Source organism: Nerophis lumbriciformis, linkage group LG04 (assembly GCF_033978685.3).
Source record: "Nerophis lumbriciformis linkage group LG04, RoL_Nlum_v2.1, whole genome shotgun sequence".
NCBI classification, from domain to species: Eukaryota; Metazoa; Chordata; class Actinopteri; order Syngnathiformes; family Syngnathidae; genus Nerophis; species Nerophis lumbriciformis.
The window spans coordinates 58624729-58760798 of record NC_084551.2 but is presented as its reverse complement, the minus strand read 5'-3'; the positions used below and the strand labels follow the sequence as shown (position 1 = coordinate 58760798).

Genomic DNA, 136070 nt, shown 5'->3' with positions numbered 1-136070 from the left:
CTATTTTTAAAAACAACCATGGTATTCGGGAGCATGTTTAATCTGAGAGCAGGGGGTTTTGGGTCGTCCAATAAATCTGAAGACTCTTTTAGAAAAATGGAAAAACCGAATGTCGGGAGTGCAGAGTTCAACATTTAAAAGCAATAATGACAAAGGGCAGCTTGTCACAGATTCATGTGTGACTCCATGGGAATTGACTTCAGGGCTCGCTTTGGGGGACATTTGGCTCACAAAGAGGAAAAAAGTGGGATTTAAATGTACAGTATGTATAAGCCACTAGAGAACCACTAAGTAGAACACCACATACTGTGTGTTTAAATACTTCTTTCCCATCCAGCGTATATTTTTAGAGTTATATCAATGTATTTTATTAGCATATACAGTAGAACCTCTAAGGTCCAGCACAATCCATTACAGCAAGGGTCATCTGTGGTATGCAACTGGTATTTTTATTGGCTTGCAGCAAACAATATTTTGAGAAATAAGGCTTCTACATTAGATTGGTTTTAAAAATACATCACTTCATGCAACACAGTACTTTTTGAGTGGAGTTTGCATTTTTCCCTGGACACAGAGTTGTTCTCTGGGGACTATGGCTTTCTCCCACATTCCAAAAGTATGGATGTTTCGTTCAAGAGGACCTATAATGATTTTAATCTACGTTTAACACCTTCCTATGGTCTAGATCAGTGTTTTTTAACCACTGTGCCACGGCACACTAGTGTGCCGTGAGATCAAATCAAATCAAACCAAATCAAATCAACTTTATTTAAAATTTACCACAGGGGTAGCCAAAGTGCTGTACAATGGGCAGGTTAAAAGATAATACGAGTACCGAGCAAACACAACACAATACAAACAGAACACGATAAAAAATAAATAAAATAGAATAAAACATAAAAACAGGTTCACAGCAGCTGTATTATGGGGCGCCAGATAGTCTGGTGTGCCGTGGGAGATTATCTAATTTCACCTATTTGGGTTAAAAATATTTTTTGCAAACCAGTAATTATAGTCTGCAAATTATGTGTTGTTGAGTGTCGGTGCTGTCTAGAGCTCGGCAGAGTAACCGTGTAATACTCTTCCATATCAGTAGGTGGCAGCCGGTAGCTAATTGCTTTGTAGATGTCGGAAACAGCGGGAGGCAGTGTGCAGGTAAAAAGGTATCTAATGCTTAAACCAAAAATAAACAAAAGGTGAGTGCCCCTAAGAAAAGGCATTGAAGCTTAGGGAAGGCTATGCAGAACGAAACTAAAACTGAACTGGCTACAAGGTAAACAAAAAGAGAATGCTGGACGACAGCAAAGACTTACTGTGGAACAAAGACGGCGTCCATAAAGTGCATCCGAACATGACATGACAATCAACTATGTCCTTCACAAAGGATAAAAACAACTGAAACATTCTTGATTGATAAAACAAAGTAGATGCGGGAAATATCGCTCGAGGGAAGACATGAAACTGCTCCAGGAAAATACCAAAAAAAGAGAAAAAGCCACCAAAATGGACGAGCAAGACAAGAAGTAAAACACTACACACAGGAAAACAGCAACAAACTCAAAAAAGGTCAGGGTGGGATGTGACAGGTGGTGACAGTACACCTACTTTGAGACAAGAGCTATAGTGATGCATGCTTAGTTATGCTTTAAAGTCATATCCAACAATCGCGACGACTTGTTACTGTCAACTGAGTTTCGTTTTTAATCATTTCTGCCGGTTGTGTGCTTCCGGATTTTTTCACCACAAAAAATGTTTGAAAAAAGGTTGAAAAACACTGGTCTAGATCAGAGGTCAAAGTCGTTTTGACTGAGGGCCACATCACAGTTATGTTTGGCCCTAGAGGGCCGCTTCTAACAGTGAATACTATTACACAATTTTTTAATGCATTTTTTTGGTAGATTTTTAAACTAAAATGTAAAAAAAAATACAGTAAATTGCAATAATTTCACCTTAAAATGTTGTGTATATTACTGTAAATGGAAGAACAGTACTGCGTTTTTTATGGTAAAAAAGGCAGCTCAGTTGCCAGAATTTTATTGTAAAATTCACATTTGTTTTTTTACTGTAAATAAAAAAAAATGTATTTTTACAGTAACATTTTAGCACTTGAGCTGCCAGTTTGTTTGTTTTTTACCACAAATCAACAAGTGTAGATTTTTCGGTGTATTACTGTAAATGGCAAAACGGCACCATTGTTTATTACAGTAAAAAAAAGTGCTGTTTTTTTCATTTAGAGAAAAATGCTGTAAAAAACACTATCTCTCACAATTTTACCATTGAATCTATTGCTACTTTTACATTGGACAATTTGATGGATAACTTGCTTTGAAATCATTATTAGCATCTATTTCTATTTAAAACAACGGTTTGAATGTTTGATCATATATTTTTGCATAAATAGTAGGGGTGTAACGGTATGTGTATTTGTATTGAACCGTTTCGGTACGGGGGTTCCGGTTCGGTTCGGAGTTGTACCAAACGAGTTTCCACATGGACATGTTAAGTAGTGTAACGCACGTTGTGTAAACAATGCACACCGAGGCACAACACACGGCATGCTAGCAGCTAACGGGCTACAATAGACTGACCATACGTCCTCTTTTCACCGGACATGTCCTCTTTTGCGGAGCTGTCAGGGCGGAGTTTCTTAAATGCCTCAAATGTCCGGCATTTTGAGTTAGGGTTGCGTGTATTTTCAATGTACGTTCAAGGTTAAGAAGGGGTTAAAAACAAAACAAATTGTGCGTGCAGCAGCATTGGTGAGGGAGGGGCAGAGACAGAGAAAGAGATGGTTATGATAAACGCGCATGCGTCGCCAGGCTCTGCTTTTTATCCATAGATTTATCACATTTAATTTTTTATTATCTATAGCAGGGGTGTCAAAAGTGTGCCCCGGAGGCCATTTGCGGCCCACAGCTAATGTTTTAAAGGCCCAGGGCACATTCTAAAAATACTATTAAAATAAACAAAAACATAACAAAAGTTAAATAAAAAAGCTTAAAGGTTAAATGTCATTTAAAAAAAGTTGCAATGTTGACTAATAAAACAAGGCTGTATTTTTTCTTTCAAACTGTCATTGCTCAAAACATAACATGGAATCAAAATCAATGTTATTATGAATTATTGACCTATCCAAGGTTCTGATTACTTCACATCAAATATTCCACTAAGAAAATTATTTTTGGTGGAAGATTTTGCAAATTTGGTAATAAATAACCCAAAAATGTATATTTTGTTGATTTCTTACTGTACCGAAAATGAACCGAACCGTGACCTCTAAACCGAGGTACGTACCGAACCGAAATTTTTGTGTACCGTTACACCCCTAATAATTAGACAATATTTAAGTTAGCAAAATGTGCGATTGCATGAAGTACATACATTTTTTTTCTCCCAAAATAGAAAGAAAGAATACATTTAGTAAGACAAGTTACATTACTTTGATACATATTATTTTCAGGCTTTCAAGGGCAAAATAAAATGAAGTGGCGGGCCACATCTGGCCCCCCGGGGGCACATTTCTAACCTACTTTCTGCATAGGTCTGCAAACGATTAGTTTGTGGAAGTTCTAAAGTTGCTCACAGCTCTAAAGTTGCTCACACTGACAATTCTCAAAGCAAAAACAGAACATGTGACAAGAACACCACTAGCCAGCTTACAATTAGTGGTTTAACAGAACACATCGATATACATTTTTCACGTTTACTACGTTTTTGTAAGAAAACATTTTGCCGGCCCGGAAAAAATGATTGGTGTTTACGGCGGTTACTCACACTGTCTCATTTACACGTACGCGCATGGAACGGGTGCACACACACAAAAGCAGACCAAGACAAGCAAAGAATAATTCGCAGTTTGTGTTGTTAACTCGTAACTGAGATCTAATATCAGGTAAACATCGTCTACTGACTTGTACCGCTCGAAGTGTTGTATGCAGGGGACCAAAGATTTGGAACCGGCTTGATGAGAGCCTCAAGATGCTGTATTCATTCTCCAACTTCAAAAAGAAACTGAAATCTTACCTGTTAACCACCTATTTCTAATGCCTCATGTGGGGTAGACTACTGTTGGGTTGTGCGTGGTTGAATGAATGTATGTATGTATGGTAGGGATGTCCCGATCCAGGTTTTTGCACTTCCGATCCGATACCGATATTGTTTTTGCATTTCCGATCCGATACGATACCGATACTGACCGATACTGGCCTATCCGAGCATGTATTAAAGTTTAAAGTTATTTAGCCTACTTAGTTGTCAGAATCATGTTGAAAAGGGTTTTAGTACTCTTGATAACAACTAGCCAGCTGAATTAGGGGAGTTTGAATAATACACAATGGTTGGTAACAAGAAACTGACCTGTTTATTCAAGGATAAACACAAAATAGACACAATTATACATGACAAACAGAAATGGCATCATTGAACTAGGGCTGGGCGATATGGCCTTTTTTTAATATTGCGATATTTTAAGGCCATATTGCGATACACAATATATATCTCGATATTTTGCCTTAGCCTTGAATGAACACTTGATGCATATAATCACAGCAGTATGATGATTCTATGTGTTTTGATTGATTGATTGAGACTTTTATTAGTAGGTTGCACAGTGAAGTACATATTCCGTACAATTGACCACTAAATGGTAACACCCCAATAAGTTTTTCAACTTGTTTAAGTCGGGGTCCACTTAAATTGATTCATGATACAGATATATACTATCAGATATATACTATCATCATAATACAGTCATCACACAAGATAATCACATTGAATTATTGACATTATTTATAATCCAGGGTGTGGAGGGGGGCGCCGGATGTAAGTGTCAAAAAGACAGCCAAGAGTTTGATATGAGAATAAATCTAAAGTTAAAATATAGGGTAGAAATGCACCCATTTGCAGGAAATGTAGTCTTTATTTTCAAAATTTTCTTTCAAGGCTTGCATGTCTACATTAAAACATTCTTCGTCATACTGCATTCATATATGCTACTTTTAAACTTTCATGTAGAGAAGGAAATCACAACAAAAAAAATCACTAATTTTTTCATACGGTGTTGATGTGGAAATTTTTGCCTCGGCATTTTGATGGTGTGGACGTGTGGCACCGAATGGAGATAAGCGTCTCGACAGACGTCACAATATTTGAACAATGATGACGAAAACTGTTTTCTCTGTCGTGTCCGTGTGTCGAAAATTGTTATGCGCTTATTTTTTTATTTGATTGTGCGTGGCATAGATTTGCTATGCGCAGAGGAGCTTAAACAGTGCGCAATTGCACAGGTGCACACCTTAGAGGGAGCGTTGCTCGCACGACTGCGCTAGCATCACAGCTAACGTTAGCCATGCTGCTACCTCTGCTCGGGGAGGACGTATATGTATGTGGCGTATGACGTGACAGTATATGACGTATGACGTGACAGTATGTGACGTATGACGTGACAGTATGTGACGTGTGTAAGAAGGTGCACTTGCTGTCTGTGAGAGGGACACACAGGAAAGAGTGAGAAGAGCCTGTCGTGTAATGCCAGCAGCTAAAAGCAACTGCGTGAGAATTCACAGACCTGTGGATGTGTTGAAGGTGTGCTGGAAAATGCGGAACGGAAATTACGGAGCAGCAAAAAAGTGGAATGTATTATTTAAATCGGTGCGTTGGAAAACACGGACCGGAGTTTTTTTTAAAACTGGATCTGGATCGGCACTTTCCCATGCCTTGCCGATACGCAATTTTTGGCAAATATCGGCAGCCGATCCGATCCAAATATCGGATCGGGACATCCCTAATGTATGGTTGCTTTAGTACTCCTATTTTGTGTTTATCTTATAGCGTTGTTTGTGCTTGCCACCATGTTTCAGCATTCCATGCATCTACTGTCCTCTGGACCCCCTGCCAAAAGCTTCTTCTAGCTTATTTGGGGGACCCTTTCACTTACCACCATCCTTAAATGATATTCACTACTGTTGTAATTGTAATATGGTATTGTGAATAAACTTGAACTTGTTATGATTGAATATACAGTACAGGCCAAAAGTTTGGACACCCCTTCACATTCAATGTGTTTTCTTTATTTTCATGACTATTTACACCAGCAGCACACCTGTCCCAAACCTGACTAAATAACAAGTTCAATCTCCATCCATCCATCCATTTTCTACCGCTTGTCCCTTTTGGGGTCGCTGGAGCCTATCTCAGCTGCATTCGGGCGGAAGGCGGGGTACACCCTGGACAAGTCCCCACCTCATCGCAGGGCCAACACAGATAGACAGACAACATTCTATTATTATAATCAAATGACAGCAGTCATTTCCATGAGGTTATTTTCTAATATAAGTGTTTAGGCCCACTTACAATGACAATAACAAAAAATATTGTTTTTCATGAACTGTGTACTTGTATTGTTTGTCTGGGTGGAGGTCCTGCTTTGGAAATAGTTTGTACCCCTATCAGACATTGCCTTTAGTTCCCATTAAAACATTCACATGTTGCACAATGAGATGTAAGCAGGGGATCATGTGTACATTCCTGCAACTTCCTGTTTGTAAAAAATATATTTTTATTAGTATTTATTTAATATACTAACAGCATTTCATGATTAATATTTATAAATTAAGATTCCTAATAAATGACACTAGAATAAGCAAACATTTGATTGGTAAATCATAGTGTAACGACCTGGAATTACACATTATGTGTGGTGTTGGAGTTGTCCGACTTTTTGTGTGTCTGTAAACGCATCACTGGCTAAGTGCCATATGTGCATGTGTTGGCGCAAGTGAGAAAGAGCGAGCGGCTGCTGTTCATATAACAAAGTTGCTTTTGGTCTGGTTTGTACCGCAGAAAATGACAACTTTTGCTAGATATCATTTTTTTTACTAATGTTTTGGTGATGTGTTTATGGCCGACAATAAATAGTTTTGGTCAGTAAAGTGATGGATGGAATTCATGTCCTCAAAGCGTCTCGACAGACGTTACAACATTTGAACAATGATGACGAAAACTGTTTTCTCTCGAAAATTGTTGTGCGCTTATTTTTTTATTTGATTTTGTGCGTGGCATAGATTTGCCGTGCGCAGAGGACGCTTGAGCAGTGCGCAATTGCACAGGCTTAGAGGGAACGTTGCTCACAAGTATAAAACTAGAGATATCCGATAATATCGGTATCGTTTTTTTTTAAATTATTAAATCAACATAAAAAACACAAGATACACTTACAATTAGTACACCAACCCAAAAAACCTCCCTCCCCCATTTACACTCATTCGCACAAAAGGGTTGTTTCTTTCTGTTATTAATATTCTGGTTCCTACATTATATATCAATATATATCAATACAGTCTGCAAGGGATACAGTCCGTAAGCACACATGATTGTGCGTGCTGCTGGTCCACTAATAGTACTAACCTTTAACAGTTAATTTTACCAATTTTCATTAATTACTAGTTTCTATGTAACTGTTTTTATATTGTTTTACTTTCTTTTTTATTTAAGAAAATGTTTTTAAATTATTTATCTTATTTTATTTTATTAATATTTTAAAAAAGGACCTTATCTTCACCATACCTGGTTGTCCAAATTAGGCATAATAATGTGTTAATTCCATGACTGTAAATATCTGTATCGGTTGATATCGGTATCGGAAATTAAAGAGTTGGACAATATCGGAATACCGGATATCGACAAAAAGCCATTATCGGACATTCCTAATTAGGGTGTTACCATTTAGTGGATTACGGAATATGTACTGAAATGTGCAATCTACTAATAAAAGTTTAAATCAATCAATTGACCAACATGAGCAGCTAACTGATGCTAACTCCTGATGCTAACTCGGTTAGCCGTTCAGGTGGCTAATGGCTTCGAGCTACAAGCGACCGTCACCAAAGTAGTTCATCACAGTCTCGTCTAACCAACTCACACATAGGAATAACGGCCTTAAATTGAACATTCGTAATAAAAAAAGATGCTTCTTTACCTGTTTCCATTTCCACTCGTGTGCTGGACGTCACCGGCAGTCATCTTCCCGCCATTGTTGACCGCCCCCATAATGGTTAGACTTCACCGAGGCAAACATACAAGTTATGTCAATAAAATATACATATTTTAAAACTGTATCAGAAAGAAACAGAGTACAAAAAATTAAAATGTTTGTGGGAAAAATGGCGTTTAGGGGCTTTCAAAAAAAAAAAAAATCGATCCAAGTCATGCTGATGAAAACTCAAACCTGATTGGTCCGGCAACGCCAACAAGAGCTGGCCTCCTATTGGTTTAAGTCATTCACAGACCACGTGATACAAAACGAGCAAATATAGATCAGTGGTTGTCAAGCTTTTTCACCTCAGAAAACATTTTGCTCTCCAATGTCCAACATTAAAACCTCTAAAGGCTTTTTTTTTTTTATTGAGACTTTTAGTAGTACAATGAATTAATTAACGTGGACCCCGACTTAAACAAGTTGAAAAACTTATTCGGGTGTTACTAGAGATGTCTGATAATATCGGCCTGTCGATATTATGGGCCGATAAATGCTTAATGTCGGAAATTATCGGTATCGATTTTTTATTATCGGTTTCGGGTTTTTTTGTGTTTTTTTTTTATTTGTTTTTTAAAATGAAATCAACATAAAAAACACAAGATACACTTACAATTAGTGCACCAACCAAAAAACCTCCCTCCCCCAAAGAGTTGTTTCTTTCTGTTATTAATATTCTGGTTCCTACATTATATATCAATATATATCAATACAGTCTGCAAGGGATACAGTCCGTAAGCCATACTTGCCAACCCTCCCGAATTTTCTGGGAGACTCCCGAAATTCAGCGCCTCTCCCGAAAACCTCCCGGGACAAATATTCTCCCGAAAATCTCCCGATTTTCAGTCGGAGCTGGAAGCCACGCCCCCTCCAGCTCCATGCAGACCTGAGTGAGGACAGCCTTTTTTCATGATGGGAGGACAACAGGGTGACAAGAACTAAATCATCCAGTCTAGAGATACAGTAAATTGTATTATTATGTTTATTTTACCTAAAAACAAATATATTTATTAATTTTTAAAAAAAAACTAAATACATTTTTTATTTTTTTATTTTGCTAAAAACATCAAAATTATTTTTATTTCTATTTTTTCGTGACTCCTTATTACATCCAGCCATAGAATTATACATTAAAATAAACATATTTGAAATAATTGATTTTAAATTATCATAATAATTCATTTATAATGACCATATTTAATTATTAAAATAATTGCTTGTTTATCAACAACTTTAGCATTTTATTCATTACATTTTGAAACTCTCAGAAGCCAAGTTGTTATATTCCTTAATATCTATTTATGCAAGTTTGAAGTATCAATTATCTAAACACAGTTTTGTTTGCATATTTTCAGGATGTAGACATATATATATATATATATATATATATATATATATATATATATATATATATATATATATATATATATATATATATATATATATATATGTGTATATATATATATATATATATATATATATATATATATATATATATATATATACATATATATATATATATATATATATATATATATATATATATATATATGTATATATATATATATATATATATATATATATATATATATATATATATATATATATTTGACTTGGTGAATTCTAGCTGTCAATATACTCCTCCCCTCTTAACCACGCCCCAACCACGCCCGCCCCACCCCCGACCACGCCCGAAATTGGAGGTCTCAAGGTTGGCAAGTATGCCGTAAGCACACATGATTGTGCGTGCTGCTGGTCCACTAATAGTACTAACCTTTAACACTTAATTTTACTCATGTTCATTAATTACTAGTTTCTATGTAACTGTTTTTATATTGTTTTACTTTCTTTTTTATTCAAGAAAATGTTTTTCATTTATTTATCTTATTTTATTTTAATAACATTTTAAAAAAGGACCTTATGTTCACCATACCTGGTTGTCCAATTTAGGGATAATAATGTGTTAATTCCACGACTTTATACATCAGTATCGGTTGATATCGGTATCTGTTGATATCGGTATCGTAATTAAAGAGTTGGACAATATCGGAATATTGGATATCGGCAAAAACCCATTGTTGGACATCCCTACTCTAAAGGCTTTTTTTTTTTTGATTGAAACTTTTATTAGTACCATGAATTGATTAACGTGGACCCCGACTTAAACAAGTTGAAAAACTTATTGGGGTGTTACCATTTAGTGGTCAATTGTGCGGAATATGTACTGTACTGTGCAATCTACTAGTGTACAGCTCCACTAATGGACATTGGAGTGCTACTTTCCAAGGCAAAATTCAAGTATTGCTAGAAACATAATTTTACATGGGACTTTATTGTGTTATATGTATAGTACATGTTCCAAAAAAGAAAAAAGCATAAAACACAGTATATTTAAATATACTAAATGTAAAAAAGGGAATAAATATTCAAAATAATCTAATTTGGTTACACCATCATGAGCGCAACACAAGGTTGTAAAAGTTTCAACTACAATTCTAAATAAGATGTCAAAAGCAAACTGAAATCCAATACACACAGCTTAAAGATTGATCAATACCTATTTATGATGATTTATCAAAATATAAAATAAATATACCTGAACAGAACGCTCATGATGGTTACACCAAAAAGTAACGCTATGAATCGCGTTTTTCCAAGTTTTTGGGGAATTTTTATGATATTTCCAAGCATCTCCTTTTTATTATCGTTGATTTTGAATGGTCAAACTAATGCATATTATATATGCATGCCCTAGTAAACAAAAAAAAAAGTCAAATTTATTTTGATTGTTACATTTTGAAGTACATTTGTGCAGGTGGGTGCGAATGTACCCATTACCAGAGCTGTACACACTGATAAAAGTTTCAATCAATCAATCAATCAAAGTAGATTGCACAGTACAGTACATATTCCGTATAATTGACCACTTAAACTTATTCGGGTAAGACCCGAATACGTTTTTCAACTTGTTTAAGCCGGGGTCCACGTTAATCAATTCATGGCTTAGTGGCCACATGCGTGGACAGCACCTTCTAGCTCTTATTTCCAAAATTGTGTACACTACTGAATTGGGGTCTTATGGCCACTTATGTGGACACTTATACTGCCATCTCGTGTTGTCAGAAGAGTATAACTTACAATGGAATTTGGAGGGAAAAAAAGTGCAAAAATAAGAATTAGCCTGTCACAAAAACATGAAGTACACGTTTGTGTACTTATGGACTAATAAGTACATCATTTCAAAAGATGATTCTTAGTTTTTATTCTAATTAGGGTCCAATAAGCCCAAAAAGCAAAGAGAAATTAAAAAAAGTATGTAAACAAACAGCTTGGGCCTTAAGAGGTTAAAATACGGTAGCTTAGTAGGCCTAAGAATTCGTTAAACCGACTCAGTGGCCAAGTGGTTAGAGTGTCCGCCCTGAGATCGGTAGGTTGTGAGTTCGAACCCCGGCCGAGTCATACCAAAGACTATATAAATGGGACCCATTACCTCCCTGCTTGGCACTCAGCACCAAAAATGATTCCCGGGCGCGGCCACCGCTGCTGCTCACTGCTCCCCTCACCTCCCAGGGGGTGATCAAGGGTGATGGGTCAAATGCAGAGAATAATTTTGCCACACCTAGTGTGTGTGTGACAATCATTGGTACTTTAACTAAACTTAACTTGAACTAAATCACCAAAAATGATTCCCGGGCGCAGCCACCGCTGCTGCTCACTGCTCCCCTCACCTCCCACGGGGTGATCAAGGGTGATGGGTCAAATGCAGAGAATCATTTCGCCACACCTAGTGTGTGTGTGACAATCACTGGTACTTTAACTAAACTTAACTTTAACTAAATCACCAAAAATGATTCCCGGGCGCGGCCACCGCTGCTGCTCACTGCTCCCCTCACCTCCCAGGTGGTGATCAAGGGTGATGGGTCAAATGCAGAGAATAATTTCGCCACACCTAGTGTGTGTGTGTGTGACAATTATTGGTACTTTAACTTAACTTTAGCTAAATCACCAAAAATGATTCCCGGGCGCAGCCACAGCTGCTACTCACTGCTTCCCTCACCTCCCGGGGGTGATCAAGGGTGATGGGTCAAATGCAGAGAATAATCTCGCCACACATAGTGTGTGTGTGACATTTATTGGTACTTTAACTAAACTTAACTTTAACTAAATCACCAAAAATGATTCCCGGGCACAGCCACCGCTGCTGCTCACTGCTCCCCTCACCTCCCAGGGGGTGATCAAGGGTGATGGGTCAAATGCAGAGAATAATCTCACCACACCTAGTGTGTGTGTGACAATCATTGGTACTTTAACTAAACTTAACTTTAACTAAATCACCAAAAATGATTCCCGGGCGCAGCCACCGCTGCTGCTCACTGCTCCCCTCACCTCCCACGGGGTGATCAAGGGTGATGGGTCAAATGCAGAGAATAATTTCGCCACACCTAGTGTGTGTGTGTGACAATCATTGGTACTTTAACTTAACTTTAACTAAATCACCAAAAATGATTCCCGGGCTCAGCCACAGCTGCTACTCACTGCTCCCCTCACCTCCCAGGGGGTGATCAAGGGTGATGGGTCAAATGCAGAGAATCATTTCGCCACACCTAGTGTGTGTGTGACAATCATTGGTACTTTAAATTAACTTTAACTAAATCACCAAAAATGATTCCCGGGCGCAGCCACAGCTGCTACTCACTGCTCCCCTCACCTCCCAGGTGGTGATCAAGGGTGATGGGTCAAATGCAGAGAATAATTTCGCCACACCTAGTGTGTGTGTGTGACAATCATTGGTGCTTTAACTTAACTTTAACTAAATCACCAAAAATGATTCCCGGGCGCAGCCACCGCTGCTGCTCACTGCTCCCCTCACCTCCCAGGGGGTGATCAAGGGTGATGGGTCAAATGCAGAGAATCATTTAGCCACACCTCGTGTGTGTGTGACAATCATTGGTACTTTAACTAATCTTAACTTTAACTAAATCACCAAAAATGATTCCCGGGCGCGGCCACCGCTGCTGCTCACTGGTCCCCTCACCTCCCAGGGGGTGATCAAGGGTGATGGGTCAAATGCAGAGAATAATTTCGCCACACCTAGTGTGTGTGTGACAATCATTGGTACTTTAACTTAACTTTAACTAAATCACCAAAAATGATTCCCGGGCGCAGCCACAGCTGCTACTCACTGCTCCCCTCACCTCCCAGGGGGTGATCGAGGGTGATGGGTCAAATGCAGAGAAAAATTTCGCCACACCTAGTGTGTGTGTGTGACAATCATTGGTACTTTATTTATTTAAAACAAGTGTATTTAATATTTTTGGCCAGTTTGAACAGTAACACTGTGTTTGAATATAGGAAAGTAAAACACTGTACTTTTAATCAAGTGATTCGTTGGCGTACCACTCGACGAAGCCCGCAGAATCCCTGTGATAAGAGGAATGACACATTTTTGCATGGTTTATAAAGGAATCTTTTTTTTATGTCATAAAAAATGCAAACAACAACAAAACTCTTCCAAAGAGCGCATGAATCACAATTATAGTTTTCGGCTCCTGTTGTGTCCTGTATTTTTGTCACATAAAACAAGTTCTCTATGTTTAAGAAATGACCTCAGTCTTATTGCATCTGAGACAGCTCCATAAAGAAAAACATGTTCTCACACCAGCTTTGTTGATGTTCCCACATATTTCCTGTAAGAATGGAGCAAGAGGACACAAACACTGTACATAATTAAAGATGACATTCCTGTCAATGACATTTGATAACATGTCTTCTGTTTTTTTAATAAACCCCTAGCTCAAAGGCAACACAATGTTTTGTCCTGTGAGGAATCAACACCAGATTTTTCAGATTAATTGTTGAATACTTTAATTTCCGTTCTTGATGGGTATAATGTAGAAAATATGTCTTGCGACAACAACCTGTCATTACTTTGTGTTTTATTTGTAACACTATCTGATCTAGGATGAAGTGACGTGTTGTGTTCAAACTGTCATTTCCTCTCCTGGAGGCCCTCTTGGGAGAAATTTCCAGGCATAGCAAAGGAGAAATTGTAGATAAAAACCTTCATTGCAACATTGTACATTCTAGACCAGGGGTGGCCACACCTTTTTCTGCAGGCGAGCTACTTTTCAAATGACCAAGTAGAGGTGATCTACCTCATTCATGTACCGTATTTTTCGGACTATAAGTCGCAGTTTTTTTCATAGTTTGGCCGGGGGTGCGACTTATACTCAGGAGCGACTTATGTGTGAAATTATTAACACATTAGCGTAAAATATCAAATAATATTATTTATCTCATTCACGTAAGAGACTAGACGTATAAGATTTCATGGGATTTAGCGATTAGGAGTGACAGATTGTTTGGTAAACGTATAGCATGTTCTATATGTTATAGTTATTTGAATGACTCTCACCATAATATGTTACGTTAACATACCAGTTGGTTATTTATGCCTCATATAATGTACACTTATTCAGTACACTTATTCGAAAAATACGGTAACGTAAAAAAAAACAAAAAAACAGAAGGACCCAAAAAACCTTTTTACCCTCATTTTGCCAACATTTTTATTAAAACCTCTAAAGGCTTAGTGGTCACATGCGTGGACAGCACCTTTTAGCGCTTATTTCTAAAATTGTGTACACTACTGAATTGGGGTCTTATGGCCACTTATGTGGACACTTATACTGCCATCTGGTGGTGTCAGAAGAGTATAACATACAATGGAATTTGGAAAAAAAAAAAAAAGGGTAAAAATAATAATTAGCATGTCACTAAACATGAAGTACACGTTTGTGTACTTATGGACTAAGTACATCATATCAAAAGATGATTCTTAGTTTTTATTCTACAAACCCCGTTTCCATATGAGTTGGGAAATTGTGTTAGATGTAAATATAAACGGAATACAATGATTTGCAAATCCTTTTCAACCCATATTCAATTGAATGCACTACAAAGACAAGATATTTGATGTTCAAACTCATAAACTTTATTTTTGCAAATAATGAATAACTTAGAATTTCATGGCTGCAACACGTGCCAAAGTAGTTGGGAAAGGGCATGTTCACCACTGTGTTACATGGCCTTTCCTTTTAACAACACTCAGTAAAGGTTTGGGAACTGAGGAGACACATTTTTGAAGCTTCTCAGGTGGAATTCTTTCCCATTCTTGCTTGATGTACAGCTTAAGTTGTTCAACAGTCCGGGGGTCTCCGTTGTGGTATTTTAGGCTTCATAATGCGCCACACATTTTCAATGGGAGACAGGTCTGGACTACAAGCAGGCCAGTCTAGTACCCGCACTCGTTTACTATGAATCCATGTTGATGTACACGTGGTTTGGCATTGTCTTGCTGAAATAAGCAGGGGCGTCCATGGTAACGTTGCTTGGATGGCAACATATGTTGCTCCAAAACCTGTATGTACCTTTCAGCATTAATGGCGCCTTCACAGATGTGTAAGTTACCCATGTCTTGGGCACTAATACACCCCCATACCATCACAGATGCTGGCTTTTCAACTTTGCGCCTAGAACAATCCGGATGGTTCTTTTCCTCTTTGGTCCGGAGGACACGACGTCCACGGTTTCCAAAAACAATTTGAAATGTGGACTCGTCAGACCACAGAACACTTTTCCACTTTGCATCAGTCCATCTTAGATGAGCTCAGGCCCAGCGAAGCCGACGGCGTTTCTGGGTGTTGTTGATAAACGGTTTTCGCCTTGCATAGGAGAGTTTTAATATGCACTTACAGATGTAGCGACCAACTGTAGATACTGACAGTGGGTTTCTGAAGTGTTCCTGAGCCCATGTGGTGATATCCTTTACACATTGATGTCGCTTGTTGATGCAGTACAGCCTGAGGGATCGAAGGTCACGGGTTTAGCTGCTTACGTGCAGTGATTTCTCCAGATTCTCTGAACCCTTTGATGAAATTACGGACCGTAGATGGTGAAATCCCTAAATTCCTTGCAATAGCTGGTTGAGAAAGGTTTTTCTTAAACTGTTCAACAATTTGCTCACGCATTTGTTGCCAAAGTGGTGACCCTCGTCCCATCCTTGTTTGTGAATGACTGAGCATTTCATGGATTCTACTTTTATACCCAATCATGGCACCCACCTGTTCCCAATTAGCCTGCACACCTGTGGGATGTTCCAAATAAGTGTTTGATGAGCATTCCTCAACTTTATCAGTATTTATTGCCACCTTTCCCAACTTCTTTGTGACGTGCTGCTGGCATCAAATTCTAAAGTTAATGATTATTTGCAAAAAAAAAAAATGTTTATCAGTTTGAACATCAAATATGTTGTCTTTGTAGCATATTCAACTGAATATGGCTTGAAAATGATTTGCAAATCATTGTATTCCGTTTATATTTACATCTAACACAATTTCCCAACTCATATGGAAACGGGGTTTGTATGTTACGTTAACATACCAGGCACGTTCTCAGTTGGTTATTTATGCCTCATATAACGTACACTTATTCAGCCTGTTGTTCACTATTCTTTATTTATTTTAAATTGCCTTTCAAATGTCTATTCTTGGTGTTGGCTTTTATCAAATACATTTCCCCAAAAAATGCGAGTTATACTCCAGTGCGACTTATATATGTTTTTTTTCTTCTTTATTATGCATTTTCGGCCGGTGCGACTTATACTCCGAAAAATAAGGTATATCATTTATATCTATTTATGAAAGAGACATATTTTGTGAACATGTTTGTGGAGGGGGGTGTGGCCTGCGGGCCTGCAGCGAAGCGGGGTGTGCCAGGACCGGCTTCGAAATCAGCGACAGGTGCGTAGATGGCCCACCAGGGCCTGGTTATCTAATCACCTGTCGCTCTGTTAAAAGGCAGCAGCCGGGAGGAGAGAGGGGTCGGAGTGGGAGTTGGAGCTGAAGGAGAGTCAGAGTGAGAGCGAGAGAAGAAACATTTGCTGAAAAGCCACAAAAGACTGTATCTGGAAAAAATAAAACGTCATTGTGAATCTGGACCTGGACTCTCATGTCAGTGCTTAGTGGTCCGAAGAACCCACTGGAGGGCAACCTCCACAATGTTAAAGGTTTTTAATAAAAATATAAGCATGTTTAACACACGGATGATGTTGTAATGGTCGAAATAAACTCAAACCGTAACATAAAGATTCCTTTCTTTCATGAAGACAATAATATAAGTTGGTGTATTACAGGATTCTGATGACTTGCATTGATTGGAATCAGACATACCGCAAAAACTGAAATCTAAGTAAGATGAAATATCTCAAATAAGGGTGATATTTGCTTATTTTCTGTCTGATAAGATAATTCTTCTCACTAAGCAGATTTTATGTTAGAGTGTTTTACTTGTTTTAAGTGTTTTGGTCCTAAATGATCTCAGTAAGATATTACAGCTTGTTGCTGAGATGTGATGACCTATATTGAGTAAAACATGCTTGAAACTAGAATATCAAGTGTTGCAAAGCTGTGTCATCAACACTCACAAGTATAAAACTACTTTTTTACAGTAATCATTTCTTATGTCTCCTTCACCTTCACCTGTGCCCCCGTGGAGGGGGGGGTGCACAGGTCCGGTGGCCACAGATGAAGCACTGGCTGTCCAGAGTCGGGACCCGGGGTGGACCGCTCGCCTGTGCATCGGTTGGGGACATCTCTGCGCTGCTGACCTGTCTCCGCTCGGGATGGTCTCCTGCTGGCCCCACTATGGACTGGACTCTCACTATTAGGTTAGATCCACTATGGACTGGACTCTCACTATTATGTTAGATCTACTATGGACTGGACTCTTACTATTATGTTAGATCCACTATGGACTGGACTCTCACTATTATGTTAGATCCACTATGGACTGGACTCTCACTATTATGTTGGATCCACTATGGACTGGACTCTCACTATTATGTTATATCCACTATGGACTGGACTCTCACTATTATGTTAGATCCACTATGGACTGGACTCTCACTATTATGTTAGATCCACTATGGACTGGACTCTCACTATTATGTTAGATCCACTATGGACTGGACTCTCACTATTATGTTAAATCCACTATGGACTGGACTCTCACTATTATGTTATATCCACAATGGACTGGACTTTCACAATATTATGCTAGATCCACTATGGACTGGACTCTCCCTATTATGTTAGATCCACTATGGACTGGACTCTCACTATTATGTTGGATCCACTATGGACTGAACTCTCACTATTATGTTATATCCACTATGGACTGGACTCTCACTATTATGTTAGATCCACTATGGACTGGACTCTCACTATTATGTTAGATCCACTATGGACTGCACTCTCACTATTATGTTGGATCCACTATGGACTGGACTCTCACTATTATGTTAGATCCACTATGGACTGGACTCTCACTATTATGTTATATCCACTATGGACTGGACTTTCACAATATTATGCTAGATCCACTCGACGTCCATTGCACCGGTCGCCCAGGGGGGGTCCCCACATCTGCGGTCCCCTCCAAGGTTTGTGATTGTCATCCCATTGGGTTGAGTTTTTCCTTGCCCTGATGCGGGATCTGAACCGAGGATGTCGTTGTGGCTTGTGCAGCCCTTTGAGACACTTGTGATTTAGGGCTATATAAGTAAACATTGATTGATTGATTGATTGATTGATTGATGCCGTAGCTTGCTAGCTTGAGTGCGCTAGCTTTCTGAGACTCTTATTTTGTTAGCGCAGGCACGACGAAGCAGCGCTTTTATTGTGAAGACAGGAACTGTGCAGTCGGTCTTCAGAGTTTTGACGGCAGGTATACGGCGCGAGAGGTCTGTTGAAATAAAAAGTGTTTCTCGCCTTCCTGTCGGTCGTTTTTTCTTAATAATAATCTGGCAGCAGCCAGCGTCATCTCACAAGACCCTCAGGTGCCGTGAATGACACACACCCTCCGCCATCGACTGCTAGCTCGCCATCCACGTAATGGCCACCCCTGGTCTATACATTCTCCATATGAATGCTTCCATGTTGTACTCACCACAAGCATAACACAATAAGCGCCATACCCAAAACTTCAAGTGTCATCAGCTCCAGTCACTCTCCAGTCTTTTAAGACAGGGCTTGGTTGTTATGGTCAGCATAGAAGCGTAGCAAGTGCAAGGTCACAGGCCTTCAAGTGTCATGTGACTTAGTAGTAATGCACCCTTCCGATGGTCCCCGTTCCCGACCCCAGGATGTCCGGCTGTCCGTTCCTCCAGATCTCCCGTATGATCCTCTCCCGCTCCTCCAGCCGCTGCGCCCTCTCCAGCTCGTCGGCCGAAGTGAAGACGTTCAGCGTGCCGTCCGAGTGGTTGCTGCTGTGGTTGCAGACGGGGATCTCGGTGGCGAGCAGCGGGGTGGGCGCTTCCACGTCCTGAGACCTCTCCTCGTCCTCGTCCTCCTCGCTCTCCTCCTCGTCCTCGCCGCTGACGTCCTTCGGCGGTTTCTTCTCGGGCGCGGCGGCGGACGAGGCCTGCTTGGCGCGTGGCTTGCAGGAGATGCGGATGACCAGCAGGCAGAGGGTCAGCACCAGGCCGAAACACACGCCCAGCACGAAGTAAAGGCCGAAAGTCTCCGGGTTTGCTGAAATAAACAACATCAAATCATTTTATAAACAAACATGACACCTTCTTTTTTTTTAAGACAGCTCTAATGCACGGGTATTAAACCGAAGGCCCATGACATCATTTTATCTGGCCTGCAAACACCTGGAAATGATATGTGTCAATAAAGTACTTCCTATTTTCTCACAACGCATTTTTCGGATTATAAATCACAGTTTTTTTTCATAGTTTGGCAGGGGGTGCGACTTATACTCAGGAGCGACTTATGTCCATCCATCCATCCATCTTCTTCCGCTTATCCGAGGTCGGGTCGCGGGGGCAGCAGCCTAAGCAGGGAAGCCCAGACTTCCCTCTCCCCAGCCACTTCGTCCAGCTCTTCCTGTGGGACCCTGAGGCGTTCCCAGGCCAGCCGGGAGACATAGTCTTCCCAACGTGTCCTGGGTCTTCCCCGCGGCCTCCTACCGGTCGGACGTGCCCTAAACACCTCCCTAGGGAGGCGTTCGGGTGGCATCCTGACCAGATGCCCGAACCACCTCATCTGGCTCCTCTCGATGTGGAGGAGCAGCGGCTTTACTTTGAGCTCCCCCCGGATGGCAGAGCTTCTCACCCTATCTCTAAGAGAGAGACCTGCCACTCGGCGGAGGAAACTCATTTCGGCCGCTTGTACCCGTGATCTTGTCCTTTCGGTCATAACCCAAAGCTCATGACCATAGGTGAGGATGGGAACGTAGATCGACCGGTAAATTGAGAGCTTTGCCTTCCGGCTCAGCTCCTTCTTCACCACAACGGACCGATACAGCGTCCGCATTACTGAAGACGCCGCACCGATCTGCCTGTTGATCTCACGATTCACTCTTCCCTCACTCGTGAACAAGACTCCGAGGTACTTGAACTCCTCCACTTGGGGCAAGATCTCCTCCCCAACCCGGAGATGGCACTCCACCCTTTTCCGGGCGAGAACCATGGACTCGGATTTGGAGGTGCTGATTCTCATCCCAGTCGCTTCACACTCAGCTGCGAACCGATCCAGCGAGAGCTGAAGGTCCTGGCCAGATGAAGCCATCAGGACCACATCATCTGCAAAAAGCAGAGACCTAATCCTGCAGCCACCAAACCAGATCCCCTCAACGCCTTGACTGCGCCTAGAAATTCTGTCCATAAAAGTTTTGAACAGAATCGGTGACAAAGGGCAGCCTTGGCGGAGTCCAACCCTCACTGGAAACGTGTCCGATTTACTACCGGCAATGCGGAACAAGCTCTGACACTGATCATACAAGGAGCGGACTGCCACAATCAGACAGTCCGATACCCCATACTCTCTGAGCACTCCCCACAGGACTTCCCGAGGGACACGGTCGAATGCCTTCTCCAAGTCCACAAAACACATGTAGACTGGTTGGGCAAACTCCCATGCACCCTCAAGGACCCTGCCGAGAGTATAGAGCTGGTCCACAGTTCCACGACCAGGACGAAAACCACACTGTTCCTCCTGAATCCGAGGTTCGACTATCCGGCGTAGCCTCCTCTCCAGTACACCTGAATAGACCTTACCGGGAAGGCTGAGGAGTGTGATCCCACGATAGTTAGAACACACCCTCCGGTTCCCCTTCTTAAAGAGAGGAACCACCACCCCGGTCTGCCAATCCAGTGGTACCGCCCCCGATGTCCACGCGACTTATGTGTGAAATTATTAACACATTACCGTAAAATATCAAATAATATTATTTAGCTCATTCACGTACATGTCATGACTTGGTCCTGGGTGTTTGCTTTTCCGGAATGCAACGGAAAGTTGGCTCGGGCGAGACGGGAATGTAAATACATGATTTATTTAATATATCAAAATAAAGTACAAACAAAAAGCGCGCACAGTGGCGGAGAACAAACTATGAAACCAAAAGACTATAGCATTAATAAACAAAACTTACTTGGCATGGACTAAAAGGAGCAGCATAAACGATGGACAGTTTCAGAGCATAATTGTGGGATGTCACCAGAAAGACAAACTGAAAACAATGAACTTAAATACTACAGACATGATTAACGAAAACAGGTGCGTGACTCAAAACGTGAAACAGGTGCGTGACGTGACAGGTGAAAACTAATGGTTGCTATGGTGACAAACAAGAGTGCACAATGAGTCCAAACGTGGAACAGGTGAAACTAATGGGTAATCATGGAAACAAGACAAGGGAGTGAAAAGCCAGAAACTAAAGAGTCCTATAACTAAACAAAACAAAACATGATTACACAGACATGACAGTACACTGCAAAAAGTGAAATCTAAGTAAGATGAAATATCTCAAATAAGGGTGACATTTGCTTATTTTCTGTCTGATAAGATAATTCTTCTCACTATGGATGTCCGATAATGGCTTTTTGCCGATATCCGATATTCCGATATTGTCCAACTCTTTAATTACCGATACCGATATCAACCGTGGAATTAACACATTACAAGTCGTGGAATTAACACCGTGCGTGACTGCTCGCTGACTGCTCGCTGTTTCGAAAAAGCTAAGTATCGTTCTATTTGTGTGCTTTTAAATTGTTCTGCAGCTTTCTTTATTACTTTCTCAACATATTTAGTAGTACTATTTAACTTGCAAATCACCCGATCTCTGTCTCTCCGCCCCTCCCGCAGCTAGCTAGCAGCTAGCTGCTAAGCTAACGAAGCTAGCGCGGAGAAAGGCGTCGCCGGGCGCCGGTCAGAAGGAGTCTACTCCTGCACACCGTGACCAGGACTTCTCGGAAGACAGCAGGAACTTCACTCGGTGACAGAAAACACCGTGAGTATGGCTTCCTGCGCGTCTTGCACCTTACTCACGGAGAGGCTGGCTCTGCTAGAGGGCCGTGTCCGCCAGTTAGAGCAGAGTAATCTCGTAACTTTAGATGTTGCGGACACATCTGCTAGCGTTAGCTGTAGCGAGCTAACTAGCCCAGCATGTAGTAGTCCTAAGCGGCCTACAAGCTACGGTGTACCGGTTGAGACGCATAATAGATTTAGCTCTTTAGCTAGTCCTACACCCCAGTCTACCGGGCACCACACCTTAGTCATAGGGGACTCCATCACCCGAAACATAAAGCTTAGCAAACCAGCCACAATTAAGTGCATCCCGGGGGCCCGAGCACCTGACATAGAGGCTAATCTTAGGGAGCTAACTCGCAACAGGCCTAGTAAACACGTACGACAGGCTAATCGCACCACTAGTTATGCGAATATAGTTGTACACGTTGGCTCCAATGACACTAGAATGAGACAGTCAGAGATTACAAAGAGAAACATAGCCAGGACTTGTGATCTCGCTAGAAAGATGTCCAGGCATCGAGTAATTGTCTCTGGCCCCCTGCCTGCGAGAGGCAATGATGAGAGATATAGCAGATTAGTCTCGCTTAACAAGTGGCTGGCTAGCTTCTGTAGACAACAGGGACTAACGTTTATTGATAATTGGCCCTCTTTCTGGGGCAAACCAGGCTTGCTGATGAGGGACGGCCTTCACCCTAACCAGGAAGGCGCCATCATCCTGTCTAAGAATATAGACTACTGTTTAAGTCACATTTGACTAACTACACTAGAGCAAGCCCGGTCACAGGCAATTACAGAGCCTGCTAGTCCGGGTGAGGAGTCAGTTAAGCTAGAACTAGCCAGCGCCAGGCTGGATAATTCCTGTACGCATAGCAATTTTCTTAGAATAACACACAACTCACATAATGTGTTTTCTGTTGTGAATGTGTCCGGGGTAGATATGCATTCTACTGAGGTGGCAAATCATGATGCGTTCAGTCGATCGCAGCATCAAGCAAACAATCTGAAAATTCCCGTCGTATCAATTCCTAGATATGGTCGAAACTATTTAAAGTGCACTACGTATAATAAACGCAACATTATTAATATTTCTACTACGGATAATTTAAACAAAAACTCGTCAAAACAGCCCAATACTTATAATATGGGCTTTTTAAACATAAGATCATTGTCTCCCAAAACGTTATTAGTTAATGAGGTCATTAGAGACAACAATCTTAACGTCATTGGTCTTAGCGAAACCTGGCTCAAACCAGACGAATTTTTTGCGCTAAATGAGGCATCTCCTCCTAACTATACGAATGCGCATATTGCCCGTCCCCTTAAAAGGGGTGGGGGGGTCGCATTAATATACAATGAAAACTTTAACCTTACCCCTAACCTAAATAATAAATACAAATCGTTTGAGGTGCTTACTATGAGGTCTGTCGCACCGCTGCCTCTCGATATGGCTGTTATCTACCGCCCCCCAGGGCCCTACTCGGACTTTATTAATGAATTCTCAGAGTTCGTTGCTGATTTAGTGACGCACGCAGACAATATAATCATAATGGGGGACTTTAATATCCATATGAATACCCCATCGGACCCTCAGTGCGTGGCGCTCCAGGCTATAATTGATAGCTGTGGTCTTACACAAATAATAAATGAACCTACGCATCGCAACGGCAATACGATAGATCTAGTGCTGGTCAGGGGTGTCACCACCTCCAAAGTTATGGTACTCCCGTATACTAAAGTAATGTCCGATCATTACCTTATAAAATTCGAAGTTCTGACTCATTGTCAACAAACTAATAATAATAATAACTGCTATAGCAGCCGCAACATTAATGCCGCCACAACGATGACTCTTGCTGACCTACTGCCTTCGGTAATGGCACCATTCCCAAATTATGTCGGCTCTATTGATAACCTCACTAACAACTTTGACAATGCCCTGCGCAAAACCATTGATAGCATAGCACCGCTAAAACAAAAAAGGGCCCCTAAAAGGCGCACCCCATGGTTTACAGAGGAAACCAGAGCTCATAAATTATCATGTAGAAAGTTGGAACGCAAATGGCGCGCGACCAAGCTTGAGGTTTTCCATCAAGCATGGAGTGATAGTTTAATATCGTATAAACGCATGCTTACCTTAGCTAAAGCTAAATATTACTCAAATCTCATCCGCCTCAACAAAAACGACCCTAAATTTTTGTTTAGTACAGTAGCATCGCTAACCCAACAAGGGACTCCTCCCAATAGCTCCACCCACTCGGCAGATGACTTTATGAATTTCTTTAATAAGAAAATTGAACTCATTAGAAAGGAGATTAAAGACAACGCATCCCAGCTACAACTGGGTTCTATGAACACAGATACAACTGTATCTACGACGGATACTGCAATACAAAATAGTCTCTCTCTTTTTGATGAAATAACATTAGAGGAACTATTACAGCGTGTAAGTGGGATAAAACAAACAACATGTTTACTTGACCCACTTCCTGGGAAACTTATCAAGGAGCTTTTTGTATTATTAGGTCCATCAGTGCTAAATATTATAAACTTATCACTTTCCTCTGGCACTGTTCCCCTAGCATTCAAGAAAGCGGTTATTCATCCTCTGCTCAAAAGACCTAACCTTGATCCTGACCTCATGGTAAACTACCGACCGGTGTCCCACCTTCCCTTTATTTCGAAAATCCTCGAAAAAATTGTCGCACAGCAACTAAATGAACACTTAGTGTCTAACAATCTCTGTGAACCTTTTCAATCCGGTTTCAGGGCAAATCACTCTACGGAGACAGCCCTCGCAAAAATGACTAATGATCTACTGCTGACGATGGATTCTGATGCGTCATCTATGTTGCTGCTTCTTGATCTTAGCGCTGCTTTCGATACCGTCGATCATAATATTTTATTAGAGCGTATCAAAACACGTATTGGTATGTCAGACTTAGCCTTGTCGTGGTTTAACTCTTATCTTACTGACAGGATGCAATGCGTCTCCCATAATAATGTGACCTCTGACTATGTTAAGGTAACGTGCGGAGTTCCTCAGGGTTCGGTTCTTGGCCCTGCACTCTTTAGTATTTACATGCTGCCGCTAGGCGATATCATACGCAAATACGGTGTTAGCTTTCACTGTTATGCTGATGACACCCAACTCTACATGCCCCTAAAGCTGACCAACACGCCGGATTGTAGTCAGCTGGAGGCGTGTCTTAATGAAATTAAACATTGGATGTCCGCTAACTTCTTGCAACTCAACGCCAAGAAAACGGAAATGCTGATTATCGGTCCTGCTAAACACCGACATTTATTTAATAATACCACCTTAACATTTGACAACCAAACAATTACACAAGGCGAATCAGTAAAGAATCTGGGTATTATCTTCGACCCAACTCTCTCCTTTGAATCACACATTAAGAGTGTCACTAAAACGGCCTTCTTTCATCTCCGTAATATCGCTAAAATTCGTTCTATTTTATCCACTAGCGACGCTGAGATCATTATTCATGCGTTCGTTACGTCTCGTCTCGACTACTGTAACGTATTATTTTCGGGTCTCCCTATGTCTAGCATTAAAAAATTACAGTTGGTACAAAATGCGGCTGCTAGACTTTTGACAAGAACAAGAAAGTTTGATCATATTACGCCTATACTGGCTCACCTGCACTGGCTTCCTGTGCACTTAAGATGTGACTTTAAGGTTTTACTACTTACGTATAAAATACTACACGGTCTAGCTCCGTCCTATCTTGTCGATTGTATTGTACCATATGTCCCGGCAAGAAATCTGCGTTCAAAGAACTCCGGCTTATTAGTGATTCCCAGAGCCCAAAAAAAGTCTGCGGGCTATAGAGCGTTTTCTATTCGGGCTCCAGTACTATGGAATGCCCTCCCGGTAACAATTAGAGATGCTACCTCAGTAGAAGCATTTAAGTCCCTTCTTAAAACTCATTTGTATACTCTAGCCTTTAAATAGCCCCCCTGTTGGACCAGTTGATCTGCCGTTTCTTTTCTTTTCTCCTCTGCTCCCCTTTTCCTTGAGGGGGGGGGGGGGGGGGCACAGGTCCGGTGGCCATGGATGAAGTGCTGGCTGTCCAGAGTCGGGACCCGGGGTGGACCGCTCGCCTGTGCATCGGCTGGGAACATCTCTACGCTGCTGACCCGTCTCCGCTCGGGATGGTCTCCTGCTGGCCCCACTATGGACTGGACTCTTACTATTATGTTGGATCCACTATGGACTGGACTCTCACAATATTATGTCAGACCCACTCGACATCCATTGCTTTCGGTCTCCCCTAGAGGGGGGGGGTTACCCACATATGCGGTCCTCTCCAAGGTTTCTCATAGTCATTCACATCGACGTCCCACTGGGGTGAGTTTTTCCTTGCCCGTATGTGGGCTTTGTACCGAGGATGTCGTTGTGGCTTGTGCAGCCCTTTGAGACACTTGTGATTTAGGGCTATATAAATAAAGATTGATTGATTATTATGCCTAATTTGGACAACCAGGTATGGTGAAGATAAGGTACTTTAAAAAAAATAAATAAATAAATAAATAAGATAAATTAATTAAAAACATTTTCTTGAATAAAAAAGAAAGTAAAACAATATAAAAACAGGTACATAGAAACTAGTAATGAATGAAAATGAGTCAAATTAAGTGTTAAAGGTTAGTACTATTAGTGGACCAGCAGCACGCACAATCATGTGTGCTTATGGACTGTATCCCTTGCAGACTGTATTGATATATATTGATATATAATGTAGGAACCAGAATATTAATAACAGAAAGAAACAACCCTTTGGTGTGAATGAGTGTGAATTAGTGTAAATGGGGGAGGCGAGTTGGTGCACTAATTGTAAGGGTATCTTGTGTTTTTTATGTTGATGTGGTTGATGTGTGAGGGAGCAGGGTTGGGGTGGGGGTGGGGTTTGGTGGTAGCAGGGGTGTATAATGTAGCCCGGAAGAGTCAGGGCTGCATGGGATTCTGGGTGTTTGTTCTGTTGTGTTTATGTTGTGTTAAGGTGCAGATGTTCTCCCGAAATGTGTTTGTCATTCTTGTTTGGTTTTGGTTCAAAGTGTGGCGCATTATTAGTAAGAGTGTTAAAGTTGTTTTATATGGCCACCGTCAGTGTAACCTGTGTGGCTGTTGACCAAGTATGCCTTGCTGTCACTTTCGTGTGCAAGCAGAAGATGCATATAACCAGAGGCTGGGCTGGCACGCTGTTTATACAGATTGTAAAGGGTGCTAAATGCTGTATCATCATGGCACGCCCTTATTATTACTGTAAGGGTGAAAAACGGAAAATATTAATTCCGGGAGTTTTCTGCAAGAGTCACTGAAATCCGGAAGTCTCCCAGGAAAATCGGAGGGGTCGGTAAGTATGCAGCTGAGCCGCATCAGAGTGATCAAAGAGCCGCATGCGGCTCCGGAGCCGCGGGTTTAGTGATGGGATCGGCAGTTCTTTTGACTGTACTGAATCACTAGAATCAGTTCCTTAAATTGAGTCGTTCAAAACATTTGTTCACCGAGGTAGGTTCGCGAGTCCTGATTCTGTCGTTCACTGAGTGATTCATGTCATTAATCCGCGGTGAACGAATCGTTCGCTCAGTCCCTTCCCTCCGCCCCCATGATGAGTAGCTGGCTGCGTCGTTCGCCGACGTCGAGGGTTCAGTGAGTCACAGAATGCGCCAGTTTCACTCATACCGGCATGGTCGCGGCGGAGCTCAACTGAACATGGGTGTATAATGTAGCCCGGAAGAGTCAGGGCTGCATGGGATTCTGGGTATTTGTTCTGTTGTGTTTATGTTGTGTTAAGGTGCAGATGTTCTCCCGAAATGTGTTTGTCATTCTTGTTTGGTTTTGGTTCAAAGTGTGGCGCATTATTAGTAAGAGTGTTAAAGTTGTTTTATATGGCCACCGTCAGTGTAACCTGTGTGGCTGTTGACCAAGTATGCCTTGCTGTCACTTTCGTGTGCAAGCAGAAGATGCATATAACCAGAGGCTGGGCCGGCACGCTGTTTATACAGATTGTAGAGGCCGCTAAATGCTGTACCATCATGGCACGCCCTTATTAATATTGTAAGGGTGAAAATCGGAGAATATTAATTCCGGGAGTTTTCTGCGAGAGTCACTGAAATCCGGAAGTCTCCCGGGAAAATCGGAGGGGTCGGTAAGTATGCAGCTGAGCCGCATCAGAGTGATCAAAGAGCCGCATGCGGCTCCGTAGCCGCGGGTTTAGTGATGGGATCGGCAGTTCTTTTGACTGTACTGAATCACTAGTATCAGTTCCTTAAATTGAGTCGTTCAAAAACTTTGTTCACCGAGGTAGGTTCGCGAGTCCTGATCCTGTCGTTCACTGAGTGATTCATGTCGTTAATCCGCGGTGAATGAATCGTTCGCTCAGTCCCTCCCCCCCGCCCCCATGATGAGTAGCTGGCTGCGTCGTTCGCCGACGTCGAGGGTTCAGTGAGTCACAGAATGCGCCAGTTCCACTCATACCGGCATGGTCGCGTCGGAGCTCAACTGAACTGAGAAAGGAACGAATCAGTTCATGAAGTGATTCGGTTCAGTACGTTCACTCAAAAGATTTGTTCGTTCGAACGAATCGTTCGCGAACGACACAACATTACGCGGGTTGCCGACCCCTGGTATAGTTAATTCCTGTATGACATATTTCTGCTCAAACTCTTAATGGATCTGTCCTGATACAGCATGTACATATACATACATTTAGTACACAAAATGTACATATGTTAAAAAAAAGTATTCCAGCAAAAAGTAAAATAGAGATAAAGGCATCATGTAATAAGAGCAAGTTGACACGTTGATATTATTAATGAACAAAAACACAAATATTTCTACTGTTTATACGGCCACCTTCAGTGTGACCTGTATGGCTGTTGACCAAGAATGCTTTGCATTCACTTGTGTGTGTGAAAAGCCGTAGATATTATGTGATTAGGCCGGCACACAAAGGTATTGCCTTTAAGGTTTATTGGCGCTCTGTACTTCTCCCTACGTCCGTGTACACAGCGGCGTTTTAAAAAGTCATACATTTTACTTTTCGAAACCGATACCGATAACGTCCGATATTACATTTTAAAGCATTTATCAGCCGATAATATCAGCAGTCCGATATCATCGGACATCTCTAGTTACAATGTTACTATACGGGCAACAATGATTTTACTGGGATGACAGTTTGACAAATAAACACTAATAAATCAGTGTCGTCGTGATCTTTCTCCATCTTACCTTTAATGTGTGCATAAGCAGCTATGCTGTTGCTCAGGAGGTCCATTTCTTTCTTCCTCACATCCATGGTGGCGTTTGCTTTCTTCAAAGCTGCAACAGACAAATCACACGCATCCCGGTGTCAAGTCGGACTCGGGCAAGACATGGCAAGACGACACAGTGGTATGCATCCATGCTCTTCCCGTGTACAGAGCATGCCGTGCCGCACTTGGATGTCAAAGCCACGGACCACAGCCGCTCCTCATATGCTGGCGGGTGGGCGGGATGACGCCTTCTGAGTATCAGACAAAAGCTTGTCTGTGTGCTCTTTTAGCACCCGCTTCATCTGGGGGTCGTCATAATGCATCTGGCATATGACACCCTGCCTCTGCCGTTCCTCCTCCACCATCGCACGTCCCTAAAACAGAGTTCAGGGGTCGATTTGGCATGTAGTCGCCCAGGACTTTTTCCTGCCTGACCGGATCCGCAGAAATACTTGTGAGGCGGCCTTGTCTTTGACATTTAACATTCTCAGTTGTCATCTAAACTTTTCCTTGCACGGCCATGACTTCCCCAAGGAAGTGTGAAGCCTACAAAGCTTTCCTGAAGCGGTAACTAGTAGTCTAACGCGTTATTTGTTATATTCAGTAACTCGGTTACCGTTACTACATGATGCGTTATTTTACGTTATTTTTTATATAGTATCGGCTAGAAACTGAGGATCTGAGTGTGTTTTATTGGAGAGTTGCGGTGTCGTCCTTCTGATTATTCCTGTGTCACAAAGGAGAGAAGAGGCACGCCGCGCGCTGTGTGTGGGTGTGTGGGGCGTGTTTGTGTTTACTCACAAGACATCATGGCGGAGCCCAAGCCGAGTTTCTTAACATGGAGATATTCTCACTACTTTTCTTTTGCCGAGCACAAAGAAAAGAACATTTTAGTTAAATATAAGTTGTGTCTTGGATCAAAGATCCTATCTACTGTCCAAAACAGCAATTCAAATCTGCTGAAACGGCTACAAAAGCAACATGCTTCGAGGAAGCTAGCAAAGAGAGACACACTTCACCTCCACTTCCACCTAAGGATTTTAACGGAGGCACTGCTAGCCAGGAAAACATTGATAGAGCCATTGCAGCGTATGTGCGAGAAGACATGCAGACTATTTCTACAGTGGAGTCACCCGCTTTCAGGCAGCTAATTAGCATGATAGCGGGCGTCAAACGGCAAATGGCACGAAAACATTTTCCAAGTACCTGGACAGTGAGTACATAAACATGGAAAGCAAGCTAAAGAAGACACTCCAAACTCTGCCTGTCAGGCTTGTCCCTGACAGTTTGGTCAAGTTTTAGTTTTTCCTCTGTCATTTCCTGTCAACGCTCTTATTTTGGTTATTTCCTCATTGTCTCCCTGAGTGCTGCTTCCCCTCAGCTGTGGCTGATTGGCACCTGGCCACACCTGGTGTCAATCAGCCAGCTGCTATTTAAACCTGCCTTCCCCTCCAGTCAGTGCTGGATTATTGTCATTGTCATTGTCGCTAATACTTGTTGTCACTACTACCTGTCATAATACTTGTCGTAGCTCTGTCTACTTTTGTTCACTCTGCTCATGTCATAGTTCCTTCGTGTCACAGTAAGTGTTTTTGTTTCTTGTCCACAGGTAGCATTTTTTGCTATTTTAGTTCATAGCCAAGTTTGTTCTCCGCCTTGTGCGCGCCTTTTGTTGTTACCCTTTTGTTTGTTGTTTTGCCATAGTGTTTAATTAAATCATGTTTTCTCACTCAATGCCTGCCATCATCTCTGCATCTTGGGGTTCGTCACCAACAAACTCTGACACTGCCTCTGCTCATCATTCAACACTGAAGGTACACACACTCTGTCAATTCTCTTATATACTCTTTCATTCTAGACTTCTAGAGTGTTTGGATTATCACATCACTCTAAATGTATAGACTATAAAGTTCACAAACATAAAGAGGGATGCTAGTGGGCCAGGCCAATCTTTCATTTTCTCTAAAGTAAAACTTGGGAAATGCGTAGAGTGTTCTGGGCTTCACTGAAGACATGAATTTATTTCACAATTCCTTGAGGGAAAAAAAGGCCTGGTTAGGCGTGTGTATAGCATGTGTGCTGTATATAGTGACATGACATATAATCATGTCATGTGAGCCTTCCTTGGGTGAAGCCAGGTTTACAGCTATGTTGTTATGATGCGGTTTGTTACTTATGTATGTTATGTTGCAGCTATTTAAAATAGTTGTGTCAATTTGTTCTGGCCCAAAATAAATTGGCCCTTTGAAACATATCTTTGTCTTTGTGTGTTGTATGTAGACCACATTGCTTAGTAGAGCTCAGTGATGCAAATGCATGTCAAGTTGATCAACAGATTGTATTATTCTCCAGTGCAATAACAGTACTGAAATGAAGGCTAAAAGGGCATTAATGGGAGCCTTAAAAAAGAAGAAGTAACTAGTTACTTTTCACATTAACGCATTACTTTTTGGTGTAAGTAACTGAGTTACTTACATTCTAATCTGCAGAGCCGTAGCAGAAGAGTCACCTGTGCCTTTTTTTGTTGGGGTATATCAGGGGTGCCCATTACGTGGATGGCGAGCTGGCAGTCGCCAGCCAGGCATTAAAAGATAGTCCTAAAAATTAGCGATCGTCAATCTTTACTATGACGACACTTTCTTCACTTGATTGACATTCACGGCACCCGAGGGTCTTGTGAGATGATATTAAGATGTCTCCCGGCTGGCCTGGGAACGCCTCGGGATCCCCCGGGAGGAACTGGACGAAGTGGCTGGGGAGAGGGAAGTCTGGGCTTTCCTGCTTAGGCTGATGCGCCCGCGACCCGACCTCGCATAAGCGGAAGAAGATGGATGCTGCCACGGTTTGATTTGAAAAAGTTCAGGGTTTATGCCGATACCAAATACACAAAAACAGGTACCATTAAGAAAGAAAAGTTGGTTTTGCATAATAGGGACCCTTTAAATTGGGGAGTAACGACATCTCTGACAAAGGCTGAAGTCAAAGCCGAAACTGTCCCAAAACACTATGTTTGTCTGCACACAAGAATGTTTTAACTATAAGTTCTTAATGTGCTGATACTACTCCTGAACCACTACACACTAAAAGGGGAACATTTGTCAGAACGTGCACCCCTACTGTGTTGCCTGCGCTATTATTACAAAATGCAGCCATCAGATTTTATAATGCATATGTTCCTTTTGACTGTACATGTGCTGTAAATGTATAATGTATTTATATTATTCACATGTGAATAATGCTGTATAATTAACTGTATTGATGGTATTCACATGTGAATAATGTTGTATAATAGACTATTTATATTATTCACATGTGGATAATGCTGTATAATAGACTGTATTTATATTATTCACATGTGAATAATGCTGTAAAATTGACTATTTATATTATTCACATGTGAATAATTCTGTATAATAGACTGTATTTATATTATTCACATGTGAATAATGCTGTATAATAGACTGTATTGATGTTATTCACATGTGAATAATGTTGTATAATAGACTATTTATGTTATTCACATGTGGATAATGCCGTATAATAGACTGTATTTATATTATTCACATGTGAATAATGCTGTATAATAGACTGTATTTATGTTATTCACGTGTGAATACTGCTGTATAATAGACTGTATTTATGTTATTCACATGTGAATAATGTTGTATAATAGACTATTTATAATATTCACATGTGAATAATGCTGTATAATAGACTGTATTTATATTATTCACATGTGAATAATGTTGTATAATAGACTGTATTTATATTATTCACATGGGAATAATGCTGTATAATAGACTATATTGATGTTATTCACATGTGAATAATGTTGTATAATAGACTATTTATACTATTCACATGTGAATAATGCTGTATAATAGACTGTATTTATGTTATTCACATGTGAATAATGCTGTATAATAGACTGTATTGATGTTATTCACATGTGAATAATGTTGTATAATAGACTATTTATATGATTCACATGTGAATAATGCTGTATAATAGACTGTATTTATATTATTCACATGTGAATAATGTTGTATAATAGACTATTTATATTATTCAAATGTGAATAATGCTGTATAATATACTGTATTTATGTTATTCACATGTGGATAATGCTGTATAATAGACTGTATTTATGTTATTCACATGTGAATAATGCTGTATAATAGACTGTATTGATGTTATTCACATGTGAATAATGCTGTATAATAGACTGTATTTATGTTATTCACATGTGAATAATGTTGTATAATAGACTATTTATATTATTCACATGTGAATAATGCTGTATAATAGACTGTATTTATATTATTCACATGGGAATAATGCTGTATAATACACTGTATTGATGTTATTCACATGTGAATAATGTTGTATAATTGAGTATTTATAGTATTCACATGTGAATAATGCTGTATAATAGACTGTATTTATATTATTCACATGTGAATAATGCTGTATAATAGACTGTATTGATGTTATTCACATGTGAATAATGTTGTATAATAGACTATTTATATTATTCACATGTGAATAATGCTGTATAATAGACTGTATTTATATTATTCACATGTGAATAATGCTGTATAATAGACTGTATTTATGTTATTCACATGTGGATAATGCTGTATAATAGACTGTATTTATATTATTCACATGTGAATAATGCTGTATAATAGACTGTATTTATGTTATTCACATGTGAATAATGCTGTATAATAGACTGTATTTATATTATTCACATGTGAATAATGCTGTATAATAGACTGTATTTATATTATTCACATGTGAATAATACTGTATAATAGACTGTATTTATATTATTCACATGTAAAAAATACCCAAGTGTTTATTGTCTATTGTGAGCGAACTGTGGTGCTGAATTTCCCCCTGGGATCAATAAAGTACTTTCTATTCTATTCTATTTTCTGACAAATACACCACAAAGTGGGATTGACTCGAAATTCCTCGTACAGCTTAATGGGCTCCGTAAACACCCACTTTACGATGTTTTCGCTGAAACACAATTAAATTCAGTGCACAGCTTTTGGGGATTGACAAGCACATGTGGTTAACATTTGACCAAGATTAGTTGAAAAACAAGGCAGACACCAAGCAAAGCGGGACTTACTAATTATCAGTTGTTGACCATTTTTTAATGGTTATAAAACTTAAATTATTACATGGTGTTGCTCTAACACAAGCCACAGGGGGCGCCGCAGACGTTATTTACTTATGTGACAAAATTAGGACACCCCATTGTCTTCTCATCTGTTTTGCAGTTTCCACGTGGTCATGCTGGCAGTCCAATGGACACGTGAAACAAATAGAAAATAAAAGGAGGGGCTTGTATTTCTAACACTCCCAGCTGATGTGAGAAGCAATATGGACCTTGTCTTATGGCTGACGATGAAAAAAACAACACGAGGAATAATGACTATATAGCAAATATAACAATGATCGTCAGTTATTGACCATTTTTTAAGGGCTAAGCTGTTTGTTTACATGCTTTTTTTATTTCTCTTTGCTATTTTGGCATATTAGACCCTAATTAGAATAAAAACTAAGAATAATCTTTTGATATGATGTACTTAGTCCATAAGTACACAAACGTGTACTTCATGTGTAGTGACATGCTAATTCTTATTTTTACCCTTTTTTTGGTCCAAATTCCATGGTATGTTATACTCTTCTGACACCACCAGATGGCAGTATAAGTGTCCACATAAGTGGCCATAAGACCCCAATTCAGTAGTGTACACAATTTTGGAAATAAGAGCTAAAAGGTGCTGTCCACGCATGTGGCCACTAAGCCTTTAGATGTTTTGATTAGGGATGTCTGTAAATGCTTTAAAATGTAATATCGGAAATTATCGGTATCGGTTTCAAAAAGTAAAATGTATGACTTTTTAAAATGCCACTGTACGGAGTGGTACACGGACGTAGGGAGAAGTACAGAGCGCCAATAAACCTTAAAGGCACTGCCTTTGCGTGCCGGCCCAATCACATAATATCTACGGCTTTTCACACACACAAGTGAATGCAAGGCATGGTCAACAGCCATACAGGTCACACTGAGGTTGGCCGTATAAACAACTTTAACACTGTTACAAATATGCGCCACACTGTGAACCCACACCAAACAAGAATGACAAACACATTTCGGGAGAACATCCGCACCGTAACACAACATAAACACAACAGAACAAATACCCAGAACCCCTTGCAGCACTAACTCTTCCGGGTCGCTACAATATACATCCCCGCTAACCCCCCCTCCACTTCAACCCCGCTCACCTCAACCTCCTCATGCTCTCTCAGGGAGAGCATGTCCCAAATTCCAAGCTGCTGTTTTGAGGCATGTTAAAAAAAAAAAATGCACTTTGTGACTTCAATAATAAATATGGCAGTGCCATGTTGGCATTTTTTTCCATAACTTGAGTTGATTTATTTTTGTTTAATGCATCCAGCGGGGCATTACAACAAAATTAGGCATAATAATGTGTTCATTCCACGACTGTATATATCGGTATCGGTCGATATCGGAATCGGTAATTTAGAGTTGGACAATATCGGAATATCGGATATCGGCAAAAAAGCCATTATCGGACACTGCTCCCCTCACCTCCCAGGGGGTGATCAACGGGATGGGTCAAATGCAGAGGACAAATTTCACCACACCTATCAATCAATCAATCAATGTTTATTTATATAGCCCTAAATCACAAGTGTCTCAAAGGGCTGCACAAGCCACACTGAGTGTGTGTGTGATAATCATTTGTACTTTAACTTTAACTTAACTTGATATACTCTTCTGACACCACCAGATGGCAGTGTAAGTGCCCACATAAGTGGCCATAAGACCCAAATTCAGTAGTGTACACAATTTTGGAAATAAGAGCTAAAAGGTGCTGTCCACGCTTGTGCCCACTAAGGCCTTTAGAGGTTTAAATGATTATAAAATGTTCCTTTTATTTTCTACTTGTTTCACGTGTCCATTGGACTGCCAGCGTGACCATGTGGAAACTGCTAAACAGATGAGAAAACAATTGGGTGTCCTAAATTTGTCACATAAGTAAGATGCATATGCAAAAGTACAGTAATCTATTTATTTATATCTGCAACTTATCGTTCTTTTTTCCTGCACTACAACGAGCTAATGCAACAACATTTCGTTGTTATCTGTACTGTAAAGTTCACATTGGAATGAGAATAAAGGGAAGTCTAAATCTAAGTCTCTCTAAAAGAATCCCGCTCTACTCCACTTCCACTACTCTCAGTGGAAGCACGTGTCATTGTGCCTACACATAGGTAGTACTTTACTCTAAATTGCACTAACGGCGTGTTTATGTCTGTTCAAATCTCACCCGCAGGTGACCCCAGTGAAGGGTCTCTACCATAATGTCAATGCCTCAGATTTATACTTCATTTGAGCGTTTTGGGAACATTCAGCCATAAAAAAAAAGCACACATGTAGCCCATATGTCTGTCATGTGGCTTAGGAATCCCGAGTGAAGCACAAACAGGCGCTTGTAAACGCGGACGTAAACAAGAAAGGAGAACTTACCACTTTCAACTGAGAAGCCGGTCTTCAGTCCCAGCTCATGGTGTGGAGAATGGATGTGAAACAATCGGGCTCTGTCTTTGTCCCTCTCTCGATTAGAGCGATCTTTGGTCCTCAGGATAAACAGTTCATGTGGCCACCCTGAGACAAGAGCAAACACACACGTCAAGCTGCATTAGATCCAAGGTCACTGAAGCGTCTGCAATGCAAACAGTAAGGACTACGACCCTAAGGAGGACCAGAGGGAGCACTTTCATTTTACAGTGTTTCCATTGCAAAAAAAAAAAGTAGCTTTTTTCCTTCAAGCCTAGTATTTAAAGGCGATTTTCTTATTTAAACGGGGATAGCAGGTCCATTCTATGTGTCATACTTGATCATTTCGCAATATTGCCATATTTTTGCTGAAAGGATTTAGTAGAGAACATCGACGATAAAGTTCGCAACTTTTGGTCGCCGATAGAAAAGCCTTGCCTGTACCGGAAGTAGCAGACGAGTAGCGTGACGTCACAGGTTGTGGAGCTCCTCACATCCGCACATTGTTTACAATCATGGCCACCAGCAGCGAGAGCGATTCGGACCGAGAAAGCGACGATTTCCCCATTAATTTGAGCGAGGATGAAAGATTCGTGGATGAGGAAAGTGAGAGTGAAGGACTAGAGGGCAGTGGGAGCGATTCAGATAAGGAAGATGCTGTGAGAGGCGGGTGGGACCTGATATTCAGCTGGGAATGACTAAAACAGTAAATAAACACAAGACATATACAGGTAAAAGCCAGTAAATTAGAATATTTTGAAAAACTTGATTTATTTCAGTAATTGCATTCAAAAGGTGTAACTTGTACATTATATTTATTCATTGCACACAGACTGATGCATTCAAATGTTTATTTCATTTAATTTTGATGATTTGAAGTGGCAACAAATGAAAATCCAAAATTCCGTGTGTCACAAAATTAGAATATTACTTAAGGCTAATACAAAAAAGGGATTTTTAGAAATGTTGGCCAACTGAAAAGTATGAAAATGAAAAATATGAGCATGTACAATACTCAATACTTGGTTGGAGCTCCTTTTGCCTCAATTACTGCGTTAATGCGGCGTGGCATGGAGTCGATGAGTTTCTGGCACTGCTCAGGTGTTATGAGAGCCCAGGTTGCTCTGATAGTGGCCTTCAACTCTTCTGCGTTTTTGGGTCTGGCATTCTGCATCTTCCTTTTCACAATACCCCACAGATTTTCTATGGGGCTAAGGTCAGGGGAGTTGGCGGGCCAATTTAGAACAGAAATACCATGGTCCGTAAACCAGGCACGGGTAGATTTTGCGCTGTGTGCAGGCGCCAAGTCCTGTTGGAACTTGAAATCTCCATCTCCATAGAGCAGGTCAGCAGCAGGAAGCATGAAGTGCTCTAAAATTTGCTGGTAGACGGCTGTGTTGACCCTGGATCTCAGGAAACAGAGTGGACCGACACCAGCAGATGACATGACACCCCAAACCATCACTGATGGTGGAAACTTTACACTAGACTTCAGGCAATGTGGATCCTGTGCCTCTCCTGTCTTCCTCCAGACTCTGGGACCTCGATTTCCAAAAGAAATGCAAAATTTGCATGGTTGGGTGATGGTTTGGGGTGCCATGTCATCTGCTGGTGTCAGTCCACTCTGTTTCCTGAGATCCAGGGTCAACGCAGCCGTCTACCAGCAAGTTTTAGAGCACTTCATGCTTCCTGCTGCTGACCTGCTCTATGGAGATGGAGATTTCAAGTTCCAACAGGACTTGGCGCCTGCACACAGCGCAAAATCTACCCGTGCCTGGTTTACGGACCATGGTATTTCTGTTCTAGGCCTGCTATGTGTGTGCGTGTGGTACACAGAACATCAATTTCCACACTTCTATTAGGCCCGGGTCCAGTGGACCCGGACATCCTATATGTAATAGAAATGTGAAGGGGGGGGTGTATGGTGTGTGGTCATTAAATATGCAGGGTTTCCCGCAGCGCTTTGTTGTTAAGGCCGCCTTAACAACAATTTTTTAATTTTTTAATTTCTTATTTTTTAAAGACTTTAGTTTAGGCGGTGGCTCTTTGTTGTTAAGGCGGCCGCCTTAACAACAAAGAGCCACCGCCTAAACTAAAGTCTTTAAAAAAAATAAAAAAATAAAAAATGGTTTATTTTATTTTATTTTTTAATAATAATGACATACTTAGTATCTCAGGTAACTAGGACTGTTTTGTGTTTTGTTTTTTCTTTGCGGAAAAAATATTGAGCTATATATCGTATATTGCCATTCAGCATACGGAGCGGAAAGCACAACCAAAAATTGTAGGCTTCTTCACGCGACGAAGCAGGCCTACTTCACTACAGTCTGTAGTCTATTACCCCCCCAGGCAGTGATGAGATGGAGACATGATGGTGGCGACAGGCCAAATTACACTGTTCCTTACACCCACTCAGCCCTTTCCCCGTCCGTCCGCCTGTCCCGGGCGATTCCCCCTTCCACCCTGGAGAGACACCACCTTAACTAACACTGGGGGAAACACTGATATGTATCCTGATATATGTTCTTCACAGAAAATGAGCCAAAGTCAGTGAGTCTCAGTTTGAAAAATGTACTAATTGTATAATTTTTCTTTTAATAAAAAATGAAAACGGGTCCCACAGACCCGAACACCACACAAGGCACATTTCTAAGTTTAAAGTGCAAACTTCCAAAGCCCAGAGACGCAGGAAGTCCGCTGTCACCACAGGATTAACTGAACAGTATGTTCAAACAACCATGTCGTTGTTTTCACATGTAAGCAACTTTAAAACATCCTTTCCTTTTTTTTGACAGAAAGGGGAATTCCATCAGCATCAAAGCAGAGAAACCATCCCTTAACTAGACCAGTCGACTTCTATTCCTTGCCAATACATTTAACAATCTGTCGTATTTGGCCCAAAGGAACTCCAAGTAGTCCAATGACAGACTGTTAGAGTTGGCCTCAGATCACTGCAGAAACCCTCAAGCTTTCTCTTACAAGGGACTTGATGACAAAGAACAGAAGCCAGCTAACTACCTGGAACACTACACCTCCTAAACTTTGCTCGTATACATTTAAGGGATACTGCAGTAAGAATGACTGATCTTGACATCATACATTTAACATGGACTTCCAAAACCAGCAAACCCACAAAAGTGTTAGTTGCTTCTTGGCGGGTGGGCTGTGAAAAATGCAGCACATTGACCTTTTTACAACTTGTACCCCTGTGTCAAAAAATGGCCCAGCTGTCAGCTACATTGAAGGGGAAGAGTTCGGGTTTGAACCTGACTGAGACACATTTACTCGTGTTGTACTCAGGATACTTTGTGGAATCGTGACAAAGCCAAGACCAGGACCGAGGCAACGTGAGCCTGAGTGAAAAACAAGGCAACAGAATAATAAGTGATGTGTATGATGGTTTTGAACTCGAGCCCAAGTCTTACCCGGACAAGACTCAGTTCAAATACAATTGAGTCCCAGACAAGACTGCAAGACTCTAAAAGTGCTCGCCATACTGGTCTTTGATGTTTCCACCAAGCCCTAGCCTGGTTTTCTAGTAGTGCTATACCGTTTGCTAGTGTAAAACATTGTGGATTGTGACAGAGTTTGCCTGTGTTAATAATTTTAGAGCCAAATTATCTTCTTTATTAAATACATTTGTGAGTTTATTTACTCTAGACCCCATTTTAGACCAGTTGACTGGCCGCTTTTCTGCTACTAAGTGGCCAAGGAGAGGTACCAGTCTGGAGGAGATATCAGCTAACCCAAATTGAGACCCAAGATGGAACACTTGTTGGACCATGAATTGATTAGCATGGACCCTGTGGAGGATGCATATATGTTTAAGAGTTATTTATTTTTACATAGCCATGTTTAGAGTATCTAGTACTTTTCCTTTGTATATTCTACCAGTCTCTCTTTGTCTTCAAATTGTCTATTTAGTGTCTTAAACCATCAGGAATGTGAAATAAATACAACACCCTTATCAGTGTTGCGAGGGGGAAGGGGGGGCTTTCTTTGTGTGAAAGAAGTTGGCTTTTCCGTTTGAATGTCAGATCAACTAGAGTAGCCGATATGAATGTATTGGTTAAACTGATCTCCTAAAGTTTTAGTAAAACTTGAAAATATTCCAATTCTGTCTTGATGGTCCTTCTTACTCAGCATATATGTCATCCAAAGAATTTGGGATTGACCAGTAACTTAGATTCCCTGGGAGGAAGAACTGGTTCGACGCAACAACCCCGACTTAAACAAGTTGAAAAGCTTACTCGGGGGTTACCATTAGTGGTCAATTGTACGGAATATGTACTGTACTGTGCAATCTACTAATAAAAGTTTCAATCAATCAATCAATCAAACCACTCTTGCATGTACAGCTAGAGACATCTCTGCGTAGCTGACTGAGGCTGAGGCTGAAACAATGAGTATCTTCTGGTTTTCCGACAGATTGGACTCCCACTTTATCTATTCAATTAACAACTTACAAATTTAACAATTCAATAAATGTAACCAGTTCACATCCTTTGCAGCTTTGATTGATTGATTAAGACTTTTATTAGTAGATTGCACAGTACAGTACATATTCCGTACAATTGACCACTAAATGGCAACACCCCAACTTGTTTAAGTCGGGGTCCACGTTAATCAATTCATGGTAATTCAAGCGGAACACCCTGAATGGGGGGTCCCTACATCTGCGATACTTTCTCAAGTTTTCTTCTTTTTTACCCCCATCTGGGTTTTTTAATTATTTCCTTGCCTGGATGTGGGTTTCGGGCAGGGAATGTCGTTGTGAGTTTGGGAACCATTTGTGATTAAGGGCTATACAACATTTTTTTTATTGATTATGAATTTAACACTATCCCACAACAATAAACACAAGCTAGGTTAAAGTGTATCGATCCAACATTGTCTTTTGGTTTCATGTATTCATAGACAAAAAGTGAGACTGTTTTTCAATGACTTCACTAGTCTCCCACAAAGCCCAAAGCCGCCTACTAATCCACTGTCTGTTAGCCAAATTATTGCTTTTGTCTTCAGGGTAATTAAGTAAACAACTAAGTAGGGTTGCCTCGATACCAATATTTTGGTACCGGTACCAAAATGTATTTTGATACTTTTCTAAATAAAGGGGACCACAAAAAAAAAAGGCATTATTGGCTTTATTTTAACACAAAATCTTAGGGTACATTAATCATATGTTTATTATTGCAATTTAGTCCTTAAATAAAATAGTGAACTTGTCTTTTAGTAGTAAGTAAACAAACAAAGGCTCCTAATTAGTCTGCTGATGTATTTACTTATTATTTTGTCAACATTATAAAGGACAAGCTGTAAAATAGGATTATTAATCCACTTGTTCATTTACTGTTAATATCTGCTTATTTTCTGTTTTAACATGTTCTATCTACACTTCTGTTCAAATGTAATAATCACTTATTCTTCTCTTCTTTGATACTTTACATTAGTTTTGGAGGATACCACACATTTAGGTATCGATCCGATACCAAGTAGTTACAGGATCCATCCAGCTATCCATTTTCTACCGCTTGTCCCGTTCGGGGTGGCGGGTTGGCCTATCTCATACATTGGTCATAATTTAACTTCTCATGTGTTCAGGGACATATTTCAGAATCAGTATTTCCTGAGTTTATGAATATAATATGAATTTAATAAAAGGAAAAATGATTTTGTGACGATAAAAAATATCGATGTTATCATAGTGGTATCGACTAGATACACTCTTATACTTGGTATCATTACAGTGGATGTCAGGGGTGAATCCAGCCATGGCGTTTGTTTACATTGCTTATTTTCTGTCTGATAAGATAATTCTTCTCACTAAGCAGATTTTATGTTAGAGTGTTTTACTTGTTTTAAGTGTTTTGGTCCTAAATGATCTCAGTAAGATATTATAGCTTGTTGCTGAGATTTGATGACCTTAATTGAGTAAAATATGTTTGCAACTAGAATATCAACTGTTGCAAAGCTGTGTCATCAACACTCACAAGTGTTGAAATGCCCTCAAAGAACTACTCACCCCCAAATCCTCCACACGACTCCTCCGCTCCGGACAGGCTAACCTCCTCCAACCTCAGAGGACAAAGCTACAAACAATGGGAGACCGAGCTTTCTGCTCCGCCGCTCCCAGTCTGTGTAACGCTCTCCCTGACCACCTGAGGGCACCACAGACTGTGGATGCTTTTAAAAAAGGCTTAAAAACCCTTCTTTTCGACTAGATACGCTCTTGTACTTGGTATCATTACAGTGGATGTCAGGTGTAGATCCACCCATGGCATTTGTTTACATTGTATCCTCCTACGGTGTGTAGTGAAGCATGTTTAGCTATTCCTCGTCCTGCAGTGATAATGGTACATGTAAGAAACTCACTTTATTTGTCGCCATGGAGGTGAGGATTAGTGATTTAGAAGTAGCTAAAACACTGCCGACTCTTGATGGACATTAGCCGCTGACTAGCTAGCCATGTCTTAAAGCACCTCTTCCTGAGGGTGTTTCAGTGTTATAACTTCACCTTTATTGTCAGTTTTTAAGCCAAAATGCGTCCATTCTCACTTTTCTGTCTACACACTGTGTCTGCTTGTAAGTACTCCGTGATGGTGCACTGCCGAACATGCTCCTCTGCTTGTAAAACCAGCAATAACATGACGTGTCGTCATGCCTGTAAAGAAATATATGGTGAACTGGTACTTTTCAAACTGAGTATAGTACCATTTTTGATCCATTAGTAGCGCAATACTATACTAGTACCGGTATGCCGTACAACCCTAGTTAGTAGTAAGTAATACACAACTATAATCACTTGATACTTCTTTGTATTGACAATCTTAAGTCCTTCCTGCTATGGACTTAAGAACAATGTCAATGAAGTTATTCTTTGTTGTGAGTTCATCTGTAGTTTTTCCTTTTTTGTTTGTTTCCTCTAATATTAGTAAGGATACAATGTTTTGCAGAGGTGTACACTGCAAAAAGTCAGTGTTCAAAAACAAAAAAAAAACCATACAAAAATGAGGGGTATTTTATTTGAACTAAGCAACATTATCGGCCAATAGAACAAGAAAATTCAGCTTGTCAAAACTTTCCAAAACAAGTAAAATTAGCTAACCTCAATGAACCCAAAATCACCTTAAAATAAGTATATTCTCACTAATAACAAGTGCACTTTTCTTGGTAGAAAAAACAAATATGAGACCTTTTTGCTCAATATGTTGAAAAATATTCTTGAATTAAGTAAATTCTAGTGCCATTATCTTGACACAACCAGCAAACCGATACTAAAAACTCATTTATTGTTCGCTCAAGCAAATCATATTGTCTAAAAATGCATTTTTCCATGGATAACATGACATCATTGCGCCAAGTGCGTGCTCTTTCAGTCAATTAGTGCGCATATATACAGCCCGGCACCCAGACAAAATTGTAATTTTGAAGAAATTATCTGAATGTGCATGAACTATTTCTGTTCAAAATTGTTAGAAATGTTAAATGTTTAAATATTAACTGTCAGTTTACTGTACTGTGCCAACTGTACTACTATATGAGTACCTATTTTCTATTGTTTCATTGAAAATAAAACAGCAAAGTCCATTTGGCTGTCATCTGTTTTAATTATGAGACACAATAGTGTCAAAGTTTTTTTTTTCATGCTTGAAATAAGAAATGATTACTTTAAAAAAGTAGTTTTATACTTGTGAGTGTTGATGACACAGCTTTGCAACACTTGATATTCTAGTTTCAAGCATGTTTTACTCAATATAGGTCATCAAATCTCAGCAACAAGCTGTAATATCTTACTGAGATCATTTAGGACCAAAACACTTAAAACAAGTAAAACACTCTAAAATCTGCTTAGTGAGAAGAATTATCTTAGCAGACAGAAAATAAGCAAATATAAAGTTAAAGTTAAAAGTTAAAGTACCAATGATTGTCACACACACACTAGGTGTGGCGAGATTATTCTCTGCATTTGACCCATCACCCTTGATCACCCCCTGGGAGGTGAGGGGAGCAGTGGGCAGCAGCGGTGGCCGCGCCCGGGAATCATTTTGGTGATTTAACCCCCAATTCCAACCCTTGATGCTGAGTGCCAAGCAGGGAGGTAATGGGTCCCATTTTTATAGTCTTTGGTATGACTCGGCCGGGGTTTGAACTCACAACCTACCGATCTCAGGGCGGACACTCTAACCACTAGGCCACTGAGTAGGTGGTAGTAAATATCACCCTTATTTGAGCTATTTCATCTTACTTACATTTCAGTTTTTGCAGTGTAGTTTTGCCTCATTCCTGTGAAGTGAAGTGAATTATATTTATATAGCGCTTTTCTCTAGTGACTCAAAGTGCATTTACATAGTGAAACCCAATATCTAAGTTACATTTAAAGTGTCACGACTGGGACTGTGGCGTGGTTTGTTCTCCCGAGGTGCAAAAGATTTGGACCACACGTGGCGTGAAGGGGAGTACATGATTTATTTAAACACTATAACTACAAAAAAAAAGGATCAAACAAAAGGCGCGCACAAGGGCGGGAGTACAAAACTTGACTATAAACACAAAACTTGCACAAAGGCAGAAACTATGAACAATGAAACAAAACTTGCAAACTATGGCATGAATAAAGAAAACTTACTTGGACGAGAAAACGGCATGAAAAAAGAGCAGCAAGGGTCATAAGGGTGTGTGGAGAGTGTGCAGAAGCATAAATGCGGTATGTCGCCAGAAAGACAAACTGAAAACAATGAACTTAAATACTACAGACATGATTAGTGAAAACAGGTGCGTGACTCAAAACGTGAAACAGGTGCGTGACGTGACAGGTGAAAACTAATGGTTGCTATGGTGACAAACAAGAGTGCACAATGAGTCCAATCGTGAAACAGGTGAAACTAATGGGTAACCATGGAAACAAGACAAGGGAGTGAAAAGCCAGAAACTAAAGAGTCCAATAAGTAAATAAAACAAAACAAAACATGACTAATACAAAACATGGTCACACAGACATGACAGAAAGCAGTGTGGGTGGCACTGGGAGCAGGTGGGTAAAGTGTCTTGCCCAAGGACACAACGGCAGTGACTAGGATGGCGGAAGCGGGGATCGAACCTGGAACCCTCAAGTTTTTGATTCATTAGTACTGCAATACTATACTAGTACAGGTATACTGTAAGAGTTTGAGTAAGTCAAAGTTAACGCTCGCCCACCTTACGCTGAAATGTGAAAAAGCTGAGCTCCATGAAGATGGATCTGTTTAAAGCCCTTTTACAATAAATATTAATGACACCCCTTTTGTTGTTCTGCTGTGTTTTTGTTCCATGGAGAGGGGAATTATCAACAGACCTCCCTAAAACAACTTTCAAGTGTGCCAAGTTAGCTTTCCTCGAACAAACATTGGCCGCTTTTACTGCAATCCCCTCGTTTTAACAAAGGCGTCACGCAGCAGTAAAAGCCTTTAGCGCTCACTCTATAGCGCACATTGTTAGGGAGTGCTGAGTGCTGCAAAACTGCTGTGCAAAAAAATAATAAAAAATACAACTGTGCACCAGGCTGTGGTTGTGGGAAGATGCTAAGTTCCAACACTGCAAAAAGTCAGTGTTCAAAAACAAGAAAAAAAAATACAGAAATGAGGGTTATTTTATTTGAACTAAGCAAAATTATCTGCCAATAGAACAAGAAAATTTGCCTTGTCAAGACTTTCCAAAACAAGTCATATTAGCTAACCTCAATGAACCCAAAAATAGCTTAAAATAAGTATATTCTCACTAATAACAAGTGCACTTTTCTTGGTAGAAAGAAATTAGACCTTTTTGCTCAATATGTTGAAAAATATTCTTAAATGAAATAAATGCTAGTGCCATTATCTTGACATAATGATATGCGCTCGGCATAACATTTCTTGAAAGCAGCAAACTTATACTAAAAACTAATTTATTGTTCTTAATGGAAAGGCAACAAGGCAAGCGCTTGTTACTCTCGGGGTCTCCTAGCCGCTCAGGCAAATCATATGGTCTAAAAACGCATTTTTCCATCGATAACATGACATCATCGTGCCAAGAGCGTACTTTTTCAGTCAATTATTATATATATATATATATCCAGCCAAATTTTTTTCATTGTAATTTTGAAGAATTTATCTGAATGTGCATGAACTATTTCTGTTCAAAATTGTTAGAAATGTTAAATGTTTAAATATCATACCTGCCAACTTTTGAAATCAGAAAAACCTAGTAGCCAGGGTCCAGGGGCCGCAGGCCCCGGTAGGTCCAGGACAAAGTCCTGGTGGGGGGTTCAGGCTTCGCCCCCCGACGCAAAAATGATTATTAGCATTCAGACAGGTTAAAATGTTGCTAAAACCATCACTTTTCTATCAGTCACAGTGACTTTTCAAAACAAAAATATTACAGCAAAAATCATATGGGTTGATTGACATGTTTATTCTGTAAGCTAACTTCAATAGTTTGAAATTATTTTGACAGTTATCCTGTCAACCTTTCACAAGACTTCAATTTGTTAATTGAAAGTATAAACAGTATAAACACTTTTTACAGTAAACAAATGGTAAAACAGTACTAAACAATTCCATTAAAAAAAAAAATTGGTGTCATTATTAACTTTCTGTCCAAGCTTGTATAATCTACTGCCTTGTTCAATTGTAAAAAATATTCTGTGCCTAAAATTCACATTTCTATCACAATGATCATACTGTAAACATGGTAAGCTAACTTCATTAAAATTAATAGTCCTGTCAATAGCATGGAATTACAATTCAAATGTAGTTTTTTTGTAAGCCTTTCAAAAGAATTCAAAATATGAAAAATTAATGAAAATTAATTGAAGCCATCAGACACTTGAAAAGTGGCACATCACATCTCTAATGTAATCATTTTAACTTTTCAACAGAAATAGCACTGCAAAAATATTAAGGACATACTTCTGTAGTTTGGTAGTTATGCTGTCAACATTTAACAAGATTTCTTCAACTTGGACTTGAAAGCATAAATAGTATAAACACTTTTAACAGTATAACAGTACTAAACAATTCCATTACATTGGTGTCATTACCCTTTTGTGGCTAAAATCCACATTTATTCTAGCAGATTGATCATACTGCAAAAATGATATGGTAACTTTTGGGCGACGAAAAACGTTGAAAGTTTTCCACTTGTATCGCTAGCAACGGCATTAGACTTGTGTTTTTTTGTCCCAACGTGGTCTTTTACATCGCTATTTCCTCCGTGTCCGATCGAAAAATCTTGTCTGCACAACGTGCAATTCGCGTAGTTTTCACCCTTTTTGGAACGGATAATTATTCCCGGATAGGCTTTTGAATATTCTTCACGGAATGACTGCAGTTTTCTTTTCGGTTTAAGACTCGTTTGCGATTTTTCTCCGGCTGATTCCATGATCGTTCGCTCGTTTGGAAACAATGGCAACTGGTGCCTCGTGCTTGGCAGCGGTGCTATAAATAGCCTCGCGCATGGCATTCGGAATGGCTCGATAGGAAGTTACGGGAAGCAGTGTCGATTGTCATTGTTGTTACGCGATTTCGTGAATAAAACTTTAAAAAAAATATTTTTTTTAAATTAATGAAAAACCATATTTTTTATCACTGCAACCGTAACCCGGAATAGGTTGATGAAAACCGTACTAATTACAGGAAAACCGGAGTAGTTGGCAGGTATGAAATATTAACTGTCAGTTTACTGTACTGTGCCAACTGTACTACTATATGAGTACCTATTTTCTATTGTTTCATTGAAAATAAAACAGCAAAGTCCATTTGGCTGTCATCTGTTTTAATTATGAGACACAATTGTGTCAAAGTCATGATTTTTTGGTTCATGCTTGAAATAAGAAATGATTACTTTAAAAAAGTAGTTTTATACTTGTGAGTGTTGATGACACAGCTTTGCAACAGTTGATATTCTAGTTTCAAGCATGTTTTACTCAATATAGGTCATCAAATCTCAGCAACAAGCTGTAATATCTTACTGAGATCATTTAGGAGCAAAACACTTAAAACAAGTAAAACACTCTAACATAAAATCTGCTTAGTGAGAAGAATTATCGTATCAGACAGAAAATAATCAAATATCACCCTAATTTGAGATATTTAATCTTACTTAGATTTCAGTTTTTGCAGTGTAACAATATTTCTGCAGTGGCTGGTCATGTGCAGCTCTTGAAAGCAACTTTCATTGACATACTGGAGGAGTCACTACGAGTTCACCCGTGACATTAATATCCAGTTCTATTTCTGGTCCCTATTTTTGTCTTTCCTGGATTTATTTCATGAGGTGAAACAATCAGGCATCCCCTTCCTGTGTCTTACCGGTGCACTGCAAAAGCCAAAATCTAAGTAAGATGAAATATGTCAAATAAGGGTGATATTTGCTTATTTTCTGTCTGATAAGATCATTCTTCTCACTAAGCAGATTTTATGTTAGAGTGTTTTACTTGTTTTAAGGGTTTTGGTCCTAAATGATCTTAGTAAGACATTACAGCTTGTTGCTGAGATGTGATGACCTATATTGAGTAAAACATGCTTGAAACTAGAATATCAACTGTTGCAAAGCAACAAGTGTATAAATGCCCCCCTCTACCTCAAAGAACTACTCACCCCCAAATCCTCCACACGACACCTCCGCTCCGGACAGGCTAACCTCCTCCAACCTCCGAGGACAAAGCTACGAACAATGGGAGACTGGGCTTTCTGCTCCGCCGCTCCCAGTCTGTGGAATGCTCTCCCTGACCACCTGAGGGCACCACAGACTGTGGATGCTTTTAAAAAAGGCTTATAAACCCTTATTTTTTTTAAAAAGCATTTTTTAAGATATATGCATACTAGTTTTAGCTATTTGGCTGTTCTAGTTTTTATTTTTATTTATTTTTTATTATCTTTTTATTTGTATTTTTTTTAATACACTGTAGCACTTTGAGGTTGTTTACTCAATGTAAAGTGTTTTTTTTTTTTACAAATAAAATCTATTATTATTATTATAAGTATAAAACAGCTTTTTTAAAGTAACAATTTCTTATTTCAAGCATGAAAAAAAAACATGACTTTGACACAATTGTGTCTCATAATTAAAACAGATGACAGCCAAATGGACTTTGCTGTTTTATTTTCAATGAAACAATAGAAAATAGGTACTCATATAGTAGTACAGTTGGCACAGTACAGTAAACTGACAGTTAATATTTAAACATTTAACATTTCTAACAATTTTGAACAGAAATAGTTCATGCACATTCAGATAAATTCTTCAAAATTACAATTAAAAAAATGTTGGCCGGGGGCCGGGCTGTATATATGCACACTAATTGACTGAAAGAGCACGCACTTGGCGCGATGATGTCATGTTATCCATGGAAAAATGCATTTTTAGACAATATGATTTGCCTGAGCGGCTAGGAGACCCCGAGAGTAACAAGCGCTTGCCTTGTTGCCTTTCCATTAAGAACAATAAATTAGTTTTTAGTATAAGTTTGCTGCTTTCAAGAAATGTAATGCCGAGCGCATATCATTATGTCAAGATAATGACAGCATTTACTTCATTTAAGAATATTTTTCAACATATTGAGCAAAAAGGTCTCTTTTTTTTTTCTACCAAGAAAAGTGCACTTGTTATTAGTGAGAATATACTTATTTTAAGCTATTTTAGGGTTCATTGAGGTTAGCTAATTTTACTTGTTTTGGAAAGTCTTGACAAGCCAAATTTTCTTGTTCTATTGGCAGATCATTTTGCTTAGTTCAAATAAAATACCCCTCATTTTTGTATTTTTTTCCTCTTGTTTTTGAACACTGACTTTTTGCAGTGTGGTCATTTTTTTTTTCTTTTTTCCCCCAACTTTTTTTTATTGGCATTTTCAAATAGACAGAAAAAAGTGCAAGTCGAAACAGTACAATTTTAAAGTCAGTAAATTATTCACACCCTTTCCCTTAAAACCCAAACCACCCACCCACCCTCCCACCACAGAGGGACAAATGGCACAATTATATAACAAGTACCGGTAAGACAACAAAGACACACACACACACACACACACACACACACACACACACACACACACACACACACACACACACACACACACACACACACACACACACACACACACACACACACGAGGCCAGAGACAGACAGATGGGCTGAAAAGGAGAGAGAGGGAGAGAAAAAAAAATATATATATATAAAAAAATATATAATAATAATAATAAAATAAAAATAAAAATTTAATAATAATAATAATAATATATAATAAAATAAAAATAGAATAAAATAATACTAATAAATAAAAGGGAGATTATTCCTCATCTGCGTCTGGGCATAGGTCAAGAGAGTTGACATACAGCAAAAAAGGACTCTGCAGTGTGGTCATTTAACCTGGTCTTGACAGGATAAATAACACATTTTTATCTTAGTTCAGAAGCATGCAAAATCTAAAGTCCACTCAAAAAACTGCTGACATTAACACAAACTAATGTCAATGCCAAAAGACACACATTAAAATATGGTGTTTGGGTCCGAAGAGAATAGGGAAAATGCTATTTCTGTCCAAGCCTTGTTTGCTTTTGAAGTATTGTATGGATGACAATTCCAAAACTATCACGTCGTGCGATATTTTTCTTATCATCCTAAAATAACAATGGTCCTTCCTTGAGGAAATAGATTACGGTCTTGTCCAAGTCCAGCCGGCTGAGCTGAGGACGTCTGCTGTCTATTGTACACAGATGTCATCCCAGTGATTTAACCCCATCATTTATCCAAACAGCGTTGCAAAACATTACTTCTGCGGTAAAGCAATGAAGAGCTCCTTTGGAATTTATGTCGGGAGTGGAAACACTTGATATATGCACTGAAGGGAACATGTCACTGTTATTTCCTGGTTTTAATGACACAGAACGAATACTTTGAGCACCTGATATTTCAGTTCGAGCCGCAAACAGAGTATGTTTAGCGGCGGCTGACTAAAAATAGATTTTAATTAGTCACAATTGTTTTTGGTGTCAGATCAGAGAAGCTGCCGTTAGAATTTACAGCATCCTGTCTCTGCATTAAAAAAGTCTTGCTCTGACTGGCATCACACGCTCCACTTTTTGAAATAACTACTTCTGGAAGTGCAAATGTTCCAGGTCTTGAGACATCATTAAAGAACTGAGACGGAGGCCAACATCTCTGTGTGAGTGCCAGTGACGTGCGGTCACTAGAGGCAGGTGAGGCGGGGCCTCACCTGCCATCATGGAAAGAAAAAAAATGTAAATTAATTAAATTGTTATATGTATCCAGTGATTATACTATAAAGTTATTTTCCATTTAACTTCACCAGTTTTAGATTATTTTTATTCAAAATTGCTGAATTTTCACATTTGCCGTTCAACTACTGAGAAGAGACGGTGCGGTGAACAGCAGCCAGTTGAGGCACGTCACTCAGTGCCTCAACATGGATTGCGGACTCGGCTAACTGCTGGCCTGCTGTGCAGTGAGACCGTATTGCTATATGAATTATATTATACATTTCCATAGTTTAGTTAGCTGAGGTATATAATGTACAGTGTATTTTGTCAACAACTGTATGTGTGTAACGTATTTCTTGTGTTGAGCAATCATAAAACTGCTGCGAAGACGCACTGGCTGAGGCTCGCGTAACCCCGCCTCCTGGTGCCGGTTAAGGCACCTTCGCCGCAGACAGCACCCCCCGACGGGAGCGCCACACCAACCAAAGCCCACACCCAAACCCTCCACGTGCAAGACCGAATCCACCCAAAAAAAGTCACTTAACAAGAAGCCAAAAAGTGCAAAAACAACATTGCTCACGCCGAAGGAGCCGTGAACGACTGCAGGGACACAACATTAGGTACACCTGCAGACTGCAGCACGGATTTCATATTTCATTCATTCACAACTCCTCCAACACGAACACCACTGTTCCCGCACTTATAAGTAAAGGTAAGACCATAATAATGTTTTTTTATTAAATGTGCTTTTTTGTGTGCTACAGTTTGGATGTGTAAAGTTAAAGTTAAGTTTAAGTACCAATGATTGTCACACACACACTAGGTGTGGTGAAATTTGTCCTCTGCATTTGACCCATCCCTTGATCACCCCCTGGGAGGTGAGGGGAGCAGTGGGCCGCAGCGGCGCCGCGCCTGGGAATAATTGTTGGTGATTCAACCCCCAATTCCAACCCTTGATGCTGAGTGCCAAGCACGGAAGAATTCTGGTATGAGCTTTTAAACATAACCCGTTAACTGCTGCCAATCAAATGGTGAATAAGATACTCTTTAGGGTTCATATGTTTGTAAATCTGACTGTGATGAAGTCAGTGCCTCACCAGCCATCAACCTCACCGCACGTCACTGGTGAGTGCTCAGGATGGTCAAGGTAGGAGAAGGTAACTTCTAGGGCTGGGGGGTATACCTGCTATTACAGTTAATTAGAGGTGTAACGGTACACAGAAATTTCAATTTGGTATGTACCTCGGTTTAGAGGTCACGGTTCGGTTCGTTTTCGGTACAGTAAGAAAACAACAAAATATAAATTTTTTTGGTTATTTATTTACCAAATTTGCAAAATCTTCCACCAAAAATATTTTTGGAATATTTGATGTGAAGTAATGGGAACCTTGGATAGGTCAATAATTCATAATAACATTGATTTTGATTCAATATTATGTTTTGAGCAATGACAGTTTGAAAGAAAAAAAAAACAGCTTTGTTTTATTAGTCAACATTGCAACTTTTTCTAAATGACATTTAACCTTTAAGCTTTTTTATTTAACTTTTGTTATGTTTTTGTTTATTTTAATAATATTTTTAGAATGTGCCGTGGGCCTTTAAAACATTAGCTGTGGGCCGCAAATGGCCTCCGGGGCACACTTTTGACACCCCTGCTATAGATAATAAACAATTAAATGTGATAAATCTATGGATAAAAAGCAGAGCCTGGCGACGCATGCGCGGTTATCATAACTCTCTCTCTGTCTCTGCCTCTCCCTCAGCAATGCTGCTGCACGCACATTATTGTGATAAAAGTCAGAATTTTATATGACAAATGTCACTATTTTGCAATAAAAAGTCATCATTTTACATAAAAAGTCATAATTTCATGAGAAAATATTGCAATATTACAGAAAGAATATGAGAAATTGTTCCCAATTTATAAGAAAAAAGTCGACACGTTGTGAGAAAAAGACTACTTTTAGTTCATTTATTATTATTATTATTTATTTTGTAATTGTTTTTTAATATTCATTATTTTCTTCAAGTTATTACAGTATGTCTCTGCCCCTCCCTCACCAATGCTGCTGCACGCACAAATTGTTTTGTTTTTAACCCCTTCTTAACCCTGAACGTACATTGAAAATACACGCAACCCTGACTCGAAATGCCGGACATTTGAGGCATTTAAGAAACTCCGCCCTGACAGCTCCGCAAAAGAGGACATGTCCGGTGAAAAGAGGACGTATGGTCAGTCTATCCTAGCCCGTTAGCTGCTAGCATGCCGTGTGTTGTGCCTCGGTGTGCATTGTTTACACAACGTGCGTTACGCTACTTAATATGTTCGTGTGGAAACTCATTCGGTACACCTCCGAACCGAACCAGAACCCCCGTACGGAAACGGTTCAATACAAATACACGTACCGTTACACCCCTACCTGTCGCCTTTATTAGCAGCAGCCGGAACGAGACAAGAGAGTTGGAGTGGGAGCCAGAGAGAGAGAGAGAGAGAGAGAGAAACACGAACTCAGAAAAGACATTTTGCTGGAAAGCAAAAGCCTTGCACTATTTATGCAAATAAAACGGTGTTGTACCCTGAAACCCGGGCTCTCGTGGCAGTGTGTGGTGGTCTGAGGAACCCACTAGAGGGCAACCTCTACAACACCTTCTCAGTCAATGTGTTTTCTCTATTTTCATGACTATTTACATTGTAGACTGTTTTGGTCAATGTCGTCCAACCCTAGGAACTTCTAATGGAAGCCACAACAAACAGTATTTTCTTCGGTCCTTTGTGGAGAACGTTGTCCTCTCCTTGTCAAGGTCTTTCCAGGCTCTCCAATGTGTAGTTATGGTATTTGGACACAAGACAGGCGTGTGGTTGACCCCTCCTCCAAAACCAGACCTAGGTCACTGAGGACTTTCAAACAATCCTATGGTTTGATTTAGTGACAGAGCTGACCTCTATTCAAACATTGTGATACAACCACATGTAGGTTGTTAAGCACATTGCAGACAAAGGTTGGAAGGTTGCATAAGTTATTACATCTAATTCCATTATTATTATGTGGGATCATAAAAGTTAAACACCCCTGAGGTTGCACAACACGTTATACTAATGGAATTTTGTGGGAAATGAGTAAAAAAACACTGTTCAGATTCTTTTAGACGTCGTTTCGCCTCCTCATAAGTTTATCCTCACAGACTAGGTAGGACAGCTGGAGTCTGAGAGAATGGTGATGTATCTACAATATTTATCGTATCCATACTCTGGATCCTTCACTACCCTCCCAGACTAGAGGAGAGCTTTAGTAAATAAGAATAAAGAATATAGTGAAGATAAGTACTCTGATACAGCGCCATCCACTCAGACATGAGCTGTATGTATCCTCTTTATAGTGTGGATCTAACACCATCCTCTCGGTCTAGAGCTGTTCTTTAGTCTGAGAGGATAGTGCTTGGTCTACATTATTAAGAGGATACATACTCTTAAATACAGCACTATCTTCCAGTTTTATTGAAGTATTTAACGTTTAGCTTTTGTCATACTTGCCAACCTTGAGACCTCCGATTTCGGGAGGTGGGGGGTGGGGGATGGGGGTGGGGGGCGTGGTCGGGGTGGGGCGGGGACGTGGTTGGGGGCGGGGCTAAGAGGGGAGGAGTATATTTACAGCTAGAATTTACCAAGTCAAGTATTTCATATATATATATAAGAAATACTTGACTTTCAGTGAATTCTAGCTATATATATATATATTTTATTATATATATATACATATATATATATATATATATATATATATATATATATATATATATATATATATATATATATATATATATATATATATATGTATATAAGAAATACTTGAATTTCAGTGTTCATTTATTTACACATATACACACACATAACACTCATCTACTCATTGTTGAGTTAAGGTTTGAATTGTCCATCCTTGTTCTATTCTCTGTCACTATTTTTCCAACCATGCTGAACACCCTTTCGCAGGTACCCAGAAAGGTTTCGAGTACCACCAAAAAAACTGAATCTCTGAAGACAGTATAAAAATCTGTGTTAAAGGTGTACAAATACTGTTTGTATAATAAGCATGTTATTTTTTTTACAAATGAGGGTTAAGAGTTCAGTACTAAAAAAAAAGAGAAAAGAATGTGGCTTAAGTACAGTTTTTTTAATTGAGCTGCTGCATTTTTTGGTTGGGTTGTTTATTTATTTTGAGTAACTTCTATACATTTCTAAAAGGGGAGGAATGTAATAGTGATCTATGTTTGTCTGTTGCCATCTCCTGGTGAATGTTGGCTATAGCGTACTGGGGTTATTTTTTGGTTGGCCAATGATTTACGTGGTGTTGCGCACCTGACGTCACTCAGGTCCGCATGGAGCTGGAGGGGGCGTGGCTTCCAGCTCCGCCTGAATTTCGGGATATTTTCGGGAGAAAATTTGTCCCGGGAGGTGATCGGGAGAGGCGCTGAATTTCGGGAGTCTCCCGGAAAATAAGTATGGCTTTTGTTATACATCAGATGTCAACACATGAAAACGGGTCTGTGGGACCCGTTTTCATTTTTCATTAAAAGAAAAACGATACATTAATACATTTTTCCAACTGAGACTCACTGACTTTGGCTCATTTTCTGTGAAGAACATATATCAGAATACATATTTAATGACCACACACCATACACCCCCCCTACACATTTCTATTACATATAAGATGTCCGGGGTCTAATAGAAGTGTGGAAATTGATGTTCTGTGTACCACACACACACACACACACACACACACACACACACACACACACACACACACACACACACACACACACACACACACACACACACACACACACACACACACACAGCAGGCCGAGACAGGAGGAGGACAGAGTGTAGGTACACAGAACATCAGAGGGTGAAATGTGCGAGAAAATGAGAGCAGACAGTGTTGACAAACAATGTTGCAACCTTGTGTGGGAACCGCAGGTGCAGAAACACAAAAGAAGAATCCCTGTGGGATGCAGAAACTGGCAGAGACATTTTCCGTGCAACGTTCATATTGTTGTTACTCAGCCAGCGTTTGTGGGTCTGATGGACCCGTTGCATTTTGTGGCTTTTAATGCCTCACAATCAAACACTTTTATGTTCAAATACTGAACAGATGTTTCTTGGGATAAGGTAAACATCTGTTCAGTATTTGAACATAAAAGTGTTTGATTGTGAGGCATTAAAAGCCACAAAATGCAACGGGTCCATCAGACCCACAAACGCTGGCTGAGTAACAACAATATGAACGTTGCACAAGGGTTAAAGTAGATTAGATTTTGGACACTGGTTAACTTTGAATTCGCATTTAGAAACATCTTCGACCAACTATTTAAGGATATTTATGATCAACAAGCATGTGGTCAAGACGGCTCAGAAGATCATCGGCCGCCCTCTCCCCTCTCTGACGGACATCTACACCTCCCGCTGCCTCAACAGAGCCAGTGCCATCATCAAGGACAGCACCCACCCTGGCTCTGACCTGTTCCACCTGCTGCCCTCTGGGAAGCGCTACAGGTGCATTAAAACCAAAACAAACAGGCTAAAGAACAGCTTCTTCCCCAGGGCCATAACCATCCTGAACGGACTGCCCCATTGTCCCTCATAATTGCCTTCTCTTCGGTGCAATAACCCATTCCACCAACCACCCTGTTTTTGTTTTGTTTTTTCATGTATATATTCATTTCACACCATATTCATTGCACTTCTACATTTTTTAAATTTTTATATATTTGCACATTGTTTTTCTAGCATGCACACATCGCACTGTATGGAATGGCCTCAATCTCGTTACCTTGCGTAATGACAATAAAGCTGATTCTGATTCTGATGTCAGCTCTCACTGGATCGGTTCGCAGCTGAGTGTTCATCGGCTGGAATGAGGATCAGCATCTCCAAATCTGAGGCCATGGTTCTCAGCAGGAAACCGATGGTTTGTACAGTCCAGGTAGGGGACGAGACTCTGTCCCAGGTGGAGGAGTTTAAGTATCTCGGGGTCTTGTTCACGAGTGAGGGAAAGATGGAGAAAGAAATCAGCCGGAGAATGGGAGCAGCTGGGGCAGTATTGCAGTCTCTCTGCCGCACTGTTGGGACCAAACGAGAGAAGGCAAAGCTCTCAGTCTACCGAGCTATCTACATTCCTACTCTCACCTATGGTCATGAAGTGTGGGTCATGACCGAAAGGAGAAGATCACGGATACAAGCGGCCGAAATGAGTTTCCTCAGAAGGGTGGCTGGCATCTCCCTCAGAGATAGGGTGAGAAGTTCAGTCACCCGAGTCAGAGTAGAGCCGCTGCTCCTTCGCTTAGAAAGGAGCCAGCTTAGGTGGTTCGGGCATCTCGTGCGGATGCCTCACGAGCGTCTCCCTAGGGAGGTTCTCGTTGCACGTCCCACTGGGAGGAGACACCGTGGCAGTCCAGGGACCAGATGGGGGGATTACATCTCCTCTCTGGCCTGGGAACGCTTCGGGATTCCCCAGGAGGAAGTTGCCAATGTTGCTCTGGAGAGGGAAGTCTGGGGGTCTCTGCTGGAGCTGTTGTCCCCGCGACCCGATTCCGGATAAGCGGTTGAAGATGGATGGATGGAAACATGTTATTTTTTTGATATTACCTTACATGTGAAATTTTGAGCTCATGTTTTGATGCCAGATTTTTATTTTATAGAGAAGGCTACGCCGGATATTTGAACCTCGGATTCAGGAGGAACAGTGTGGTTTTCGTCCTGGTCGTGGAACTGTGGACCAGCTCTATACTCTCGGCAGGGTCCTTGAGGGTGCATGGGAGTTTGCCCAACCAGTCTACATGTGCTTTGTGGACTTGGAGAAGGCATTCGACCGTGTCCCTCGGGAAGTCCTGTGGGGAGTGCTCAGAGAGTATGGGGTATCGGACTGTCTGATTTTGGCGGTCCGCTCCCTGTATGATCAGTGTCAGAGCTTGGTCCGCATTGCCGGCAGTGAGTCGGACCCGTTTCCTGTGAGGGTTGGACTCCGCCAAGGCTGCCCTTTGTCACCGATTCTGTTCAAAACTATTATGGACAGAATTTCTAGGCGCAGTCAAGGCGTTGAGGGGATCCGGTTTGGTGGCTGCAGGATTAGGTCTCTGCTTTTTGCAGATTATGTGGTCCTGATGGCTTCATCTGGCCAGGATCTTCAGCTCCCGCTGGATCGGTTCGCAGCCGAGTGTGAAGCGACTGGGATGAGAATCAGCACCTCCAAGTCCGAGTCCATGGTTCTCGCCCGGAAAAGGGTGGAGTGCCATCTTCGGGTTGGGGAGGAGACCCTGCCCCAAGTGGAGGAGTTCAAGTACCTTGGAGTCTTGTTCACGAGGGAGGGAAGAGTGGATCATGAGATCGACAGGCGGATCGGTGCGGCATCTTCAGTAATGCGGACGCTGTATCGATCCGTTGTGGTGAAGAAGGAGCTGAGCCGGAAGGCAAAGCTCTCAATTTACCGGTCGATCTACGTTCCCATCCTCACCTATGGTCATGAGCTTTGGGTTATGACCGAAAGGACAAGATCACGGGTACAAGCGGCCGAAATGAGTTTCCTCCGCCGGGTGGCGGGGCTCTCCCTTAGAGATAGGGTGAGAAGCTCTGTCATCCGGGGGGAGCTCAAAGTAAAGCCGCTGCTCCTCCACATCGAGAGGAGCCAGATGAGGTGGTTCGGGCATCTGGTCAGGATGCCACCCGATCGCCTCCCTCGGGAGGTGTTTAGGGCACATCCGACCGGTAGGAGGCCACGGGGAAGACCCAGGACACGTTGGGAAGACTATGTCTCCTGGCTGGCCTGGGAACGCCTCGGGATCCCCCGGGAGGAGCTGGACGAAGTGGCTGGGGAGAGGGAAGTCTGGGCTTCCCTGCTTAGGCTGCTGCCCCCGCGACCCGACCTCGGATAAGCGGAAGAAGATGGATGGATGGATGGATTTTTATTTTGCAGAGTAAACACTAAATTGGCCTTCGTGTGTGATTGTTGTCTGTCTATCTGTGTTGGCCTGCGATGAAAGGGCCACTTGTCCAGGGTGTACCCCGCCCTCCACTTGAATTCAGCTGGGATAGGCTCCAGTCACCCCCGCGACCCCAAGAGGGACAAGCGGTAGAAAATGGATGGATGGACGGACCTTTCCACAGTTGTCGCATGTTGTTGTGATTGGATCAACAGCGCCTCGAGTGGTTAAAGCCAAGTAGTGCACTCCTATCATGTAAAGACACGATTGTTTACCAATCAAATAATTGATTATTATACCAATCCCTGTGAGTGACTAAAGAGCAGTTTTTTCTTCAAGAGCTCCATTGTGTTTGTTTTAATATTATCAATGGTTAACTTATTACTGTACTTTTATGGCAGGTAAGAGTTAAAACTATTGACTCTGCTGTTAATAAATGTTTTATGACGGGGAAAGAAACAGTTTCCTGTTGTCGTACTGGTGAATATTTTAAAAAATTGGATAGGATCACGTTTGACTTTAAGCTGTTTATTGTGTGAATGCTCCAAAGTTCCCTACACCAAAATTATTCTATTTATTCTTCTTCCTCTTCTCCCTTCTACCTTCCACATTTTTCATCCGATTCAAACTGGTCCAACTTCAAACTGGGCTTTCCCTTGACAAATTCCAAAAATTCCCATATTTCCCAGAATTCCAGGTTTCCCGGGACATTTTTCCCATTCAAAATGAATTGGCCATTTTTCAAACTTCCATTTCCACATGTTTCAACCGGTTCACTTTCAACATATTCCCCTCATCCTGGACATTCAAACTATCAGTTTTACTAGTTGAAAAAAATTCCAGGAATTCCCAGAATTCCTAAGTTTTCAAACCCTTTTATCTGTTGACTACTCCTTCCACAACCGATTCCAAACCCTAACCCTAACCCTCAAACCACTTCAACCGTTCCACTGTCAATTCCAGGAATTCCGTAATACAATTTCGCAATAAAAATGTTTACTACTTCAACATTTCTCTACAGATTTGAAAAATTCCAACACCAACGATTCAGAACATTCAAATTTTTGTTTGCATTTTCCCAAAAAATCCCTCTTTTCCCAAAATTACCCAATTTCCATGCAATTCCCATCACAATGAATGGGACATTTTTCATCAAAGTTCCACAACTCCCACATTTTCCATCTGATTCAAACTGTTCCAACTTCAAAATATTCAGCCTGTTCAGGAATTGTGTGTTCTCCTTCAACAATTTAAAAAAATTGCCGGATTTCCAAGAATTCCCAGTTTTCCGGGACATTTTTCCCATTCAAAATGAATTGGCCATTTTTCAAACTTCCATTTCCACATATTTCAATCGATTCAAACCATTCTACCTTCAACATATTCCACTCATCCTGGACATTCAAACTATCAGTTATACTAGTTGAAGAAAAATTCCAGGAATTCCCAGAATTCCCGTGTTTTCAAACCCTTTTATCTGTTGACTACTCCTTCCACATTTTTCAACCCACTTCAACCGTTCCACTGTCAATTCCAGGAATTCCGTAATACAATTTTCGCAATTAAAAATTTTACTACTTCAACATTTCTCTACAGATTTGAAAAATTCCAACACCAACGATTCAGAACATTCACATTTTTTTTTGCATTTTCCAAAAAATCCCTCTTTTCCCGAAATTCACAAATTTCCATGCAATTCCCATGGCCATGAATGGGACATTTTTCATCAAAGTTCCACAACTCCCACATTTTCCATCCGATTCAATCCGTTCCAACTTCAAAATATTCAGCCTGTTCAGGAATTGTGTGTTCGCCTTCAACAATTTAAAAAAATTGCCGGATTTCCAAGAATTCCCAGTTTTCCGGGACATTTTTCCCATTCAAAAGGAATTGGCCATTTTTCAAACTTCCATTTCCACATGTTTCAACCGATTCAAACCATTCCACCTTCAACATATTCCACTCATCCTGGACATTCAAACTATCAGTTTTACTAGTTTAAAAAAATTCCAGGAATTCCCCTATTTTCAAACCCTTTTATCTGTTGACTACTCCTTCCACATTTTTCAACCCACTTCAACCGTTCCACTGTCAATTCCAGGAATTCCGTAATACAATTTCTCAATAAAAAATGTTACTACTTCAACATTTCTCTTTTTTAAATGTTTTTATTATTATTTTATTTTTTTTTGTCCTGTCCTTCAACATTTCTCTACAGATTTGAAAAATTCCAACACCAAACATTTAAACTCATTCAGAAAATTCACTTTTTTTGGGGCATTTTCCAAAAAATTCCCTCTTTTACCGAAATTCCCCAATTTCCATGCAATTCCCATTGCAATGAATGGGACATTTTTTTCAAAGTTCCACATTTTTCATCTGATTCAAACCGTTCTACCTTCAAAATATTCAGCCTGTTCAGGAATTGTGAGCTCTCCTTAAACAATTTTAAAAAATTCCCGGATATCCAGGATTTCCCAGTTATCAGGGACATTTTCCCCATTCAAAACGAATTGGCCATTTTTCAAACTTCCACAATTCCCACATTTTTCAACCGATTCAAACCATTCCACCTTCAAAACATTCAACACATCCTGGAAATTCAAACAACAATTTTTCCACTTTCAACAAATTTCAAGGAATTCCTATTTTTTTCTAACCTTATTTCCAACCATTTTTAGTGCGATGACTCCTTTCACATTTTTCAACTCATTTCAACCGTTCCACTGTCAAAACATTCCTCATAGTCAGGACAAAAAACCAAGTTGGTTTAAGTACTTGAAAAATTCCCGCTTTCCCTGAAATTCGGTAATACAATTTCTCAATTAAAAAACTGTTACTACTTTAACATTTCTTGCCCAATTTACACAATTCCAACACCAACCAATTCAGCTCATTCGGGACATTTATGCTCTTAATCATTTCCAAAACAATCCCGCTTTTCCCGAAATTCCCAGGAAGTTCCCATTCAAAATTGATTATCTGTTTTTCCAAGTTGCATAATTCCCATATTTTTTCAATCTATTCAAGCCCATCAACACATTCCACTCATCCTGGACATTCAAACTAACACTTTCCCAAGTTCTAAACCAAATTCCAGTTTTCCTGGAAATTCAAACCATTCCAACATTCAAACTCTTCTTCCATTCCTGCTACATTCTGCAAGCATTTCAGTTCAACTTCAGCAATTCACAAAATGTTCAATGCATGTCAAAATGAAGTTGTGCTTAAAACGGTGGTCCAATGCTCAGTTCTATTAATATTTGCAGGACTTCCACTATTCACTTCTTACGCTCTCTGCTTTGTGCTCCCAGCTGTTCAAAGACCCAAAGCTGTAACTTGTGCTAAATTCCCTCTGTAGTCGGCCTCAAATGAAACCCTACCCTACACGACCTCCAATTCTTCTACGACACGATCCTTACGTTTGATTTTTAAACTAAAAGAACGCTGTGTGCACTGCAAAAAGTCAGTGTTCAAAAACAAGAAAATTTGAACAAATTTTATTTGAACTAAGCAAAATTATCTGCCAATAGAACAAGAAAATTTGGCTTGTCAAGACTTTCCAAAACAAGTAAAATTAGCTAACCTCAATGAACCCAAAAATACCTTAAAATAAGTATATCCTCACTAATAACAAGTGCACCTTTTTGCTCAATATGTTGAAAAATATTCTTAAATGAAGTAAATGCTAGTGCCATTATCTTGACATAATGATATGCGCTCGGCATTACATTTCTTGAATCCAGCAAACTTATACTAAAAACTAATTTATTGTTCTTAATGGAAAGGCAACAAGGCAAGCGCTTGTTACTCTCGGGGTCTCCTAGCTGCTCAGGCAAATCATATTGTCTAAAAATGCATTTTTCCATGGATAACATGACATCATCGCGCCAAGTGCGTGCTCTTTCAGTCAATTAGTGCGCATATACCGTATTTTCAGCACTATAAGGCGCACCTAAAAACCTCCAATTTTCTCAAAAGCTGACAGTGCGCCTTATAATCCGGTGCGCCTTATATATGGACCAATATTGAGCCACAACAAACCTAAACTTCATTTTCATAAAGTTTAGGTCTCGTAATTACGGTAAACAGCCGCCAACTTCATTTTCCCCCGTAGAAGAAGAAGCGCTTCTAACCCAAAAATGGCTCCTATTAAGAGACACGCTTACAACGCAGAGTTTAAATTTAAGACGATCAGTCACGCAGTAGAAGACGGGAATAGAGCAGCAGCGAGAGAATTTAACATAAACGAATCAATGGTGTTTAATTCGGACACTGAAGAAGAAGAATTCAAGGAATTTGTGGTTGAGGAATAACTTCATAAGGTGAGCTTTACATGTTTATTTTGTGTGTTGTGTTGTGTGACATTAACGTTTGAGCAATGTTGAGTTATTGATATATTGTTATTGCTCTGCACTATTTCCAGTGTTACTATATTGTGATTGCACTAACAGGTGATTTACCGTAACAGAATCAGACTGTTTTTTACGTGTTTATTGAATGGAGGAAAAGTTCCCCTCCACTATGTGATATAAATGTTGCACTACATGTTATACCTTGCTGTTGTTAAAAGATAAACAAAACACCACGTCACTGACTTTACCTCGGGGAATATAATAAAACAGCTCTTTATTCATTTTAGGAGTGAACAGAGTTGTCAGAACGCTGGTTTGTAATCTATTAATTGTCATGACTTGGTCCTGGGTGTTTGCTTTTCCGGGATGCAACGGAAAGTTGGCTCGGGCGAGACGGGAAAGTGAGTACATTTTTATTTAAACTACAAAAAAAAGAAGTAAACAACAGGCGCGCACAATGGCGGAGAACAAACTATGAAACCAAATACTTGCACAAAGGCAAAAACTATGAACAACAAAAAACACTAACAGTGGCAATAATAAACAAAACTTACTTGGCATGGACAAAAACGGCATGAAAAAGCGCAGCAAGGGTCATAAGTGTGTGGAGAGCATAAATGCGGGGATGTCGTCAGAACGACAAACTGAGAACAATGAACTTAAATACTATAGACATGATTAACGAAAACAGGTGCGTGACTCAAAACGTGAAACAGGTGCGTGACGTGACAGGTGAAAACTAATGGTTGCTATGGTGACAAAAACAAAACAAAAGTGCACAAAAAGTCCAAATACAAAACCGAACATGACTAAAATAAAACATGATCACACAGACATGACATTAATAAAGTTGGACTGACCTATCTGACTGTTTTGTTGACATTCCCTTTAGCGCAGCTCCATCTAATGGATGCATAGGTGCGCCTTATAATCCGGTGCGCCTTATATATATGAACAAAGTTTTGAAATATGCCATTCATTGAAGGTTCGCCTTATAATCCGGTGCGCCTTATAGTGCGGAAAATACGGTATACAGCTGTAATATCTTACTGAGATCAATTAGGACTAAAACCCTTAAAACAAGTAAAACATTCTAACATAAAATCTGCTTAGTGAGAAGAATTATCTTATGAGGGTGCATGGGAGTTTGCCCAACCAGTCTACATGTGTTTTGTGGACTTGGAGAAAGCATTCGACCGTGTCCCTCGGGAAGTCCTGTGGGGAGTGTTTAGAGAATACGGGGTATCGGACTGTCTGATTGTGGCAGTCCGCTCCCTGTATGATCAGTGCCAGAGCTTGGTCCGCATTGCCGGTAGTAAGTCGGACACGTTTCCAGTGAGGGTTGGACTCCGCCAAGGCTGCCCTTTGTCACCCATTCTGTTCATAACCTATATGGACAGAATTTCTAGGCGCAGTCAAGGCGTTGAGGGGATCTGGTTTGGTGGCTGCAGGATTAGGTCTCTGCTTTTTGCAGATGATGTGGTCCTGATGGCTTCATCTGGCCAGGATCTTCAGCTCTCACTGGATCGGTTCGCAGTCGAGTGTGAAGCGACTGGGATGAGAATCAGCACCTCCAAGTCCGAGTCCATGGTTCTCGCCCGGAAAAGGGTGGAGTGCCATCTCCGGGTTGGGGAGGAGATCTTGCCCCAAGTGGAGGAGTTCAAGTACCTCGGAGTCTTGTTCACGAGTGAGGGAAGAGTGAATCGTGAGATCGACAGGCGGATCGGTGCGGCGTCTTCAGTAATGCGGACGCTGTATCGGTCCGTTGTGGTGAAGAAGGAGCTGAGCCGGAAGGCAAAGCTCTCAATTTACCGGTCGATCTACGTTCCCATCCTCACCTATGGTCATGAGCTTTGGGTTATGACCGAAAGGACAAGATCACGGGTACAAGCGGCCGAAATGAGTTTCCTCCGCCGGGTGGCGGGGCTCTCCCTTAGAGATAGGGTGAGAAGCTCTGCCATCCGAGGGGAGCTCAAAGTAAAGCCGCTGCTCCTCCCCATCGAGAGGAGCCAGATGAGGTGGTTCGGGCATCTGGTCAGGATGCCACCCGAACGCCTCCCTAGGGAGGTGTTTAGGGCACGTCCGACCGGTAGGAGGCCGCGAGGAAGACCCAGGACACGTTGGGAAGACTATGTCTCCCGGCTGGCCTGGGAACGCCTCGGGGTCCCACAGGAAGAGCTGGACGAAGTGGCTGGGGAGAGGGAAGTCTGGGCTTCCCTGCTTAGGCTGCTTCCCCCGCGACCCGACCTCGGATAAGCGGAAAAAAAAAAAAAAAAAAGATGGTGAATGACCGAAAATAAGCAAATATCACCCTTATTTGACATATTTCATCTTACTTAGATTTCAGTTTTTGCAGTGTGTTTGGTCACGTGTTGATGTGTTAGACTTTGGCCTCGCACGTTATTTGAGGTGCACTCTATGAACCACAGGGCCGACGAGTAAACACAGAACCGGGCCAACGCCGGCGTTTACAAGGCTTTTCGATGAAACTTGAAAATTCAACGCCAGCTCTGGATGAATTCCAGCGTATCCTCGTGCTGGGGGAAAAAATTTTACCACAGTCTTAACGCTTGTCCCGTGGCGAGTGTGTTCTGTGAGGTAATAGGAGGGTAATGGAGATATGTGACGGCGCTGGGGGTTAGGGCAAGTGGTTAATAGCCGCCAGATGTGCTCCTGATGTGAAGCAGACACAATGCTTTAGTAAGTAAATCACATTTGTTTAGACTGTTGACACTACAAGCTGCTCATTGGAACAAACGCGTATTTATGATCGGATTCCTTATGGTGTACATTTCTCCCGTGTTCCCTAGAACACGAAAAACCATGAGCTCACATCGATCTCGGACGCCATCCAGCACCACAGGCTGCAACAATTACACGGCCGCCGCCTATTAGCGTGTGACACACAACACGTGTTTGCCTTTTTCCATGATTGGCTGCCTCGCAAATGTTGTATGCCATTTCTCAAAAAGTTCCTGATGTTATGACAAGGACTACACGAGAGAGCTTTGCCTGGAGGGGGATTACAAGATCAGTACCTGTCACAGCAGGGATGTACAGTCCTGCTCAAAAGTTTACATACACTTGTAAAGAACATCATGTCATGGCTGTCTTGAGTTTCCAATCATTTCTACAACTCTTATTTTTTTGTGATAGAGTGACTGGAGCACATACTTGTTGCTCACCAAAAACATTCATGAAGTTTGGTTCTTTTATGAAATTATTATGTGTCTACTGAAAATGTGCTGGGTCAAAAGTATACATACAGCAATGTTAATATTTGCTTACATGTCCCTTGGCAAGTTTACCTGCAATAAGGCGCTTTTGGTAGCCATCCACAAGCTTCTGCTTGAATTTTTGACCACTCCTCTTGACAAAATTGGTGCAGTCCAGCTAAATGTGTTGGTTTTTTGACATTGACTTGTTTCTTCAGCATTGTCCACACGCTTAAGTCAGGACTTTGGGAAGGCCATTCTAAAACCGTCATTCTAGCCTGATTTAGCCTTTCCTTTACCACTTTTCACGTGTGTTTGGGGTAGGGGTGTAACGCAGTGACGTGCAGTCACTAGAGGCAGGTGAGGCCCCCGCCTCACCTGCCTCATCATGGAAAGAAAAAAAATGTAAAAAGAAAAAAAATTAAATTAAATTGTTATATGTATCCAGTGATTATACTATAAAGTTATTTTCCATTTAACTTCACCAGTTTTAGATCATTTTTATTCAAAATCGCTGAATTTTCACATTTGCTGTTCAAATACTGAGAAGAGACGGTGCGGTGATCAGCAGCCAGTTGAGGCACGTCACTCAGTGCCTCAACATGGACGGACTTGGCTAACTGCTGGCCTGCTGTACAGTGAGAACGTATTGCTATATGAATTATATTATACATTTCCATAGTTTAGTTAGCTGAGGTATATAATGTACAGTGTATTTTGTCAACAACTGTATGTGTGTAACGTATTTCTTGTGCTGAGCGATCATAAAACGGCTGCAAAAGACGCACTGGCTGAGGCTCACCTCCTGCACCCCCGCCGTAGAATTGTTATATCAACTAAAGCCCACACTTAAACTTTCCACGTGCAAGATTGAATTTATTTTAAAAAATTATTTCATAAGAAGCCAAAAAGTGCAAAAACAATAATGTTCGTGTTGGAGGAGTTGTGAATGACTGCAGGGACACAACATTAGGTACACCTGCAGACTGCAGGTGTACCTAATTCACAACTCCTCCAACACGAACATTATTGTTTTTGCACTTTTTGGCTTCTTATTAAATAACTTTTGTAACCTATTTTCATGGGCTTTCCTCTTTGTGATGTTAAGTTCCTGTTATGCGCTGTTATACAGTATATGCCTTGAGCTCTTATTTTGAAGGCGCTAAGAGCGGAAGTGATGTCACGTTGCCGAGGTTTTTGAAAGAAGGTAAATAAAGTGGTCCTCGTGTATACTGGAGCCTCCGTGTTTGTTATTTTGTAGTTTCATACAGTATAGGCGACATTTATAAACCCTCGGTTACACTTTTTTAAATAGATTCAATCTTGCACGTGGAAAGTTTAAGTGAGGGCTTTAGTTGCGGCGCATGGACTTAATTTCTAAATAAAGGTAAGACCATAATAACGTTTTTTTTTATTAAATGTGCTTTTTTGTGTGCTACAGTTTGTATGTGTAAAGTTAAAGTTAAGTTAAAGTAGCAATGATTGTCACACACACACTAGGTGTAATGAAATTTGTCCTCTGCATTTGACCCATCCCCTTGATCACCCCCTGGGAGGTGAGGGGAGCAGTGGGCAGCAGTGGCGCCGTGCCTGGGAATCATTTTTGGTGATTTAACCCCCAATTCCAAGCCTTGATGCTGAGTGCCAAGCAGGGAAGAATGCTGGTATGAGCTTTTAAACATAACCCGTTAACTGCTGCCAATCAAATGGTGAATAAGATACTCTTTAGGGTTCATATGTTTGTAAATCTGACTGTGATGAAGTCAGTGCCTCACCAGCCATCAACCTCACCGCACGTCACTGGTGTAATGGTACTTCATCCATCCATCTCACTGTCTCTTTATTTAAAGTGTTCACCATGAGTGCAGGAGCTTTCAGCTGCTCTGCCCCACATCTTTGGAACTCTTTACCACCAGACCTTTGCAACTTAGATTCAATATCCCTCTTCAAATCAAGACTCAAAACATACCTATTCCTGACTGCGTATTCATTGTAATCATCTTTTCTTTTCTCTTTGTTGTTGTTTTTTTATTCAATTTGATTTTATTGTTGTGATTTTGTACGGTGTCCTTGAGTGCCCAGAAAGGCGCCTTGTAAATAAAATGTATTAATATCATTACGTGTATTTGTATTGAACCGTTTCGGTACGGGGGTTCCGGTTCGGTTCGGAGGTGTACCAAACGAGTTTCCACACGGACATATTAAGTATAGCGTAACGCACGTTGTGTAAACAATGCACACCGAGGCACAACACACAGCATGCTAGCGGCGACCGGGCTAGGATAGACTGACCATACGTCCTCTTTTCACCGGACATGTCCTCTTTTGCGGAGCTGTCAGGGCGGAGTTTCTTAAATGCCTCAAATGTCTGGTTTTGGAGGGGGGTCAACCACACGCCTGTCTTGTGTCCAAATACCATAACTACATGTTGGAGAGCCTGGAAAGACCTTGACAAGGAGAGGACAACTTCCTCCACAAAGGACCAAAGAAAATACTGTTTGTTGTGGCTTCCATTAGAAGTTCCTAGGGTTGGACGACATTGACCAAAACAGTCTACAATGTAAATAGTCATGAAAATAAAGAAAACACATTGACTGAGAAGGTGTTGTAGAGGTTGCCCTCTAGTGGGTTCCTCAGACCACCACACGCTGCCAAGAGAGCCTGGGTTTCAGGGTACAACACCGTTTTTTTTTGTATAAATAGTGCAAGGCTTTTGCTTTCCAGCAAAATGTCTTTTCTGAGTCCGTATCTCTCTCGCTCTCTCTCTCTCTCTGGCTCCCACTCCAACTCTCCTGTCTCGTTCCGGCTGCTGCTAATAAAGGTGACAGGTAGGGGTGTAACGGTACGTGTATTTGTATTGAACCGTTTCGGTACGGGGGTTCCGGTTCGGTTCGGAGGTGTACCGAATGAGTTTCCACACGGACATATTAAGTAGCGTAACGCACGTTGTGTAAACAATGCACACCGAGGCACGACACACGGCATGCTAGCAGCTAACGGGCTAGGATAGACTGACCATACGTCCTCTTTTCACCGGACATGTCCTCTTTTGCGGAGCTGTCAGGGCGAAGTTTCTTAAATGCCTCAAATGTCCGGCATTTTGAGTTAGGGTTGCGTGTATTTTCGATGTACGTTCAGGGTTAAGAAGGGGTTAAAAACAAAACAAATTGTGCGTGCAGCAGCATTGGTGAGGGAGGGGCAGAGACAGAGAGAGAGAGAGAGTTATGATAAAGGCGCATGCGTCGCCAGGCTCTGCTTTTTATCCATAGATTTTTCACATTTAATTTTTTATTATCTATAGCAGGGGTGTCAAAAGTGTGCCCCGAAGGCCATTTGCGGCCCACAGCTAATGTTTTAAAGGCCCACGGCACATTCTAAAAATACTATTAAAATAAACAAAAACATAACAAAAGTGAAATAAAAAAGCTTAAAGGTTAAATGTAATTTAGAAAAAGTTGCAATGTTGACTAATAAAACAAAGCTGTGTTTTTTTTTCTTTCAAACTGTCATTGCTCAAAACATTATATTGAATCTGGCTGTCCAGAGTCGGGACCTGGGGTGGACTGCTCGCCTTTGCATCGGTTGGGAACATCTCTGCGCTGCTGACCCGTCTCCGCTCGGGATGGTTTCCTGCTGGACCCACTATGGACGGGACTCTCACTATTATGTTAGATCCACTATGGACTGGACTCTCACACTATTATGCTAGATCCACTATGGACTGGACTCTTACTATTATGTTGGATCCACTATGGACTGGACTCTCACTATTATGTTAGATCCACTATGGACTGGACTCTCACTATTATGTTAGATCCACTATGGACTGGACTCTCACACTATTATGTTAGATCCGCTATGGACTGGACTCTCACACTATTATGTTAGATCCACTATGGACTGAACTCTCACTATTATGTTAGATCCACTATGGACTGGACTCTCACTATTATGTTAGATCCGCTATGGACTGGACTCTCACACTATTATGTTAGATCCACTATGGACTGGACTCTCACTATTATGTTAGATCCACTATGGACTGGACTCTCACTATTATGTTAGATCCGCTATGGACTGGACTCTCACACTATTATGTTAGATCCACTATGGACTGGACTCTCACAATATTATGTCAGACCCACTCGACATCCATTGCATTCGGTCTCCTCTAGATAGGGGGGTGGGGGGGTTACCCATATACGCGGTCCTCTCCAAGGTTTCTCATAGTCATTCACATCGACGTCCCACTGGGGTGAGTTTTTCCTTGCCCTTATGTGGGCTCTGTACCGAGGATGTCATTGTGGCTTGTGCAGCCCTTTGAGACACTTGTGATTTAGGGCTATATAAATAAAATTGATTGATTGATTGAAAATCAATGTTATTATGAATTATTGACCTATCCAAGGTTCCCATTACTTCACATCAAATGTTCCACTAAGAAAAATATTTTTGGTGGAAGATTTTGCAAATTTGGTAAATAAATAACCCAAAAATTTATATTTTGTTGTTTTCTTACTGTACCAAAAATGAACCGAACCGTGACCTCTAAACTGAGGTACGTACTGAACCGAAATTTTTGTGTACCGTTACACCCCTAGTTTGGGGTCATTGTCCTGTTGGAACACCCAACTGCGCCCAAGACCCAACCTACGCCCATTTACTCTCTGTAAAGCAGCAGTTCCATTGGCAGCAAAACAGGCCCAGAGCATAATACTACCACCACCATGCTTGGCGGTAGAAATGGTGTTCCTGGGATTAAAGGCCTCACCTATTCTCCTCCAAACATATTGCTGGGTATACAAGGGAAATTGTTCAACACAATTTCCCTTGTATACCCAGCAATATGTTCAATACAATTTCCCTTGTGGATCATTAAAGTTTGTCTAAGTCTACAATTTTTGTTTCATCTGACCACAGAACTTTCCTCCAGAAGGTCTTATCTTTGTCCGTGTGATGGACTCAAGACAGCCATGACATTATGTTCTTTACAAGTGTATGTCAACTTTTGACCACGACTGTACCAAGCAACATAAGGATGTGGGTGGTCCAACATTGCCATGCAAGGAGAGTTTTCAATACTATTGGCGGGGTTTGGAGGTAGCGGGGGTGTATATTGTAGCGTCCTGGAAGAGTTAGTGCTGCAAAGGGTTCTGGGTATTTGTTCTGTTGTGTTTATGTTGTGTTACGGTGCGGATGTTCTCCCAAAATGTGTTTGTCATTCTTGTTTGGTGTGGATTCACAGTGTGGCGTATATTTCTAACAATGTTAAAGTTGCTTATACGGCCACTCTCAGTTGAAGTGTGCGTACAGAAGCCGCTCATATCTTGTGACTGGGCGGGCACGTTGTTAGAATGGATGAAAAGCGGACGTGACGTCAGCTCGTAGAGGACGTTAAAAGCAGTGCCTGTAAGGCACGCCCCCCAAGACTGTGGAATACGAGATATAAAGACTGATGAACACCTTCGTTGGATAATGAAGGTTGCCTCAGCTCAAAGCCTGAGCCCCGACATTAATGAACTAGCATCCAAGAAAAGATGGCAGGTATCTGGCTAGGGCACATCAGATTAGATCAGTGTGTTGCAAACTGAGCAGTTTAAAGTCCTGGTTGGTTTATTCATTATTTTATTTTCAAATGTATTAGCCTGTGGAAAAAGTTAATGTTGATATTTACCTCAGAAGGCTGCAAATAGAAAAGAGGCATTCAATTTTTATTTAAATTATATTTGATATGCCATTGATATTTTTTAATTATTATTATTATTATTTGAAACTGGATTTTGCATGTCACTATAAAGTTATATAAGCCTTGCTTGTTCAATATTCAATGCAAAACTTGTTTGGGTCCCTATTAAAAGGTTCATTTGTTCAACCTTGGCCCACGGCTTTGTTCACTTTTACATTTTGGCCCACTCTGTATTTGATATTTGACACCCCTGGCCTAAGACAAAATCACAATTTTTGACTGGATAAAAAGGCATTCCAAAATGGGATGGTCATGTGACTAAATTTAATTGTCTTCTTATTGATTGATCTTTTGTATCTTTTTGAAATTATTGGCTGAATCCCTGTCGGAATGTTCTGAACTCCTGTTTCCATGTCCCTTGAGCAAGTTGACATTGTTCATTCCTTCAAACCAGTGGATCCTCCTCGGGCCGTTCATTTCAGTCTCAACTTTATGAAACTGCCCCAATCATTAGAGATGCCCGATATCGCCGATAAATGCTTTAAAATGTAATATCGGAAATTATCGGTATCGGTTTCAAAAAGTAAAATGTATGACTTTTTAAAACCCCGCTGTACGGAGTGGCACACGGACTTAGGGAGAAGTACAGAGCAGTTGCGTCTCCCAGTCATACTTGCCAACCCTCCCAATTTTCCTGGGAGACTCACAAATTTCAGTGGCCCTCCCAAAAATCTTCCGAGGCAACCATTCTCCCAAATTTCTACCGAATTCCACCCAGACAACAACATTGGGGGCGTGCCTTAAAGGCACTGCCTTTGCGTGCCGGCCCAATCACATAATATCTACGACTGGTCAACAGCCATACAGGTCACACTGAGGGTGGCCGTATAAACAACTTTAACACTGTTACAAATATGCGCCACACTGTGAACCCACACCAAACAAGAATGACAAACACATTTCGGGAGAACATCCGCACCGTAACACAACATAAACACAACAGAACAAATACCCAGAACCCCTTGCAGCACCAACTCTTCCTGGACACTACAATCTACACCCCCCGCTACCCCTAAAACCTCAACCCCGCCCACCTCAACCTCCTCATGCTCTCTCAGGGAGAGCATGTCCCAAATTCCAAGCTGCTGTTTTGAGGCATGTTAAAAAAAACAATGCACTTTGTGACTTCAATAATAAATATGGCAGTGCCATGTTGGCATTTTTTCCCATAACTTGAGTTGATTTATTTTGGAAAACCTTGTTACATTGTTTAATGCATCCAGCGGGGCATCACAACAAAATTAAGCATAATAATGTGTTCATTCCACGACTGTATATATCGGTATTGGTTGATATCGGAATCGGTAGTTAAGAGTTGGACAATATCGATGCACTTTGTGACTTCAATAATAAATATGGCAGTGCCATGTTGGCACTTTTTTCCATAACTTGAGTTGATTTATTTTGGAAAACCTTGTTACATTGTTTAATGCATCCAGCGGGGCATCACAACAAAATTAGGCATAATATTGTGTTCATTCCACGACTGTATATATCGGTATCGGTTGATATCGGAATCGGTAGTTAAGAGTTGGACAATATCGGAATATCGGCTATCGGCAAAAAAGCCATTATCGGACATTTTTACCAATCATTTTTGGTGATTTAACCCCCAATTCCAACCCTTGATGCTGAGTGCCAAGCAGGGAGGTAATGGCTCCCATTTTTATAGTCTTTGGTATGACTCAGCCGGGGTTTGAACTCACAACCTACCAATCTCAGGGCGGACACGGGTATCCCTGCTGCCCACTGCTCCCCTCACCTCCCAGGGGGTGATCTAGGGTGCTGGGTCAAATGCAGAGAATAATTTCACCACACCTAGTGTGCGTGTGACAATCATTGCTACTTTAACTTTAACTTTAACTCTCCGGCAACCACGATTGGCACCACGGGAGTTTAAACAAGCAGCTCCTCAATCAGAACCTGATCCGTGACCTCTGAGGCCAAAAAGATCAGCGTTAACCACCAAAGCCATATCTCAGGGTGACTGGGACATACCAGTGATGAAAACATTTGGATAAAATGTTCTCTCTTACAAAAGCAGCAACGTTGCCACACCATGACTCGTTTGGTCCGGGCTGGAAAAATGACGAGCGCCTCCAGCTTGTCCTTGTTTGTTTACAATGTTACTAAGTCAAGTCCTGGTACGTCGTGTGTTTGTGTAGTTAGTAGTCTACATCAGACCTGGGCAAATTAAGGCCCGGGGGCCACATGTTAAGCTTTTCAATCTGGCCCACCAGACATTCCTAAATGATTTTTTTAGATCTTTAAGATGGAAAGTGTAGCTGCCATTATGATGTGCACTCATGTTTTCTAATGACCGGAAGTCTTCAACTATACTAAGTATTTCAATGGTTGGAATCTGCTCTTTTGCATGATATACTAGTTACTATGGTCATCTAATTAGTAACTATGGTAATGTAAGTCACAGCAGCTCAGACGAGGCACCAAGCAGTGTGGGTGGGGAGCGTTTCCACAGAGTGTTTCCAGAGCCTGAAAAGTGGGTGTCAGGGACAGACGCGAAAGGACATTTTTACAACAAAGTTCTAAAGCTTAGTGATGTATCAGATTGTAGGTGGGTTTTTTTACCCTTTACGTTCATATTTCGCTATGTTTGTTGCATTTTTGTTGCGTTTCTGTCAAGACGGGGGTGGGGTGGGTCGCAGCTTACTTTGGGGTTTGGTTCCCCCGGGATGCAGACGGAACACTCTGGACAGGACGTGCAGGTAGGAACATGGTTTATTTGTCGAAAGTCAAACAAGTACCAAAAACTGAAAACAAGCCAGAGGAAAAATGTGCCGATCGCACTCGAAGCTAAGGCCATACCTGCCAACCCTCCCGGATTTTCCGGGAGACTCCCGAAATTCAGCGCTTCTCCCGAAAACCTCCCAGGACAAATTTTCTCCGAAAATCTCCCGAAATTCAGGCGGACTCAGGTCCATGAGGACCTGAGTCCGCTAACCCACAACATAAACAGCATACCTGCCCAATAACGTTATAACTGTAGAATGATGGAGGGCGAGTTCTTGGTTTCTTATGTGGGTTTATTGTTAGGCAGTTTCATTAACGTCCTCCCAGCGCGGCATCAACACACAACAACAGCAGTCACGTTTTTGTCTACCGTAAAGCAGTTCGTCTGCCGTAAACAGCAATGTTGTGACACTCTTAAACAGGACAATACTGCCATCTAGTGCATTTGATGAAAGCCCTTTTGTGCGTGCCACACAGAATGCATCATCAGAGGTGTTCAGCATGGTTCGAAAAATAGTGACAGAGAATAGAACAAGGATGGACAATTCAACCCTTAACTCAACAATGAGTAGATGAGTGTTATGTGTGTGTATATGTGTAAATAAATGAACACTGAAATTCAAGTATTTATTTTATATATATATATATATATATATATATATATATATATATATATATAAATATATATATATATAAATATATATATATATATATATATACATATATATATATATATATATATAATAAAATAAATATATATATATAATAAAATACATATATATATACGTATATATATATATATATATATATATATATATATAGCTAGAATTCACTGAACGTCAAGTATTTCTTATATATATATATATATATATATATATATATAAATATATATATATATATATATATATATATATATATATATATATAAAATCTATAAAATACTTGACTTGGTGAATTCTAGCTGTAAATATACTCCTCCCCTTTTAGCCACACCCCCAACCACGCCGCCGTCCCACCCCGACCACGCCCACCCCCACCCCCCTCCCCCCACCTCCCGAAATCGGAGGTCTCAAGGTTGGCAAGTATGGCTAAGGCCAGGGGCGCCGAAAAGGGGGGGTAAAGGAGACAGATTCTAGGGGCCCATGATGGAGGGGGGCCCAGAGAGGCCCCTAATGATGATGAAATTATAATACAGAAAAAATAATGACACTGTGTTGGGGGCCCTGTAAAGATTCTTTTCATGGGGCCCAAAATCCCTAGCGGCGCCCCTGGCTAAGGCTAACACTTAGCATAGGCAAGAAGACAAGGAATATCCGCGTAACTGTATCAAAAGCAAACAATGAAGCCAGGCCGATTGACCGGCAAAGGCAGGATTAAATAGTCCCTCTGATTAGGGCTCGGGGAACAGGTGAGCGTCTCGAACACCAATCAGAGACAGGTGGAAACAATAAGCACCCATGGTAACTAAAAAACAAGGGTGCACAAAAACAGGAACTAAGGGAGTCCAAAACTAACAGAATAAAATAACACATGATCCAGGCCACGAATCAGGACAGTTTCCCTTAATTGTAAAATATGTCGATCGAGAGGGGATGATGTTCATATGTTGTCAATATTCAGTGTTTTATCCTTCATAGTTAATATTGTAAATCACACATTCTTTATTTTCATGTACATTCTGGGTCTGTCAAAACGTTTTTAGCATTCAATCATTCATTTGTCATGATCCGTGGTCCGGATCATGTTTTTGTTATGTTCTGTTAGTTTAACTCCAGTAGTTCCTGTTTTTTGTGCACTCTTGTTTGTTTTGGTTGCCATGGTGGCATCAGATTTTCACCTGCCGCTGATGTTCGGACGCTCACCTGGTTCTAATCAAGAGACTATTTAAACCGTCTATGCCAGTCAGTCGGCCTGGCGTCATTGCTCGTTTCAGGTCTGATTCTATAGTTATGCTAGTTATTGGTTTCACGCCACAGTTTCATGTTGTACTATGCCATAGTTCATGTTAGTTGTTTCATGCCACAGTTCCATAGTTGTTCCATGCCATAGTTATGTCAGTTGTTTGTTTCTTGCTATGCTATAGTTTTGCTTCACGCTATTGTCACACAACCCTCTACGTAAGTCTTGTTTATTTCATGCCACGGTTAAGAGAGTTTTTGCCTGTTATTTTGTAGTTGGATTGATAAATATGTTCCTACCTGCTACCCTTGTCCGGAAAAGTCCGTTTGCATCCCGGGAGAACAAACTTCGCAGCAAGCTGCGACCTCCCCCGTTAAGACACCATTATTGGGAGGTTTTGTATTAGTGTTACTAAAAATAGATATACCGGCCACAGACAAATTTTTTTCTCAAAATTTGGCCCCCTGAGTCAAAAATGCATCATCAACTTGTGTAGGGACAACAGGCGGATGGCTGGAATCCGACATTATTCCAATCTATGTGAATTAATATGCACTGTCCCTATTAGAAAATAAATAAATGCAATGGGGAAATATGAAAACAAAGCGGGTTGATGAAGGAGTCTAGTAAGGTAAGGTCTGAATACACTGTAAGAACCCTTGTTGTAAAATTACAACGTTACCTTTAAACATCCTAAAAAACAATCTGTTATATATATATATGTTTTACCACATTTACATAGTCATTGGGTCCTATTGTTCAGTCTCACAAGGCTATTGGATCGTACATTTGTTTATAAGTCACACCTTCTGGCCATGAACTCACACAACCTCTCAAGGTTTCCTTCGAACAAAATCCATTTGTTTCATTGGACTGGATTCATCAGATTCAAGTAATTAAAATGTCTTTTATATTTCTTTGGGTTGTTATTACAATGTCTAGAGCAGGGGTCGGCAACCCGCGGCTCTTTGATCACTCTGATGTGGCTCAGCAGCTTACTTGCTGAACCCCCCAATTTTCCCGTGAGACTTCCGGATTTCAGTGCCTCTCGCAGAAAACTCCCGGGATTAATATTCACCTATTTTCACCCTACGGCTATAATAAGGGCGTGCCATGATGGTACAACATTTGGCGCCCTCTACAATCTGTATTAACAGCGTGCCAGCCCGACACTTGTTATACAAGATACTACTTCTGCTTGCACACGTACGTGACAGCAAGGCATACTTGGTCAACAGCCACACAGGTTACACTGACGGTAGTCATATAAAACAACTTTAACACTCTTACTAATAATGCGCCACACTTTGAACCCACACCAAACAAGAATGACAAACACATTTCGGCAGAACATCTGCACCTTAACACAACATAAACACAACAGAACAAACACCCAGAATCCCATGCAGCCCTGACTCTTCCGGGCTACATTATACACCACTGCTATCACCAAACCCCGCCCCCACCCCAACCCTGCTCCCTCACACATCAACTCCCCCCCCCTCTCTCTGTGCGTCAATTGAGGTGGGCGGGGTTTGGTGGCGGGGGGTGTATAATGTAACCCGGAAGAGTTAGGGCTGCATGGGATTCTGGGTATTTGTCCTGGTGTGTTTATGTTGTGTTAAGGTGCAGATGTTCTCCCGAAATTTGTTTGTCATTCTTGTTTGGTGTGGGTTCACAGTGTGGCGCATTATTAGTAAGAGTGCACACGTACATGACAGCAAGGCATACTTGGTCAACAGCCACACAGGTTACACTGACGGTAGTCATATAAAACAACTTTAACACTCTTACTAATAATGCGCCACACTTTGAACCCACACCAAACAAGAATGACAAACACATTTCGGCAGAACATCTGCACCTTAACACAACATAAACACAACAGAACAAACACCCAGAATCCCATGCAGCCCTGACTCTTCCGGGCTACATTATACACCACTGCTATCACCAAACCCCGCCCCCACCCCAACCCTGCTCCCTCACACATCAACCCCCCCCCCCCTCTCTCTGTGCGTCAATTGAGGTGGGCGGGGTTTGGTGGCGGGGGGTGTATAATGTAACCCGGAAGAGTTAGGGCTGCATGGGATTCTGGGTATTTGTCCTGGTGTGTTTATGTTGTGTTAAGGTGCAGATGTTCTCCCGAAATTTGTTTGTCATTCTTGTTTGGTGTGGGTTCACAGTGTGGCGCATTATTAGTAAGAGTGTTAAAGTTTTTTTTTTTATACCGCCACCGTCAGTGTGACCTGTGTGGTTGTTGACCAAGTATGCCTTGCTGTCACCTACGTGAGCAAGTGAAAGCCTCATACAACGTGTGGCTGTTCAGGCACGCTGGTCGTAGTGGGTGCTATATGCTGTACCATCACGGTACGCATGACGCCGTCAAACGCCATTCATTTTAAAACCCGCGTGCCGCACCAGCTTTCAAATTCCACATAAAGGTGTGGGCAGGGTGTCTGAGACCCCTGGTTTATATATAGCACAAAGCAAAAAAAAAACTTTGTATGCAGTGTTATTTCATTTAAAATTTCAAACATTTTTTGCGACTCCCATTGTCTTCTATAATTTGTGAAACTGGTCAAAATGGCTCTTTGACTGGTAAAGGTTGCCGACCCCTGGTCTAGAGCATGTACATATGTAGTTATTGTGGAACAGATGCATCAAATTTCATTTAGAGCTTGTTATATAATTGTTGCAATTATACAACACTGGGTGAATGTGACAGTGAAATAGCTGGCTTGTTGCAGTGGGCTCAAACAGGGTGCATTCCTTCCACTACATCACTGGCTGAAGTATTTTCTCTATACATGGATAGTATACATTCTACAGACGTTTTACAGACGGCAGGGACTGTTTTTAGGACTTTCACCACCAATGAAAGTATTCATGACAAATGTCATGAAAAGAAAAAAAGAGGAGGAAAAAGCGTTTTTTTAGAAGTTTTATCTTGTTTCATATTTGTAATAAATGACTTCATAAAAATATAACTAATGTGTGATTATTATTAATGGTATATACCCAGTGACGTGCAGTCATTAGAGGCGGGTGAGGCGGGGCCTCACCTGCCATCATGGAAAGAAAAAACATTTAAAAAGAAAAAAAAAAATATTAAATTGTTAAATGTATCCAGTGATTATACTATAAAGTTATTTTCCATTTAACTTCACCAGCTTTAGATTATTTTTATTCAAAATCGCTGAATTTTCACATTTGCCGTTCAAATACTGAGAAGAGACGGTGCGGTGAACAGCAGCCAGTCGAGGCACGTCACTCAGTGCCTCAACACGGACGGACTCGGCTAACTGCTGGCCTGCTGTGCAGTGAGACCGTATTTCTATATGAACTATATTATACATTTCCATAGTTTAGTTAGCTGAGGTATATAATGTACAGTGTATTTTGTCAACAACTGTATTTGTGTAACGTATTTCTTGTGCTGAGCGATCATAAAACGGCTGCAAAAGACGCACTGGCTGAGGCTAGCCTCCTGCACCCCCGCCGTAGAATGCACGGCACCCCCTGACGGGAGTGTTATATCAACTAAAGCCCACACTTAAACTTTCCACGTGCAAGATTGAATCTATTTAAAAAAGTTATTTCATAAGAAGCCAAAAAGTGCAAAAACAATAATGTTCGTGTTGGAAGAGTTGCGAATGACTGCAGGGCCACAACATTAGGTACACCTGCATGTATCTAATTCACAACTCCTTCAACACGAACATTATTGTTTTTGCACTTTTTGGCTTCTTATTAAATAACTTTTGTAACCTATTTTTATGGGCTTTCCTCTTTGTGATGTTAAGTTCCTGTTATGCGCTGTTATACAGTATATGCCTTGAGCTCTTATTTTGAAGGCGCTAAGAGCGGAAGTGACGACACGTTGGAGTGGAGCGGAAGTTTTTGAAAGAAGGTAAATAAAGTGGTCCTCGTGTAAACTGGAGCCTCCGTGTTTGTTATTTTGTAGTTTCATACAGTATAGGCGACATTTATAAACCCTCGGTTACACTTTTTTAAATAGATTCAATCTTGCACGTGGAAAGTTTAAGTGAGGGCTTTAGTTGATATAACACTCCCATCAGGGGGTTAATTAATCCAGCACAATAGCGGCGCATTTATAAGTAAAGGTAAGACCATAATAACGTTTTTTTTATTAAATGTGCTTTTTTGTGTGCTACAGTTTGTATGTGTAAAGTTAAAGTTAAGTTAAAGTACCAATGATTGTCACACACACACACTAGGTGTAATGAAATGTGTCCTCTGCATTTGTTCACCCCCTGGGAGGTGAGGGGAGCAGTGGGCAGCAGCGGCGCCGCGCCCGGGAATCATTTTTGGTGATTTAACCCCCAATTCCAACCCTTGATGCTGAGTGCCAAGCAGGGAAGAATGCTGGTATGAGCTTTAAAACATAACCCGTTAACTGCTGCCAATCAAATGGTGAATAAGATACTCTGTAGGGTTCATATGTTTGTAAATCTGACTGTGATGAAGTCAGTGCCTCACCAGCCATTAACCTCACCGCACGTCACTGTATATACCGTTATGGGGCTAAGTAAGCAATCAACCCTGCAAATGAACCCTTAGTTGTTCAGACAACATGAGTACAAATACAGAAATTCTGCTCCCATCAAAGCCCAATATTACAACATTTCTCTAAAAACATACATAAACTTTTTTTTTTTTAACTCTTCAATTCCTGCATCAAATGCCTCCTACAACAACATCTGAAAGGTCAATTTTTTTTATTTTTAGGTTTTTCGATATTTGGGTCTTACAGGGTTAAAGAGGTTGTGCAGAAGTCAACTGTGGCCTTAGAGGGGGTCAGTAAAGCAAGCATTAACACTTAATCCTATGTTATCAGGCTTATCTGATTGACTGGAGGAGCTAAAGTGCACTTAATTAAAGGAAACCCCTGAGAGCAATGCAGTCCCTTCTCTTCCATTAGAGGTGCTAAACTCTAATGTCCTCAAACTATTGAGCACAGGAAAGCAGTGCCCGGGCATTTCCCTTTCCAGCACATCCTGGCTCAAACATGCTGTAGCAGCTTTAACTTGTACGGTCCAAACATACACTGGAATGACCACACGCTGTGAGGCTGGATTTGCATGCTCAGCAAAATAGCGAAAGTGAAACAGAGGTGAAAGTGCAAGGTAGGGTTAGACAAAGGTGTCTTTGGTGGTTATCTGGCTAAATAAACCCAACTGCTGAGCAATAAAGTCATATAAGATGCACAAGTTGGGGTCAAATTACTTATCAATCCGTGCACGTTCTGCTATTGTTGTGAAATAAAGTTCAAAGGAGCTCGCCATAGAGTGGAATACATGCATACTCACCAGTGTGTAGTGACAACAAATCATGTCCAAGTCAAACGCTTCGCTCCACACAGAGCGCTTCGGGCAGGCTGCAAAAACATCTTTCCTCCAAAATCTGTGGAAAAAAAACCATTCATCACAAATAAGCCGGCCAAGATGGTTGTTGCTGCTGTGGTCCCGTAAAGACTGCGAGTGTGTGTGAGTCTGGGAAAGAGGTGGTAACTTCCTCTCCAAGTTGGAGGCTGACTAACACACTTCTCTCTCTACAAGCGGCAAGAAAAAGCTGTCATACCATGCACCCCCCCACACACACACACTCTTTTTCCAATGAGGAAAAAAAAAAAAAAGGAACAGCCTAAAATGGTCAAGATTGTAGGAGAAAGGGAGGGAGGAAGCCGGTGTGTGTGTGGAAGTGGGCGGTGTGGCTATCAAGTATGTTTTTCCAACAAACAAACAATGGGTGATTAGCTGTGCGTGTAAGGATGCACGATAAGTCAACCATCCCCGGTGTTGTAAGATGACCAACGTGGAGACAGGACTAAAAGACTTCAGACAGAAAACACAAACCACATTTTGACTGACAATTTTAACCAACATTTTTTTTTAGATAACAAAATGTGGACTTAACGAAATAATGGATGTTGCCATACCAGCAGTTTTATCAGAATTACACAACAAGACAAGACACATTGTTTTCTGACAAAGGTGCCCTAATCTGTAAAAGGACTATTTTAATATTGTTTTACCAGTAAGAATTAAATAATGAATGAATTAATAATAATTTAGTCCCCAAAACTTTTTGACCCGGGGACGGACGGACGGACGTCCCCGGGTCAAAAAGTTTGGGGACCCCTGCTTTAGACTAGTATTTCAGATTAAGGCATATTTATTATGTAAATGTATCAATAAGTGCTTTAAGTACTGTATGCTTGTGTAAAGTAGTTTTTTGAAACCTTTCTTTTGTTAGTGCAGTCAGACCGGATGTGGCGCACCGCGCTATTATTGTGAAGGGGGAAGTGTGCTGTGCTGTTCTCAGCTGGACGAGTAAGGAGACAATTTGACGGACGGACAGACGGACAGACGGACGGGACGACGGACAGGACGGACAGACAGACGGACGGACGGACGGACCGACAGACGGACCGACAGACGGACCGACGGACGGACGGACGGACGGACGGACTGACGAACCGACGGACCGACCGACCGACCAACTGACAGACCGACGGACCGACCGACGGACCGACCGACGGACCGACCGACGGACCGACCGACGGACCGACCGACGGACCGACCGACGGACCGACCGACGGACCGACCGACGGACCAACCGACCGACCGACGGACGGACCGACCGACCGACCGACCGACCGACCGACCGACCGACCGACCGACCGACCGACCGACCGACCGACTGACCGATTTTAGATTTTATTTGTAAAAAGCATTGAGTAAACAACCTCAAAGTGCTACAGTGTATTAAAAAAATACAATAAAAAGTTGCAAGTATGCATATACAGTATCTAAAAAAAAGGCTTTTTTTAAAAAGAAGGGTTTTTAAGTCTTTTTTAAAAACATCCACAGTCTGTGGTGCCCTCGGGTGGTCAGGGAGAGCTTTCCACAGACTGGGAGCGGCGGAGCAGAAAGCCCGGTCTCCCATTGTTCGTAGCTTTGTCCTCGGAGGTTGGAGGAGGTTAGCCTGTCCGGAGCGGAGGTGTCGTGTGGAGGATTTGGGGGTGAGTAGTTCTTTGAGGTAGAGGGGGGAATTTCCATGGAGGCACTGGTGGGTTAGTAGGGAGACTTTGCATTCAATCCTGAGTGGAACAGGAAGCCAGTGAAGGGATTTGAGAGTTGGTGTGATATGATCATATTTCCGCACCAATAAATGTCAGGATTTTTGTATTTAATTTACAAACATTGTATTTGATGCGAGAATCATGCACTCTATGGTGGTAAAATAAGTGTAAAGGGTAAAAAAAACGGGATCAAAGTCAATTCAAAATGAAAAAATTAATTGTATTGTTTTTATATTGCTTTTGTTATTTAAATCTATTGTTATTTCGGTTATTCTTATTCTTTTACTTGTTTATTTGTTACAAATGTATATACATTTTTTTTGTTTTGGTGGTATAATAAATACTCATGTTTTCAAATTAATGAACAATCGTGTTATTAATCGTGATTACAATATCAATAAAGATAATTGTGGTATTTATTTTTGCCAGAATCGTTCAGCCCTGGTTGATAGCCCACTCCGTCTATTACTATTATTACATTCCATACAAAAATAGCCTTGTAAACCTCCAAGTCCGAGTCCATGGTTCTTGCCCGGAAAAGGGTGGAGTGCCATCTCCGGGTTGGGGAGGAGACCCTGCCCCAAGTGGAGGAGTTCAAGTACCTCTGAGTCTTGTTCACGAGTGAGGGAAGAGTGGATGGTGAGATCGACAGGCGGATCGGTGTGGCGTCTTCAGTAATGCGGACGCTGTATTGATCCATTGTGGTGAAGAAGGAGCTGAGCCGGAAGGCAAAGCTCTCAATTTACCGGTCGATCTACGTTCCCATCCTCACCTACGGTCATGAGCTTTGGGTTATGACCGAAAGGATAAGATCACGGGTACAAGCAGCCAAAATGAGTTTCCTCCGCTGGGTGGCGGGTCTCTCCCTTAGAGATAGGGTGAGAAGCTCTGTCATCCGGGAGGAGCTCAAAGTAAAGCCGCTGCTGCTCCACATGGAGAGGAGCCAGATGAGGTGGTTCGGGCATCTGGTCAGGATGCCACCCGAACGCCTCCCTCGGGAGGTGTTTAGGGCACATCCAACCGGTAAGAGGCCACGGGGAAGACCCAGGACCCGTTGGGAAGACTATGTCTCCCGGCTGGCCTGGGAACGCCTTGGGAACCCCCGGGAGGAGCTGGACGAAGTGGCTGGGGAGAGGGAAGTCTGGGCTTCTCTGCTTAGGCTGCTGCCCCCGCAACCCGACCTTGGATAAGCGGAAGAAGATGGATGGATATTGTGGAACCTTTGTGATTAGTTCAAAATTGTGAAAAATATTAGAAGAAGATGGATGGATGAAATTAAATAGCCATTATTTATTGACATTTTGTGTTAAGTACCTTCGTAAAGTGAGGTTTTAGGGAGTGCATACAATTAATGAAAAAAAGGAAAGTTTTAGGGAGTGCATACATTTCCAAATCAGCAATTGTCATGCCTGTGATTATGTTTTGTTTGATTTATGTTTTGCTTGGTTTTTGGACACTTTTTAGTTCTTGTCTGCACTCCCTTGCTTTGTCACCATAGTAACCATTAGTTTCACCTGGTTCACATCCTCATGTCACGCACCTGTCTCACGTTTTCACATTTTGAGTCCCGCACCTGTTTTCACTTATCATGTCACCAGTATTTAAGCTTGTTGTTGCCAGGCAGTCGGCCTGGTGACATTATCCTATCTAACCCCTGACATTCTGGATTTGCTCTGTGCTGACTTATTTCATGCTTGTATTCCATGCCATAGTCTTCATGCTTTTCACGTCACAGTAAGTGTAGTTTTCTTGTCCATAGTTTCTGTCTAAGTGTTTTTTGTTTCTTAGCCCAAGTTTATCTCCGCCTTTGTGCGCGCCTTTTGTTTGCACCTTTTTTTGTAGTTTAGAGTTAAAAATAAATCATGTACTCACATACGCCTTGCCCGCCCCAACTTTCCTTTGCATTCCGGGAAAACAAACCCCCCCAAGATCCACGTTCTGACAGCAATCTACACACCTGTCGCTGATGAGCTCTCCTGCCTTCTTAAGCCAGCGCCACCTACTATCCTATGCCAGAACGTAGCGACCTGTCCTGTACAGTAAGCCGAACATATCAGACTCTATGCACACTTTCTCTCTCTGTGTTTCTCCGCCTCCGTGTTCATTTGTCTCGTGTCCTCCTTGTCCCCTTCCAGCAGCATACCCCCGTTCCCGCGTCACGAGCTGTGTGTCTCGTCTCCCCGTATTCCCTCTGCTTCCCTGGCTGCCTCTTGGATCTCGACCTCCCGCGCAACCTACTATCCTATGCCAGAACGTAGCGACCTGTCCTGTACAGTAAGCCGAACATATCAGACTCTATGCACACTTTCTCTCTCTGTGTTTCTCCCCGTCCGTGTTCATTTGTCTCGTGTCCTCCTTGTCCCCTTCCAGCAGCATACCCCCGTTCCCGCGTCACGAGCTGTGTGTCTCGTCTCCCCGTAATCCCTCTGCTTCCCTGGCTGCCTCTTGGATCTCGACCTCCCGCGCTACCTACTATCCTATGCCAGAACGTAGCGACCTGTCCTGTACAGTAAGCCGAACATATCAGACTCTATGCACACTTTCTCTCTCTGTGTTTCTCCCCGTCCGTGTTCATTTGTCTCGTGTCCTCCTTGTCCCCTTCCAGCAGCATACCCTCGTTCCCGCGTCACGAGCTGTGTGTCTCGTCTCCCCGTATTCCCTCTGCTTCCCTGGCTGCCTCTTGGATCTCGACCTCCCGCCAAGACACGGACCTTTGACGACTCCCTCCTGTCCTTGACCTCACGCCTGCTCACGGACCTCCGAGCTTGTCTTGCCCCCCTCTTAAATTGCGTAAGTAATCTGCGCTTAAATATGACTAATGCAATTTTATCTTTGACAAAGACAATAATGCTCGGTTGTGTTCATGTGATGGATGACTACTCCATGCACGTTGAGAAAAGTTTACAACACAGATTCCGTGCACGGGAGTTCCTTGCTCCAAAATCCCTTCCGCCCCATAAAGAGCTGCTGGCAGATGCCTCCGCTGTTATTTTAATGTGTGTGTGTGTGTGTGTGTGTGTGTGGGGGGGGGGCAGCAAGGCCAAAGACATGTGTTTTCTTGTGCTGAAGCTGAGGTGTGGAGATCAGCGCCACTGACGCTTTTTTCCAAGGACATTTTTCATGTTTGTTGGTTGCCAAAGTGAAAGAAACATTTTGTTCCCCTTTTCTTGTCGCTCAGTATTTTTTGTTTTGCACCCTCGTTGTCACTTAACATCGGCCAAAGATTTTGCAACACATGTTTGCAGTTTGATAGCAGCTTGTGTTTCTGATTTAAAAAGAGATGGACTAATTCTCCCAGGAAGCCTTCCTGAAATGTTCAGCTCGGATGAGTCATCGTAGGAGTTGTTCGTCTCATGAGCGTTCATTTTCCTGTCAATCTGATTCTTTTTTTTTTTTCGTCATGATGTTGTATCTACAGCAGACAATCCCTCCTTTTGTTAGGGCTTTCCTCACCCTTGAGTTCCTCACACAGCCTCTCCACGCTGCAGGTCAACAAGCAGTGTTTGGAGAACGAGTGGGCGACTGCAAATATTATCACGGGTTAAACATGGCGGCCTTTTGTTCCCGAGTCTGGTGAGCGAGCGCTATCTTGTTTAAATCTCTCATGCAGTCCCCACCTGGAGACCCTCCACAATCCTTGAGACCCCTTCTTGCTATCTGGACACTCGGCGACTACAAACCCCGTTTCCATATGAGTTGGGAAACTGTGTTAGATGTAAATATAAACGGAATACAATGATTTGCAAATCATTTTCAACCCATATTCAAATTGCACTACAAAGACACCATATTTGATGTTCAAACTCATAAACTTGATTTTTTTTTTAAAATAAATAATTAACTTAGAATTTCATGGCTGCAACACGTGCCAAAGTAGTTGGGAAAGGGCATGTTCACCACTGTGTTACATGGCCTTTCCTTTTAACAACACTCAGTAAATGTTTGGGAACTGAGGAAACTAATTGTTGAAGCTTTGAAAGTGGAATTATTTCCCATTCTTGCTTGATGTACAGCTTAAGTTGTTCAACAGTCCGGGGGTCTCCGTTGTGGTATTTTAGGCTTCATAATGCGCCACACATTTTCAATGGGAGACAGGTCTGGACTACAGGCAGGCCAGTCTGGTACCCGCAGTCTTTTACTATGAAGCCACGTTGATGTAACACGTGGCTTGGCATTGTCTTGCTGAAATAAGCAGGGGCGTCCATGGTAACGTTGCTTGGATGGCAACATATATTTCTCCAAAACCTGTATGTACCCTTCAGCATTAATGGTGCCTTCACAGATGTGTAAGTTACCCATGTCTTGGGCACTAATACACCCCCATACCATCACACATGCTGGCTTTTCAACTTTGCACCTATAACAATCCGGACGGTTCTTTTCCTCTTTGGTCCGGAGGACACGACGTCCACAGTTTCCAAAAACAATTTGAAATGTGGACTCGTCAGACCACAGAACACTTTTCCACGTTGTATCAGTCCATCTTAGATGAGCTCAGGCCCAGCGAAGCCGACAGCGTTTCTGGGTGTTGTTGATAAACGGTTTTCACCTTGCATAGGAGAGTTTTAACTTGCACTTACAGATGTAGCGACCAACTGTAGTTACTGACAGTGGGTTTCTGAAGTGTTCCTGAGCCCATGTGGTGATATCCTTTACACACTGATGTCGCTTGTTGATGCAGTGCAGCCTGAGGGATGGAAGGTCACGGGCTTAGCTGCTTACGTGCAGTGATTTCTCCAGATTCTCTGAACCCTTTGATGATATTACGGACCGTAGATGGTGAAATCCCTAAATTCCTTGCAATGGCTGGTTGAGAAAGGTTTTTCTTAAACTGTTCAACAATTTGCTCACGCATTTGTTGACAAAGTGGTGACCCTCGCCCCATCCTTGTTTGTGAATGACTGAGCATTTCATGGAATCTACTTTTATACCCAATCATGGGACCCACCTGTTCCCAATTAGCCTGCACACCTGTGGGATGTTCCAAATAAGTGTTTGATGAGCATTCCTCAACTTTATCAGTATTTATTGCCACCTTTCCAAACTTCTTTGTCACGTGTTGCTGGCATCAAATTCTAAAGTTAATGATTATTTGAAAAAAAAAAAAAAAAGTTTATCAGTTTGAACATCAAATATGTTGTCTTTGTAGCATATTCAACTGAATATGGGTTGAAAATGATTTGCAAATCATTGTATTCTGTTTATATTTACATCTAACACAATTTCCCAACTCATATGGAAACGGGGTTTGTACACTATTGCTGATCGAGGTGTGCCGCACCTTTTTGTCCAGCATAATCAAGGGAAATTTCACGTCAGACGACACTCTGCAGTTAAGATGCCGTCATCTCTGATTTGAACAAGTGTTCACCTTCCTATTTTTCTGAAGGGGAACTACGATTATATGTGACAGGAAAAACACCGGGTGCTGTATCATATCCTGCAACAAATGTACACACTCCCTAAAACCCTTTGTCCATAAAATGTATGCGCTCCCTAAAACCTCACTTTACAAATGTACTATATGCACTTTCTAAAACTGTTTTTTTAATCAAACATACACACTGCCTAAATCATTCCCCTTTTTTCATCAAATGTATGCACTCCCCACGATGCTGACTTTGCAAATGTAATGTACACACTCCTTAAAACCTTACCTTTTTTCATTCAAAAAACACACTCCCTAAAACCTTTTTTCATCCAAATGTACGTCCTCATTCCCCTTTTCATCAAATGTATGCACTCCCGAAATGTTGACTTTGCAAATGTACTGCATGCACTACTTATAAAGTGTACTTTGCAAATATACCGTATGCACTCCCTAAAACATGTTTTCATGACCTAAGCCATACTTGCCAACCCTCCCGGATTTTCCGGGAGACTCCCGAAATTCAGCGCCTTTCCCGAAAACCTCCCGGGACAAATTTTCTCCCGAAAATCTCCCGAAATTCAGGCGGACTCAGGTCCTCCACAATATAAAAAAGCGTACCTGCGCAATCACGTTATAACTGTAGAATGATGGAGGGCGAGTTCTTGGTTTCTTATGTGGGTTTATTGTTAGGCAGTTTCATTAACGTCCTCCCAGCATGGCAACAACACACAACAACAGCAGTCACTTTTTTGTATATAGTAAAGCAGTTCGTCTGCCGAAAACAGCAATGTTGTGACACTCTTAAACAGGACAATACTGCCATCTAGTGCATTTGATGAAAGCACTTTTGTGCGTGCCACACAGCAATGCATCATCAGAGAGGGTGTTCAGCATGGTTAGAAAAATAGTGACAGAGAATAGAACAAGGATGGACAATTCAACCCTTAACTCAACAATGAGTAGATGAGTGTTATGTGTGTGTATATGTGTAAATAAATGAACACTGAAATTCAAGTATTTATTTTATATATATATATATATATATATATATATATATATATATATATATATGTATCCATCCATCCATTTTCTACCGCTTATTCCCTTTGGGGTCGCGGGGGGCGCTGGAGCCTATCTCAGCTACAATCGGGCGGAAGGCGGGGTACACCCTGGACAAGTCGCCACCTCATCGCAGGGCCAACACAGATAGACAGACAACATTCACACTCACATTCACACACTAGGGCCAATTTAGTGTTGCCAATCAACCTATCCCCAGGTGCATGTCTTTGGAGGTGGGAGGAAGCCGGAGTACCCGGAGGGAACCCACGCAGTCACGGGGAGAACATGCAAACTCCACACAGAAAAATCCCGAGCCTGGGATTGAACCCCAGACTACTCAGCACCTTTGTATTGTGAGGCAGACGCACTAACCCCTCTCCACCGTGCTGCCCTATATATATGTATATATAATAAAATATATATATATATATATATATATATATATATATAATAAAATATATATATAATAAAAAAAAAATATATATATATATATATATAATAAAATATATATATATATATATAAAATTAAAAAAAAAAAAAAAAAAAAAAAAAAAAAAAAAATATATATATATATATATATATATATATATATATTAGAGATGCGCGGATAGGCAAATATTTCATCCGCAACCGCATCAGAAAGTCGTCAACCATCCGCAATCCACCCGATCTAACATTTGATCAGAACTGCATCCGCCCGCCATCCGCCCGGTATATCTAATATAGACGATGCAAGGCATTAGTGAGGCACCTGCCAACTACTCCGGTTTTCCCGTAATTCGTACGGTTTTCATCAACCTATTCCGGGTTACGGGTGCAGTGATAAAAAATAAGTTTTTTCTTTAATTAAAAAAAAAAAGGGTGAAAACTACGCGAATTGCACCTTGTGCAGACAAGATTTTTCGATCGGACACGGAGGAATTAGCGATGTAAAAGACCACTTTGGGACAAAAAAACACAAGTCTAATGCCGTTGCTAGCGATACAAGTGGAAAACTTTCAACGTTTTTCGTCGCCCAAACAGATTCTTTGGATGTGATAAATGCCGAAGTTTTATTTACGGAGGCAATAATTGAGCATGGACTTCCAATCGCACTGGCTGATCACATGGGACAGTTACATGTTTGTAATGCAACCTTTAAAAATCATTACCCGGTGATCGCGGTCCCAAAAATAAACTTTTCTTGCATGATAATGTCCAGAAAAATTCGCTTTATATTACTATAGAGTCCTTTTAACGAATGAGTTTGATGGTTTATCACAAACCTTAAATGAAAGAAGTCCTTTCTTCTCCTGCACCTGCATGCACTTTGGCCTTGCTTCCTGTGTGGTGCGCAATCCTGTCGGCTGTATTTCACAGCACGACATACTGTTAAAAGTGTTTATACTATTTATGCTTTCAAGTCCAAGTTGAAGAAATCTTGTTAAATGTTGACAGCATAACTACCAAAATACAGAAGTATGTCCTTAATATTTTTGCAGTGCTATTTCTGTTGAAAAGTTCAAATGATTACATTAGAGATGTGATGTGCCACTTTTCAAAGTGTCTGATGGCTTAAATTAATTTTCATAAATTTTTCATATTTTGAATTCTTTTGAAAGGCTTACAAAAAACTACATTTGAATTGTAATTCCATGCTATTGACAGGACTATTAATTTTAATGAAGTTAGCTTACCATGTTTACAGTATGATAGTTGTGATAGAAATGTGAATTTCGGGGGGTGGCGGGCAGGTAAGCTGCTTACCTGCTGCGCGTGACGCCGGCCGCGGCGAAGGCGGACGAGGCGGGTACGTGTCGGTGCGGTGGGCGCGGTAGTGACCCTGGACATGCGTCGGGCCCTTCTCGCGGATCGCCTCAGCTACGGCTCCCGGTGGGGCCCTCTCGGGGGAAGGGGCCTCGGTCCCGGACACCGGCGAGGCGTCCCTTCTCCGCTCCGTAAAAGTGTCCATCTCTTTTCTTTTTTTTTCTTCTGTTGTGGCATATGCAGCAGGTGCCTGCTCGTTTTTCGTATGTGGGTAACAACATTTAACTATGTGTATATATTTCCGAATTGGTTTAACTGCCACCCGCAAAAAAAAAAAAAAAAAAAAAAAAAAAAAAAAAAAAATCTAATTGATCCGCCCGACCCGACCCGCACGCGGATAAAATCTTATTTTTTAAAATTTCATCCGCCCGATCCGCGGATAATCCGCGGACTCCGCGGTTGTGCCCGCAAACCGCGCATCTCTAATATATATATATATATATATATATATATATATATATATATATATATAGCTAGAATTCACTGAACGTCAAGTATTTCTTATATATATATATATGAAATACTTGACTTGGTGAATTCTAGCTGTAAATATACTCCTCCCCTTTTTAGCCACGCCCCCGTCCCACCCCGACTACGCCCACCCCCAACCCCCTCCCCCCACCTCCCGAAATCGGAGGTCTCAAGGTTGGCAAGTATGACCTAAGCCGGGGGTCGGCAACCCGCAGCTCGAGTTAGTGCCGCCCTAGTGGCTCTCTGGAGCTTTTTCAAAAATGTATGAAAAATGGAAAAAGATGAGGGGGAAAAATATATTTTTTGTCTGTAGGAGGAAAAACATGACACAAACCTTCCTAATTGTTATAAAGCACACTATTTATATTAAACATGCTTCACTGATTCGAGTATTTGGCGAGCGCTGTTTTGTCCTACTAATTTTGGCGGTCGTTGAACTCACCTTAGTTTGTTTACATGTACAACTTTTTTCCGACTTTCTAGGACGTGTTTTATGCTTTTTTTTCTGTCTCATTTTGTCCACCAAACGTGTGTGTGAATGCACAAAGGTGAGTTTTTTTGATGTTATTGACTTGTTGGAGTGCTAATCAAGCATATTTGGTCACTGCATGACTGCAAGCTAATCGATGCTAACATGCTATTTAGGCTAGCTGTATGTACATATTGCATCATTATGCCTCATTTGTAGCTATATTTGAGCTCATTTAGTTTCCTTTAAGTCCTCTTAATTAAATTTCTATCTCATGACACACTATCTGTATGTAATATGGATTAAATTTTTTGCGGCTCTAGACAGATTTGTTTTTGTATTTTTGGTCCAATATGGCTCTTTCAACATTTTGGCTTGCCGACCCCTGACCTAACGTGAAGGGTTTGTATTACTGATAAATTGCGGCGTGCCGGACATCTTGTCATAGTTCTTATTTTTATGTCTCACACAGTTAGCGCGCTCATATTAAAGCACTTACAGTATTAGGCCGACCAAACTGAAAGCTTCAGAAAGCTCCTGTGGAAGCTCTGAGTTGGTTTAGTCCTTGCATAAATGTATGGTAGTGACCAGCGTGTTCAATTAGAAGCAGAACATCTCCTGATTCATGGATGTACTTCATCATCAAAGGGGTGAATTATTGATTGTTTTGAAGGATATTTCTATTTTAAGCATTTATTGGAGCTTTTAAAGGGGAACATTATCACCAGACCTATGTAAGCGTCAATATATACCTTGATGTTGCAGAAAAAAAGACCATATATTTTTTTAACCGATTTCCGAACTCTAAATGGGTGAATTTTGGCGAATTAAACGCCTTTCTAATATTCGCTCTCGGAGTTGTGACGTCACATCGGGAAGCAATCCGCCATTTTCTCAAACACCGAGTCAAATCAGCTCTGTTATTTTCCGTTTTTTCGACTGTTTTCCGTACCTTGGAGACATCATGACTCGTCGGTGTGTTGTCGGAGGGTGTAACAACACGAACAGGGACGGATTCAAGTTGCACCAGTGGCCCAAAGATGCGAAAGTGGCAAGAAATTGGACGTTTGTTCCGCACACTTTACCGACGAAAGCTATGCTACGACAGAGATGGCAAGAATGTGTGGATATCCTGCGACACTCAAAGCAGATGCATTTCCAACGATAAAGTCAAAGAAATCTGCCGCCAGACCCCCATTGAATCTGCCGGAGTGTGTGAGCAATTCAGGGACAAAGGACCTCGCTAGCACGGCAAGCAATGGCGGCAGTTTGTTCCCGCAGACGAGCGAGCTAAACCCCCTGGATGTCTTGGCTCACACCGTCCCTTATGCCACTGAAGATGATCAAGAGAAGAATATCGACCCTAGCTTCCGTGGCCTGCTGACATCAACTCCAAAACTGGACAGATCAGCTTTCAGGAAAAGATAGCGGATGAGGGTATGTCTACAGAATATATTAATTGATGAAAATTGGGCTGTCTGCACTCTCAAAGTGCATGTTGTTGCCAAATGTATTTCATATGCTGTAAACCTAGTTCATAGTTGTTAGTTTCCTTTAATGCCAAACAAACACATACCAATCGTTGGTTAGAAGGCGATCGCCGAATTCGTCCTCGCTTTCTCCCGTGTCGCTGGCTGTCGTGTCGTTTTCGTCGGTTTCGCTTGCATACGGTTCAAACCGATATGGCTCAATAGCTTCAGTTTCTTCTGTGTCACAAACCTGGGGGTAAAGTTTGACTCAGATTTTAAATTCGAAAAACAAATCAGCAGCGTCGTTCAAAAAAGCTTTTATCAATTACGCCAAATAGCGAAAGTGAAACCGCTTCTATCAAGACATGATCTTGAGAAATTAATCCACGCTTTTATCTCGACTCGTCTTGACTACTGCAATGCCCTGTATGTTGGCATTAGCCAGGCCTCCCTCGCCCGCCTGCAGCTCGTGCAGAACTCTGCTGCTCGTCTGCTAACACAGACCCGCAGACGTGAGCACATCACCCCTATTTTAGCGTCCCTTCACTGGCTCCCTGTGCGTTACCGAATACATTTTAAACTCCTTTTATTTGTTTTTAAATGTCTAAACAACCTCGCGCCAACCTATCTCTCCGACCTCCTTCAGCCTTACTGCCCCACCCGATCCTTAAGATCAGCCGATCAGCTGCTGTTGACGGTCCCTGACACAAGGCTGAAGCTTAGAGGTGACAGAGCTTTCGCCGTTGCTGCTCCCAAGCTCTGGAACGACCTACCCCTGAGTGTTAGACAAGCCTCCTCTCTTCCTGTTTTTAAATCTCTCTTAAAAACGTACTTTTATTCCATGGCTTTTAACACTGAGTGATATCCATCCTGCAATGGCGCCCCATAATACACCTGCTGTGATCCTGTTTTTATGTTTTTATGTTTTTATTAATTCTATTTTAATTATTTATTTTTTTATCGTGTTCTGTTTGTGTTGTGTTGTGTTTGCTCGGTACTCGTTTTATCTTTTAACCTGTTCATTGTACAGCACTTTGGCTACCCCTGTGGTAAATTTTAAATGTGCTCTATAAATAAAGTTGATTTGATTTGATTTGATCTTCTTCAATTTCGTTTTCGCTACCTGCCTCCACACTACAACCATCCGTTTCAATACATGCGTAATCTGTTGAATCGCTTAAGCCGCTGAAATCCGAGTCTGAATCCGAGCTAATGTCGCTATAGCTTGCTGTTCTTTCCGCCATGTTTGTTTGTGTTGGCATCACTATGTGACGTCACAGGAAAATGGACGGGTGTATATAACGATGGTTAAAATCAGGCACTTTGAAGCTTTTTTTTAGGGATATTGCGTGATGGGTAAAATTTTGAAAAAAACTTCGAAAAATATAATAAGCCACTGGGAACTGATTTTTAATGGTTTTAACCATTCTGAAATTGTGATAATGTTCCCCTTTAAGACAAACAGATAGATAGTGAGGCATCAAAATAGGGCAAAAGCGTTGGTCATAAATCAGTTAAAAGATGAGTAAACATATCATTTAATTAAATAGTGCTCACTTATTCTAATATTTTTCACAATTTTTAACTAATCACAAAGGTTCCACAATATCCATCCATCTTCTTCCGCTTATCCCAGGTCGGGTCGCGGGGGCAGCAGCCTAAGTAGGGAAGCCCAGACTTCCTTCTCCCCAGCCACTTCGTCCAGCTCCTCCTGGGGGATCCCGAGGCGTTCCCAGGCCAGGGAGACATAGTCTTCCCAACGTGTCCTGGGTCTTCCCCGTGGCGGACGTGCCCTAAACGTCTCCCTAAGGAGGCGTTCGGGTGGCATCCTGACCAGATGCCCGAACCACCTCATCTGGCTCCTCTCGATGTGGAGGAGCAGCGGCTTTACTTTGAGCTCCTCCCGGATGACAGAGCTTCTCACCCTATCTCTAAGGGAGAGACCCGCCACCCGGCGGAGGAAACTCATTTCGGCCGCTTGTACCCGTGATCTTGTCCTTTCGGTCATAACCCAAAGCTCATGACCATAGGTGAGGATGGGAACGTAGATCGACCGGTAAATTGAGAGCTTTGCCTTCCGGCTCAGCTCCTTCTTCACCACAACGGATCGATACAGCGTCCGCATTACTGAAGACGCCGCACCAATCCGCCTGTCGATCTCACGATCCACTCTTCCCTCACTCGTGAACAAGACTCCCAGGTACTTGAACTCCTCCAAATGGGGCAGGGTCTCCTCCCCAACCTGGAGATGGAACTCCACCCTTTTCCGGGCGAGAACCATGGACTCGGACTTGGAGGTGCTGATTCTCATCCCAGTCGCTTCACACTCGGCTGCAAACCGATCCAGTGAGAGCTGAAGATCCTGGCCAACTTGAGTTAATTCTATTCTATTTTATTTTGTTAGTTTATTTTAATGTTACATTTGTTATTTTCGAGAGTTCTGTGATCTTGTAATGAAAAAATACAACTTATTTTTTAGGAATGTCCAATAATGGCTTTTTTGCCAATATTCCGATATTGTCCAACTCTTAATTATCGATACCGATATCAACCGATACCGATATATACAGTCGTGGAATTAACACATTATTATGCCTAATTTGGTGAAGATAAGGTCATTTTAAAAAATAATAATAAAATAAAATAAGATAAATAAATGAAAAACATTTTCTTGAATAAAAAAGAAAGTAAAACAATATAAAAACATTTACATAGAAACTAGTAATGAATGAAAATGAGTAAAATTAACTGTTAAAGGTTAGTACTATTAGTGGAGCAGCAGCACGCACAATCATGTGTGCTTACGGACTGTATCTCTTGCAGACTGTATTGATATATATTGATATATAATGTAGGAACCACAATATTAATAACAGAAAGAAACAACCCTTTTGTGTGAATGAGTGCAGGAGGGAGGTTTTTTGGGTTGGTGTACTAACTGTAAGTGTATCTTGTGGTTTTTATGTTGATTTCATAAAAAAAAAAAAAAAACGATACCGATAATTTCCCAAATTACATTTTAACGCCTCTATCGACATCTCTACTTATTTTTGTCACGGCCCGGGCGCACCTCAGTGCACATTCATCTGTGCGCTGTGCTGGGCGCACCTCCCGAGGGCGTTACAGTGTTATAACTTCACCTTTATCCTTAGTTTTTAAGCCAAAATGCGACCGTTCTCCCTTTTTCTGTCTACACACTGTGTCTGCTTGTAAGTACTCTGTGTGTGTGCGCTGCCGAACATGCTCCTCTGCTTGTAAAACCAGCAATGTCATGTTGTGACGTCATGCCCGGGAACCGGTACTTTTCAAACAGGGTACAGTTCCGTTTTTGATTCATTAATCATAAATCATAAATCCTCCACACGACACCTCCACTCCAGACAGGCCATGAACAATGGGAGACCGGGTTTTTTGCTCCGCCGCTCCCAGTCTGTGGAACGCTCTCCCTGACCACCTGAGGGCACCACAGACTGTGGATGCTTTTAAAAAAGGCTTAAAAGCCCTTCCTTTAAAAAAATACTTTTTAAAAAAATATATGCATACTAATTATAGCTATTTGGCTGTTATAGTTTTTAGTTTTATTTATTTATTTATTATCTTTTAATTTATCCATCCATCCATCCATCCATCTTCTTCCGCTTATCCGAGGTCAGGTCGCGGGGGCAGCAGCCTAAGCAGGGAAGCCCAGACTTCCCTCTCCCCAGCCACTTCGTCCAGCTCCTCCCGGGGGATCCCGAGGCGTTCCCAGGCCAGCCGGGAGACATAGTCTTCCCAACGTGTCCTGGGTCTTCCCCGTGGCCTCCTACCGGTCGGACGTGCCCTAAACACCTCCCAAGGGAGGCGATCGGGTGGCATCCTGACCAGATGCCCGAACCACCTCATCTGGCTCCTCTTGATGTGGAGGAGCAGCGGCTTTACTTTGAGCTCCCCGCGGATGACAGAGCTTCTCACCCTATCTCTAAGGGAGAGCCCTGCCACCCGGCGGAGGAAACTCATTTTGGCCGTTTTTGATTCATTAATCATAAATCATAAATCCTCCACACGACACCTCCGCTCCGGACAGGCTAACCTCCTCCAACCTCAGAGGACAAAGCCACGAACAATGGGAGACCGGGCATTCTGCTCCGGCGCTCCCAGTCTGTGGAACGCTCTCCCTGACCACCTGAGGGCACCACAGACTGTGGATGTTTTAAAAAAGGCTTAAAAGCCCTTCATTTTAAAAAAGCCTTTTTTTTTTTTATATATGCATACTAATTATAGCTATTTGGCTGTTATAGTTTTTAGTTTTATTTATTTCTTTATCATCTTTTAATTAATTAATTAATTTTTATTTTTTATTTTAATACACTGTAGCACTTTGAGATTGTTTACTCAATATAAAGTGTTTTTTTACAAATAAAATCTATTATTATTATTATTATTATTAGTAGTAGCGTGATACTATACTAGTACCGGTATACCGTACAACCCTAGTGCACACAATGATACACACTAGTACTACTACTGTTACTACGACTGTGTTGTATTTGCATTCTTGTCCGTGTGGTGGAACAGTGGTTCTATTGGCGCAAACATCCACCAAAACCATTTTTTCCACATATCACACATAATGACGGGCTCTCTCTCTTACGCGGTGAAGTTCGACATCCCAGAATAAGCAAAAAGAGCAATGTTGTGCTGTGTTTATGGTTTCCGTCTTATAAATGTTGAAATTTAGAGCAGCCTTTACAGAAAATGTATTTTCAGGATGGCGAGTAAAAACATTGGACGTATAAAGTTTCAGTCTGGCGAACATTAAAACAAGGGAGCATTATGGGAAAAAGTGACTACTGATTTAAAGCATTCAGCAGCACCTTTTGCAAAAACTACAAACCCCGTTTCCATATGAGTTGGGAAATTGTGTTAGATGTAAATATAAACGGAATACAATGATTTGCAAATCATTTTCAACCCATATTCAGTTGAATATGCTACAAAGACAACATATTTGATGTTCAAACTGATAAACATTTTTTTTTTTTTGCAAATAATCATTAACTTTAGAATTTGATGCCAGCAACACGTGACAAAGAAGTTGGGAAAGGTGGCAATAAATACTGATAAAGTTGAGGAATGCTCATCAAACACTTATTTGGAACATCCCACAGGTGAACAGGCACATTGGGAACAGGTGGGTGCCATGATTGGGTATAAAAGTAGATTCCATGAAATGCTCAGTCATTCACAAACAAGGATGGAGCGAGGGTCACCACTTTGTCAACAAATGCGTGAGCAAGTTGTTGAACAGTTTAAGAAAAACCTTTCTCAACCAGCTATTGCAAGGAATTTAGGGATTTCACCATCTACGGTCCGTAATATCATCAAAGGGTTCAGAGAATCTGGAGAAATCACTGCACGTAAGCAGCTAAGCCCGTGACCTTCGATCTCTCAGGCTGTACTGCATCAATAATCGACATCAGTGTGTAAAGGATATCACCACTTGGGCTCAGGAACACTTCAGAAACCCACTGTCAGTAACTACAGTTGGTCGCTACATCTGTAAGTGCAAATTAAAACTCTCCTATGCAAGGCGAAAACCGTTTATCAACAACACCCAGAAACGCCGTCGGCTTCGCTGGGCCTGAGCTCATCTAAGATGGACTGATACAAAGTGTAAAAGTGTTCTGTGGTCTGACGAGTCCACATTTCAAATTATTTATGGAAACTGTTGACGTTGTGTCCTCCGGACCAAAGAGGAAAAGAACCATCCGGATTGTTAGAGGCGCAAAGTGTAAAAGCCAGCATGTGTGATGGTATGGGGGTGTATTAGTGCCCAAAACATGAGTAACTTACACATCTGTGAAGGCGCCATTAATGCTGAAAGGTACATACAGGTTTTGGAGCAACATTTGTTGCCATCCAAGCAACATTACCATGGACGCCCCTGCTTATTTCAGCAAGACAATGCCAAGCCACGTGTTACATCAACGTGGCTTCATAGTAAAAGAGTGCGGGTACTAGACTGGCCTGCCTGTAGTCCAGACCTGTCTCCCATTGAAAATGTGTGGCGCATTATGAAGCCTAAAATACCACGACGGAGACCCCCGGACTGTTGAACAACTTAAGCTGTACATCAAGCAAGAATGGGAAAGAATTCCACCTGAGAAGCTTCAAAAATGTGTCTCCTCAGTTCCCAAACGTTTACTGAGTGTTGTTAAAAGGAAAGGCCATGTAACACAGTGGTGAACATGCCCTTTCCCAACTACTTTGTCACGTGTTGCAGCCATGAAATTCTAAGTTAATTATTATTTGCAAAAAAAAAAAAAAGTTTATCAGTTTGAACATCAAATATGTTGTCTTTGTAGTGCATTCAACTGAATATGGTTTGAAAAGGATTTGCAAATCATTGTATTCTGTTTATATTTACACAATTTCCCAACTCATATGGAAACAGGGTTTGTAAAATATTTTATCCGACACATAAAAAGCTTTACGTGGTTGTGTTGGATGACAATTGAATGAAAGTTGGCGTGTTAGGACGACTGCAGCAGAGAATATTACAGGGCCTGACCACCACCACCACTAACACTTACACAGTGTCAAATTGGAGGCTGACACCAGGGTAGCAATTATGGTCTGATAGAGGCATCTCTCCCAGAAGCAAGCTGGAGCCTGGAGATTTGAACCAACGCACATCAACACTCAAGACACAGAGGAAGGAGGCCAAGAGCTGCTGCCGACTTGCAAGTGTCCTCCGGTTTTAGCCCCCACACTGCAAAAAGTGAAATCTAAGTAAGATTAAATATCTCAAATAAGGGTGATATTTGCTTATTTTCTGTCTGATAAGATCATTCTTCTCACTAAGCAGATTTTATGTTAGAGTGTTTTATTTGTTTTAAGGGTTTTGGTCCTAAATGATCTCAGTAAGATATTACAGCTTTTTGCTGAGATTTGATGACCTATATTGAGTAAAACATGCTTGAAACTAGAATATCAACTGTTGCAAAGCTGTGTCATCAACACTCACAAGTATAAAACTGCCTTTTTAAAGTAATAATTTCTTACTTCAAGCATTAAAAAAAAAATCATGATTTTGACACAATTGTGTCTCATAATTAAAACAGATGACAGCCAAATGGACTTTGCTGTTTTATTTTCAATGAAGCAATAGAAAATAGGTACTCATATAGTAGTACAGTTGGCACAGTACAGTAAACTGACAGTTAATATTTAAACATTTAACATTTCTAACAATTTTGAACAGAAATAGTTCATGCACATTCAGATAAATTCCTCAAAATTACAATTAAAGATTTCTTGGCGGGGGCCGGGCTGTATATATGCGCACTAATTGACTGAAAGAGCACGCACTTGGTGCGATGATGTCATGTTATCCATGGAAAAATGCATTTTTAGACAATATGATTTGCCTGAGCGGCTAGGAGACCCCGAGAGTAACAAGCGCTTGCCTTGTTGCCTTTCCATTAAGAACATTAAATTAGTTTTTAGTATAAGTTTGCTGGTTTCAAGAAATGTAATGCCGAGCGCATATCATTATGTCAAGATAATGGCACTAGCATTTACTTCATTTAAGAATATTTTTCAACATATTGAGCAAAAAGGTCTCGTATTAGTGAGAATATACTTATTTTAAGGTATTTTTGGGTTCATTGAGGTTAGCTAATTTGACTTGTTTTGGAAAGTCTTGACAAGCCAAATTTTCTTGTTCTATTGGCCGATAATTTTGCTTACTTCAAATAAAATACCCCTCATTTTTGTATTATTTTTTTTCTTGTTTTTGAACACTGACTTTTTGCAGTGTTGGAACTTAGCATCTTCCCACAACCACAGCCTGGTGCACAGTTGTATTTTTTATTATTTTTTTGCACAGCAGTTTTGCAGCACTCAGCACTCCCTAACAATGTGCGAGCATTTACTTCATTTAAGAATATTTTTCAACATATTGAGCAAAAAGGTCTCTTTTTTTTCTACCAAGAAAAGTGCACTTGTTATTAGTGAGAATATACTTATTTTAAGCTATTTTTGGGTTCATTGAGGTTAGCTAATTTGACTTGTTTTGGAAAGTCTTGACAAGCCAAATTTTCTTGTTCTATTGGCAGATAATTTTGCTTACTTCAAATAAAATACCCCTCATTTTTGTATTTTTTTCCCTTTGTTTTTGAACACTGACTTTTTGCAGTGTACTTCCTGAATGTAAAGCTACTAAAAAAAGGGGTGATCCAAAAAAACACACTTTGTCCTCATTGACTTGGAACAAAGACGCGGTGAAGCCTTTCATAACAAATCTGTGACTTGAACCGCGTGGTCTGTACAAACCTAACAGAGAATGTTTGTTGCTTACACTGCAAAAAATCAGTGTTGAAAAACAAGAAGAAAAAAAAATACAAAAATGATACTTGTGAGTGTTGATGACACAGCTTTGCAACAGTTGATATTCTAGTTTCAAGCATGTTTTACTCAATATAGGTCATCAAATCTCAGCAACAAGCTGTAATATCTTACTGAGATCATTTAGGACCAAAACACTTAAAACAAGTAAACATACTTGCCAACCTTGAGACCTCCGATTTCGGGAGGTGGGGGGGAGGGGCGTGGTTGGGGGTGTGTTTAAGAGGGGAGGAGTATATTTACAGCTAGAATTCACCAAGTCAAGTATTTCATATATATATATATATAAGAAATACTTGACTTTCAGTGAATTCTAGCTATATATATATATATATTTATTTTATTTTATTATTTATATATAATATAATGAAATATATATATTTCAGTGTTCATTTATTTACACATATACACACACATAACACTCATCTACTCATTGTTGAGTTAAGGGTTGAATTGTCCATCATTGTTCTATTCTCTGTCACTATCTTTCTAACCATGCTGAACACCCTCTCTGATGATGCATTGCTGTGTGGCATGCACAAAAGTGCTTTCATCAAATGCACTAGAGTCTGGAATCTTCCATCTCTCCCTAGCATGGCCTAAAACCGGTCAATCTTTGCTTCCTGAGGAAGATCTTCACTGCCAAGCACTTGGTAGTCCACTACTTCTTCCCGGAGGCTATCCAGGTCCAATCACAGCTGCGACTTGGAACTTACAAGCGTATTTCTTCATCTTACTCGTCGTCGGCGTCGCCACGGCTGTATCTTCCTCGTTCTTCTGCTTCGTCTCCTTGTTGTGTGCGCAGTTGTGCACTGCACTCTCGAAAAAGCCCTAGATGTTATTGTCACATATGCATGTGCAGTAGATGGCAGTATTGTCCTGTTTAAGAGTGTCACAACATTGCTGTTTACGGCAGACAAACTGCTTTACGGTAGACGAAAACGTGACTGCTGTTGTTGTGTGTTGTTACCGCGCTTTGAGGACGTTAATGAAACTGCCTAATGTCATGTCTGTGTAATCATGTTTTGTTTTAGTCATGTTTTGTTTAGTTATTGACTCTTTAGTTTCTGGCTTTTCACTCCCTTGTCTTGTTTCCATGATTACCCATTAGTTTCACCTGTTCCACGTTTGGACTCATTATGCACTCTTGTTTGTCACCATAGCAACCATTAGTTTCCACCTGTCACGTCACGCACCTGTTTCATGTTTTGAGTCACGCACCTGCTTTCACTAATCATGTCTATAGTATTTAAGTTCTTTGTTTTCAGTTTGTCATTCTGACGACATCCCACAATTATGCTCTACACACTCTTCATCCTTTTAGATCCTGCTTCATGTCCCATGCCAAAGTAAGTTTTTGCTCCATGTTTATAGTCTTTTGGTTTCATAGTTTGTTCTCCGCCATTGTGCGCGTCTTTTGTTTACTTCCTTTTTTTGTAGTTATAGTCTTTAAATAAAAATGTACTTACATTCCCGTCTCGCCCGAGCCAACTTTCCGTTGCATCCCGGAAAAGCTAACACCCAAGACCAAGTCTTGACACCTAACATTAAACCCACATAAGAAACCAAGAACTCGCCCTCCATCATTCTAGTTATATTACGTGATTGGGCAGGCACGCTGTTTATATTGTGGGAAAGCGGATGTGAAAAAAGGCTGTCTTTACTCAGGTCCGCATGGAGCTGGAGGGGGCGTGGCCTCCAGGAGATTTTTGGGAGAAAATTTGTCCCGGGAGGTTTTCGGGAGAGGTGCTGAATTTCGGGAGTCTCCCGGAAAATCCGGGAGGGTTGGCAAGTATGCAAGTAAAACACTCTAACATAAAATCTGCTTAATGAGAAGAAATATCTTATCCATACTTGCCAACCCTCCCGGATTTTCCGTGAGACTCCCGAAATTAAGCGCCTCTCCCGAAAACCTCCCGGAACAAATTTTCTCCCGAAAATCTCCCAAAATTCAGGCGGAGCTGGAGGCCACGCCCCCTCCAGCTCCATGCGGACCTGAGTGACGTGTTGACAGCCTGTTCACACGTCCGCTTTCCCACAATATAAACAGCTCATGATGGAGGGCGAGTTCTTGGTTTCTTATGTGGGTTTATTGTTAGGCAGTTTCATTAACGTCCTCCCAGCGCGGTAACAACACACAACAACAGCAGTCAAGTTTTCGTCTACCGTAAAGCAGTTTGTCTGCCGTAAACAGCAATGTTGTGACACTTTTAAACAGGACAATACTGCCATCTACTGCACATGCATATGTGACCCACCCATAATGTGTCACATTTTTGTGTTGATTTATTTATTTTATTTTGTGGTTTGAATTCGTTTTTGGAGCTGTCATTACACATTTATCAGTATTCACATTGGTCAGTAGGGGGCAGTAGGGCGTTTCTTCCCAATTGAATGCTATCACCTGCAGACCGGAAGTGTCTTCATTCTGATGAGCGCGACCAGTCTGTGAACAATTGAAAGGTCCTGTGTGCTTTTTCCTCCTGTATAACAGGTTAGTTTTGGTGAATCAACTCACTGAATAATATCCATGTGATCTTTATAAGTTTAAGTACACATTCTGATGGTGGAGCCTAACTCTAAAGTGTTTGTGAGTTGTAGTTTGTATTTGTGAATGAATCCAGTGCACAGCTGCAGTAATCAATACAAAAAGGCGACGTGAGTGCGCAATGTTTATATAGGAACTTCTGATCCTAATTCAGACTCCCACATTAGAGCTCCCGTTTTCTTATTGATTTTAAAATGTATATTTGTATAATGTGTGTGTTCTGAAATAGTGACAGAGAATAGAACAAGGATGGACAATTCAACCCTTAACTCAACAATGAGTAGATGAGTGTTATGTGTGTGTATATGTGTAAATAAATGAACACTGAAATTCAAGTATTTATTTTATTTATATATATATATATATATATATATATATATATATATATATATATATATATATATATATATATATATATATATATAGCTAGAATTCACTGAAAGTCAAGTATTTCTTATATATATATATCTTAACCACGCCCCCAACCACGCCCCCCACCCCCCACCCCCCACCTCCCGAAATCGGAGGTCTCAAGGTTGGCAAGTATGAACTTATCAGACAGAAAATAAGCAAATATCACCCTTATTTGAGATATTTCATCTTACTTAGATTTCAGTTTTTGCAGTGTGGTTTGTACAAACCTAACAGAGAATGTTTGTTGCTTAGCTTCCTTGCTGCCCTTTCAGCAAGTCTCGTGCTCTCATCCCAACATTCCCGCTGGAATCAACATCAAATTCACCATGACATCGGAGCCTCTTCACTGTTGAAGAGGAGCTTGTTGGTGCCAAATGATCTACCTCGTGCCTGTGGCCCAAAAAGCATGTCATGACTGTTCCGGCATAAAGTCTGATAGTCATGATCATCTTGTGATGTCATCTTTTTTTTCTTTTCTCTTGCAGAACAAAAGATGTTTTTTCTGCTTTACACGAAGGGTTCAGGAAGTGCACAGAAAAAAAAAAAAAAGAAGCTGATTCCAACATGGGAAACTGGCATTACCTACTGAGCCACAAGTACCCTAAGAGTGTCCAGGGAACCATAATAGACACCCTGGGCTTTTGACTTTCTCAAAACTCCTGCAATCAGCATAAACACGTCCAGAGAGCAAAATGTGCATCTATTATCCCACACACTGGAACTAAAAATACAAGCTGGTATTTACGACTGCTGAGACCGAGGAGAAGTGAATTCTGGCCTGCACATAATAACACATTAGAGACTGCGTCAGGACGAGGACAACTGACACTTTGCTTCCTACTAGATTAACTATCTGCCTTTTTTCTCCAACTGTAGGAGTGTTGAAGAGGGCTGTAATGGGCTTAATTGCATGGTTGCACGCTCAGCTGCTGATGCGGACCGCCGAGCCCGGCCCCATTTCCCACTTGCGTCTGACTGTCAAAGGGCAGGTTTACCTGACAACAGGTTTCTCTGAGGGCAGGACCCGACAGGCCAGCGAGCCTCCAGAGGAACCAGATGTGAGTTTTAAGCTTGTAAGGGAAAAAAAAATGTTTTGCAAAAACCAACACGACCTTGAGCATCAAAAATGCTCAAGTCTCAAAGGGTGCAAAGCCAGGTCATTAAAAAAATAGGAACCACCAGTTTGATCTGTCATACACAGAGTAGAACCTCTTCAGTCAAATGCAATTCCAATTTCTTTGGGTTTAGATCTTAATTTTCAATAACCGTATTTTTCGGACTATAAGTCGCAGTTTTTTTCATAGTTTGGCCGGGCTCCAGTGCGACTTGTTTATGTTTTTTTCCTTTTTTATTATGAATTTCGGCAGGTGCGACTTATACTCCGGTGCGACTTATACTCCGAAAAATACGGTACAATAATGGAAATATTAATAATTAGTTGTAAGATTACATTGAAATTGTTTAAATCTGTCAAGAAAAGTTCAAGTAACTACAGTTTAATTGAAAAATGGTATTACGGAATTTGGGGAAAACCGGGAATTTTTCAAGTTCTTAAACCAACTCGGTTTTTAGTCCTGACGAAGAGGAATTTTTTGACAGTGGAACGGTTGAAATGGGTTGAAAAATGTGAAAGGAGTCATCGCACTAAAAAAAAGTTGGAAATAAGGTTAGAAAAAAACAGGAATTCCGGGAAATTTCTTGAATGTGGAAAAATGGTTGTTTGAATGCCCCGGATGAGTGGAGTGTGTTGATGTTGGAATGGTTTGAATCGGTTGAAAAATGTGGGAATTGTGCAACTTGGTAAAATGTCCCTTTCATTTTGATGGGAACTTCCTGGAAATTTGGGAATTTTGGGAAAAGCGGGATTTTATTGAAAATGATTAGGATGTCCTGAATGAGCTGAATTGGTTGGTGTTGAAATTGTTTAAATCCAACAAGAAATGTTCAAGTCGTAACAGTTTAATTGAAAAATGGTATTACGGAATTTCAGGAAACCGGGAATTTTTTAAGTTCTTAAACCAACTTGGTTTTTAGTCCTGATGAAGAGGAATGTTTTGACAGTGGAATGGTTGAAATGGGTTGAAAAATGTGAAAGGAGTCATCACATTAATAAAGGTTGGAAATAAGGTTAGAAAAAAACAGGAATTCCGGGAAATTTCTTGAATGTGGAAAAATGGTTGTTTGAATGCCCAGGATGAGTGGAGTGTGTTGGTGTTGGAATGGTTTGAATAGGTTGAAAAATGTGGAAATTGTGCAACTTGGTAAAATGTCCCTTTCATTTCAATGGGAACTTCCTGGAAATTTGGGAATTTTGGGAAAAGCGGGATTTTATTGAAAATGATTAGGATGTCCTGAATGAGCTGAATTGGTTGGTTTTGAAATTGTTTAAATCCAACAAGAAATGTTCAAGTTGTAACAGTTTAATTGAAAAATGGTATTACGGAATTTGGGGAAAACCGGGAATTTTTCAAGTTCTTAAACTAACTTGGTTTTTAGTCCTGATAAAGAGGAATGATTTGACAGTGGAAAGGTTGAAATGGGTTGAAAAATGTGAAAGGAGTCATCGCACTAAAAAAGGTTGAGAATAAGGTTAGAAAAAAACAGGAATTCCTGGGAATTTGTTGAATGTGGAAAAATGATTGTTTGAATGCCCAGGATGAGTGGAGTGTGTTGATGTTGGAATGGTTTGAATAGGTTGAAAAATGTGGGAATTGTGCAACTTGGTAAAATGTCCCTTTCATTTCAATGGGAACTTCCTGGAAATTTGGGAATTTGGAGAAAAGCGGGATTTTATTGAAAATGATTAGGATGTCCTGAATGAGCTGAATTGGTTGGTGTTGAAATTGTTTAAATCCAACAAGAAATGTTCAAGTAGTAACAGTTTAATTGAAAAATGGTATTACAGAAATTCGGGAAAACCGGGAATTTTTCAAGTTCTTAAACCAACTTGGTTTTTAGTCCTGATGAAGAGGAATGTTTTGACAGTGGAAAAGTTGAAATGGGTTGAAAAATGTGAAAGGAGTCATTGCACTAAAAAAGGTTGGAAATAAGGTTAGAAAAAAACAGGAATTCCTGGAAATTTCTTGAATGTGGAAAAATGGTTGTTTGAATGCCCAGGATGAGTGGAATGTGTTGATGTTGGAATGGTTTGAATAGGTTGAAAAATGTGGGAATTGTGCAACTTGGTAAAATGTCCCTTTCATTTCGATGACAACTTCCTGGAAATTTGGGAATTTTGGGAAAAGCGGGATTTTATTGAAAATAATTAAGATGTCCTGAATGAGCTGAATTGGTTGGTGTTGAAATTGTTTAAATCCAACAAGAAATGTTCAAGTTGTAACAGTTTAATTGAAAAATGGTATTACGGAATTTCGGAAAACCGGGAATTTTTCAAGTTCTTAAACCAACTTGGTTTTTAGTCCTGATGAAGAGGAAAGTTTTGACAGTGGAATGGTTGAAATTGGTTGAAAAATGTGAAAGGAGTTATCACATTAAAAAAGGTTGGAAAAAAGATTAGAAAAAAACAGGAATTCCGGGAAATTTCTTGAATGTGGAAAAATGGTTGTTTGAATGCCCAGGATGAGTGGAGTGCGTTGGTGTTGGAATGGTTTGAATAGGTTGAAAAATGTGGGAATTGTGCAACTTAGTAAAATGTCCCTTTCATTTCAAAGGGAACTTCCTGGAAATTTTGGAATTTTGGGAAAAGCGGGATTTTATTGAAAATGATTAGGATTTCCTTAATGAGCTGAATTGGTTGGTGTTGAAATTGTTTAAATCCAACAAGAAATGTTCAAGTAATAACAGTTTAATTGAAAAATGGTATTACGAAATTTCAGGACAACCGGGAATTTTTCAAGTTCTTAAACCAACTTGGTTTTTAGTCCTGATGAAGAGGAATGTTTTGACAGTGGAATGGTTGAAATGGGTTGAAAAATGTGAAAGGAGTCATCACATTAATAAAGGTTGGAAATAAGGTTAGAAAAAAACAGGAATTCCGGGAAATTTCTTGAATGTGGAAAAATGGTTGTTTGAATGCCCAGGATGAGTGGAGTGTGTTGGTGTTGGAATGGTTTGAATAGGTTGAAAAATGTGGAAATTGTGCAACTTGGTAAAATGTCCCTTTCATTTCAATGGGAACTTCCTGGAAATTTGGGAATTTTGGGAAAAGCGGGATTTTATTGAAAATGATTAGGATGTCCTGAATGAGCTGAATTGGTTGGTTTTGAAATTGTTTAAATCCAACAAGAAATGTTCAAGTTGTAACAGTTTAATTGAAAAATGGTATTACGGAATTTGGGGAAAACCGGGAATTTTTCAAGTTCTTAAACTAACTTGGTTTTTAGTCCTGATAAAGAGGAATGATTTGACAGTGGAAAGGTTGAAATGGGTTGAAAAATGTGAAAGGAGTCATCGCACTAAAAAAGGTTGAGAATAAGGTTAGAAAAAAACAGGAATTCCTGGGAATTTGTTGAATGTGGAAAAATGATTGTTTGAATGCCCAGGATGAGTGGAGTGTGTTGATGTTGGAATGGTTTGAATAGGTTGAAAAATGTGGGAATTGTGCAACTTGGTAAAATGTCCCTTTCATTTCAATGGGAACTTCCTGGAAATTTGGGAATTTGGAGAAAAGCGGGATTTTATTGAAAATGATTAGGATGTCCTGAATGAGCTGAATTGGTTGGTGTTGAAATTGTTTAAATCCAACAAGAAATGTTCAAGTAGTAACAGTTTAATTGAAAAATGGTATTACAGAAATTCGGGAAAACCGGGAATTTTTCAAGTTCTTAAACCAACTTGGTTTTTAGTCCTGATGAAGAGGAATGTTTTGACAGTGGAAAAGTTGAAATGGGTTGAAAAATGTGAAAGGAGTCATTGCACTAAAAAAGGTTGGAAATAAGGTTAGAAAAAAACAGGAATTCCTGGAAATTTCTTGAATGTGGAAAAATGGTTGTTTGAATGCCCAGGATGAGTGGAATGTGTTGATGTTGGAATGGTTTGAATAGGTTGAAAAATGTGGGAATTGTGCAACTTGGTAAAATGTCCCTTTCATTTCGATGACAACTTCCTGGAAATTTGGGAATTTGGGGAAAAGCGGGATTTTATTGAAAATGATTAAGATGTCCTGAATGAGCTGAATTGGTTGGTGTTGAAATTGTTTAAATCCAACAAGAAATGTTCAAGTTGTAACAGTTTAATTGAAAAATGGTATTACGGAATTTCGGAAAACCGGGAATTTTTCAAGTTCTTAAACCAACTTGGTTTTTAGTCCTGATGAAGAGGAAAGTTTTGACAGTGGAATGGTTGAAATTGGTTGAAAAATGTGAAAGGAGTTATCACATTAAAAAAGGTTGGAAAAAAGATTAGAAAAAAACAGGAATTCCGGGAAATTTCTTGAATGTGGAAAAATGGTTGTTTGAATGCCCAGGATGAGTGGAGTGCGTTGGTGTTGGAATGGTTTGAATAGGTTGAAAAATGTGGGAATTGTGCAACTTAGTAAAATGTCCCTTTCATTTCAAAGGGAACTTCCTGGAAATTTTGGAATTTTGGGAAAAGCGGGATTTTATTGAAAATGATTAGGATTTCCTTAATGAGCTGAATTGGTTGGTGTTGAAATTGTTTAAATCCAACAAGAAATGTTCAAGTAATAACAGTTTAATTGAAAAATGGTATTACGAAATTTCAGGACAACCGGGAATTTTTCAAGTTCTTGAACCAACTTGGTTTTTAGTCCTGACAAAGAGGAATTTTTTGACAGTGAACGGTTGAAATGGGTTGAAAAATGTGAAAGGAGTCATCGCACTAAAAAAGATTGAGAATAAGGTTAGAAAAAAACAGGAATTCCTGGAAATTTGTTGAACGTAGAAAAATGGTTGTTTGAATGCCCAGGATGAGTGGAGTGTGTTGATGTTGGAATGGTTTGAATAGGTTGAAAAATGTGGGAATTGTGCAACTTGGTAAAATGTCCCTTTCATTTTGATGGGAACTTCCTGGAAATTTGGGAATTTTGGGAAAAGCGGGATTTTATTGAAAATGATTAGGATGTCCTGAATGAGCTGAATTGGTTGGTGTTGAAATTGTTTAAATCCAACAAGAAATGTTCAAGTTGTAACAGTTTAATTGAAAAATGGTATTACGGAATTTGGGGAAAACCGGGAATTTTTCAAGTTCTTAAACCAACTTGGTTTTTAGTCCTGATAAAGAGGAATGATTTGACAGTGGAAAGGTTGAAATGGGTTGAAAAATGTGAAAGGAGTCATCGCACTAAAAAAGGTTGGGAATAAGGTTAGAAAAAAACAGGAATTCCTGGAAATTTGTTGAACGTAGAAGAATGTTTGTTTGAATGCCCAGGATGAACTGAATGTGTTGAAGGTGGAATGGTTTGAATAGGTTGAAAAATGTGAAAGTTTGAAAAATGGATAATTCATTTTGAATGGGGAAAATGTCCTTAAAAACTGGGAATTCTAGAAAATCTGGGAATATTTTTTATAATTGTTGAAGGTGAGCACACAATTCCTGAACAGACTGAATATTTTGAATTTGGAACAGTTTGAATCGGATAAAAAATGTGGGAGTTGTGGAACTTTGAAAAATGGTCCATTCTTTTCAATGGAAATTTCATGAAAATCTGGGAATTTTTTTGAAAATGCTAAAAAATGTGAATGTTCTGAATGAGTTGGTGTTGTTTTTTTTTCAAAACAGTCGAGAAATGTTTTTTAATTGATAAATGGTATTACGAAATTTCTGGAATTTCTGGAAAACTGGGAATTTTTTCAGTTCAAAAAACAACTTTGTTTTTTGTCCTGATTAAGAGAAATGTTTTGACGGTGGAACGGTTGAAAAATGTGGAATGAGTTGTCGACAGAAAAAAGGGTGAAAAAAGGGGTTTGAAAACACGGGAATTATGGAAAATCCTGGAAGTTTTTTAACTTGGAAAAATTTGAATGTGCAGGATGAGTGGAATATGTTGAAGGTGGACAAGATTTTACGGTAAAAAAACTAATAACTGGCAGCTCTGTTGCATGAATTTTAAAGTTAAAGATAAAGTACCACTGATAGTCACACACACACACTAGGTGTGGTGAAATTACTCTCTGCATTTGACCCATCCCCTTGTTCCACCCCCCAGGGAGGTGAGAGGAGCAGTGAGCAGCAGCGGTGGCCGCGCTCGGGAATCAAAAACAGTGGTATTGTTTTTCCATTTATTCAATTGTTTTATATGCTGTAAAAAAAAAAACACTGTTTTTACTGTAAAATTCTGGTGACTCAGCTGCCAGTTTTTAAAGTAAAAATAAAATATTTTTTTTGCAGCTTATGTAAAAAAAAATATTGTTAATGTATTATGTATACACACTAGAGATGCGCGGTTTGCGGGCACAACCGCGGAGTCCGCGGATTATCCGCGGATCGGGCGGATGAAATTAAAAACAATTAGATTTTATCCGCAGGTCGGGTCGGGCGGTTGAAATAAAAAAAAATTAGATTTTAAATATATTCAGGCGGGTGGCAGTTAAACCAATTCGGAAATATATATACATAGTTAAATGTTGTTACCCACATACGAAAAACGAGCAGGCACCTGCTGCATATGCCACAACAGAAGAAAAAAAAAAAAGAGATGGACACTTTTACGGAGCGGAGAAGGGACGCCTCGCCGGGGTCCGGGACCGAGGCCCCTTCCCCCGAGAGGGCCCCACCGGGAGCCGTAGCTGAGGCGATCCGCGAGAAGGGCCCGACGCACGTCCAGGGTCACCACCGCGCCCACCGCACCGACACCCCGCCTCGTCCGCCTTCGCCGCGGCCGGCGTCACGCGCAGCAGGTAAGCAGCTTACCTGCCCGCCACCCCCGTGGCCGGGGGCTCGTAACAGGGGTCACTCCGCGCGCTCCGCCCGCGCAGCTTACCTGCCCGCCACCCCTGTTGCCGGGGGCGCGTAACAGGGGTGACTCCGCGCGCAGTGCGCTCACGAAAGGGGTGGGGCTCACCCTGGTTGATATAGACAGCAGGACGGTGGCCATGGAAGTCGGAACCCGCTAAGGAGTGTGTAACAACCCACCTGCCGAATCAACTAGCCCTGAAAATGGATGGCGCTGGAGCGTCGGGCCCATACCCGGCCGTCGCCGGCAGCGAGACGCGCTTGGAGGTGCGCTCAGCGCGGCTCCCATATGATTGCGCACTGGTGTGCGTCTGGGTCGTGACAGCGTGGCACGCGAATGTCTGTGCTGCATTGGATCAGTCTCCTTTCTTTAACAGGCAAAAGCTTTATAACCTCACTAATGCCTTGCATCGTCTATATTAGATATATAACAGCGGGCGGGTGGGTGCGGTTCTGATCAAATGTTACATCGGGTGGATGGCTGATGGTTGACGACTTTCTGATGCGGTTGCGGATGAAATAATTGCCTATCCGCGCATCTCTAATACACACGTATATACTTATATTACTCATTGTTAAAAGTGGCAACCATAACTGCGATGTGGCCCTCAGTGAAAACCAGTTTGACACATGTCCGATAATATCGGACTGCCGTTACATTGTTTAATGCATCCAGCGGGGCATCACAACAAAATTAGGCATAATAATGTGTTCATTCCACAACTGTATATATCGATATCGGTTGATATCGGAATCGGTAATTAAGAGTTGGACAATATCGGAATATCGGCAAAAAAGCCATTATCGGACATCTCTAATTCAAACCATTCCACCTTCAACATATCCCACTCATCCTGGACATTCAAACACAGAATTCCCGTGTTTTCAAACTCTTTCCGTTCCACTGTCAATTCCAGGAATTCCGTAATACAATTTCGCAATAAAAATTTTTACTACTTCAACATTTCTCTACAGATTTGAAAAATTCTAACACCAACGATTCAGAACATTCAGATTTTTTTTTTGCATTTTCCAAAAAAATCCCTCTTTTCCCGAAATTACCCAATTTCCATGCAATTCCCATCGCAATGAATGGGACATTTTTCATCAAAGTTCCACAACTCCCACATTTTCCATCCGATTCAATCCGTTCCAACTTCAAAATAGTCAGCCTGTTCAGGAATTGTGTGCTCTTCTTCAACAATTAAAAAAAATGCCGGATTTCCAAGAATTCCCAGTTTTCAGGGACATTTTTCCCATTCAAAATGAATTGGCCATTTTTCAAACTTCCATTTCCACATGTTTCAACCGATTCAAACCATTCCACCTTCAACATATTCCACTCATCCTGGACATTCAAACTATCAGTTATACTAGTTGAAAAAAAATTCCAGGAATTCCCGTGTTTTCAAACCTTTTATCTGTTGACTACTCCTTCCACATTTTTCAACCCACTTCAACCGTTCCACTGTCAATCCCAGGAATTCCGTAATACAATTTTTCAATAAAAAATGTTACTACTTCCACATTTCTCTACAGATTTGAAAAATTCCAACACCAACTCATTCAGAACATTCCCTTCTTTTGGGGCATTTTCCCAAAAATGCCCTCTTTTACCGAAATTCCCCAATTTCCATGCAATTCCCATTGCAATTATTGGGACATTTTTTTCAAAGTTCCACAACTCCAACGTTTTCCATCTGATTCAAACCGTTCCAACATCAAAATATTCAGCCTGTTCAGGAATTGTGTGTTCTCCTTCAACAATTTAAAAAAATTCCCGGATTTCCAAGAATTCCCAGTTTTCAGGGACATTTTTAATCAATTCATGGTAAAGTTACATTGTTTAATGCATCCAGCGGGGCATCACAACAAAATTAGGCATAATAATGTGTTCATTCCACGACTGTATATACCGGTATCGATTGATATCGGAATCGGTAATTAAGAGTTGGACAATACTGGAATATCAGATATATTGGCAAAAAAGCCATTATCGGACATCTCCAATCATAACAACTTGACACAAGATAATACAGATATCTGAGTATTGATGCCAAAATATTCCCTAATTTGTAAGGGTGTAACGGTACACAAAAATTTCGGTTCGGTACGTACCTCGGTTTGGAGATCACGGTTCGGTTCATTTTCGGTACAGTAAGAAAACAACAAAATATACATTTTTTGGTTATTTATTTACCAAATTTGCTAAATCTTCCACCAAAAATATTTTTCTTAGTGGAATATTTGATGTGAAGTAATGGGAACCTTGAATAGGTCATCCATCCATCAATTTTCTACCGCTTAATCCCTTCGGGGTCGCGGGGGGCGCTGGAGCCTATCTCAGCTACAATCGGGCGGAAGGCGGGGTACACCCTGGACAAGTCGCCACCTCATCGCAGGGCCAACACAGATAGACAGACAACATTCACACTCACATTCACACACTAGGGCCAATTTAGTGTCGCCAATCAACCTATCCCCAGGTGCATGTCTTTGGAGGTGGGAGGAAGCCGGAGTACCCGGAGGGAACCCACGCAGTCACGGGGAGAACATGCAAACTCCACACAGAAAGATCCCGAGCCCGGGATTGAACCCAGGACTGCTCAGGACCTTCGTATTGTGTCAATAATTCATAATAACATTTTTTTTTATTCAATATTATGTTTTGAGCAATGACAGTTTGAAAGAAAAAAAAACAGCTTTGTTTTATTAGTCAACATTGCAACTTTTTCTAAATTACATTTAACCTTTAAGCTTTTTTATTTCACTTTTGTTATGTTTTTGTTGATTTTAAAAGTATTTTTAGAATGTGCCGTGGGCCTTTAAAACATTAGCTGTGGGCCGCAAATGGCCTCCTGGGCACACTTTTGACACCCCTGCTATAGATAATAAAAAATCAAATGTGATAAATCTATGGATAAAAAGCAGAGCCTGGCGACGCATGCACGTTTATCATAACTCTCTCTCTCTCTCTCTGTCTCTGCCCCTCCCTCACCAATGCTGCTGCACGCACAATTTGTTTTGTTCTTAACCCCTTCTTAACCCTGAACGTACATTGAAAATACACGCAACCCTAACTCAAAGTGCCGGACATTTGAGGCAATTAAGAAACTCCGCCCTGACAGCTCCGCAAAAGAGGACATGTCTGGTGAAAAGAGGACGTATGGTCAGTCTATCCTAGCCCGTTAGCTGCTAGCATGCCATGTGTCGTGCCTCAGTGTGCATTGTTTACGTTACGCTACTTAATATGTCCGTGTGGAAACTCGTTCGGTACACCTCCGAACCGAACCGGAACCCCCGTACCGAAACGGTTCAATACAAATACACGTACCGTTACACCCTTACTAAATTGTGCACACGTTTACGACATTGAATTCACCAAGCATCAACTTCCTGCCCCCTGAAGTTTAAGCCCCGTGTAATCGTTCAACACCAGTGGACTTCCTGTCGCCAACCCTGCCAAGCCGTTCTTCCTGCCCACCTACCCCTCGGCTTCTGCTGGGAATTGTTGACTCATGGTCTGGTGAAACAACACTTTAAGGGTCTGAGGCATCCCTTCGCACTGGCCCACCGCCCGCGTAGCGGAACTAACCCCTGCGGTTCCGGTCAACACGCATCCACACTTGTGATAACAAACTGGGCAGCGCTGTATGACGGCACTATGGTGGATGTTCACTCAGCAGAGTCAAAGACAAGTGAAGGAACAACTAGGAATAAATGGTGTCAAGATGGTTTCTGAGACCAGTGCACCAGAACATGGATCTGGTAATTCGATATCCTCCACATTTCAACATTGCCTACCAAATTTCACTGCCTGCAGGACCTTAAGTCTCATGTGACCTTTTGGGTATTTGACTAGAAAACCCAACTGTGTGACATCTGTTTGGTTGCACCTTTCAAAGACGGTCGTCTGTCAGCATCTCCGTCTTCACAGCCCCAGCCCGCTTGCTTCCAGGATGAACTTTTCAATGATTTACACCTCCCCGTGAGCAGCCGGGGCAAGAGCTGACACGCAAAGGGCGCTCCACCGCCCCCCCATCTTTTCCAAAGCACCGCAAAATCCAGTGAGCTAATGCTTCCCCCCGGGCACAGACGGGATATATTTACACCATTCAAATTCAGAGATCATAAAATAGTTGATACATTTTTGGCCTGCGCAGCAAAAATGTGTTTGTAAAAGGTGCATCTTTGTCTCGTTAGGGTTACAATGTCAGGTCATTAGGTTAGCACAATTTTGACTTTTGGGAGAATACCTGCACTTCTTTGGCCCTGTCAAACATGAAAACAAGCCAAGTATGCAGTCTAATTAAAGTTAAAATTAAAAGTTAAAGTAGCAATGATTGTCACACACACACTAGGTGTGGTGATATTTGTCCTCTGCGTTAGACCCATCCCCTTGTTCACCCCCTGGGAGGTGAGGGGAGCAGTGAGCAGCAGCGGTGGCCACACCTGGGAATCATTTTTGGTGATTTAACCCCTAATTCCAACCCTTGATGCTGAGTGCCAAGCAGGGAGGTAATGGCTCCCATTTTTATAGTCTTTGGTAAGATTCGGCCAGGGTTTGAACTCACAACCTACCAATCTCAGGGCGGACACTCTAACCACTAAGGCACCGAGTTTGGATATCTGTCTGAGATTGGCTAAAAAACCCAATATCAAATTATGTTGACTTATATCTAAAATCTTAATTAAAGTTAAAGTAGCAATGATTGTCACACACACACTACGTGTGGCGAAATTATTCTCTGCATTTGACCCATCACCCTTGATCACCCCCTAGGAGGTGAGGGGAGCAGTGAGCAGCAGCGGTGGCCGCGCCTGGGAATCATTTTTGGTGATTTAACCCCCAATCTCAACCCTTGATGCTGAGTGCCAAGCAGGGAGGTAATGAGTCCCATTTTTATAGTCTTTGGTATGACTCGGCCGGGGTTTGAACTCACAACCTACCGATCTCAGGGCGGACACTCTAACCACTAAGGCACCGAGTTCGGATATCTGTCTGAGATTGGCTAAAAAAACAATATCAAATTATGTTGACTTGCATCTAAAATCTCAATCAAAGTTAAAGCAGCAATAATAGTTACACACACACTCGGTGTGGTGAAATTATTCTCTGCATTTGACCCATCCCCTTGTTCACCCCCTGGGAGGTGAGGGGAGCAGTGAGCAGCAGCGCTGGCCGCGCCCGGGAATCATTTTTGGTGATTTAACCCCCAATCTCAACCATTGATGCTGAGTGCCTAGCAGGGAGGTAATGAGTCCCATTTTTATAGTCTTTGGTAAGACTCGGCCGGGGTTTGAACTCACAACCTACCGATCTCAGGGCGGACACTCTAACCACTAAGGCACCGAATTTGGATATCTGTCTGAGATTGACTAAAAAAACAATATCAAATTATGTTGACTTGCATCTAAAATCACAATTAAAGTTAAAGTTAAAGTAGCAATGATTGTCACACACACACTAGGTGTGGTGAAATTATTCTCTGCATTTGACCCATCACCCTTGATCACCCCCTGGGATGTGAGGGGAGCAGTGAGCAGCAGTGGTGGCCGCGCCCGGGAATCATTTTTGGTGATTTAACCCCCTAATTCCAACCTTTGATGCTGAGTGCCAAGCAGGGAGGTAATGAGTCCCATTTTTATAGTCTTTGGTATGACTCGGCCGGGGTTTGAACTCACAACCTACCGATCTCAGGGCGGACACTCTAACCACTAAGCCACCGAGTTCGGATATCTGTCTGAGATTGGCAAAAAAAACAATATCACATTATGTTGACTTGCATCTAAAATCACAATTAAAGTTAAAGTTAAAGTAGCAATGATAGTCACACACACACTAGGTGTGGCGAAATTATTCTCTGCATTTGACCCATCACCCTTGATCACCCCCTGGGAGGTGAGGGGAGCAGCGAGCAGCAGCGGTGGCCGCGCCCTGGAATCATCTTTGATTATTTAACCCCCAATCTCCACCCTTGATGCTGAGTGCCAAGCAGGGAGGTAATGGCTCCCATTTTTATAGTCTTTGGTATGACTCGGCCGGGGTTTGAACTCACAACCTACCAATCTCAGGGCGGACACTCTAACCACTAAGGCACCGAGTTCGGATATCTGTCTGAGAATGGCTAAAAAAACAATATCAAATTATGTTGACTTGCATCTAAAATCTCAATTAAAGTTAAAGTTAAAGTTAAAGTAGCAATGATAGTCAAACACACACTGGGTGTGTCGAAATTATTCTCTGCATTTGACCCATCCCCCTTGATTACCCTCTCGGAGGTGAGGGGAGAAGTGAGCAGCAGCGGTGGCCGCGCCCGGGAATCATTTTTGGTGATTTAACCCCTAATTTTGGGCTTCACGGTGGCAGAGGGGTTAGTGCATCTGCCTCACAATACGAAGGTCCTGAGTGGGCTTCACGGTGGCAGAGGGGTTAGTGCATCTGCCTCACAATACGAAGGTCCTGAGTAGTCTTGGGTTCAATCCCGGGCTCGGGATCTTTCTGTGTGGAGTTTGCATGTTCTCCCCGTGACTGCGTGGGTTCCCTCCGGGTACTCCGGCTTCCTCCCACCTCCAAAGACATGCACCTGGGGATAAGTTGATTGGCAACACTAAATGGTCCCTAGTGTGTGGATGTGAGTGTGAATGTTGTCTGTCTATCTGTGTTGGCCCTGCGATGAGGTGGCGACTTGTCCAGGGTGTACCCCGCCTTCCGCCCGATTGTAGCTGAGATAGGCTCCAGCGCCCCCCGCGACCCCAAAAGGGAATAAGCGGTAGAAAATGGATGGATGGATGGATAACCCCTAATTCCAACCCTTGATGCTGAGTGCCAAGCAGGGTGGTAATGGGTCCCATTTTTATAGTCTTTGGTAAGACTCGGCCGGGGTTTGAACTCACAACCTACCAATCTCAGGGCGGACACTCTAACCACTAGGCCACTGAGTAGGTCTAAAGCAGACCTGGGCAAGAGAAAAAAATGAGTCTGGGGGCCGGCATATCTAATTTTAGGAAAACTAATACAAAACCTCACAGTAAAGTCTGATTGAATGCTAAAAATGTTATGACAGACCGCCTTAAAAACGGAATGGAATTTAATTGTTTTCTATGAAGGATAAAACACTGAATATTGAGAACATATGGACGTCACACCCCCTCTCAAACGACATATTTTACAATCAAGCCAAATGTAACAAAAATGCAACAAACACAGCAAAATATGAACGTGAAGGGTAAAAAAACAAAAAACATCTACAATCTGATATATTTGATACATCACTAAGCTTTAGAACTTTCTTGTAAAAAATCTCCTTCCGCGTCTGTCCCTGACACCCACATTTCAGGCTCTGGAAACACTCTGTGGAAACGCTCCCCACCCACATTGCTTGGTGCCTCGTCTGACCTGCTGTGACTTACATTACCATTGTAACTAGTAGGGTTCTAGGGTATACGGGTATTAGTATAGTACCGCGATACTAATTAATCATATTCGGTACCATACCGCCGCTGAAAAGTACCAGTCCACCACACCCTAAGATAATGCAATTTTTTCTGGTCCCCTTTATTTAGAAAAGTATCGAAAAGTGCCGAAAAGTATCAAAATAATATTGGTATCAGGACAACACTAGTCACTAAAATATCATGCAAAAGCGCAGATTCCAACCATTGAAAGACTTAGTACAGTTCAGGGGTCGGCAACCTTTACCACTCAAAGAGCCATTTTGACCAGTTTCACAAATTAAAGAAAACAATGGGAGCCACAAAAATCTTTTGAAGTTTAAAATGAAATAACACTGCATAAAAAGTTTTTTTTTTGTTTTGTGCTATGTATTAACCAAGGGTCTCAGACACGTGGCCCACACCTTCATATGAAAATTGAATATTAGTGCGGCCCGCGGCGCTTGACAGCGTCATACTTGTCAACCCTCCCGATTTTACCGGTAGACTACGAATTTTAGGGCAATTATCCTCTCGAACGTGCCGTGATGGTACAGCATTTAGTGCCCACTACAACCAGCGTGCCGGCCTAGCCACACGTTGTATGGGGCTTCTGCTTGCTCACGTAAGAGACAGCAAGGCATACTTGGTCAACAACCACACAGGTCACACTGACGGTGGCGGTATAAAAAAACTTTAACACTCTTACTAATAATGCGCCACACTGTGAACCCACACCAAACAAGAATGACAAACACATTTCGGGAGAACATCTGCACCCATACTTGCCAACCTTTAGACCTCCGATTTCGGGAGGTGGGGGGGGCGTGGTCGGGGCGGGGGGCGTGGTTAAGAGGGGAGGAGTATATTGACAGCTAGAATTCACCAAGTCAAGTATTTCATACATATATATATACATATATATCTACATCCTGAATATATGCAAACAAAACTGTGTTTAGATAATTGATACTTCAAACTTGCATAAATAAATATTAAGGAATATAACATAACTTGGCTTCTGAGAGCTTCAAAATGTAATGAATAAAATGCTAAAGTTGTTGATAAACAAGCAATTATTTTAATAATTAAATATGGTAATTTTAAATGAATTATTATGATAATTTAAAATTAATTATTTCAAATATGTTTATTTTAATGTATAATTCTATGGCTGGATGTAATAAGGAGTCAGAAAAAATAAAAATATAATTAATTTTGATGTTTTTAGCAAAATATAGTAAAAATGTATTTAGATTTTTTTTTTTTTTATTAATAAATATATTTATTTGTAGGTAAGATAAACATAATAATACAATTTATCTCTAGTCTGGATGATTTAGTTCTTGTCACCCTGTTGTCCTCCCGTCGTGAAAAAAGGCTGTCTCATGGAGCTGGAGGGGGCGTGGCCTCCAGCTCCGCTGAAAATCGGGAGATTTTCGGGAGAATATCTGTCCCGGGAGGTTTTCGGGAGAGGCGCTGAATTTCGGGAGTCTCCCGGAAAATTCGGGAGGGTTGGCAAGTATGTCTGCACCGTAACACAACATCAACACAACAGAACAAATACCCAGAATCCCAGGCAGCCCAAACTCTTCCGGGCTACATTATACACCCCTGCTACCAAACCCCGCCCACCTCAACCGACGCACAGAGAGGGGGCGGGGTGGTTGATGTGTGGGGGAGCAGGGTTGGGGTGGGGGCGGGGTTTGGTGGTAGCGGGGGTGAATAATGTAGCCCGGAAGAGTCAGGGCTGCATGGGATTCTGGGTATTTGTTCTGTTGTGTTATGTTGTGTTAAGGTGCAGATGTTCTCCCGAAATGTGTTTGTCATTCTTGTTTGGTTTTGGTTCAAAGTGTGGTGCATTATTAGTAAGAGTGTTGAAGTTGTTTTATATGGCCACCGTCAGTGTAACCTGTGTGGCTGTTGACCAAGTATGCCTTGCTGTCACTTACGTTAGCAAGTGGAAGTTGCATACAACAAAAGGCTGCGCTTGCACGCTGTTAATACAGATTGTAGGGGGCGCTAAATACTGTACCATCATAACATGCCCCTACAATTATTGTTAGGGTGAAAATAGGAGAATATTAATCACGGGAGTTTTCTGCAAGAGAATCCGGAAATCTCCCGGGAAAATCGGGAGGGTCGGCAAGTGTGCAGCTGAGCCGCATCAGAGTGATCAAAGAGCCGCATGGCTGCACCGGAGCCGCGGGTTACCGACTCCTGGTATAGTTGAAGACTTATGTCATTAGAAAACATCACTGCACATCATAATGGCAGCTACACTTTCCATCTTAAAGATCTAAAAAAAATATTTGGGAATGTCCGGCGGGCCAGATTGAAAAGCTCAACGGGCCGCATGTGGCCCCTGGGCCTTAACTTGCCCAGATCTGCTCTAAAGGGAAACATTAGTGTAAATTCAGCCTTGAGTTAGTGGACTCTTACTGTACTCCTACTTTAGACAGCAAAATAAAAGTGAATTGTAATCTTTGGCTAAAAGAGGACCCACTGCAAAAACAATCACAGATCTCCTGCAGTACATCAGTGGTCCCTGACCTGTTCCAGTCCAGGGACCAGCTTGTGATACTTGTGCGGCTGCGATTGCTGCCGCCCTGACGTTAGTTTTCCTGACGAAATAAACCAAAAGCAATAAGTCTGCAGATAGTTTTAAACATACTCAAGCTCATAAACGGACAATAAAACATGCTTTTATTTCCTCAAGGATCATTTTGCAGCCGTATTTGACGCACTCTGCTGATACATTCCTGCAGAGTTTGGTGAGCAGCAGGCACACTAACACGCACCCAATGACGCAATTACCGTATTTTTCGGACTATAAGTCGCAGTTTTTTTCATAGTTTGGCCGGGGGTGCGACTTATATTCAGGAGCGACTTATGTGTGAAATGATTAACACATTAGCGTAAAATATCAAATAATATTATTGATCTCATTCACGTAAGAGACTAGACGTATAAGATTTCATGGGATTTAGCGATTAGGAGTGACAGATTGTTTGGTAAACGTATAGCATGTTCTATATGTTATAGTTATTTGAATGACTCTTACCATAATATGTTACGTTAACATACCAGTTGGTTATTTATGCCTCATATAACGTACACTTATTCAGCCTGTTGTTCACTATTCTTTATTTATTTTAAATTGCCTTTCAAATGTCTATTCTTGCTGTTGGCTTTTATCAAATAAATTTCCCCAAAAAATGCGACTTATACTCCAGTGCGACTTATATATGTTTTTTTCCTTCTTTATTATGCATTTTCAGCCGGTGCGACTTATACTCCGGAGCGACTTATACTCCAAAAAATACGGTAACGTTAAAAAAAAACAAAAAAAACAGAACGACCCAAAAAACCTTTTCACCCTCATTTTGCCAACATTTTTATTAAAACCTCTAAAGGCTTAGTGGCCACATGCGTGGACAGCACCTTTTAGCGCTTATTTCCAAAATTGTGTACACTACTGAATTGGGGTCTTATGGCCACTTATGTGGAAGCTTATACTGCCATCTGGTGGTGTCAGAAGAGTACAACATACAATGGAATTTGGGGGGGAAAAAAAAGTGTAAAAATAATAATTAGCATGTCACTAAACATGAAGTACACGTTTGTGTACTTATGGACTAAGTACTGTACATCATATCAAAAGATGATTCTTAGTTTTTATTCTACAAACCCTGTTTCCATATGAGTTGGGAAATTGTGTTAGATGTAAATATAAACGGAATACAATGATTTGCAAATCATTTTCAACCCATATTCAGTTGAATATGCTACAAAGACAACATATTTGATGTTCAAACTCATAAACTTTATTTTTATTTTTTTGCAAATAATAATTAACTTAGAATTTCATGACTGCAACACGTGCCAAAGTAGTTGGGAAAGGGCATGTTCACCACTGTGTTACATGGCCTTTCCTTTTAACAACACTCAATAAACAATTGGGAACTGAGGAAACTAATTGTTGAAGCTTTAAAAGTGGAATTCTTTCCCATTCTGGTTTTATGTAGAGCTTCACTCGTTCAACAGTCTGGGGTCTCCGCTGTCGTATTTTAGGCTTCATAATGCGCCACACATTTTCGATGGAAGACAGGTCTGGCGGGCCAGGAAAGTACCCGCACTCTTTTTTTACGAAACCACGCTGTTGTAACACGTGCTGAATGTGGCTTGGCATTGTCTTGCTGAAATAAGCAGGGGCGTCCATGAAAAAGACGGCGCTTAGATGGCAGCATATGTTGTTCCAAAACCTGTATGTACCTTTCAGCATTAATGGTGCCTTCACAGATGTGTAAGTTACCCATGCCTTGGGCACTAATGCACCCCCATACCATCACAGATGCTGGCTTTTCAACTTTGCGTCGATAACAGTCTGGATGGTTCGCTTCTCCTTTGGTCCGGATGACACGATGTAAAATATTTCCAAAAACAATTTGAAATGTGGACTCGTCATACCACAGAACACTTTTCCACTTTGCATGAGTCCATCTTAGATGATCTCGGACCCAGAGAAGCCGACGGCGTTTCTGGGTGTTGTTGATAAACGGTTTTTGTATTTGTATTTAGTGACAGTGGTTTTCTGAAGTGTTCCTGAGCCCATGTGGTGATATCCTTTAGAGATTGATGTCCGTTTTTGATACAGTGCTGTCTGAGGGATCGAAGGTCACGGTCATTCAATGTTGGTTTCCTGCCATGCCGCTTACGTGGAGTGATTTCTCCAGATTCTCTGAATCTTTTGATGATATTATGGACCGTAGATGTTGAAATCCCTAAATTTCTTGCAATTGCACTTTGAGAAACGTTGTTCTTAAACTGTTGGACTATTTGCTCACGCAGTTGTGGACAAAGAGGTGTACCTCGCCCCAGCCTTTCTTGTGAAAGACTGAGCATTTTTGGGAAGCCGTTTTTATACCCAATCATGGCACCCACCTGTTCCCAATTAGCCTACACACCTGTGGGATGTTCCAAATAAGTGTTTGATGAGCATTCCTCAACTTTATCAGTATTTATTGCCACCTTTCCCAACTTCTTTGTCACGTGTTGCTGGCATCAAATTCTAAAGTTAATGATTATTTGCGGGAAAAAAAATGTTTATCAGTTTGAACATCAAATATGTTGTCTTTGTAGCATATTCAACTGAATATGGGTTGAAAATGATTTGCAAATCATTGTATTCCGTTTATATTTACATCTAACACAGTTTCCCAACTCATATGGAAACGGGGTTTGTAATTGAAATGTGAAAGCTGCATATCTACTAACTATCCCTGTGCACGTTTGAGACTGACTTTTAAAAGTAGGTATTTTCAGCTTAAAAACATGATTTACTGTTTTTTCATGACTTTTGAGTTATGAACAGTCTTTTTTTGCCATCTGATTTTCTCATTTTCTCTGTATCGTCAATAAAGCTTCCAGAAAATTCCGTTTGGGTCATTGGGACTGTAATGTAACGCTGGCAAGTTCGATGATGTATGTATCCCCGCTGTCCCAGCTCACATTTGAATGTCCCGTGATTTCTAAAACATACACTCGGCATTCGTCCCACGAACTAAATGGTTATTTTTTTACAGACTCTGCCTTCACGTGCAGTCGGCTGGCCTGTGAGCCACCTGCTTGGCTGCTTATCGCTAGTTGCTGTGTCAGGGTGTTTACATGGAGGCTGCATGCTTGATGGAATAGCTGGGCAGGTCTCCATCAATCAAGTCCAAACAACTTTGGTGTGGCGACAAATGCTTGATCTTTTGTTCGCCCCGCAGCGGCCAAACACGCCCGCCTGATTGATTAAAGAGATATAAGGCCTGTGTGGATTTACACATGTGAGGGACTGAAAACTATAAGACGTCAGCTTGGAGAGATTGACATTCCACTGCTGCAGCTGGAGCGGCGGGATCCTCCCCCCACCCTTGCTCTTCTGGATTGGATTGGAACCCTGTAACATGAGGATGAAGCAGGTGTTTAGAATGGGAAATTAGATGCAAAAAAACATTCTTTAGTGAGAGTGTCCAAGTGAAACAGTATATTTATGCTGCCTTTAAAATCCATGGGGAGGAAGAAATATTTGGACCTTACCAGGTTTGGCCTTAAAGGGGAACATTATCACGATGTCAGAATGGTTAAAACCATTAAAAATCAGTTCCCAGTGGCTTATTATATTTTTCGAAGTTTTTTTCACAATTTTACCCATCACGCAATATCCCTAAAAAAAGCTTCAAAGTGCCTGATTTTAACCACCCGTCCATTTTCCTGTGACGTCACATAGTGAAGCCAACACAAACAAACATGGCGGAAAGAACAGCAAGCTATAGCGACATTAGCTCGGATTCAGACTCGGATTTCAGCGGCTTAAGCGATTCAACAGATTACGCATGTATTGAAACGGATGGTTGTAGTGTGGAGGCAGGTAGCGAAAACGAAATTGAAGAAGAAACTGAAGCTATTGAGCCATATCGGTTTGAACCGTATGCAAGGGAAACCGACGAAAACGACACGACAGCCAGCGACACGGGAGAAAGCGAGGACAAATTCGGCGATCGCCTTCTAACCAACGATTGGTATGTGTTTGTTTGGCGTTAAAGGAAACTAACAACTATGAACTAGGTTTACAGCATATGAAATACATTTGGCAACAACATGCACTTTGAGAGTGCAGACAGCCCAATTTTCATCAATTAATATATTCTGTAGACATACCCTCATCCGCGCTCTTTTCCTGAAAGCTGATCTGTCCAGTTTTGGAGTTGATGTCAGCAGGCCAGGGAAGCTAGGGTCGATATTCTTCTCTTGATCATCTTCGGTGGCATAAGGGACGGTGTGAGCCAAGACATCCAGGGGGTTTAGCTCGCTCGTCTGCGGGAACAAACTGCCGCCATTGCTTGCCGTGCTACCGAGGTCCTTTGTCCCTGAATTGCTCACACACTCCGGCAGATTCAATGGGGGTCTGGCGGCAGATTTCTTTGACTTTATGGTTGGAAATGCATCTGCTTTGAGTGTCGCAGGATATCCACACATTCTTGCCATCTCTGTCGTAGCATAGCTTTCGTCGGTAAAGTGTGCGGAACAAACGTCCAATTTCTTGCCACTTTGGCATCTTTGGGCCACTGGTGCAACTTGAATCCGTCCCTGTTGGTGTTGTTACACCCTCCGACAACACACCGACGAGGCATGATGTCTCCAAGGTACGGAAAACAGTCGAAAAAACGGAGAATAACAGAGCTGATTTGACTCGGTGTTTGAGAAAATGGCGGATTGCTTCCCGATGTGACGTCACGTTATGACGTCATTGCTCCGAGAGCGAATATTAGAAAGGCGTTTAATTCGCCAAAATTTACCCATTTAGAGTTTGGAAATCGGTTAAAAAAATATATGGTCTTTTTTCTGCAACATCAAGGTATATATTGACGCTTACATAGGTCTGGTGATAATGTTCCCCTTTAAAACACTTCCTTGTGGTCTACAAAACATGTAACGGTGATTTTTTTGGTCAAAACTTTGCATAGATGACCTTTTACAAATCATCTTCAAGCTGCTTTCACCATCTTTTCAGGATGCAACATTTTGTAGGCACTCTTATTCACATGGCTCCACTTCGACTGTTTCTTCTACCCGTCTGCCATGAACAAACCCCGTTTCCATATGAGTTGGGAAATTGTGTTAGATGTAAATATAAACGGAATACAATGATTTGCAAATCCTTTTCAACCCATATTCAGTTGAATATGCTACAAAGACAACATATTTGATGTTCAAACTGATAAACATTTTTTTTTTTTGCAAATAATCATTAACTTTAGAATTTGATGCCAGCAACACGTGACAAAGAAGTTGGGAAAGGTGGCAATAAAGACTGATAAAGTTGAGGAATGCTCATCAAACACTTAGTTGGAACATCCCACAGGTGTGCAGGCTAATTGGGAACAGGTGGGTGCCATGATTGGGTATAAAAGTAGATTCCATGAAATGCTCAGTCTTTCACAAGAAAGGATGGGGCGAGGTACACCCCTTTGTCCACAACTGCGTGAGCAAATAGTCAAACAGTTTAAGAACAACGTTTCTTAAAGTGCAATTGCAAGAAATTTAGGGATTTCAACACCTACGGTCCATAATATCATCAAAAGGTTCAGAGAATCTGGAGAAATCACTCCACATAAGCGGCATGGCAGGAAACCAACATTGAATGACCGTGACCTTTGATCCCTCAGACGGCACTGTATCAAAAACGGACATCAATCTCGAAAGGATATCACCACATGGGCTCAGGAACACTTCAGAAAACCACTGTCACTAAATACAAATACAAAAACCGTTTATCAACAACACCCAGAAACGCCGTCGGCTTCTCTGGGCCCGAGATCACCTAAGATGGACTCATGCAAAGTGGAAAAGTGTTCTGTGGTCTGACGAGTCCACATTTCAAATTGTTTTTGGAAATATTCGACATCGTGTCATCCGGACCAAAGGGGAAGCGAACCATCCAGACTGTTATCGACGCAAAGTTCAAAAGCCAGCATCTGTGATGGTATGGGGGTGCATTAGTGCCCAATACATGGGTAACTTACACATCTGTGAAGGCACCATTAATGCTGAAAGGTACATACAGGTTTTGGAACAACATATGCTGCCATCTATGCGCCGTCTTTTTCATGGACGCCCCTGCTTATTTCAGCAAGACAATGCCAAGCCACATTCAGCACGTGTTACAGCGTGGTTTCGTAAAAAAAAAGAGTGTGGGTAATTTCCTGGCCCGCCTGCAGTCCAGACCTGTCTCCCATCGAAAATGTGTGGCGCATTATGAAGCGTAAAATACGACAGCGGAGACTGTTGAACGACTGAAGCTCTACATAAAACAAGAATGGGAAAGAATTCCACTTTCAAAGCTTCAACAATTAGTTTCCTCAGTTCCCAATCGTTTATTGAGTGTTGTTAAATGAAAAGGTGATGTAACGCAGTGGTGAACAGGCTCTTTCCCAACTACTTTGGCACGTGTTGCAGCCATGAAATTCTAAGTTAATTATTATTTGCAAAAAAAAAATAAAGTTTATGAGTTTGAATATCTTGTCTTTGTAGTGCATTCAACTGAATATGGGTTGAAAAGGATGTGCAAATCATTGTATTCCGTTTATATTTACATCTAACACAATTTCCCATCTCATATGAAAACGGGGTTTCCATATGAGGTGGTTTTGCATAGGACAGTTTTAACTTGCACTTACAGATGTAGCGACCAACTGTAGTTACTGACAGTGGGTTTCTGAAGTGTTCCTGAGCCCATGTGGTGATATCCTTTACACACTGATGTCGCTTGTTGATGCAGTACAGCCTGAGGGATCGAAGGTCACGGGCTTAGCTGCTTACGTGCAGTGATTTCTCCAGATTCTCTGAACCCTTTGATGATATTACGGAGCGTAGATGGTAAAATCCCTGAATTCCTTGCCATAGTTGGTTGAGAAAGGTTTTTCTTAAACTGTTCAACAATTTGCTCACGCATTTGTTGACAAAGTGGTGACCCTCGCCCCATCCTTGTTTGTGAATGACTGAGCATTTCATGGAATCTACTTTTATACCCAATCATGGCACCCACCTGTTCCCAATTTGCCTGTTCACCTGTGGGATGTTCCAAATAAGTGTTTGATGAGCATTCCTCAACTTTATCAGTATTTATTGCCACCTTTCCCAACTTCTTTGTCACGTGTTGCTGGCATCAAATTCTAAAGTTAATGATTATTTGCATAACATTTTTTTTTTATCAGTTTGAACATCAAATATGTTGTCTTTGTAGTGCATTCAACTGAATATGGGTTGAAAATGATTTGCAAATCATTGTATTCCGTTTATATTTACATCTAACACAATTTCCCAACTCATATGGAAACGGGGTTTGTACGTTCAAACTATTAGAATCTATTAGAAATGTTAACAGTGGAGGATGCATGAGCATGTACGAGCCAGTCTGCCCCACAACAAGAAGATAGAGAAAAATAAGGTTTTTGATTGATTGATTGAGACTTTTATTAGTGGATTGCACAGTACAGTACATATTCCGTACAATTGACCACTAAATGGTAACACCCCAATAAGTTTTTCAACTTCCACAAGGAACTTATTGATTACAACGTTCTCACGCAATTCACTTTGGGTAAATGTATACTTTATATCAGGCCTGGGCAATTATTTGACATTCAGTCATCTATGTTCCCTAAATCAGGGTGACTCACGGTTCTGTCACCAGGAATAGAACTTTCTTTGGCATACAAAGGGGTGATGTTTATCCCAGATTCCAGGTGAGTGAGTTCACACTAGGACGTAGCCCAGGAGAAAATAAACGTCTGGAGGTCTTCTGCTACGGCGTGATTGATTTTGTGCGACTTTAATAAGAGATTACATGTGCAAATGTGCATGGAGAATAATAAACAGGACTCGAAGGAGCTACATGAGCTACACTCTGTCAGAGTTATTCACTCAGTTGCAAACATCTCTTTGGTAAACATTCTACTGAATCTTCATCACTGTTTGTTTCTGTTACATGAAGCAAAGGGTGTTGAGGGTTATTCCACAGATGTTTGAGATTAGGACTCGACAAGTAAGATCTCTACTGGTGATATCCAACGTAAACTCAAATCAGTTAATCCAATGGAACCTTTGAAGTGGAACACACTGGTGTTCGTATAATGTTATGGTTTTTCTGAAATTTGAACAAAAAAAAAATCTGCCTCTAAATTTAGACAATATGTTGTACATAATGTTGTCGTACCTGATAAATTACAGATGGGATTTATGGCTCTTTGAAGGGAGCCGGATCTTGAGGAGCCTTTTCGTGCAAAGAGCTGTTCAAAAGACTGGCTTGTTATTATATATATATATATATATATATATATATATATATATATATATATATATATATATATATATATATATATATATATATATATATATATATATATATCAGTGACGTGCAGTAAGGTTCATGACTGGTGAGGCACTGACTTCATCACAGTCAGATTTACAAACATATGAACCCTAAAGAGTATCTTATTCACCATTTGATTGGCAGCAGTTAACGGGTTATGTTTAAAAGCTCATACCAGCATTCTTCCCTGCTTGGCACTCAGCATCAAGGGTTGGAATTGGGGGTTAAATCACCAACAATTATTCCCGGGCGGCGCTGCTGCTGCCCACTGCTCCCCTCACATCCCAGGGGGTGAGCAAGAGGATGGATCAAATGCAGAGGACAAATTTCACCACACCTAGTGTGTGTGTGACAATCATTGGTACTTTAACTTAACTTTAACTTTACACATACAAACTGTAGAACACAAAAAAGCACATTTAATAAAAAAAAACGTTATTATGGTCTTACCTTTACTTATAAGTGCGGGAACAGTGGTGTTCGTGTTGGAGGAGTTGTGAATGAATGAAATATGAAATCCGTGCTGCAGTCTGCAGGTGTACCTAATGTTGTGTCCCTGCAGTCGTTCACGGCTCCTCCGGCGCGAGTGACTTTTTTTGGGTGGATTCGGTCTTGCACGTGGAGGGTTTGGGTGTGAGCTTTGGTTGGTGTGGCGTTCCCGTCTGGGCAGTCTGCGGCGGAGGTGCATTAACCGGCACCAGGAGGCGGGATTACGCGAGCCTCACACAGTGCGTCTTCGCAGCAGTTTTATGATCGCTCAGCACAAGAAATACTTTACAGACATACAGTTGTTGACAAAATACACTGTACATTATATACCTCAGTTAACTAAACTATGGAAATGTATAATATAATTCATATAGCAATACGTTCTCACTGCACAGCAGGCCAGCAGTTAGCCGAGTCCGTCCATGTTGAGGCACTGAGTGACGTGCCTCAACTGGCTGCTGATCACCGCACCGTCTCTTCTCAGTATTTGAACGGCAAATGTGAAAATTCAGCGATTTTGTCACTGATATATATATATATATATATATATATATATATATATATATACGTATATATATATATATATATATTTTTTTTTTTTTTAAATAAAAATACACACATAATAAGTAAGAATACATGGATACAAAAAGTATACGTAAAACTAGAATAGAAATTAGGAGTTGACAAAATGTGAGTAAAAAAAAAAAGGTGCTATCCTACCTGGTGTGTTGAACTACTACATACCAGAACAATGGAACAGAAAAGTGAATCCAAATAAAAGTAAATAAATAATACAATTAAAACCTCTAAAGGCTTAGTTGGCCACATGCGTGGACAGCACCTCTTCGCTCTTATTTCCAAAATTGTGTACACTACTGAATTGGGGTCTTATGGCCGCTTATGTGGACACTTATACTGCCATCTGGTGGTGTCAGAAGAGTATAACATACAATGGAATTTGAAAAAAAAAGTGTAAAAATAAGAATTAGCATGTCACAAAACATGAAGTACACGTTTGTGTACATATGGACTAAGTACATCATATCAAAAGATGATTCTTAGTTTTTATTCTAACTAGCGTCCAATAAGCCCAAATAGCAAAGAGAAATAAAAAAAAAGCATGTAAACAAACAGCTTGGGCCTTAAGAGGTTAAAATAATAATATTTGATGTGTATATATATATATATATATATATATATATATATATATATATATATATATATATATATATATATATATATGTATATATATATATATATATATATATACACATCAAATATTATTATTTTATACTTGCAGTGTGTATATTGTACATATTACATATTGTTATGAAGGTGTCTGTTACTACATTATATATATACTTGCAGTGTGTATATTGTACATATTACATATTGTTATGAAGGTGTCTGTTACTACATTATATATATACTTGCAGTGTGTATATTGTACATATTACAAAGTGCTATGAAGGTGTCTGTTACTAAAGTTTGACTCACTCTATGGACAGTTGTTCGTCTGGTCCAGCTGGCTCGGCACGATTCCTGTTGACTTTAGGTAGGCATGCCATTTATCTCGAAATAGCTCGTCTCCAAATTCCACATTTGCAACTTTGAGTGGCTTTCACCTCACTCTCTCGGCTTCCGTCTGCTCCAATGTTTCACTCTCTTCTTCGTGCTCGCTTCTAGAAGCAGTAGTTCATCTTCTGTACATTCAGCTTCAAAAGTATGAGGTTGTGAATCCTCATTTAGTCAAAAATAGTCATATTTGTTGCCTGTTA

The 136070-nt window shown here is 41.0% G+C and overlaps 1 protein-coding gene across 1 annotated transcript; it reads right to left on the bottom strand.

Moving 5' to 3' along the window:
* Positions 1 to 18203: 18203 nt before the first annotated feature.
* eva1ba (eva-1 homolog Ba (C. elegans)) lies at positions 18204 to 84014 on the bottom strand. The gene is made up of 4 exons (XM_061946253.2): positions 83807 to 84014; positions 37271 to 37408; positions 29669 to 29758; positions 18204 to 19623 (listed from the first exon to the last, which is right to left on the bottom strand). Exons 3-4 carry the CDS (start codon positions 29733 to 29735, stop codon positions 19190 to 19192), a joined length of 501 nt encoding a protein of 166 aa, XP_061802237.2. The 5' UTR covers positions 29736 to 29758; positions 37271 to 37408; positions 83807 to 84014; the 3' UTR covers positions 18204 to 19189.
* Positions 84015 to 136070: the final 52056 nt, after the last annotated feature.

Excerpts from the sequence above, each read along its gene's own strand:
- eva1ba (XM_061946253.2), bottom strand. The coding sequence starts at position 29,735 with ATGGATGTGAGGAAGAAAGAAATGGACCTCCTGAGCAACAGCATAGCT. Across the intron at positions 19,624-29,668 it reads TGCTTATGCACACATTAAAG|CAAACCCGGAGACTTTCGGC; the intron begins GTAAGATGGAGA and ends TGTTTATTTCAG.